Raw genomic sequence first — 121,896 nt, 5'->3', positions numbered from 1 at the left:
CGATTTTTGAATTTTGACTTGGAACTTGGACATTTTTCTATGGGCTGCTCATTTTTTTGAGCTTTTAAATTCTATCAAAGACCAACAACTACAACTAATTATCTGCTACTACAATTAAGTTGGTAGATGGCCATTTTTCCTCAAATTAAAAAAAAACCTTAGTTAGCCCAATTTAAAAATAAAATGACTAATCTAACAAAAAACTAAAGAAACTCTCAATTCTCTTCATCCTTGAAAAATCTTTACCTCCCGGAGCCACACTACAAGTTCTGCTCATCGCCTCATTTTTTATTTTTTTTCCCTCTTCTCTTCTATCTTTTCTTTTACATTATTGATGGTGAAGACAATAATGAAGTTGAACTAGGTAGATAAAGGAGCACACTTGTTTACCCTTTCCTCTTTTATCTTTTGTTTTGATATTCATGATTTTTTCTACTTTTTTTGGATTTAATTTTACAAATCCTATAGATTTTCTTTTGAGTTGGGAAAGTTAAACTCTTCTTTTTTAATTTAAGATATTGGATGGATTTGCTCATATTTTTGTTGATTCTTTATTTTTTTTGAAGTATATTTCTTTTATTTGGTAGATGAATTAGAAGGTACTAGATCAATAAATCTACTCCAGAAGATATTACAAAATTTAGGATTTTTATGTTGATTTTACATATTTCTGATTATTTGTTATTTTTTATTTTTAAAAATAAAAAATAAACAATTTTTAAACAAATAAATCAATGAACCGGGGATGAATTTGTTAAGCCGCTTGGATCATGATCCGGCCACTTTACCAGTTCAATCACCGATCCGAGTTTCAAAACAATGGTTTTGTATCAAAACAATGAATTTGGTAACGGGAGCTTCTCCTCTTTTTGCTTGAATACAATCTTATCCTTCGTGTTCCTCCATATAATTTTAGTTTGAGTATACAATATAAGCATGTACCAAACTCAATAAAAATAGTTGTGAAGTCTGTTGAATTTCAATAAATTTTTGGACAAGTGTTTTTGGAGAGTTTGATGTGAGCAGTTTATCTTCTTGATTTTAATTTAGTTTGATATTGATATTCTGTGCTTTCCAATGAGATTGAAAGTCAATTAAAGTTTATAAAAATAATATAAAAGTTTTTATATGTTTTTATTGAAGGAGAAGATTAGTCGTAATACAACGATTTACATACTTAGCATCTCTTTTATTTTTAATAATCATGAGAACAAAACTTTGTGGCTGAGTATCACAAAAAAGTAATATGTACAGCATGCAATGCTCATTCTCTCATACTAGTTACCCTAAGTACAAGACAAAAGGAGCAAAAAACTTGTAACGCACGTTATCTTGATTATTTTATTTAAGCTTGATAAGGGTTTATTTTACGTATTTTTAAGTACATTTTATTAGTTAATTTTGGTTTTATTATTTAGTTTTATAACTAAAAAAACTAAGGTTTTGGTAAAAATCTACATTTTATGTTAAAGTGGCTAACATTACATTTCTATTGATTTTTATGGTAAAAACTTCATATTTTGTAGGTTTAATGATTCAATCATCAAATGAAGTGCATTAGGAAGATATTTGGATGATTGAAGATGGATTAAAGTGGTGAAAATAAAATATGAAGTCTAAAAGGAGAAATGCAATTTGAGAACAAAAGAATCAAGAAAAAGTCAGCTTTGACAACTCAGACACATTTTCATAGTTTGACTATATCTGGAGCTACACAAATCGAATCAAGGTGATCTTAGTACCATTTTGAAGCCAAGAGATATATCTACATTTGGTATGAAGACATCAAAGTCCAATTCAGCTGTTTTCTTGGTCAAAAAGTCGAAACACAGAAACTTATCTAGATGGTCAAAAGCTGAAGCCCAGAATTGACCAGTCTATGGTATTTTGATCATATCTTAGGCTACAAAGCTCCGATTTGGATGATTCTTGAAGCATTGGAAACATAACTCAAAGGGCTACAACTTTTATGTTTTGCACAAAAGCTAGTTTACTCTTAAAGTTGACAGGTTGTCGAAGCCTGTGCAATAATAAAACTTGCTCAAACTAAAAGTGATTTCTGTAGATAACGGTGAGCAGGGTCGAATCCACAGGAATTGGGAGTAATTGTTTCTTTTCAAATTTACAGTGACAAGGGGGGTGTTTTTGTGCAGAAGGTGATAATCAAAGAAATTCAAATAAAATCTAAGAAACTACTAAAAATTAAATAACAAATTACTAAAATCAAATGAGTGATAATTAAAGATCCAGCCAAGAAATAACTTCAGCAATGGTTCACCTAATTGATCATCGATGCAAAGGCAATTCCAATTATTTATCAATAAATAAGTTATAACTGCCAAACAAGTGATGACAGTCAACCCCTCCTTACTGTATCGGTGATCAAGGTACGCCCGTTAATCACTGCTCTAATTGAGAAATAATCCTAGGTACGCCCATAAGATTTAATCCCTCAATTGCCTTACGTATTAGAGGAGCCCTATTCTAACCAAATAACACACTACCAGGGTTATTTCAGATTAGCCCACGTATTCCCCTGACACAAATCCAATCATGCCAGTTATCACTATTTCAAGGCAATTAAACAATTACGGATTTAATGCCCTAATTGATAATAGATTACCAAATTAACTAATTATCTGAATCCAAAACAATCAATTAATTAAACAATCATAAGCACTGTAACCAGGGAATATGCGAATACCAATAAATAAAAAGAAAAGATAAAATTAAATCGATCTCATAATGTTAGGCGATCCAAAACATCTGTTGTTCCTTGACTAAATAAAGGGGTTTAGCTCATTGTTGACGAGAAAAACCCATACAAAACTGACGTAAAAGCTGCGGCCATCTTGCGGCAACCACAAAGGACGAAAAGCCAACGTCCAAGAGAAAAGCTACAGGGAATCATTCAATTGTGCCTAATTGACGTACGAGAGTTAAAGCTAAGCAAAAGCCAATGAAAGAAAAGTCAACCAAAAGCAATTCCTAGAGTAGTCCTCTCCTGTTTTCTACTTTATTTCCTATCTAAAAACCTACTCTAATGCCTCCTGCTTTGCGGCTACCCCTTTTATTGATATCCTTTGCGGCGGCTCTCCCTTTCCGGGAAGACTTCGGCCAAAATGACTAAAAAGGCCTCGCGTATCTTTTGTTCCAAAAATGTCCCTGAGTGCCTTCTTTTTGAATTCTTTCTCGATCACTGTTAAATTGGCATTAGTTGTTGTATTTTCATTTTACTCCCTGAAATAAATGTAAATTACGAAAAGTGAGTAGAATCTAATAATTAATCCACATCGGGTCATGTAATAGAAAAAATTAATAATAAAATAAATGATAAAATTGCAACCTATCCAAAGTCCATTTTAATGTATTTTTTCGCTTGAGAAGCGCATGAACCATCATGACTTAGTAATGTTAAAAGTGATGCCATTGTGATTTGATTTCTTGTCTCTTATTCGAGTGGATCATACAAAAGAGAAAATATTAAGTAATATTAAATTTACAAGGATTATTATTAACGATAACGATGAATAGTCGTTAAAGAGAAAAGTAATTGTACAAAAAAGAAGAGCAAAAAATTTAGAAACAAATTCTAACTATGCTTAACTTTCCTTTCAAAAAGAATAGAAATTCTTCAACTCTTCTGATGACTGACCTTTTAACTATCTTTCACATCGGATTGTTAGGATAACAAGAGAAAATTTTGAATACTTGCACCCTCAAAGTTATAGAGACTTTCCAAATCATTTGTAGGACAAACGCACTCCAAGATCAATTCCCTTATTTTATATATGTTGCTATTCATGTATCCACCAAACTTTATTAATCTTTTTAATGTCTCAGCAAAGATTCCATATTCTCGAAATTTTTGCAATTTTGCATTATGTAATCGAAACAACCTTCAATATTTTACTCCAAAAATTTAGAAAACTCATCCATCCTAATAATGACATTCCAATAAACACTATTCACTACAAGATTTTTTTTAGGTGGATAAGTGATATTATTCTCTCTCACACGCACACACACACATATAATTAGGGACCAGGGTCAGGAACGGTTTCGTGAAGGTTATGTGCATTTTGCACACGGCGTAACTCTTGTTTGCACATGGTGTAACTTACTTTTAACAACGTGTAATACTAAAACAAAATTTTGTGTATTCCACACATATTATTAAAAACGAGGTACAAGATGAGATCTGGATCAAACAAATTTTTTTGGCCAAATCTTGGCCGTGTGAAATGTCAAGATACAATTTTTTTTTTACCAAATTTTGGCCGTGAATTGTCAGCAACGGTTGCTTCCTGCAACCATTCCTGCCCCTCTTCCATAATTAGACTCCACTGTCAAGCCAAAAGATTTCTGTCTTCTCTATACTTCTTACATTGTTATCATATTGAGCAATAAATTTTCGTTTCTTTGGTCCCCCTTGCTTTATTTTGTGGGAGGAATGAATGGAAGTCAGCATCTGTTCTTCAGTTCGTAAAAGATGCAAATTGTGATTGAATCCACAAACTGGAGAGATTAATTTAAAATGCACCCTCAAAGTTATAGAGACTTTCTATTTTGACCCTGCTTCTGCTTAAACTCGGATGATGACCACATATTTCATGGCCAGCTGATTTTGCCTATATTATGTTGTTCACTTACTTCAAAAGTTCTTAGATGCTTGTTCCAGGTAATTAACAGGCTTCCATTGATTCCTAGGTCATGGGAATTGGTTATATTGATCTGAGTGTAATTCTTTACTCACTAATCTTTCAAGGTTAAGCATTTCCAACCTGAATTCCCTCACTTTTTTTCTGGATCAATTATCTGCTTGAGTGATCGCTTACAAATTAGCAGATATGCAATATCCAGCACAATGGCAAGTAGCAACAGAAATAGACTAAACTCCCCCATTCTTTTGTCCTTGATTGCACTCGTTCCCACACTCATTTTCTTGCAACGTACGTCTACAAATTCCTTCTATATGATTATCACATTTTTCTGTCCTTCCTATGAAATTTAATGGAAGCTCTAATTTAAATGTGTTAGGTTCATGAGTAAAGGATTATATCCGTCGGAAAGATGGAGAAAGAGCAATTAATATGTAAGTAAGGATCCAAGACCTAAAGGTTTAAGTTTTTGGATCAGAATTGGGTTCCTGATTTACATTTTGGACTCTTTGATAAACTCTTTCAAGGTGTTTCTCCCTGTCAAAAATGATGAAAGAACTAAAAAAACAAGATCGAAGATGTCTGCGAGGAAACAATTCGGACCAGCTAAAAGTGCATGGACTAGAATGCTGCCAATCAAGCGACCGTTCAAACTCCATAATTCCTCGTACTATCTTGCTGCATATCGTATATCTCATCATGCTTTTGTTTTTCTTTCACTCTTCAATCATGTAACCTATTGAGCTTTGGAACTGAACATAAAGACTATTGGTATCTCAGCAACTCTAACCTCGAGCCAAAATCAATTACCTTTAATGTGCTACACGAGACGATGTTCACAGCCAAGCTCAAGCAACAATCAAGCTGATATAACCATCGTATGCATGAATTTGCATTCTGTAGAACATTTCAGTTTGCCATGAAGATGCTCCTTTTTTTTTTGGCACAGTTTAGAGAATTGGTTGGTTCGTAGATTACCAATGACAATTTGTCTAGTCCAAAACAAGAGAATCCACATTATTTTTTCTGACAAGCCCAATATTATGACTAACATCAAACGTTCTTCCCCAATCCCCCCTCCCCCCAAACAAAAAAAAAAGACAATTCTCCATCTAAAATTAGTGAAGATAAAACGAGAATGTTTTTAGAGTGCAATGCGCCATGAACTAGTCATCTACTTGTAGAACTCCATGACCCAGGCATCACACACAAAACATTCTACCCTTATACCTCTAAATCCAGCTGCAGTAGCCAAATCAAGAAACTCTGCTTCGGATCTCTCTTTTCCTCCAGGGATTTGAGCCATCATGATTACATCAGACTGGCAAATGGCTTTGATGCTTGCACTAGTATCAGGAACCACAGGAACAATTGCATCTACAACTATTACCTTTCCATCCTTTGGTAGAGCCTTGAAACAGTTCTTTAGCAACTTCAAGCAACGACCATCATCCCAATCATGAAGTATCGACTACAAAAGAACGCATGTAAAAAGCATCATAAGAAAGAAGAGAACGATAAAGAACGTAACAATTATTCTGTGGTCCATATCTTACAGAGGACACTTCAGAATGAGTTTAAAGTTGTAAAACAAGCAACTCGAACTACAATAATTAGTTTGAGAAGATCGGCATAATATATTGTTCAGAGGGACCATTTCTTAAATAAGTATTGTATGCTTAATTGTTGCGACTGGTAACTCATTAGTCCTAATAAGAATTCCTCAAGAGTTCAACTTACCCTCAGAAAAATGGCATCCCCTTGTGGAACACTTTCAAACATGTCTCCTCCAACATGTTCTACCCCTGCAAAATTCACCTTAATAAGAATAGAAGCTAGAAGACCACTTTGAAAGAATGTTATACGAGATGAAAGAAATTATGGTTTTTAAACAATTCTGCATATAGGGACTGCAAATAAGGTAATCAGCTCCATATGACATATGCAAGTTTCTTTACCCAACAAAAGGTTTAAGATAGAGAACTCAGCAATAATGTCTCTATTCCACAATACTATGCCTCTAATTCCTTAGTATATTTTGCATCTCAATGAAATTTATGAAAAAAGTATTGGCACCTGTATCCTTCTTCAGTCTTTGCATGCTATCTACTATTTGTTAATCAAACTATGCATATGATTTCGAGAGAAAGGACAGAATTATACCAGGATAGACCGGTGCATGTTGAATAACATGTGGCAAATCAAAATTAATACCCTTGAGACTTGGGTATTTAGCTGTGATCACGCCGAGGGTAACTCCAAGCCCACCACCAACATCTACCAAAGTTTTGAGGTGCTCAAAACCTTTGTAGCGTTCAACCATTCTGTTAATGGCAATAGTTGCGGGGTTGACCATTGCCTTGTTGAAGACCTCATTGAATCTGGGATCTCTAGCAGTGTATTCAAATGCATGCATACCATGTACCCTATCAAACGGAACTCCTCCTTCACGAACTGCATCTTCTAATTGGTACCTAAATTAGGCGGATTTGATGAAGATTTTTCTACAAACCAAACTACCCTTACCTTATAACTGCTATGAATAAAAGCAATTGATACTTAACTATCCATGCAAAAACAGAAATTTGACGGACTACGGAGGTGGGACTTTAGAAACATAATATACAGCCAAATTAGGCTCTGACTTGAAGGTGGCATTTGCAAATCCAAGGACTTGTACTTTCCTGTAAAGGGCATGAATAAGTGTTGAATTGGAACGTTTGGTTTCGAAAAGAAAGGTTCTGGAACCATTTTTTGGACACTGATTCTGACCAGGTATTCGGTCTTCCACAAAATAGTGCAATGAATTTTTACGTATTACTTAGAAGCGAGCAGAAGTCTTGCCCATTATTGGCCAGCAAGCCGTGCGAGACATAGTAAAAGCTTAATTGAAAGTAATAGATTTAGAAGCAAATAAAAGTGGAAGTGAAAACACTGACCAACTGTCAATGAAGACCTTATCTTGAACCAAGGCCAGCAGGGGGCCTAGTGAAACTCCTCCTCCTCCTGCTGCATATGTTTTATTCTGCACAAAGTATTTGGCCACCGGTGCCAATCCATACACTCTTCTTTGGCTACTGATACTAGCATCCGCCTCGGCAACAGAGCAGGTGAGCACCGAGTAGCTAGCCAGGAGCTGCAGCATCCTATCCAGCATAGCAGCCGCATCAGGGTTTTTAGGACACGCCTGGGCTGCAATGTCCCAAGGCGACAATTGGGCACCTGGACCCGCTTGGGCAATGACCTCCAACACATCGAGCCGGATGGCAGCCAGCAGCACCATGGGTAGCGCTGCAGAGCTGACCAGTTGCATCGCGTACGAGAAGTGTTGCTCTTCTTGCTCATCTAGTCCTGCTTCAACAACAACATTGTTGGTTGCTTTTGACAAAGAATCCATAGTCACTACCGCTACTACCAGTAACTCTATAGATGATGATAGATCCCAGCTAGGCTATGTGTATATATTCAGATTAGAGCTCAAGTGAGTAACAGTGAGGGCCGAGTAGTACTGAAAATAGCTTGTTTCCCATTTCCTGCTAATCTAACGGCGCTATACCAATTGTCCCGCTCCCTGTACCCTTCAATCATTAAATAGGTATTTTTAGCTCTCTAATTAAAAGAAACGTATGCTAATAACTCTTCCGTCAATTTGAATTGTTACGTTCAACAGAAGAGTAGAGTTGGCTCTTGACATTTTTAGCATGAGCCTTATTTGGCAAGCAAGTTTTAGTCAAGTTTATCTGTTATAAATTTTTTAAATAATTTTATCTACAATAATCTTTAAAAAAAATTTAAAAATTTTAAATTAAACACTTTAAAATATTCCAAAATTTATACATTTTTAAAATTTTTTCTACAACTTTTACAGTAAGTTACAATAAAATTTTAGACAAACATCTAAAAAACTCACTTACCAAATGAGGCCACAATTTTTATTACACATAACAAACCAAATTGACGAAAGATTATAAGCATATGCTTTAATTAGTAGGATGGTAAAAACTATCCATTTAATAGATGAAAGGCCAAAGATTAAAATTTATATTAGTTTAAGGGCCATTGGTACGTTTTGTCCAGTTACGTAGATTGTATAGGTGCAGCCAAAAAATTTTTTTCAGCCACTCCACATCTCCACCTCTCTACGATGTCTAGTTTCTTCTTCTTTTTTTTTTTTTTTTGTCAACACAGGGGTGTCCGGGTCAAGACCCGAAGGCGGCCCGACTAATCCCCTGCGCCTGGAGTACAGCACCACCCCAACCGCACCCAGGCGTTAAGTGAGGTTCGACCCCACGACCTGCGAGTGCCGGAAGCAGCCACAGACCGCGTGATCTATCCCAGGGGTTGTCTAGTTTCTTCGTGTCTTGTATTTTCTTCTTTTTATAGGTACTAGCTACCGGCCATTGCCGTCAATCAATCTCATTCAGACGGTCCGACAAGGAACCTATCTCTGAATGTGAAAGTCGCGTATGCAACTAGTGGTTTAGTTTCTACGTAAAGGGAAACCTTAAGGTACTAAGAAGAGGTGTTGCGAGTGAGTTGTGGCCTATGGAGAACGGAGAGTTGTGGCAAAAGGAGAAGGGGCTGCATCTTTTGTATTGGTTGGTGTGGTGTGTGGTTAAAGTTTTGGTTGTTGGATTCAGGTCAAAATCACGGATTTATTAGGCAATGTTTTATATCTGTTTACTAAAAAATGACAAAAATCAAGAAAAATATTTTATTCAAATAGCTTGCCTATATAATCTTAAAATTCTGTAGCTAGATTAGAAAAGTTGATTAGCATTACCATTGTAAGTTTTGACAACTGAATTATTAAGTCACTCAAATAAGAGGGGAGAATTGATTGAGTGATAAGGTAGAAGGGATTGTAAATAAGACATTTTAAATTTAACATCTCTCACTTATAAAAACAAGTCACTCAAACAAAAAAAAATAATTACTCAACTTATTTGAGTATTGTACCTTCAGATTGAATTCCATATTGTACGGTGAAGTAGATCATTTTGACCCTTAAATTGTAACAATTCATATCAGTAAAAATACGAACCACTATCACCATTGAGCGATAGAAATTGAAGGAATGGTTTCCTAAACGAATCATGGAATTTTTTTGTGACGACCCCACCTTCCCCTAGAGTGTACCTAAGAGTTTGACGGATGCCAGCTTTCATCAGGACTCACTACATTCATTTCAATAAATTCTCAAGATATCCGTTCAAACCTCAAAAATAACATTTGAATTCTACAATTCAATCAAAATTCAAATTTAATTACAAAAGATAAGATATACAACCAAATACCAATATACAATCTGTCTGTCAAAAAATACATGTGCAAGAGAATCATTACACTCTAGTTCAAACTTATCTATTCCGTATCTCAATTACTGTAAGAAAAACAAACTAATGGGATGAGTTAGAAGTCCAGTAAGATTTCCAAATAAGCATTCAAGTAGCAAATCACGGACATATTACATTTAACAACAACCATTAAAGGAAAATATTTGGAGCATTCAAGTAATAATAACACACTCAATAAAAGGATACATGCTCATTTGGAGCCATTCATTCATTCAGTCACTCAGTCTCTGTCCATTTCTTCCTTATACCTCAAACATTTGAAAATATTTAAAAATAAAAACTCTTACAGTAATCATTTCATTCTGTCAGTTATTAAGTCATTCATTTCAGCCATTGCATTTCATTCAATGGTCAGTATTCCACCTGATTTCGTAGTCATACTCGAGTATACCAAAACAGTGGCTCAAAATCACCAGCCTCCCGACCAAATCCGCTTCTGACTCGAGTTGACTGGCATCAAAGGGTAAGGGCTCAATTCAGCCAATACGATACAATACACATGGCTTACATTCATGCATAAGCAATATTCAATCATTTGATCATTGAAAATTCATATTCATTTAGGTCGAGTACGATAAAGTACATACTAGCCTTTGAAAATCTATTTAATGATTATTAAAAAACATTTAACATTCAAACAATTATTACTAACATTCAACATAGTCATTTATTGCACAAATATGCAAGGAACACTCACCAATGAATTATAATCATTTCACTTCAAACCCCCTGATTCGTCCTCTTGGATATGCTTAATTCCTGTGATCATATAATATATCAAGAATCTAGCCACTTCATGCCAATATAAGTGCAAAACTATGAGCGTCAAAACTTCATTTAGCAAACAAAGTAATTGCATGTTTAACCCCCATATAGTTTGTCAAAAGTACAATATTTTTCTTGTTCAAATCTAGAAAAAATCTCATACATGATAGATCAAGATTACAAGTATAATGCGGAGCAAGGACATGTCAAATATAGCCAAGACTTGTGAACAAAATGGGACAAGACTTTCAAACTATAAAGTTGGAAATGTCCGACTAGAAAACAATTTGGAAAAAATTCATTTCCTTTCATTTAAACCTCTTGATTTAGCTCAAAACCCATTCACATGTAAAAATCAAAGTCTTGGCAAATAATTTAGACAAAAGTATGCCAAAATCATCATGCAAAATGAAAACTCAAGTTCTCTCACTTGATCGTCCAATCAAGTAACATGTTCAATAACTTGTCCTCAAGTTTCTCTAACTAAAGTTCCAACTTATGTGTAAAGTAACTTCAAGCAAAGTAAGTCCAAATCATTCTCAATTATATTTTAACTTACACTCTTGCTCACTTAACCAACAAGGAGAAAAATCCAGCAATATATCCTCCAATTCTTCAAGTTAACCATTCATTATTCAACCCTAATTCCATAACAAATTCATAGTCAATCAAGATAACACGTCATAGGGCTTATGTGGTACATATTTTAGACATCAAAAACTATCAAACTTTTACATTTAAAATGTTCCAAGTAAACTACATCAAAACTGAAATTTTAAACCCCAAAGTTGGAAATTTCAACCAAAATTGGAAAATCACATATCGAATCTAGAAAATTCGTATCAAAACTGGAACTTTTCATATCAAAACTAGAAAACCTCATATCAAAGCTATCAAATTCATCTCAAGGTTAGAAAATGCATATCAAGGCTGAAAAATTCAATAAACTTAATAAAATCATGAAATCCTCCATAATGAAGTCATATTTCGATTAAATGGCAAAAATAAAAAGAAAAAGGAAAATTGCTTAATCTTATATCTCAAACCCTTAAGATAAGATGTAAGGCAAGAGCTTTCTTCTTTCAAAAACTCCACCAAGAGCTTCCCTCGAATCTTCAGTTAAAATCTATCGGAGTAGTTTAGGATTAATTTTTGAATTTCTCATGAATCAAGCAAGAAATCAAGGCTAGAAAATGGAGTATTTTTTCCCTCTTTTCCTCCCAAATTTCATCCAACAAGAACCCAAGAAGAAGAAATGGTAATAAAGGCTTGGTTTAGGATAAGAATGAAACTTAGTCTTGATCAAGACTTCACGGTTGAGTGACAAGTGTCAAATCAAGATGTAATCCTTATCTAATTGTTTTCCATTCACTAAAATATCTAGTCCACCTCTAATTATCTCTTAACACCTTGTAGCACAATATTCCTTTTGTACAAAACTCTTTCTAATCTTTCAAATTTAGTGTACACATCTCACTAGTCAGTCATACTAGCATAATGTACTATGAAACTTAATATGCACTAAATTATAAAAGATAAAAAATAAAAATCTTTATTCAACAATTACAATCACCACGAAATTAAGACAAGTAAATAAGCAAGCAAAATAAAATAAAATAAAATATAAATTAATTTTTTTCAAAAAAAAGTATAAAATGATTTTCGAGTCCTCACACTTTTTCCATCTTAAGAAAATTTCGTTCTCGAAATTCTAATCTTCACAGGATTTTAAAAATGGTTGTTGATCGATAGCATATACCCTCTCCGGTACCCTGGGCCAATTTTCTCCTTTTTGGATCTGTTTTGGAGTAGTTCTATCCACTTGTTGTACGTTCGACCCTCATTGCTGTTTTTTTGGCCAATTGTTAATTTGATGGTCAGCACTCTCACAAATTAAGCACTCTCACCCCTTCACCCAGCAATCATTCTCAATATGATTTGTCTTTCCACAATATCCACAAGTCAAGTGAACAGTCATTGCTTAGCCTTTTCGAAGGATTCCCTCTTGTTGCCCTTTTTCTACCTGAATTCCTCTTGAAGAAATTTTTTCTAATTGTTTTAGTGTCAATGATGGGTAAGGTGAAAGGTTCACTCTTCTTATTTTGGAAGGTGATACGTTTTCTCTAAATTCCTCAGATTTACTATTAGGCACACTTCTTTTTCGTGTTTGAAAAGTTCTTACATATGCCTTTGCGTTCTTGATCTTTTGGGTTTTCTTAAGAGTTTTCGGTATTAACTTGAGCCGTCGCTAAAGTTTCTTTCCACATTCAATCCATGTACAAACCGTTTCACTTTCCTCTGCTCTGTAACCACCAATTCAAGAGTAAATTTGGACAATTTAGTGAACTGTATTTCATATTCAGACACATATAGAATTTCCTGATGTAGTCTGATAAAATCATCCTGTCTCTTCTCTTGGACCAAAGGTGGAAGATATTTCTCATTAAATTCCCTTACAAAGTTTATCCAAATCCATGCCATCTATTCTCTCTTTCATTTTGCCCTGATAACATTCCATCATGTTCGATCCAGTCCTTCAAATTCAAAGATGGCAAAAGTCACCAATCTTTCCTCTGTATAATTCAAAACTACAAAAATGTTAACCATCGTCTCCAATTAACTCTTAATTATCTCTGGATCAGACCCTCCAAAGAACTTAAGAGGAGCAAATTTTTGAAAATGCTCTAGGGCCCAATTCTCTCCTATCTTAAGGTTTCTAGACTGATTCACTAGGGTTTGACCTTGTTGCTTTACCAATTGCACTAAGATATTGATCATTTGTTGTATAGCCATCGCTACTTGGTCCCCTACTTCGATCATCGGTGCACGATCTTGCTCGGCCACTGCTTTCATTTCATTCCTTGATTCCTGCAATTGCTTAACCCCATGGCCACGTCCATGACTAGCCCCACGTTCACGACTAATCCCATATCCACGATTTCGTCTTCCTTTCATTTTCTCTCTATTTTTTTTTAAAAAAAATAGGCTATATATACATGAGCAAAACTAAATCGGCTATAGCAACAAAATAAAGACATTTTCAAATCATGAAATCAAAGACAAGAAAACACACTTAATATATATATGGCATACCAAATTCATATATCAAATCATAGCAATACTATACATATCACCATATTTATAGTCAAGTACAAAAGACAACAACAAGTACTATATATATCAGCCTTAACACATCACTAACAAAAATACATGTAGTGGCAAAACAAGAATATGACGTATCATTCCAACTACTTAAACTTAAGTCCTACAACCTCAAATCTCTAACTTAGTTCATTACTAAATCAGCTGATTCTATTTTTCCCTCAGGCGCAGGTTGACCTTCTTTAGGTTCAAAATCAAATCGTTAGAACTTGTATCTCCTTGACCTCCTTCTGCTACGTTTACTTGTATTATCTCATCCACAAGCATCCCACACTCGATTAAAATATTCTTCAATCGATCTCTCACTACCCGAACGAGATGACCATTGACCTCCTGCACTTGCTCTCGTAAAACATTGTTCTGTTCTTATTCCTCATGAATAGAGGTCTTAAGTTCTTGAATTCTATCACCTTGCATCATTAACATTGCCTTCAGGCGCTTTATATCAGTATGGGCCCTATTATTGGTATTAGTCAACTTTATCTCTCGTTGTCAATCGCTAGGACCACCCGATCAGGATACGAGTAAATTCGCTAGCAATCACAGTGTCACATCTTACGCCGTAGATCCCAACGACGAATAGGTCCTCCTGCCTGCTCCTGATAATTAAGAATTCGACAAGACCGCTCAAAATTCTCATTTTCACTGCTTTCTTCCATTCCTACGTTACAATCAAGTGTCAAGACAATAAGAAACTTAAACAAATAAAGTAAGATTCACCACCTAACACTTCAAGATTTCACACTTAAATACATGTACTTAAACCATTACAACTACACTCACTCAATCTATCTAAGCCAATTCAAACCTAAACTCTGATACCACTTCTAACGATCCTACCTCCCCCTAGGGCGTACCCAAGGGTTTGGCGGACCGCTTGCCTAACTCTCACCAAAATTCATTATATTCACTCCAATAAATTCTTAAAATATCCATTCAAACCTCCAAAATAATATTTGAATTCTACAATTCAATCAAAATTCAAATTTAATTACAACCAAAAAGTAAAATGTAAGATACATCATCAAATACCAATATATAATCTGTCTGCCAAAAAATACATGTGCAAGAGGATCATTACACGCTAGTTCAACCTTATCTGCTACGGATCTCAACTCTTATAAGGAAAACAAACTAATGGGTAAACTAGAAGTCTAGTGAGATTTCCAAACAAGCATTCAAACAGCAAATCATGGACATATTACATTTAACAACAACAATTCGAGGAAAACATTTAGAGCATTCAAGTAATAATAGCACACTTAGTAAAAGGATACGTGTTCACTTGAAACTATCATTCATTCAGTCATTCAATCTCTGTCCATTTCTTCCTTATACCTTCGACATTTAAAAATATTTGAAAATAAAAATTCCTACAGTGATCATTTCATTTAGCCAGTCATTCAGTCATTCGTTTCAATCATTGTATTTCATTCACTGGCCAGTACTCCACCCGACTTCGTGGTCGTACTTGAGTATACCAAAACAGTAGCTCAGGGTCACCAGCCTCCCGACCGAATCCACTTCTGATTCGAGTCGACTGACAACAAAGGGCAAGGAACTAATTCAGTCAATGCGATACAGTACACATGACTTATATTCATGCACAAGTAATATTCAATCATTTGATCATTGAAAATTCACATTCACTTAAGTCGAGTGCGATAAAGTACACATTTGCCTATTGAAAATTCATTTAACAATCATTGAAAATCAATTAACATTCAAACAATCATTTACTAACATTCAACATAGTCATTTATTGCACAAACATGCAAGGAACACTCACCAATGAATCACAATTGTTTCACTTCAAACTCCTGATTCATCCTCTTGGATATGCTCAATTCCTGTAATCATATAATATATCAAGAATCTAGTCGTTTCATGCCAATATAAGTGCAAAACTATGAATGTCAAAGTTTCACTTAGCAAACAAAGCAATTGCATGTTTAACCCCCATATAACTTGTCAAAAGTGCAACATTTTTCTTATTCAAATCTAGGAAAAACCTCATGCATGATAGATCAAGGTTACAAGTATAATTCGGAGCGAGGACATGTCAAATATAGCCAAAACTTGTGAAGAAAATGGGACAAGACTTTCAAAGTGCAAAGTGGGAAATGTCAGATTAGAAAACAATTTGGAGAAAACTCATTTTCTTTCGCTTAAACCTCTTGGTTTAGCTCAAAACCCATTCACATGTAAAAATCAAAGTCTTGGCAAATAATTTAGACAAAAGTATGCCAAAATCATCATGCAAAATGGAAACTCAAGTTCTCTCACTCGATCGTCCAATCAAGTAATATGTTCTCAAGTTTCTCTAGCTAAACTTCCAACTTATGTGTAAAGCAACTTCAAGAAAGTAAGTCCAAATTATCCTCAATTATATCTTAACTTTCACTCTTACTTACTTAACCAACAAGGAGAAAAATTCAGCAATATGTCCTCAAATTCTTCAAGTTAATCATTCAATATTCAACCTTAATTCCATGGTAAATTCATAGTCAATCAAGATAATACGTTATATGGCCTGTGTAGTACATATTCTAGGCATCAAAAACTATCAAATTTTGACATATAAAAAGTTCCAAGTAAACTACATCAAAACTGAAATTTTAAACCCTAAAACTGAAAATTTCAACCAAAACTGGAAAATCGCATATCGGAACTAGAAAATTCATATCAAAGCTAGAACTTCTCATATCAAAACTAGAAAACCTCATATCAAAGCTATCAAATTCATCTCAAGATTAGAAAATGCAAATCAAGGTTGGAAAGTTCAATAAACTTAATAAAACCATGAAATCTTCCATGAAATCCTTCATAATCAAGTCATATGTCGATTAAATTGCAAAAATAAGAAGAAAAAGGAAAGTTGCTTAGTCTTATAACTCAAACCCCTAAGATAAGATGCAAGACGAGTTTTGTTCTTTCAAAAACTCCACCAAGAGTTTTCCTCCAAGTTTCACTCAAGATCTATCGGAATAGTTTAGGGTTAATCTTCGAATTTCTCATGGATCAAGCAAGAAATCAAAACTAGAAAATGGAGTATTTTCTCTCCCCTTTCCTCCCAAATTTCGTCCAACAAGAAGCCAAGAAGAAATAATGGTAATAAAGGCTTGGTTTAGGATAAGAATAAAATTTAGTTTTGGTCAAGACTTCATGGTTGAGTGACAAGTGTCAAATCAAGATGTATTCCTTATCTAATTGTCTTTCATTCATTAAAATATCTAGTCCACCTCTAATTATTTCTTAACACCTTGTAGCACAATATTTCTTTTACACAAAGCTTCTTCTAATCTTCTAAATTTAGGGTACACACCTCACTAGTCGGTCACACTAGTATAATGCACTATGAAATTTAATATGTACTAAATTATAAAAAGGGAAAAGATAAAAATCTTGACTCAACCATTAAAATCACCACAAAATTAAGGCAAATAAAGTAAAATAAAAGAAAATATAAATAATTTTTTTTCAAAAATAAGAGAAAATATAAAATAATTTTTAGGTCCTCACATTCCTAATTTAAGTTCACCATTTTTTAGCTTAATTAATATAGTTTTGGGGTTATTTAAAAGAATATTAAGTGTCACATGACAAAATGTCTGCTTAACTTCTAGTTTTCAAATGAATGTCCATTTTGTTCATTTTAAATACTGGTTCCTTCTTCTTCCTACTTCATTTTATTAAGAAAAATTACACAAAAAATTACTCACATTTATTGATCTACATATGTTTTTTTAAAACCTTCACATATGAATCAAAGCATTCATGTTTCTCACATTCTAAAAGCATTGTAATTTGAGTAAATCTTGTATACAGACAGTCTATACATTTGCACAATTGGATCTATGATACATGTACAAAAGTTGAATGTTAAGTTCAAATTTTATATATTTGTCTTTCATCATTGTAATTTAGTCTCTAAGTTCATTTTAATCAGTTTTTTCGTTTGAGAAGCGCATGGACCATCATGACTCAGTAATATTAGTGATTTGATTACTCGTCTCTTACTCGATTGAATCATACAAAAGAGGAAATACTAAGTAATTTTAAATTTAATAGGATTATTAACAATGAGTAGTTGTTAAACAAAAAAGTAATTGCACAAAAAGATGAGCAAAATATTTAGAAGGAAAAAGGAAAAAAAAAGAGTCGAAGTTCGCTCTTGCCATGTTCAGAAATATATTTCTAACTATGCTTAAACTTTCCTTTCAAGAAGGAAAAGAAAATTTATTCACTTGTTTTGATGACTGACCTTTTAACAACCTTTTACCGCTGATTGGTAGGACAAAATTGGAATACTCGCACCCTGAAGGGTATAGAGACTTTCTATTTCAATGCCGAGCTAGCATGCCCAAATCATTTGTAGGACAAATGTACTCAAGATCAATTCCCTTAATTTATCTTGCCATTATTGCATATATCCACCAAAATTATCTTATGTATCTTTTTAATGTCCCAGCGAAGATTCCATATTCTCGAAATTTTTGCAATTTTGAATCAAAATAACATTTTTTTTTATATAGTGTAAGCGAGAGGACTTAAATCCAAAACTTCTCATTTCTTCAACCACCTAATCCATTCCATCCCTCCTCCCTTATAATCAAAATAACCTTCAATATTTTGCTCCAAAAATATAGAAAACTCATTCAAACATTCCAATAAAATATATTTACTACAAGACTATTAAGGTATATAAGTTATATTACTCTCTCTTACACGTACATACATATAATTAGACATTACCGTCCAGCTAAAGATTTTTGTCTTCTCTATACTTCTTGCATGGTAATCTTTTCCTCTGTTGTCTTCGTCCCACTTGCTTTATTTTGTGGGAGGAAATGAGGAATGTATGGAAATTAACATCTGTTTTTCGGTTCGTAAAAAAAAGATGCAAATTGTAATTAAATCCACGAACTTGAGAGGTTAATTTAAATTGGACCCTCAAAATATACATGATTCTCATTCCCCCCCCCCCCTATTATCTAATTGGATCAACCTACTCGCATAGATTTTTTTAATAAATTGAATCCCACTACATCATTCTTGGATGCACAGAGACGCATATATACCCTCATTGAAAGCAATAGTAAGAGATAAACTTGTACAAGAATAAAAAGGCAAATATATTTTAGACAAAAATGAATGAAAATTGCAATTTGTGATTCATGAGTACAAATTTTACTTATATCGATGAATTATTAATTTATTTGAAGGCATATTTGTGTTCTTCTTACTACATCTACGCCTCAAAGAACAACTCAAATTCAAACTAGGATTGCTAAATTGTTTAAGATTGTATTTCATCAAGAAAAGTTGAAAATTTTAGTGCAGATTGGTCCAAAATAGACAAATGGAGGTGGCAAATTGTGAAACATATATTCTTTGAGGAAGTATTTTTGTGATACCCAAATCAAATTTTAAACTTTTGTACGTTAAAACTTCAAATCGTGGGAAATAAAAGAAGAAGACAAAACGAAAAATTGTTTAAAATGTTTTTGACATTTTGCAAAATGAATTTTTTTGTTCTTCACTTTTAAAATAGTAACTTTACGTTCCTTACAAAATTGTATCAGTAAAATTTGCTAAGTGTACGACCACTTTTTAGCTTGTAATCAATATGTGACCCACATGTAGCTATTTTTTATATAGAAAAAGGTAAAATTCTACTCTTTTAGTGACAAAAATGAATACGAATTGGGTCTGGTCTAACTTTGTTAGCGAAAATGAACATAGTTTAGATCATATTCTACTTTTTTAGGGGCAAAAATGAATATAATTGAGTCATTTTTTTCTTAATTACAATTGAGATTTAACCTTTATACTACTAAAAAAGTGATCGTGTGTAGGTGATATAATGGATTTACAGTAAAAAGTGTTCGAAACCTATGTTTGAATCAAATTTTACCGATTTGATTTATAAGGGACACAAAATTATTATTTTAAGAGAGAAGGATGAAAAAATTTATTTAACAAAAATGCGACGGATATTTTGAACTATTTTCTTAAGACAAAATTACAAAAACCCAAGCAAATCCACATCATTATAGCCCAATAATAGAACTCCACACTTAGTTGCCTTTTTCCAGACGTTAACGGTCTATATTCATTTAGTTCTCTGCTTCCCGCGAAATTGTGTCCCCAATCAACCACCGCCTCTTCCGCCAATCTGCTAACTTCACAGCTTTCTTGAATTCTTTCAGTACTTAGCTCTAAAACCCAAATCCCCTTTTCCATCTCAAACTCCTTTATACAGCAGTCAAATAAAAGACCCAACTGAGAAGTACAAAAATTTATTGTCTCCTTTCGGGAAGAAACTCCTTTCTTGTCACCACTTTTTTCTAGCCGTTACAACCTTTCCAAATACATATAAAAGCGCCTAAAACTGCAAAAATACTTAGGCAATGATACAAATACCCTTTTCACAATTTTAATTTGAGCATCTTGTGCCTGCTTTTTATCGACCATCGGTGAACCTTTTTACGAGAGATTTTTTTTTTTTAAATATTCGGCTGTATTGGCTAAAGGGTTTAGAAACTAGGTTTTAGTCTCCTTCATGTTGTGTTTATAGACTTGTAATCTTTGATTACTAAAGGCTTCGGTTTTGGTTTTGGCGTCGGCGTCGTTAGATTGTCATGGTTGTGCCATTCTGTATAAGTTCTTTTGCCAATTTTGTGTTTTCTTTGTTTAACTGAGGGGAAACACCGAAGTGCTATGGAGAAAGATCAAGGGTCTGAGGCTGAAGGGGCAAATGGGGAGAAAGATAATGTAGGTTCTTCAGATGTTGCCATGGATGGTAATGGAACAGGTGAAAGTAATGATCCGAAACACCATGCTGCCTGTTGGTATTCTCTTTCCTTTATTTTGTTGTAGTATTATTTATCCTTTGCTTTTTTTTTTCTTTTGAGTGCTATATTTGACGAACATAAATAAAGAAAGAGTTCCAATGTTTAATCCTGTTTCAAGATTTTTTGTTTTTTACGGGCTTTTGGGTTTCCTTTTTCTACTTCTGGTTTCTACTTTGAAGTGGAATGGGAAAAGTATCTTACTTTCAGTAGCATTGTTATCAATTACTTCTCACCTTTTGAGTGTACAATTATCATGCAAAGTTTTTGAATTTAGGTGTTTTTATGGAGGGTAAGACTCGTATTGTTAGACTGATCGGTATGTCAAAGCAACAAAAATATGTTGTGGTTCATGAAAGAGCCTCCGTTTGTTCTTTTTCACGTAACAATGAATAAGAGGCAGGATTGAATGATTTTATTTTGTACTACCTTTCTCAAGACTTTTGTTTAAAACAACTGTTTTCTTGGGAGCAGGAGGGTTAGTGGCCCTGCAAGGAGATCCTCGAGGGGAAGGTGGACAGAGGAAGAGGTATTTATTAAACTTAATGTTTCCGGTTCTGTGTCTTGGTTTGAACTTAAGACTTGAATCAACTTTCTTATAGTTTGGATTGCTTATTATGCTCTTCATTTAGTTGATGTGTTTTCGTATTGTTTTGGAGTTTGAGTGTATTGCTTGCAAGGGCATTAATTAGCTTTTCTCTCCCTTAACAGGATAAAATTTTACAAGATGCAGTTCAAAGATTTAATGGTAAATGCTGGAAAAAAATAGGTAATGTGCCAATGTGGGATCAATTTGTTCTGTCTTTATGATGTCAATTCACAGAATTTCCATTGTTGGCTTGAAAAATGCCATACAAACCTCACTAAGCCAAGAGAAAAAGCTTTACCTTTTGTGGTTGGACATATGTTAATTTTGTCCTGGAGGGGTGCCTGCTATGGTCTTGTCTCATACTCTTCTTTTTGCCTGCTTGCACTTCCAAACGAGCAAACCAACGACAGAAAAATATGTTTGAGTAGACTAATAGTAGTTATTGATATCTTGCAGCCAAGTGTCTTCCTGATCGAACAGATGTCCAGTGCTTGCATCGCTGGCAGAAAGTTCTCAATCCAGAACTTGTTAAAGGGCCTTGGACTAAGGAGGTTTGATCTGATATCCATTGATCGTGCTCATTAGGAAGGCAGATGATTCATTTATTTATTCTTATGAATTTCTTATCAAAATTATACAGGAAGATGATCTTATTGTTGAGTTGGTAGGCAAACAAGGCAACAAAAAGTGGTCTGAAATAGCTAAACAACTTCCAGGACGTATAGGAAAGCAGTGTCGTGAAAGGTAGATCATATTCATTGTGCTTATGCTAATTCTTTGACTCCACAATATAGATATAATCACTTGGCTCTTTGAACCACTCACTCACTCTCATTGAAGTATGAAATCTCCAAATTGAATGCAAAGAGGCAGCCTTTCCATTTTAAACATTAGAAATATAAGCTAATTGCTGCTTATACAGGTGGCACAACCATTTGAATCCAGAAATTAACAAAAATGCATGGACCAGGGAGGAGGAATTGATTCTTATTGAAGCTCATTCAGCATATGGGAATAGATGGGCTGAAATTGCAAAATGTCTAAGTGGAAGGTAGTATTAGGAGACTTCTCCTCACAAGTGCAGCTATCGATCAGGCTATTGTTCTTCATTTGTCCTTTCTGGTTGGAGTTGATGGTAGCTAATGCCTTTCTGTCATTTGTGTCGTTATTGGATATACAGTCAAATGTTTGAAAGCAGTTTTGTAGGTACTTGTTCAAGGTGGATAGATGGCCCATCCACCCCTTTGATACTCCTTGTGTAACGCATGAGTGATTGCATGTCTTTATTTTAACTTTCTAAGCTGGTTTTGTCAAATCAACATAAGTTACTATGTAGGAAGGAAGATTTGGGGGAGAACTTGTTCAATTCTTTTGGAAAGTGATATCATTTTTGGGGTCCTTTTAGGTGCTTGTTCAAGATGGATTAGATGGAGCATCCACCCTTTTGATACTCCTCATGTAATGCATGAATGATTGCATGTCTTTATTTTAACTTTCTGAGCTGGTTTTGTTGGATCAACATAAGTTACTATGTAGGAAGGAAGACTTGGGGGAGAACTTGTTCAATTCTTTTGGAAAGTGATATCATTTTTGGAGTCCTTGCAGAAATGGGGAACTAAAATAGGGAAATCCGTTTATCATTTTTTTTCTTTTTATTTTTCTTTGTAATCTTAAGTTGTAATGTTACTGCTTTGGTACTAGATTGGATGCATTTGTATTCTTATGTTTCTGTCTGGGCACGTTTTAGGTCAGAGAACTCAATAAAGAATCACTGGAACTGTTCGTTGAAGAAGAAACTGGAACAAAATTCATCCTATTCTGTTTTTGATCATCCTGAATTTGCTAATCCCACTCCCTGCAGTTCTAAGACAGAAGTCGGAAATGGAGGGGACTTGATGGTAAAACAGAGCTCAGGTGCAGGATTATTGGCGATCCAGAACATGAACAGTGAAGCGATTTCAGATGTTTGTTCTCTGGACTTAAATCTTGGACTTCCTAATGGAAGAGATAGTTATCTTCAAGATTCTAAAAGAGAAAATTGTAGACACCCAAGCAGGCAGGCAAGTAATTCAATTGAACCTTCATCCCCTGCTTGTACAGAGATTATACAGAACCAAGATAAGGGTGGTCATGCTATTTTAGGTGATCATTATCATATTATTCCTAGACTGTCCAAAATTTCGTCCAATGGTTTTGTCACTGAACATGTTAATGCACAATCCACATGCTACAAGGATGGGCATCTCATGAATTGCCCATCCCAGGGTTCTCCCTGTCTACATTTGCACCAGCATTTGAAGCCAGCCTGGGGTACTGATGGTGATAATAACACTATTGTAATTGGTGGTAACGTTTTTGCTGTAAGTTCTGATATGAAATATGGATGTCCACTTTCTAGGGACTGCAGAGATTTCAGCTATATGGGCCATTCTAAGAGTTCCCATTCAATCGTTCCAAAAGACGTAGTTAGTGAGCATAGTACTATTAGCAGAATGTACAAAAACTTTGTTGGAGGAAGCTACTATGGGTTGTGCTATGAGCCACTCCAGGAGAAGGATCTCAAGGTTTTCCTTTCAACTGGTAGATTTCCTAGTACTGACAGCTATATTAGGCAGCCATCAACTTCTACTACCCTCATGAAACCATATATTCTTGAAAAGAGGTCATATGTTGTTAGTAGTACAAAATCCATATTGAGGAGGGCAGCGATGAGTTTTGAAAATACACCATCTATTATAAGAAAACGAAAGTTTCCAAACTCCTTTCAAGCTAGCAATTCCAAAAACATGGATAAATTTCTCACGACTGTTGAGGGACTTGATTCTTACAATGAGAGGTTGCCAGGATCACACGAGTTTCCACCTGCTGGTGGAGATAACCAACTTCCATTGTTGAGGGAACTGTATGCTTCACAAAGGATGCGGAAGTTAAAAAATTCTTCTGGCATAAGTTCTGTGGGGAAATGCTTGAAAGATGCCTTTGATGATGTATGGGATAAACGAAAGTCCTAATACGAGCATTTTGGCTGATTTTAATTTCTCTTTGTCAATCATGAATGAGATAGCTTACCTGGCTCCTTATTCTTCTGGAATTGTATACATGTAGTCAGAAGATTATTCCAAGATTTCTACTCAGTCAGCACAGGACCTTTGCACATTGGACTTTTTGGTCAGTGTTATATTCTTTTCACTGCTATGATGCGTATCCATGCTTGTTCACTTGTTAAATTGCTTCCTGAATTATGCTTGCCTTTATTGAAGAACTATATGGGTGATATCAAATAGACATCTAATATGATATGTGTAATAGATAAAAATCTACAAGAGTTTGATAGTACATGTTGCAAAATGCTTATTATGGAAATTAATGTTCATGAATGATAAATATCTAGTTCTAGACTAAATTGGTTTAAAAGTTATATTTAATTCTGTGTCTCCAGTTTAATTATCTACCACAGATTTTAGTCTCGCTGGTGATAGCCAGTAGGCAAATATAGGATAATTCAACTAGTGAATGGAAATAACAACGTGAAATGTGTGAACTACCTTATAAAAGTTGTTCTGTACAGGTAGTTCTCAGGTAGCAGATTGGAAACATGCATGAATTTGTAGATTTCAATTTGCATGAAGCTCTTTTTTATTTTTGTTTTCATTTTACTATTATTGTTATTACTGTTATTAATATATTAACAAAGAGGATCAACAGTGGGACTCCACTTATCCCTTTGTTGACTCAAAAACATAACCTCTAGGTCACACATGAAGCTCTGAAACCAATCAAGCTAACCATCACTGGTATGGGAAATTGTGAGGTACTACTTGTCCTAATATTTTCCAGATGAAAAGGGTAAGGTTAATGTCTGCATTACTTGTGACTGGTGACAGGAAAAGTTTAGGCACTTCCTTCTTTTAGGATCAAGGAAAACAGATGCTCGAGTAGACGGTTCAGTAGAATGAGGGACCTTTTCAAGGAAATGTAAATCACCAGGCACTCCTCGTTGCTTAGCTCTCACTGAAGCAGCAAAGCTATAGTTGGAGGCTTGGAGCATAAAACTGCGTTCCATAGTTCTAGGAACCCCAGTAGAAAGAGAACAGAGGATATAGCTATAGCATCAAGTGAATATTCAAACAGTTGCTGGAAATTGATGCATTGCAAAATCTCTTATTACGTTCGGTCTAATCCATCTTCTTATCACAGATGGAGATCCAAGACAAACGTCAACATCATAGAAAGAACAGCATATCTTTGCTTGCTATTGTAACCGTGTCTTATTATATATATCCCCAATCCACATATATGGCTCTTTGATATAGTTTCTGCTCTTCTGAGTGAAGCATCCGCTGGCATATTTTCTGAAATATGCAGTTATACGAGGGCAAAGAATATCTTCTTTCCTTTTCCTTATCACTTGACAGTTTATAGTTGTTAGTGACATTATGTTCTCTATCTGACAAAGTGTCGCTTAATACTATGAGAGAATTGTAAACTTTTGTGGCTATATATGGGATCTTATACCTGTATTGATTGGTTTTAGTATATGAGATATAATAGAAAAATTGTCTGTGAAGTGGAAAGTCTAAGGTCGTGTGCTTACTCGTCCATATTAAGAATTTTAGGAATGAGCAAAGTACTCTTGTTGATGGACTTCAGTGAAACTAAAAGTGGCAGGAGAGTAAGAAAGGTGACATAGCATTTTTTTTCCTCTTTTTGTCAGAAGACAAGTGACATAGTAGGCGTTCATTATTATGATCCTTAACATACATTTTACTTCTAGTTACCTGACTTGGCTTTCTCCATTCTTTTCTTATGCAGGTAGCTTAACATAAATTGAGAATAGAAAACAGCAGGCTATATACAACATACTCGGTGTGATTCAGGGATATAAGCAGCACAGCTTTCTTTGCATGAGTTGGAGAATGCAAGAGGAGTAAAATTACAAAACAAAATTTGCTGATTGAGAGCTAATACAAAAATCTTTTAGCTTTTGATCTTCCTGACCGAGATACTCGTCTTCCTCATTTAGACACACAGGGTGGATACTCCTCTTCTTTTTTTCTTTTTTTTTTTTTAACAAAAAAAAAAAACCATTTTCTGTTAAAGTGTGAGCCAGGTATTACTGCATAACTGATGAAGGCAACTGAAAGAGGGGGTGAACTTATGAATGATTCAGGTTTTCTCATTCATCTTTTGAACAGTTTATCACCTATGCCTGATCCCGAGTGCTATCCAGTTTTCAGCAGATTTGAGTGGGACAGGCAAGCTTAAAACACAAATTGATACATTTCCCTCTGAAAATATTACATATGTTTACTTGAAAGTCTTCAAGGCACTCGGTGGCATTTTGTGAAGGATAGTCATCAATTTGTCCTTTTAAATCAACACTTGATTTATGCTTTTGTTTAGGACAGAAAGTGATAAGACTTGGAAGAGTTAAAACTGAGGACAAATGTGCATGTTACAATGAAAGTTTATGTCAGAAAAGAAGAACTTCCATGGTTCCGAAATGCTGTAGTTTGTTTTGTACAGGACTTTATAGTCTTGTGACAAATGCTACCCTATTTCGGAAACCATTTTGCCTTTCTCTTTTCATTGTCTTTATACCTGATTAATGAAATGTCGAAGCTAAATATGGATATCTAGAAACAGGTTCACTTTGGATGGATGGATGGATGACTCAATGAGGAAGTCTATCTATGATCGTCCCTTTTTTATGTAAATTGGAAATGAGAATAATTGAAATTCCTGAGTGTATAAATATATGCACATAAAAGTGCTAATATTAGGGTAATTCATAATTTTGTCCACAAAATCAAATTTTTTACCATTCATGAACATTAAACCATACCCCATTTACAAATCTCGAAAACAATTACACCTTATTTATGAATTTTAATTCTTCCTAATTCCCTTTTTTTTCCCATATTTTCCCAAACAAGGGAAAAAATAACATGCTAATATGTGTATGAAATTACCAAATTTTCCCAACTTTAATAGTATAACGTTAAAAAGAAAAAGTTTACCCAAATTTTTATTAGGCAAGGGTTACGAAAAAAGAAAAAAACACTGAAGAGCATCATGTATGAGCTGCCACTATTCCAATAATATTAACAGTAGCGTTAAGCGAATCTTCCCTAGAGTCTGGGCGACGGAGGTGCACGGAATGGACAAAAACAGACAACAGCCCAGCTCCGCTTCCGCCTCCAGCGTCGCAGATGACCATCCATCAATTTCCAAAGACATCAATGCAGAAGCTCTTGCAATGCTTGACAAGTTCTTCAAATTCTCTACCCCCATCCCACCTAATCTTAGCCATCCTGATGCTTATTCTGACCTCTTCCGCAGCTGCCTCAAGGTCCAATCCATTGAACGGGGCAAAATCTCCTGCCTTCTCACTGTCAAACTCCCAATTTTGGTAATACAGAGAAGGATTACTATTACTAGCTAAAACCCGTTTGACCCTTTTGATTGTTCTCTCTATTTTCTTCGCTAAATTTCAGTATCTTTGATTTTTGAAAGCTGTAGTATTGTTTAATTGCTGTCAAAATGCAACAAGTTTAACTGGAAAATCTTAGTTGACTTGGGCCGATCAGTTCTTGGCTGCGAAAACTGTTTGATGATTATGTTAAATTTGTGATCTTGGTGGCTTTCAAAAGTCAAGAATATAAATGGATGGATGATGGAATTGAGAATTTACCCAAAAGCTCCAAGCTTTTTGGAGTTCTATTGTGTTTGGCACATTTCTTCGCTTTATTCAGAGGAAAGAAAAAGGAGGCCTAGAATAGTTGCCTTTGCAATGCGAGTGACATGAGTGTATGGGACTTTACAAATGATTCTAGATAATTGATGTTTCTGGATGATAAAAATTTCCTAGACCATTGATGTTTCTAGATAAATGTAATTTTCCACGACCAACATTTCAGATTACAGATTGCTTCGGTTTACTCCATTTGTAGAATATTTATGGTGGAATGCACGGCGGAGCAGTTGCATGTGTGGCAGAATTGGTGTCGCATGCTTGTGCTAGAACTGTAGTAGGAAAGGATAAGGAGATCTTTCTTGGAGAATTGAGCACATCTTATCTCTCCGCTGCTCCTAATAAGGTAAATTTTCTGCTTTAAACTTCTTTACAGTCTTAAATAGGTTCTGAGTTAGCAGGGATGATGATGTCCTTGTTTCTTTTTATTCTTTGAAGTATCATCTACATATCTAGATTAAGATATTGGTTTTTCTGTTACATGCTTGTACTATATTCGAATTTGAAGTATCTGAAAACTTATTTCTAGGTGCATAGGTATGATTATTAGCACCCAGCACTTCCCTGATTCTGTAGCAATTGGAACCTCATCCAGTTGGTTTGCCTTCACATTCTCAATGTGACTGATTTTGACATTAGACTCTGCATAAACTATCTACCTTATCTTCAGATCCTTAAAGCATCTAAATGAGAGACCATTTAGGATACTTCAAGAATCATTTGCATCCTGTTTAGATGTTGTTTTTGATTAATTTGATGATTGCTGATATACGTAGAGAGTTGCATGATTTGCAAAGGCTACAAGACTCTGTGATAGGCTGCTTTTCTTTAGATGTAAATGTGACCATCATTAAGGGAATATTATCCTTTGTAGTTCAGATTGATAACGCAACTCTTTTTATAGAGATGTAGTACATTATAAGCACTCACAAAATTTGATTGCATCATAAACATTTCTCTTTTCTTTTTCCTTTCACAGAGAGGGGACAGATTTTTTTTCTTTCGTTTTTCATGCTTGTGTGCTTGGGCAGTTTGGGGGACCAATTGCTGACATTTTCCTTTTGCTGCTTTGAAAAGATGTACCTCTATTCAACAATCAAACCCATTTTTGTGAACACATTAGCAAGATCTAAAAGTTTTTTAAAGCATGTCCGCTTCATTCATTGGGTAATTGCCCAAGAAATTTAGGTAGAGAAGAATTGTCAGATCATATAAATCACCTAAACCAGCTGATGATGCCTCATCTTTTTGTTGGTAGTCTTTTCAAGCCTTGAAATGTGATACATATGCAAGCATGATCAAGGGTTTGCCATCTTTGATATGGTTGTTGGCTAATGATGTCACTCATGCATTACTCTTCTTGGATTAGGTTTATCTTCATAAAATTTGTATCCACGTAAAAGTTGAAGTGTTTTCTTTCTCTACAGGCTAATGTGATTGTTGATGGATCTGTGGTAAGGAGCGGAAGAAACCTGACAGTGGTTGCAGTTGAGTTCAAAATTGAGGAGTCAGGCAAATTGGTTTACACTTCTCGTGCAACCATATACCACCTGCCTACTGCAAGATTGTGAATCATATTTGTTCAGCAAATTACAAATAAGCATCTTACATGAATTTTTCTTGTAGTTGTTGCCTGGCATACTGTTCAAAATTCTACCATCCGTAACTATTGAAGATAGATTTAATTTGTTGGAAGCATGTGGATAAAAAGCAAGTCTTTGTATTCTAGCTTTTATTTTGCTCTTTTGACTTTAGAACATTGCAGAAACTAATACTTGCAATTGTATTATGGGATTCTCCTGCTTATGTGCCAGACTAAAAGATTTTCTCATCATACTATGCTATTAGAAATGACTGAGGAAGAAGGTTTCAGAACTTGTTAAGCTCAAAACCCAAATTTCTTTATCTTTAAATAAATACTTGAACCAAGTTCAGACTATGCTATTAACAAATTCAGACTATGCTATTAGAGATGGAGTACACTTGCATGGGATATGCAAGTGTACATGCAATATATAGGTGTTGTTAGAAAGGCAAAAGCTATTCTTTGAAAGAGAGAAGGAAATCTTACAAGATGCGTGAATATACTAGAGATTGCATTTCCTAACATTTGGATGTAGAGAAAGCGACTTTGGAGAACAGCAGAATTAACTAAGCCGGTAGACAATCAGTACAACACTATTCGGCTAAATATCTCATCTCCATGTACGATAATTCAGATGAAAGATTTGGATCATCAGCATCCTAACAATTTTTCAGACTCAAATAAATTGACAAGATATCAGAAGTAAAGACTCGAATGTATCTGTGTGGGAAAGAGCATCTGATCCTTGAAGACAAAAAAGCAGTTACACATATTTAGGGGCTGCTTGGTTAGAGGGTTTGGGAATCACAAAAAGGAATGAATCCCTTATTTATTGCTTGGGTTAAGTGTATTGGAATGCAAATTTTGGAATCATTCCTACAAAATTGGACTTTTCCCATTCCTGACCAAGTTGGGAGGTTTTGTGAAATCCCACGTATGATTCCAAATCTAATTTTTTTTATTTCATCTCACTCATTGCTTCACCATCTCTCTTCTATTTTCATCACATTCTCCTATTTGCTTCCTTCTCCATATCAGACTGGCCTTTCCCTTTCCTCTCCAATCTTCTAATTTCTCTCCTACCGGTGTAGCAGGCCTCTTTTTTTCCAATCTTCCACAGCTGACGACGGCTCTGTGCTGCAAATGTGTGAGTAATTTTTGTTAGCCAAAGAATCTCATCTTGATTGGTTGCTGACGGCTCTGTGCTCTGTGCTGCAAATCTGCAGTCTTTTTTGGGAGTTGTATGGCTGCAATGAAGGAGGAGTTAAAGTGGTGGAGTATGGCTGCAAATCTTTTTGGTGGAGTTTGGCTGCAATCTGACGACGGCTCTCATCTTTTTTGGGGTTGTATGGCTGCAAATCTGAGTGTTTCTTTCTTTCTTTCTTTCTTTTTTTAAGTTGTTTAGAAACTAGATCTAATGATCTTCAAGTTACAAGTGGGGTTTACGTAAACAGATTTTGTGATCTTGAAGTCCAAGAAAAATACCGGTTGATCCATTAATGGTCACTATGAAGTTCTGCAATTCAGTTAAGAAGGATGTTCTGCAATTGGATTAAGAACAAAAAGGAGAGAACAAAAAGAAATTTAAAAATGATAAAATATTCAAATTTTAATGTAATATCCATTCCTGACAAATATCTACCAAGCGCTTGTTATTGTATTGATACCTTGACCACAACCCAATCAATACCCATACTAATTTTTTGTAAATGATTCCAATTACAATTCCGATTCCTAAACATGAACCAAGCGGCCCCTTAGTATCAAGTCCTTACCCTACAAGGCTCTCAAGGAAATATTGCATTGACAAATGCCTCAGCATCAAAAGGTTGGAGGTCTTCAACCGTTTCACCAACACCAACAAATTTCACAGGAATTCCAAGTTCATCAACTACACTCACCTTCAGCAAGGATGTAACATCATTAGTCCACCGCATATAGAGAAGAGCTGTGATAGAGATGACTGAATTGGGAAAAATTCAGCTAATGAAAGTAAGTGTACCACACAGCCACCTCTGGCAGAACCATCAAGCTTTGTTAATATTAAACCAGTTACTCCAACAACCTGGCACCAAAATTTAGTCCAATTGCAAAAGTAAGATTCGGTGAACAGACAGGATGTATAGACACGCAAGAGAAAAATAAACTGGACTCTCTAATCCCCCTTAAGAATGCTTGGACTCAGTTTGATTAGAGAATCAAAGATTCAGCTTTTAAGAGCAACCCTTCTCACCCATCCCTTATCTATAAAAAAGAGAAAAGAAAACTGCAAAGGTTGAGAGGAAAGCGTTTAAGAGAAGCTGTATAACCCAAGCCTGCATATATAGTCTCATTTTAAACCCAGCAACATCATTCTGCTTGAAGAATGTCTAAAACAAGTTGACTAACCCATCTTCATGATTGAATTATTCTTCAAAACTGCAGTTTTTCAGTTCATTTAGAAAATATTGTATTCTAGAAAAGATTCCAAAGTAATCACATCAGTCCAATCAGTGTAACCAGGTCAACAGTTATTAGTTGTACTACATATCGAATAATATAGGTTTAGCCTATCTAGAAAATCCATGTCCAATCACTTTAAAGCCTCATAACCTGAAATCTACACCCAGGAAATTGAGGTCAAAATAAATGGTCATCTCACTCAAGCAGTCATGCTGATGAAGGGTTAACCTCCTTCTGGCTCAACATATAAAAAAAAGAAAAAGAAAAAGAACTAATTTAAGATCATCAAAATCTGAGATGATATAATTTATTCAGAGAACTTGGACAATTATGATATTGCAGTACTCAAAAATTACTATAGAATCATCTTGACTAAATTTCTACTTTGAGGAACAAAACATGCTCCTTAGACTAAGATTTGCAACAAATTAATGATGCAATAGGTGCTTTAATCCTATTGGTAGTAGGAAACCAGATGGAACGCATGAAGTTTTCATTTGTATGCATTCCCTCCATGTCCTCATATTTACTGGAATATCTTGAAAAATCTTTCAGGCTACCACTACAACCCGAAACCAGCTGATAAAATGAGCAAATATCGCAACCCTAAGTTGCACACATGATTATACAAAAGGAAGAATTCTACAAAGCAAGCATACTTTTGCATATGCTGCGAAACAGGCAGTCCGAGGTCAACAAGAGTTTATCACATTCCATTAAAATAATCTGGGGTAAGTGCGCATGAGGTTCCATGGTGTGAAAGATGAAGGACAAATTTACCTCGTTAAATTCTCTTGCTTGTTGAAGCATATTTAGACCAGTTGTCCCATCCAGTACAAGAAGGATTTCCTTCAAATTTATGAAGTAATTATAAATCAAGTTAAGAGTCTGGAAATTGCTAAACAACAGAGAAAATAATTCAAATTTGCTTGTATCAAAAGGGCAAAAAAAGTTATAATTCACTACGAAACCAATATATGATCCCAAAGGAAAAAAGCAATCTTAGAGATTCTCAGAGAGAGAGAGAGAGAGAAACATTCATCAGAATGCAGAACATTTCATCCTAAGATTGATCTTTAAAAACAGAACAGGGGAATCTTACGTTGGGTGCACCAGGTATTATTTTGCTTAAAGCTTTCTTGCAAGCCACTAATTCTTCCATCAAGCTATAATTTGTATGCAGCCCTAGAAAGAACAAAAACAAGATTGAATGATAAGTCTACTTTATCTTGCATTTTCTGACAATTAACTGAATGATTTTTGAAAGATAAATGATCAATTTTATGTACTTACGCCCAGATGTGTCACACAAAACAACATCATAACCCTGTTCCTTCCCTCTTTTCACAGCCTGTGAAAGAACTACTCAGGAAATACTTCAAACTCAGGAGTTAGGGTTAATCACAAGATAAGTTCTGCATGATATCGGACAGGGCATAAATGACAAAGTAGATCTGTTACACTAGGTAATGTATTGTTTACCTGTAGCTGCCTTGGCATGCTCTTTTTCAGCAACAACTATCTCACAACCTGTCCTTTCAGCCCAAATCTCCAGTTGATCACTTGCAGCTGCTCTAAATGTATCACCTGCTGCCATTAATATCTGACAGAGATTTAAAGCAGAGAAAACAAAATAAGAACCTTTGCTAAAAAAGCCTATTCTTTACGGTTCAGAATATTCTGCTTGAATATCTGGACCCGTGTCTTTTAACTCCAATAAAGTAAAAGATAGGTAATTGGAAAACAACAAATATTCCCATAAAAAACCATTTGTTCGGTGTAAAATCTTCCAGAAAACAAAATGGAATGTTGGAAACCAAAATAGAACTTAGAAGAGTAAGGGTGGGTAAGAGAAAGAGAAAGTTATAACAAATATATGCACATCAGTACACTTTTGTTCAGTTACAACGACAAAGCAGCAAGCTAAAATGAGAGAGAGAGAAAGCAGAGAACTCACCTTGGTACCTTCTTTCTTCAATCTATTTGCGAGCTTTCCTGCATTCAAATTTCATGATAATCAGTGCACCAGCGAAGATAGCTCTTATATGTTAATTCCCTCTTTCAACCTAGTGATCAATTATACATCCCTCATTACTCACTTTTGCTCTTATTGCCTTAAGTCTGTCTTACCAAGAGATGTTGTCTTCCCACCCCCATTGACGCCAACTACCATTATCACAGCTGGTTTCCTAAGAGTTCAAGCCACGAACAAATATCAACTGAAATTGAGATTACATTTGAACAAAAAGATAAAAGAAAAATAGCTCAAAGAACCAAATGCAAACAATATCAAACCTATATCCAAGTTGAAGCTCGGTTTTGGGTGCTTTACTAGTTAAGAAATTCAAGATGCTCCTCTTCAAAGCATCCTACAACAAACAGCATTCCACCATGACAAAGCTTAAAGTACTTAATGTTGTACTTTATCTCAGACAGAACTCCATTAGTAAGAATTCATGCTCAATCCCATCTCTCAGTCTCCCAATTATTGAAGACAACATGAAACCAAATTGAATTGCTGACGTCTCAAAACCCTTTTTGGCATACAAAAGTCGAAATAATATACCCTCCATTTGCAATTCGGTTCTCCAACATTGGCAAGTGAACAAGGCATATGAGTTGAGATACCATTAATCTTTTAAACAGTGCAATATAAAGCAAAGTATTCTACAACAACCATAACATTAGCAGTAAAATTACTTTTATGTCGCTTCCTGATTTGAGCTTCCCTCCGTATATATCATCTCGCAGACTTTCCACGATCTTTATAGTAATCCTTGGCCCAAAATCGGACACCAACAATGCCTAATAAAACACAAAAGCCAATCCATTCAATACACAATTAATCGCAACCAAACAACTTAAACTTCAGGTTTCAAAGTTTTCAGAATAACAACTCAATAATATGACTTTAGACAAACTCAATCCTAAAAACAGCCATTTTTTAAGCCAAACCATAGACTAAGCTAATTATTATCCAATCTTGTTGAATTTTCTTCAACAATTGTTCCCAGTAAATATATCATTAACTGGGAAGCTATCCAGAATGCATAATAAAGCCCATTTCATCAAGAATACCAGAAGCAAAAGATCACATTTTTAATATCTTCAAGAAATATCAAAATAACGAGTATTTAAGACCTCTTCAAGCTCATCAAGAACCCGGTCAGTATCAGAGAGGTTCCAATAGAGTAAAAGCTCATCAATTACAGCCAAATTGTCTCGGGTTTTCGAGAATCCAGAGAAGATTTTCTCCACATCACTCTTAGCTTTTTCTTTAATTAAACGACCTAGTTTGGTGAAGAATCCTGTTTGACCAGCTGAGCATTTGAACCGGGATTCTTTGGTTCGAGATAAAGGGTACCGGGAGGAGGGATGGAGGGCGGAAGATGGTTGTGAAAGCAGAGGTTTAGAGGTCTGTAATGGACAGAGCTGAGGAAGCGAAGCAGCCATTTTTTTTTTCCCTCCGCGCTATCAGCAGAACACTACTGCTACGGATAAAATCACATAATGTTCCGGAACGACGTCGTGCTTTCTCACCTTCTATTCATTTTTCTGCTTCTTTTTGTTTTTTCCCCTTCCTTTTTCTTGCTTACTCTTGTTTGGACAGGAGTTTATTTGGATAATTTATTTGAGATAATTACTTTAACACTTTTTATGATGTGATGTATGTGAGATAAAAAGGTGATTGGGAAAATAAAAAAATGTTAAAAATTTGTGAAGTAAATTATTTTATTTCAAATTATCTCAATCGAAACACACTTATGTATTAGTATTTTGTATGGATGGAGAACCAATCATTTTATTACCTTTATGCTAACGAAAAGGAAATTAAAAGAGGAAAATGAAGAACATTTTTTTTAATCTCCACTTGACGGAGCATTTAACTTGTATTTCTGTAATCAAAATCCTATCGAGAAAACAAATATTTTTTTAGTTTCAACATATAAATGAATAAGCTTGTCTAGTCTGTAGGACAAAAGTTATTAATTAAAAAATAAATCCAATTTTTTTTTTTTTTTTTGTGTCTAATGGTAATAATTTATATTACTCCTATCCTGTGGAGAGATGGAGGAGACCAAAACTTTCAAATAATTTGTAAATTTATTTAAAAAATTCAAACTTTCAAACGAAATTTGAGAATATGACCTTTCAGTTTAAACTTACAATGAATTTAAAGTGTCCAAAATATTTCTCTCTCATTCTTTTATTTTTTTTTTTTGCTGACGGAGTGGGTGTGCGGGTCAATCCTTACGGGGCCCGACTAATCCCACTCCGGCCTGGGAGTAGAGACCCCTTCCCCCCGAACACGGTAACCGTTGGGACTCTATCTCTGGTGGGGGAGTTGAACAACAACTTCCAAGGGGCTGTCGTGACCAAACGAGCTGCCCAGGAAAGGCATTTCTCTTTCATTCAAGTAGAGTAAAGTGAACGTTTCACTCAAGTAGATCGAACATTCTAAAGTGAGCAAGTCATCGATATGTCTCAAGAACAAATCCTATAATTCTTCTGCTTTGATCAATTTAATCTTGGGCATCGTTCTACTCCTCGTTAGAGCTTTAATTTGTCTGAGCTTTCTCTGACTTTTAGGTCCCTTTATATATTTGGTTGAGCTCAGCATTTAAGAGAGTTTTTGCAAAACATCTCCTTGCATAAAAATAGAGCAGAATTATGAAACTTTTGCAATTGCTTGATTAATATAAGGTTAGAGATTGTTGCAATGTTGATATGACTTTTCTTGACGTATCTAAACCTCACAATTAATTTCCCTCTCATAAGCAAGACTGAAAACTCGAAATATGAACGAAAGACACACAAATGAAACATCTTTGTTTGGATTGCATTTTTTGAATTTTTTGTAAAAAAAATTACTTTAGCAATTTGATATATATAATATAAAAAGTTGATTGAAAAATGTATTCACAGAAAACATAATTTTTTTTAAAAAAAAATTGCAATCCAAACGCACTGGTCCAAAACACTAGTGATGGAATTGTGACATTATTCCAAAAGCACAACACAGCGGACTGGACTGACTACCCTCACTAATGATGTTATGATGATGAGAAAACACAAAGTATATACAAAAAGGGTGGGAAATTACAGGGTATGACTGAAGGGCGGCTACTTTTTGCTGGTACATTTGCAGTGTCTTTGTGGAAGCTTACTCCAATTTTAGATAGAAATTTATCCCTTCTCTATCACTTGGATAACAACGACGATGATTTAGTAATAAAAATGCTAGGAGCTTTTACAATTGACCTTTCGCTCAAAACTCATGGCATATAAATATATATATATATATATATGAATTAATCTTCTATACACTTACAGTGTATGCACTTTTACTATTGAATGTATGACATATAATCTGAATTTAAAATTCAAATTCAAATTTTACATACGTGTCATGTATCCAATCGGGATAATGTATATACTCTCAATGTATATAAGATTTACTATATATATATATAGTATGATAAGAAATTCCTCAACAACCTGTGGAAAACATTGAAGTCAGTCAATCGGATACAGTACATTAAAAGCTTTGGCTTAATTACAAATTGCCCTCCCGCAAATCATGAATTAGTAGCGAATTACCTCTTGTATTTACAAAACTTACAAATTACGTCCTAATGACTAAAGGTCAAATTTACATGGTCAAAAAGACAATAACACCCTCGATGTGGGAAAATTGGATCGTAACACTTTTTTTTCATTTTATCTTTCTTTTTTTCCTCCTTTTCTTTATTATGTTTAGTTTATTTTTCTTCCCCTCTATTCCTATTATTGCATAAAAATTTCAATGATAATCTGTTAAAGAATTTCCTTTTATAGTACTAAAACGATTTAATCGTCATGAGTTATAATAAGAAATTAAAATACACTAAAAAAGAAATTAAAAATCGTGTATTTATATAAGAAATTTAAGTATTTCACATTTCTATTAACAATTTCTTATGAAGTATTAATGTCATGATGCATTACTTTTCAAAAATGTAAAAATTACACAATGGATTTTTATGAAATATATACTTTTTAATTTTATAGTAATTTATGATAATTAAACTTTTTACATAACAAAAATGTTTAGTTAAGCCTAAAATGAAATTACTACCAACCTCTTTTTTTAAAAAAAAAATTTAGTACGCAGCTAATAAAACAACTACGTAGTAAGAAATTATTAGTATAAATTTGACATATTTAAAATTTTAAAATAAAGTGGATGCTTTTTAATTTCTTATTTGACAATTAAATATTTTGAGCTACAAAATACAGATATGTAAACAACCTTGAAAGAAATTTCCTTAGCACATTAATGCCAAAATTTGTATTTTGCAATAGGAGTAGAGGAGAAGGAAAAAAAATCTAAACATAATAAAGAAAAGGAAAAGAAGAAGAAAGAGAAAATGAAAAAGGACAATTTTCCTACAGTGAGGGCATTATTATTTCTTTCTACTCCATAAATTTGATTTTTAATCATGAGGAGATAATTTTTAGATTCCATAAATACAGAAGTTGTGGAAAACAACTTCTACTATAGTTTGTAAAAACTTTATCCTCTATTGTCAACTCTAATCAGTCAATCAGATATACATGGATATTTCTTTTATGGTACTTTTTTTTTTTTTGGTAAGAAAATGGACTATATATTGAAAAACTTAAGTTATAGGTACAAAACGAGGGAAGCAAATTCGCTTAAGATCTGCATCTACTAAATTTCTCAAAGCACGAGGGATATTGTCATAGCATACAAAACTCATATCTTGTTGAGCACCCAGTTTCGCCAATCTGTCAGCACACTGGTTTGTTTCTCGGTAAGCATGTCTAAGTGTGACTTTGGATAGAGTAGAGATCAAGAACCTGCAATCAGAGATAATTGAAACATACTCATGAGTTGAGGTATTTGCAGATTTAAGCAAGTCTAGAACAGTTTTAGCATCAACTTCTTATTCAACATTTTGCAAGTTAAGAGAGGAAGCTAAGGATAGCCCATCCCTTATCCCCCACAACTCAGCAAGTATATTGGTAGCGTGTCCTAGTTTTATGCTAAACCCAGCTACCCAGTGTCCTAGGTGATTTCTGATCAAGCCACCTGATCCAGCTAGACCCGAATTCCCTATGGAAGACCCATCAATATTGATTTTGAAACATGAAGGTTAAGGGGGAATCCAGTTAATGAGTACTTCTATTCTAGGATGTACTATGTTCTGAATAGGTCCTAAAAAGGAGTATACAGCCACCATTGCTAGAGTGTTGTGCAGAATGGAGAAGAGGTTAAATGCTTCAAAAACAGCCTTGTTTTTGGCAATCCAAAGATTCCAGCAGGCAAAAGAGATAACAGCACCCCAGGGGATTCCATAAAATGGAGAAATATGCTTGGACAGACAACCAGTTTTAAGCCAAACTGTAAAATCCAGATCAAAGGAGGTGGGAATGTTGAGGCTTTGCCAAAAGGAGGAAGCATGGGGGCAATATCTAAGAACATGAGCTGAGTCTTCACAGGAATGGTTGCAGCGAGGGCAAGAAGAGTCAAAGATGATATTTCTCTCTAGGAGAAAGTGCCTTAGAAGGCAGTCTGTTTTGACAAGCTTTCATGGGACTTTGATAACAGTTGAAATGATATAAAGTTTCCCAGGTTTCCAATTGGCTTTATTTTTAAATCCAAAATTTTGTTAGATCCCATTTTCAAAAATGCAATCGTCCAAATTGTATCACACTATTTAATGAGATGGTGTGATATAATTTGAAAAATTGGATCTTTGAAAATATGATCTAGCCAAGCATAAACAAATCTTTAATTGGTAGACCGATAAATGTATAGCATTATTGTATGACATACATCAAGTTTGGGACAAAATGGGATAAGCTGCTTTTCTCAATCTAAAAAATAATGAAACTTCCAAACACATATTGATTTTGTCTCCGCTGCTGGCGGCCCACTTCACTATTCGAATGCACTTGGACCTTTCCAAATCGTATAGCACTATATCGGTCAGTCAATCTCATGACTTTTTCAACGTACAACAATATCTGCGTATAGTACACCATCTTATAGCATCCTGATACCCCCTTATTTCCTCATACTTTCCACGAAACCCATACCCCTTGTCTACAGAAACAACCTCCTCCTTTCTTTCTCTTTTCTTCCAATCTTCCTCTACCCCTCCTATATATATATCCCACTACATTTGTTCTCTCAAACTTCCATCCAAACCTTCCCTTGATCTCTTGATAAAAGAATCCAAAGGGGAGGGAAAAAAGAAGAAGAAGAAGTTAACAATCATGGGGAGCTCAAATGATTTGCGGATTTTGGAGATTACGGTGATTTCTGGGGAGGATCTACGTATAAATCGAAAACAACCAGTCAAGAAAAACGCCTTTGTGACCATCAAAACCGACTCGTTTAAGGAGCAAACGACGAAGATGGATAAAGATGGAGGCGGCTATCCTGCATGGGATGAGAAGTTCGTGATGGACATGCCCATGCATGCACGTTATTTCACGGCGGAAGTTCGATGCAAGACTGCTGCCGGAAGCAGAATTGTTGGGACGACTGTGATTCCAGCTTCTGATTTCTTGGGAGACTATGTTCCCGAGAATTATCTGCACTTTTTGAGTTACAGGTTGTGGGATTCTCACGGTGAAAGGAATGGGATTCTTAATCTTTCCGTTAGGGTTAAGAGTTCGTCGAGTGTCAAGAATGCGTATGGCGGCGGTGGCAGCAGCCACTCCGCTGGTTGCTCGCGTCCCTGGTCTAGGATTGCCGTGGGTGGTCAGCAGGTTTCCAACGGCGAAGGAGTCGTAACTGGTATTCCAGTTTGGTCATAGAGTCAAATAAGGGTGATTTTCCTTTTTTTTCCAATTTTTTTTCCCCCTGGCATGGGTTGGACTGACAAAGTGTACATAATTGGTTAAGTGTGACTTAACATTTTAATCTCTTCCAGAGTTTGATACTTCTCTTTTGAAAATTCAAAATAGTTACCTGCAATGTTTGTGGAGTGGAGTTTGCCACTTCCAGAATGAAGACAAGGTTTCAATGATGCTCAGTCCATCCAAATTGAGTATGTTTTGTTAGGTTTGAGCATGAGTTGGGAGATTAACTATGAATACATATTCAATTAATAATAAAGCGATAAAGATGTGTTTTTTTCATCCCAAATTTCTACTTGGTTGTGCCTTCAGATCACTACTTCATTTGCGGGGTCTTTTTGGCTGAAGCTTAAATGCATAGGTATGTTAGTGGGATGGTGCTAGTTACCTGGCTTTATGCGGATAGCCATCGTATCATATTAAATGGAAGCTGGTTTATATGGATAGCTATAGTAATTGACGGTTGAGGGTTTGACCTATTCAAATCCCTAGTGATTCTCAAAAGTTGAGGATTTGCTCATTTTAAATTTTGGATTGCTTTTATAGAGTACATGATCAAGGGAGGATTTCAAGCGAATAAATTAGTCATAGTTTTAGAGGCAGTGAATTAAAGTTTGAAACATTTAATTTGGGATAGGTGGATTATGTGTTAATCGAATCCTTATTTTGAATAGAAAAAATAATTAACTTTGCAACTATTATGCATGAAAAAAATTCTAAAATTCGAGCGAGAACAATGACTTGTCTTCTTGTTTATATACAAAATAATAACAACATATAACATGATTCTCTAGATTTATATATATAAGTAATAAACTGAGAAAATTTTAATAAATTTAACAGCTCATAAAGTTAAAACTGGTATAAAAAAAATTCTATATAATATGCATGATACATATAATATATCGTATTATACCAATCCCATATTTTACTAGGGATAATTTGAGAAACCTCCCCTGAAGTTTCTGACTATTTCCTTGGCCTCCGTCCAAGTTTCAAAAATTACATGAACCTCTCCTGAGGTTAATTATCTTGTAACATTTAGACCCAATCCATAATTAAAAATTAATATTATGAGTGAAAAGATAATATGATTCCATTATTATCCGTCATCTACTACATTATTTAATTTATTTAATACCAACCCACACATTAAAGAAAAACACTAAAATTTGTTGTTTATTATTAGGGATCAAATCACATATAGTATCAAAAAATAGTGTATCATGTTATATTTTTCACTTAATACAAGATCCAAGTTATTATTTTCATTTACATACCTATGGTCAAACATTATCAATAACAAATAATCAAAAAATTTGCAACCAAAATATTATAGAAAACAAACTTCAACATCATGAATATTTTTATGAATATATTAAGGTTAGTTGTTGAGAATTTTATGGTATTAAAATTCACTATTTGTAATAATTTCATTATTTTGGTTACAAATTTTTTGATTATTTGTTGTTGATCATGTTTGACGATAAGTTTATAACTAAAAAGAGCAATTTAGATCTTATATTAAATAAAATTATAGATGTACTATTTTTGATGCCATATGTGATTTAATCTTTTGATGATAAACAATAAATTCTAGTATTTTCTTTAATATTTTGGGCAGGTATTAGATTAATTAAACAATTTAGTAGATGAGGGTGGAAATCATATTATTTTCTTTCTTCTAATATCACTTTTGAATTATTGATTGGACTTAAATGTTACAAAATAATAAAAATCAAGAGAGATTAGTGTAATTTTTAAAACCTAAAGGGAGACTAGTGAAATTGTTAGAAATCTCATGAGAGATTTATGAAATTATCCCATTTTACTAACTATGCTATTATGTGACGGTAAGATCAGATAGTTTGAAGGTTGCAAATGAATCTTCCACTCATGGGCCTCAAACACTACGAAAAGTGCATTCTCAAATTGGATCGTCACACTTTTTTTCATTTTATCTTTCTTCTTTCCCTCCTTTTCTTTATTATGTTTAGATACATTTTCTCCCCCTCTATTCCTATTATTGCATACAAATTTCAATAATAATATGCTAAAGAATTTCCTTTTATAGTACTAAAACAATTTAATCAGCATGAGTTATAATAAGAAATTAAAATGCACTAAAAAAGAAATTAAAAAGCATGTTTTTTATATAAGAAGTTTAGGTATCTCACATTTCTATTAACAATTTCTTCTGAAGTATTCATTGTTAGCTAAATGTCATGATTCATTATTTTTCAAAAGTGTAAAAATTACACAAATGGATTTTTATGAAATATATACTTTTAATTTTTACAGTAATTTATGATAATTAAATTTTTTACATAACAAAAATGTTTAGTTAAGCCTAAAATGAAATTGCTACCAACCTAATGTTTTTAAAAATTAGTACGCCGCTAATAAAACAACTACGTAGTAAGAAATTATTAGTATAAATTTGACATATTTAAAATTTTAAATAAAGTGGATGCTTTTTAATTTCTTATATGGCGATTAAATTTCGAGCTACAATATACCGATATGTATTCAACCTTGAAGGAAATTTCCTTAGCACATTAACGCCAAAATTTGTATTTTGCAATAGGAGTAGAGGAGGAGGAAAAAAATCTAAACGTAATAAAGAAAAGAGAAGAAGAAAGAGAAAATGAAAAAGAACAATTTTCGTACAGTGAGGGCATTATTATTTTTTTCTACTCCATAAATTTGATTTTTAATCATGAGGAGATAATTTTTAGGTTTTGTAAATACAGAAGTTGTGGAAAACAACTTCTATTGTAGTTTGTAAGAACTTTATTACATGGAAATTGCTTTTTATGGGACTTTAATAACAGTTGAAATGATGTAAAGTTTCCAGGGTTTGACTCTGTTTGGATCCACTAATTTTTCAAAAATTAGTTTTTCAAATACTATAAAAATTTTTTAAAAGTACTCTAAAAAGTAGTCTAATTTTTTTTAATATTAAAAAAATATCTCAAAATATATTTTAAAAACTCTAATACTCTTAAATATTCCAAAATATTTTCCAAAAATATTCCAAAAATATGCTTTAAAAACTCTGCTATAGTAAAATTTTTCAAAAACACTCTAAAAAACAGATAATCCAAAATTTGGGTAAATCTGATTTTCAAATATTCAATATCCCAAAAATTATGTCACACTATTTAGTGAGATGGTGTGGTATAATTTGAAAAATTGGATATTTGAAAACATGATCTACCCAAGCATAAACGATTCTTTAATTGGTAGACCGATTAATGTATAGCATTATTGTATGACATCCATCAAGTTTGGGACAAAATGGGATAAGCTGCTTTTCTCAATCTAAAAAATAAGTCTTTACCAGATGATAAAAACTTTAGAACTTTTTAGTTTTCTGAAGAGACAAACAAAAATTGAAGAGTTGTTAAACTAAAACTTTGTGTTGTTCCTTCTGATGTATGGATATTATAAGGGTGTTGACTTGTAGGAATGATGGTTTGGTCATATGACTCCGTGACAACTTTTATTGCAACTTTTGCAACTTTCTTTGACCTGGAATAACAAGTGTTCATCCAAATTGGAGCAAAGAGTTGCTGTCGTTAGCCACTATAATATCCATGATGCGACAAGAAGACCCAACAAATACAGTGTGGGAATTCAGCTGGTGGTAAAGTCATTATTATGTCCACACAGCCGAGCATATGATGAACAAAGGTGTGCTTTGGAAACCTATTATTTATATTAAAAATTTTGTTTTATTTATATCATAAACATATTTTCAATCATTTTTTTAATTTTCTTAATCATCTTTTCATCTCACAAAAAAAACTACAATATTTTTTTGAATAATTATTCCAAGTAATTGTCTATCCAGACACATCCAGAGTTTGTTAATTGTCCTAGTTATACAAGAAATTTGAGGAAAGCAGGCGAAAATGTTATAATTGCAATCTTTTTTTGGCTAACAAAAGTTAAAAATATTTTTGTTGTTCAGCAAAATCACGGATTGACCAAAACTGCTGCAAATCACGTTGTTGGTTGTTGCTGCATGAGTTTGAAAAAAGTGACTGGATTGGTTCGCCTTTGTATAAGCAGTATTTAGCAATATATATTGTAGTCAGTGCCCCCAAAACTATGTGGCTTTACAAATAAGGGACAACGGTTTAGGAAGCAATTGATTTAGCCCAAAATAAATGTAAGACTCAAATCACATGATGTATATCATTTTGTAAGATTTATAAATATTTGTCTTATGTTTACATTACATAATATTTAATTTAAGATTTTTACATTATCTAAATGTATAAAATTATTGTTTCGAAACGGTTGAACTGACAATCATCCCTGCTCCGTATTCGTGACTTTACACCATGCGATGCACGATTTTTTTTTTTACACCATGCGATGCACGATTGCCCGGTGGCTTTTTGAAAAACCCATGTGAAAAAAATGCTAGCCACACCCTAGAAGAAGGAAAAAGATGCACAGGCAAGAAAGCAACAATTATCACCAAGAATCTAGAAATACTTCTTGTAATGTCTCCTTCATTCACTATTAATATTATGTGTATTCTCAAAGATTATTAGGGACAATTAGGCGTGTGATGTATAATATGGTATATGTAAACGTGTACCATATAATGTAGAAACTTAAGTAATCAATCAGATAATTGCATGAAATCTCTAATCATGTGCTATCCTTGATTCCACTTTGGACTAGTAAATGTACGCACGAGCCACGAAAAAATTTCTTGAACCCCCCCTTTTTTTCCATTTGATTGGCAATAAGAAAATTCATTAAATTATAACTAACTCTAATTAATATTTTTTTTAAGGTACAACCCATCCGTTTTACGGTCCGCGACTAATTCTGTTCGAGTTGGTTCGGATCCTTTGCAGGGAAAAACTCTTCCAATATTATTTTTTTCATTCTCATGAATTTTGAACCCGAGATCTCATGGTTAAGGGATGCAAGTCCTTCCACTTGCACCAACAGCCGTTGGTCTAACTCTAATTAATATGTTCCTGAGTGAACGCTACTGAGCTAAAAAGTGTTGACAAATCAAAACGCTAGCTCAAAGGTAGAATTACGACGTTATTGTCCAGCATAGCAGCAACTGCTACAGTCGTGGAAAATCAGTCCGCTGACTCCCTGATTAATAAAGAGTCAAACATATACATTATATACACGGTTCAGAAATCAAACCATTGGAAATTCCACCGTAGGAAAGTAAGCAGCTACCGCTGATGTCTAATATGGCTACTGTTTTATGATACAAGCCATATTGAATAGTACTACTGTCGAGCTTCCTCCTTTTCCACCAAAACGCCAGTAGTAAAAGTACTTGTCCTTCAAAGACAAATGATTTATACCCTCGTCACATTGCACAAGAATTTACGTCAGAGGTTTGTTTAAATTTCTAGCCTTGGAACCGTTGAAGTTTTGTACTGAAGAAATTTCTAAGTATAATTACTTAAAGAGTTAGCTAACCAGACGAATAAGTTGAATATTATTACTCATGCAGTAGAATATGCATAAAAGAAGAAGAGTGTAAAGTTTCTGGAGTTTACTTTTAAATGCGCTGTGCCTTGTTGAAATATATAAAAGTGTCATGATATATATTTCTTTCCAGAGTAGGCAAAGTTTCCATACGTAACACACCTTGGGGCAGAAAGGATAGCAGCCGTCTGAGATTCTATATAAGACTAAAGTTGTAAAGCTACCATGATTTTCTTAAACATGTCTTTTTAACCAAAATTATTATTCCAGGGACAAGTTCATCATATCCAGGGACAGGTTCATTCTAAGGCTAATGGTCGAAATCATTTCTATTAACATGACGAGGAAACTTAATGGACAGGGCCAATGAATTACAGGGACAAGTTCATCATCACCATATCATATCCAGAAGAGTCAAGACAGAGAAAATATGTTTGAAAATTAATTGTCCTAGTCATGGAAATCTGAGGAAGGTGGATGCTGGATAGGAAGAAAGAGTGCTAGATGTTTCATTTCATTTAATTGAAGAATCAGACCCTGCAAATCACGTCGTCGTCGCGGCTGAATAAGTTAAGAAGAAAAATCTGACTGATGATTATTAGTCTCGCGCTTGCATGCATATTTTGCATAAGCACGCTTGCACCAGCCCCTGTGACGTTTTTAGATGACATAAACTGCTTCGTCTGCTTTGCTAGCTGTATATATATAATAGAATTGGAGCAATCTACTCGAAATTGTACGACATGGAGAAGACAGTTTCTTGGCAATTGCTTCTTAATTCTTCATTGGTTTAGGTAATTAAAGCAGTTATGTTTAAGCATCGATCACAAACTTCCTTCATTGGGTTTTTCTCTTTCTCTTTTCTTGTTTCTCAATCTGGGGGATTACGTTTGGTAAGAGACATAAAATCCTGCAACAGCGGAACACGAAAAAAAAAAATATAGTTCTTCCATCAAATTTAGTAATTAGATCATAATTGGAACATTTATTTACTTGATAAAACAAAATAAGCTTAAACAATAATTTTCGCGAATTTGAAGGGGTCAATTGCCGTCCCTCGATAATGCATGCGGCAGTGGCACCACCCTGGTCGGTGCCTGCGAACTCCGTCCATCACCCACAAAATCTCTCCGTTCGATCTGTGCTGGGTTAAAACGTGATGTTCAACGGCGGAATTATTAGCAAAGATGCAAGAAGAAAAAAACAAAGCAGGTGGAAAATATGCGAGTAGTACTATTTAGAGAACTATTGAAAAGCATTTCACGATGCACGGGGACTTGTGGCGCACACGCTTGGAAATTTTACCAACGCGAAGGACGCTCAAAATGACAAAGAAGGCTGCCATTAAGAAGTTTGACCTTGACCCACAACAGAGAAAGAAAAGAGGAAAGAGATTATGAAATGTTTTATTGGAACTCTTTCTTTACTCCAAAAAGACAAAAAAAAAAAAAAAGGAATGAAAGAGATCATGGAGGCAGCCAACCACAATACTCCCTCTCTCTCTCTTTCTTTTTTTTTCCCCCTTTTCTGTGCATTAATAGAAAAGGCATTAGAAGATCAATGGTGATTGGATCCAGCATGACGAATAGAGTTTGAAGGTGATTAGAGACATCACGTTTAACCCTTTTGATTTTACCAAAAAAAAAAAGGTATTTGAAGGACTTTAAAACATCAAAACTTTATTAGCTTATTGTTGGCAAGTATTTTGCCAATTCTTTTTACTTCATCTCTGTAGATAATGGAGGAAAAATCGGAGGAAGAAAAAGGTTAATTACATCGAATCCCCCTGCATTTAGTAGGATAATAAAAATTTGCCTATGCTTTTAAACGTTGCATCCTCAGAATCTTAAAAGTACCAAAATGTTGCGTTTTATTTAATAACGGTGCTTTTGCTTAAAAAAATACTTTTAAAAATAAAAGCACCGTCACCTCAAGTCTTAGATTCAAATCTTTTTATTCCTTACTTGAAGGAAAAAAATTAGAAAAAAAAAAAAAGCACCGTAAAGCCAAACGTTCGTGGGGCTACGGGGACTACGACGAGAGCAATACACTATTGTGTGGTGACAATATACTTGCAAAGAGAAGCCTGTGCAATTTCGAGTTACGACAAATTGATTGAATTTATCGTAAAATAAAAGAGGAACCACAGCCAAATTTGAATATTTGGGTCACGTGACAATGAAACTTCCAAACACATTTGATTTTGTCTCCGCTGCTGCCGGCCCACTTCACTATTGGAATGTATTTGGACCTTTCCAAATCGGATAGTGCTACATCGGTCAGTCCAACTCATGACTTTTTCACCGTACAACAATATCTGCGTATAGTACACCATCTTATAGCATCCTGATACCCACTTATTTCCTCAGACTTTCCACGAAACCCATACTTCTTATCTACAGAAACAACCTCCTCCTTTCTCTCTCTTTTCTTCCAATCTTCCTCTACCCCTCCTATATATATATATCCCACTACATTTGTTCTCTCAAACTTCCATCCAAACCTTCCCTTGATCTCTTCATAAAAGAATCCAAAGGGGAGGGAAAAAAGAAGAAGAAGAAGTTAACAATCATGGGGAGCTCAAATGATTTGCGGGTTTTGGAGATTACGGTGATTTCTGGGGAGGATCTAAGTATAAATCGAAAACAACCAGTCAAGAAAAACGCCTTCGTGACCATCAAAACCGACTCGTTTAAGGAGCAAACGACAAAGATGGATAAAGATGGAGGCGGCTATCCTGCATGGGATGAGAAGTTCGTGATGGACATGCCCATGCATGCACGTTATTTCACGGCGGAAGTTCGATGCAAGACTGCTGCCGGAAGCAGAATTGTTGGGACGGCAGTGATTCCGGCTTCTGATTTCTTGGGAGACTATGTTCCCGAGAATTATCTGCACTTTTTGAGTTACAGGTTGTGGGATTCTCACGGTGAAAGGAATGGGATTCTTAATCTTTCCGTTAGGGTTAAGAGTTCGTCGAGTGTCAAGAATGCGTATGGCGGCGGTTGCAGCAGCCACTCCGCTGGTTGCTCGCGTCCCTGGTCCAGGATTGCCGTGGGTGGTCAGCAGGTTTCCAACGGCGAAGGAGTCGTAACTGGTATTCCAGTTTGGTCATAGAGTCAAATAGTGGTGATTTTCCTTTCTTTTCCAATTTTTCCCACCTGGCATGGGTTGGACTGACAAATTGTACATAATTGGTTAAGTATGACTTAACATTTTAATCTCTTCCATAGTTTGATACTGCTCTTTTGAAAATTCAAAATAGTTATCTGCAATGTTTGTGGAGTGGAGTTTGCCACTTCCAGAGCGAAGACAAGGTTTCAATTAGGGGTGGCAATCGGGTTCGTTTCAGGTTGGCAGGTCGGGTTGAGACCCGGGTATAACAGAAAATTCGCTGACCCGAACCTGACCCGTCAACGCGAAACGGGTCAGAATACCTGACACGAACCCGAAAATTTTGGGTTAACGGGTTGGCGGGTCAATCTGAAATGACCCGAAACTTAATTTTAATTTATTAATTTACCATTGTAATTTCTAATAAAATCAATTTCGTACAAAACTAGTTACATAATCAAGTAATAAAAATTTAAATAAATAATCCCAAACCAAATCTAAAATAAATTAAAACACCGTAAAAGTGTTTTATCCCAAACCAAATATAAAATAAATTAAAACAGTATAAAAGTAAAACATAATATAATACATTATTTGTCCAAATATAATAATTTTAATTTGACACAAGTTAAATAAATTCATTTAGGATTAAGTAATTAATGCCTTTGGAAAAAAAAGAATAACTTAGTTTAGTTAGATAAAATAATTTTTATTTTTATTAAATTATTTTTAATTCGTAAACGGGTTATCGGGTCATATCAAGTCGCTCACGGGTTGACCCGAATTCGACCCATTTTTTCCCCCCGGGTCCATCGGGTTCAACCCGATTCTGACCCGAACTCACGAAACCTCAATCCAAATCCATTAATTTCGTGTTAGGTTCATGTCGTATTTTCAGATCGTGTCGGAAATTACGACCCTAGGTTTCAATGATGCTCAGTCCATCCAAATTGAGTATGTTTTGTTAGGTTTGAGCATGAGTTGGGAGATTAAGTATGAATATACTCAATTAATAATAAAGCGATAAAGATGTGTTTTCTTCATCCCAAATTTCTACTTGGTTGTGCCTTCAGATCACTACTTCATTTGCGGGGTCTTTTTGGCTGAAGCTTAAATGCATAGGTATGTTAGTGGGATAGTGCTAGTTACCTGGCTTTATGCGGATAGCCATCGTATCATATTAAATGGAAGCTGGTTTATATGGATAGCTATAGTAATTGACAGTAAGGGTTTGACCTATTCAAATCCCTAGTGATTCTCAAAAGTTGAGGATTTGCTTATTTTAAATTTTAGATTGCTTTTATAGATTACATGATCAAGGGAGGATTAAGGGATGATTTCAAGCGAATAAATCAGTTATAGTTTTAGAGGCAGTGAATTAAAGTTTGAAACATTTAATTGGGATAGGTGGATTATGTGTTAATCTAATCCTTATTTTGAATAGAAAAAATAATTAACTTTGCAACTATTATGCATGAAAAAAATTCTAAAATTTGAGTGAGAACAATGACTTGTCTTCTTGTTTATATACAAAATAATAACTACATATAACATGATTCTCTAGATTTATATATATATATATAAGTTATAAACTGATGAAATTTTAATAAATTTAACAGCTCATACAAAAGAATAGAAGTTAAAATTGGTATAAAAAAATTCTATATAATATGCATGATACATATAATATATTGTATTATGCCAATCCCATATTTTACTAGGGATAATTTGAGAAACCTCCCCTAAAGTTTCTGACTATTTCCTTGGCCTCCCTCCAATTTTCAAAAATTACACTAACCTCTCTTGAGATTAATTATCTTGTAACATTTAGGCCCAATCGATAATTAAAAATTAATATTAGGAGAGAAAAGATAACATGATTCCATTATTATCCGTCATCTACTACATTATTTAATTTATTTAATACCAACCCAGACATTAAAGAAAAACACTAGAATTTGTTGTTTATCATTAGGAATCAAATCACATATAGTATCAAAAAATAGTGTATCATGTTATATTTTTCACTTAATACAAGATCCAAATTATTATTTTCATTTACATACCTATGGTCAAACATTATCAACAATAAATAATCAAAAAATTTGCAACCAAAATATTACAGAAAACAAGCTTTAACATCATAAATATTCTTATGAACATATTAAGGTTAGTTGTTAAGAATTTTATGGTACTAAAATTCGCTTTTTGTAATAGTTCATTATTTTGGTTACAAATTTTTTGATTTTTTGTTGTTTATCATGTTTGATGATAAGTTTATAACTAAAAAGAACAATTTAGATCTTATATTAAATAAAATTATAGATGTAGTATTTTTTATGCCATATGTGATTTAATCTCTTGATGATAAACAACAAATTCTAGTATTTTCTTTAATATTTTGGGCGGGTATTAGATTAATTAAATAATTTAATAGATGAAAGGCAATGGTGGAAATCATATTATTTTCTCTTTTCTAATATCACTTTTGAATTGTTGGTTGGACTTAAATGTTACAAAATAATAAAAATCAGGGGAGGTTAGTATAATTTTTAAAATCTAAAGGGAGACCAGCGAAATAGTCAGAAATCTTGTGAGAGATTTCTGAAATTATCCAATTTTACTAACTATGCTATTATGTGACGGTAAGATCAGATAGTTTGAAGGTTGCAAATGAATCTTCCGCTCATGGGCCTCAAAACACTACGAAAAGTGCATTCTCAAAATTTATCAAGGTCCAGACCACGGAATGGGAAAAAACAAAGAAGGTTATCGTAATTGACTCTCTGCTCCCAATGTCTGGTCGTAAGAAAAGGGAAAGGAAGGACCGCCTCCTCAAAAGCACCAGTGGTCTAGTGGTAGAATAGTACCCTGCCACGGTACAGACCCGGGTTCGATTCCCGGCTGGTGCATACGGGGTTGGTAGCCGTGATGAATGCTGCGCCCAATGCGATAGTAGGGTCTGTCGCTTCTTCCGATATTTCGGATGAAAAGGTGGCGCTGCTGAGCTTTCCAATCCCCTGCATTTTTTGGTGTGTGCGTGTTTTTTTTTTGGTTAATTTTGTCCTTTGTTTATTGGAAAATTCAATGTTCCCTTTTAGATCCTATGGACGGCTACATGGCCCTACTAGCTACTAATACTAAGATACAAAGAGCCGGGGAGCTGCAGCAACCCCACTATGAGCTATGACTACGAGAGAGATGATGTGGAAGAGAAGGCAGTAGAAACACTTGCTTCCATGTTCGATACTATTAGAAAGGCTTTCCTTGGCAAAGCCAGTCCGCGCAGACATTCCCTTCACGCCAGAGTCTGAATGATCTTTGCACTTTGCACTTTGCACTTTGCACTTCCAATCAATTAATTCCATTTGTCACTCTTCGCACCCTACTGATCTAATTGCTGAATGATCAGGGTTTGTTGATGTACCTCTCTTCCCCAAGGAAATACAAGTTCAGGAATCTAATTCAAGGACTTCTTGGTTCCCACATCCCAAGCACTTCAAAGTTCAGGCCTTTGGGTAACTTAATACTACTCATAGCTACGGCCATCAGCCCATGCCTAACTTTCATACAACTTCCTCCCAACCAGATACCACCAATTCTCATCCCTCAGAAGCCCGAAAATTCTATTTAGACAATGGAACGAAAAATGCACTTCGAAAAGGCGTTAATGTTTTCCTTTCCTTTTAACTGGCCTAGTCACCCTCCTTTTCGTAACAGAGAAATGGGAGTTTACAAGTTATCCTGCTAAATTTCAAGAGAGATAGAAGACCAATAGTTTTTATATATTTATTTATTTATTTATTGTCTTTTGGGAAGTTAAAAAATCAAATAAATCACTTTGCATTCTATAGTTAATAAATCAGTAAACCTAACCACCTCTCCCGTCAAGTATAGAAGATAACTATTTTACCACCTATCCAACAACTAAAAGCCCATTGCAGTCGGCTCAATATCTGTCTCGCTGTTTGCACTATTGGCGCTCACACATCAAGCTGGTGCAAGGTTTTACTCACAATAAAAAAAAAAAAAAAAGGAATATTCCATAAAGAAGTTAAAAAGGCAACTAGACAATTAGGAATTTTGCCATTAACAAGGGGAAGAGGACGATGAAGAGAAAAGAACATAGGATAGCGCTCTCATCTCTGTACCAGCACTACAACTGAGTTCGTCAACAAGTAATGGATCCCCTGTACATTAAGCACATCAAAACTAGGACTGTCAATGGGGCTGGGCCAACCCGAGCTCAGCCCGACAGAAAGCCCGATGAGCCCGATCATTTAGTGAGCCGGTCTGAGCCTGAATCTAAAAATTAAATCCGAATTAAATGTGAGCCGAGTTTGGGCCTTATTAGGCTCAAACCCGATATAGGTCCGGCCCTTTAATTACCTATATATATAATATTTATATTTTGATATTATGTATAATTATATATCCAAATATATTATTACTAAATACTAAATATATACATAAATTACAAAGCACAAAAATACATCTAAAAACTCTTTCATGAGCTTTCTTGAAAGCCAATATTGGTAATGCATAACTAAATCTCTAATTTTTCTTATTGGTTGAGTAAATTTTTGTATTGGCATAATATTGGTTAATTTTTTTTTGGTCTACAAACACAAAAATCATCAAGCATATTTGGATTTAAATCACAAGATTATAAAAAAAGTTTCAACTTTTAAAGATGTATTGGCTGATGATCGCATGTTTTATTACAATTTTTCATGCATTTTGAATGGATTAAATATAAATATTGTTGAAAAATTTTTGGTTTATATACGTTTTAAGAACTATTATTTGTTCATGTTTAGTTTTAATATTATAGTCTTGTAAATATTAAATTAGTTTTACAACTTAATAGTTATAGTAATTATATTAAGAAAATTAAGGAGTAATAAGTGAGCTTGGACTAAACCCGATTAAGGCTCACAACCCGAATATTATGTGAGTTGAGTATGAACTTTACATTTACGAACCCGAAACTCATAGCCCGAAACTCGAAAATGATTCAAATTAAATGAGTTGAACTTGAGCTCATCAACCCGACTCATTAGGCCCGATTGACAGGCCTAATCAAAACAAGCATACATACCAAAACAAGCACAAATACAACATGCAGTTACAATGCAATACATAAGGAAGAAGCATTAGCTCCAAAAGATGTCAACACTCATTTACACGTGCAAAATGAGAAGCAACCGCTGATGTATCTAGATCATGCTTCTTCACTACCGCTCAGGTTGCTCCAAACCCATTCCAACAAGCCAGAGCATTTAAATTATGAACACCAAATACAATCCTAATTAAACATTTAACATAGCAGTAATTTGAATCTCATATGAACTGGATTTTGCTTTATTACAAATGTCAACCAAATTTGGAATGAAGATAAAGCAAATTAGATTATGCAAAAAAAAAAAAAAAGAGAACCCATCTCAAATTGAACCACCAAGAATAACTGCATCGGAGAATCATTCTCAAATTGAGATGACAATGGCAATATAGATAACCATTAAGGGGAGCGCAAAAAGAAAACGATAGAATTTGAAACATATGACATTCAGAGGGGTGAATGTGAGAGATGCTTAGACATAAATTTGTTTCATACCCACGTTCTTCTCACTTTAAATAAGGTAAAAAAAATGCCAATAATCATTCAGTAGCTTAGTGATGTTGCTGGTGCTTTATTGTCTTCTCACTTTAATTGTACGGTAAGGTTTGGTTTAGGTTTGTGTGTTTTATGTTAACCAACGGTAATAACTGACACTTAACTATTGCCACTAATGAATGTGTCCTTACTAATACCACTAATGAATGTCTCCCAAAGGACATAATTTCACCGACATATAAGCTAGTGGAAGCTGTACCCATTACACAAAAAAGGACCAAATAATCTTATATTCCCAATAAAAAACCCAAATTTCTAGCTAGCGCAGCGCACCACTTCATATGAAAAAAATACACTGCTACTTTCGTAAATACATCAAAATCCATGCTACATTAAGTTTTACCCAATGATAAAACTTCACTCCAAATAATCCTACATTTTCAAAATACCCCCATCCACACAATTGAAATTCAAAATCAACTTTGACTAAAAATACATATATAAAAATACATAAATATATATATGTGTGTGTATGTATACATGCTCGTCCCCAAGAGAAAAATGGTTCCCAAATGCAAATCTGACCTAGGCTAAATAAGTCTTTTTAACAGATGGCATACGGATAATAACAGGCCGGAAACCAATGGAAGGAAAACCTACCTTCTCACACATGCTTAGGGTGACAAATACAAATACTACTTAGAAATGAAAAGAGCGTGGCGCAAGTAATCAATTAGTATTTTAGCATCCAACCGATGAGATCTATGTCTAGGGTGAAATCCTCCTACATGCGATACTTGGTCGGAAGATGGCCAGCATGGTGTTTGGGAGCTAGTTCCCTTCTTCATCGACGTTCCAACTATAACAGTTTCTACCGCTGTTTGGGAAGCAGCAGCGGTGGTACTGTGTGTACAAGTAACAAATCACCAGCTATCATCTTCTTCGATAGTGGTGATGGTGGTCTTGTGGATCAATTGTTACAAAAAACAAAAGTTTCTTCTTGGTTCCTAATCCCTCATCTTGATGCTGCTGCCTCCACTGGAAATATCGTCGACAACAAGTAGAGAAGTTATTTCTATGACTATTACTATAGCCTGGCGAAGAATAGAGTGAAAAGCATCAAGGTTGCTGAAAGCAGTTGTAATGGCATGCGAAATTCAGAAAATGATGCTCTATGCATTGGGTCATCTCACGGGTGGCTAGCTTTCATGAATCGGCTCAATGATTCTATTTTCCTTTTCACTCCTATAACACAACGTGGGATCAAGCTTCCCTCCCTCCGCATACTACCAGTTCATGATCCAATTAATTGTAGAACTATTGCGGCTATTGCTGCCTCATCATCCCCGAAAGCGGCTACGGAGGACTGCAGATTCATGATCTCTTACTTCTCCATGGAAACCAGAGGAGAGAAACTGGCCTTTTGTTGTCCCACTTGTGGTGAAAAAATGGTAGACTATAACTGCATGGTTCATTCTAGTAGGCACCGAATGTTTGTCACCATCAATACAGATTTCAAGATAGAGTGTTGGCATCTTGCTGATCCTCTATACCGGAAAAGGGCTCGTATTAAGAACCTGAAAGTGGATGTGGAGGTATATCCTTGCCTTTTCGTGTATCATTCCTTAACAACTCAAGCTGAGAAAAAGGAATTCCTCAAAAAACTTGTGTCCCACGATAGGCTTTTCTTGGTCCCATATGCTAATTATCATTCCTCCTTCTCCTCGTCATTTGGCCAGGTTTTTTGGGTAACGACGTATACTACGCACAGCGTCAACCAAGAGAACGGTTCTTTGTTGATCAACTAGATGACCCTCATTGGACCCTTTCTTACAAGACTTGGACTTTTGACATTCATAAATTTGATCTCACTGATAAAGTGTTGAGGTACATGGACAACTCTTTGGAGGATCACGTCATTTTTATTGGCTTGAATGATAGTTTCTTGCTCTCTGCAACGGATTTCCCTGAAGTGAGGTCCAATTCCATTTACTTCACTAATGATTACTATCTCTCATCTGAAAATAAGCCTTTTGGAGGTCACAATGTTGGGATCGAAAAGACCTTCGAGGAATGCTATTACCCGTGTGATTAGAAAAACATTAGGAGGATCGAACCTATCCAATTTGGTTTATTCCTAATCCACTCTAGGCTACCCCTTCCTCTCCCGCCAATGGCTTCATTGGGTTTCTTTTGCTATATGGTACTTGCATGTCTTGCTTGTTAAGTTTTATGCTAAAAAATTTCTTATGTGTGCTTGGTGTAATTGTGTAATTGTTGCCTCCGTTAATAGTGGTTTTCCTTTTTCAGTTAACAAAACTTCTTATAGAGTCACATACCTTCATACATACATGCATATATATATACACACACATTCATACATATATATACATACATATACATACATACAATTTGGTTTACTCCTAATCCACTCTAGGCTGGCCCCCTTGCACTCCCACCAACGCCAACGTTTTCATTGGGTTTCTTTTGATATTTTAGTACTTGCCTGTCTTTTCTGTAAGCTCAGAAATTTCTTATGTGTGCTAGGTATAACCGTGCAATTGTTGCATGCGTTAATGGTAGTTTTCTTTTTTCGGTTAACAAAACTTCTTATGGAGTAAGATACCTTCTGATTTTTTACATGGCAGTCAGTAATATATTTCGTTAAGCATATGCCATGAACTTTGCTTAATGCTATACATATATACTATGTATGAATGTATGTATTTTTTATGTATATATAAGCTTGATAAGCCTTCAAGTTTGGTATTTTTTCGATTTGAGCTTAGCTAGATAGCCTTTAAAGCATGCTTTATGAATACTGATCCCAATCTAGATTTTAAATGGACCACTCAAAATTGATTAGATTGCATTCCTAGCTTAATTTGCTGCAGAATTAAGTGTTTGGGGAGTATTATTCATATTCCATCCTGTAATTGGTTTTTCAGTTGAAGTTTAAGATCTAGCATTCTGGGCTTTCTAGCTATGTGGAAGTATAATAGGCAAAAACCAAGAGAAGTTTTTTGACATGGTTAGTAGAATGAAGCATTTCCATGAGCACAAAAAATTTGGGAGATATGATAGCAGCAGCACAACTAATGGAAAGATAGTTCACGTTAATAAACAAATACGAAAATGTTTGGAGAGAGATAACAACGGCTGTAAATGAAAGAAGAAGAAAATCAAAGGTGAATTTGATTTATTGCACGGTAGCTGATTAGGAGTCTACATTGCAGAAACCTGATTAACAAAAAGTAGCTTCAAACTAGCCATAGTTAAAGGTACTAGGCAGCATAGTGTTATTATTCAAATTTCACAAATAGAAGTTTTATAATTTTGAGCAGTTAAAGGTACTACATCGATGCGGCTGATCAGAACCATAGATTCTTTGTTGCCGTTCACATTGGCGGCGGACACCACTCGTCATCGAACGAAAAAGCGCTTTGTTCTTCCATTAAGTGCGCCTGCCTTGGCGCTTTCTTCTCCTCAAGGTCTCTTTTATCTCTCTTTATTTTTTTTATTTCACTTCAGACTATGTAAGTGTTGGTTGAGAATAATTTAAGAAAGGTTGGAATCTCTAATTTATTTTCAGTATAAGTGTCAATGTGCTCAATTAATTCCACGTAGTAGTGCATGTAAATATGTTTGCTTATAAATATTATGCTCGACATGTGATTTCTTTAGGGCACTGGCCGATGTATTTGATGCTGTTGTTGCTACAACTCAAGTTTTGGAGGTTCACATTTTTCTTTTTGTTTTCTGTATTTTCTTACCTTTTTTGAGGTTTAATTTAATTTTTAAGTTTGATAATATCTGATGTTCTGGAAAAGTTTAGTTTGTTAACTGTAATTTTCATAAATAGGGATTTTTTTGAAATTCAGTTTGTAAAATGCATCGTCTGGTAGGCCACAGACTCTTGGGATGAGTTCATCCAATTTCATACTTCATTCTTCATATCTGGTTTGTTTGGTGCAAATTTCGTAAGTTGGAATTTCTTTTCAAGTTTGTAATAAATTGAATGGCTCCGTTGGCCATTTAGTCGCGTCATCAGTCAGTATAGCTTAATTCTTGGTTTGCTTTAATAAAGTCGTTTGATAACTGTAAGATGATATTTCACTTTTAATGGACCACTAACTGTAGGGTATTACAAACTAGTAAACTACCAAAGTGACTTGTGTTTTTGATTCCTGGTCTAGTTGGACCAAAAGCTTATTGCAGTGGAGTCAGGTTGTTTACAGAAATACTTAACTCAATACTTGATTTCTGATGGTCTATAGGATCGCACAATATTTGATTGGTGAGATGTTCTTTTGCTATGGAATTTTTTTTTTACTGTTCGTTCATGATCATGAGCAGGTAGAATGCTGCGAAATAAGTGAATCAATCTAGTTGAAGGATTCATGGTTGGAAAGCATTGGATTGACATTGTTGCACACAGGATGATCCTATCACCTATGCCAGGAGAGGCTAACATTTGACCGAGGATAGACATGTAGAATTTGATGCCAGTATCATGGTTGGTGATTCTGAAGCATTTGGTGCTATTGAAGCAGTGCCAGGTATTCCATAATTTCCACTTGAACATATGGTCAAGTGCCAGGTATTCCATTTGTAAGATAATTAACTCCACTGCATGATGAGTTCAAGTGTTTCCTCTTTTGAATATTCACTTTTTTGACTCGTGTGCATGTTATGGTTTCTAAAGTGCTAAATAGATATTGTTCTGATGATTGTTGGTTGTCAGGTGTTAGTAATGCTATTCAAATTGCTTTACTGTTGGCAAAGAAGCAGACCTCAGGTTCATCATTGCTTGGTCGAATAAACCCCGTGTATGTCTATATCATACCTTTGAACGTATTTAGATATGAAATCTCTTTGGTTTTTGGTTGGTAGAGCATGAACATGGTCAAAGTCAAAGGGCATTGTCTTGCCAATAGTAACAGAGGCTGAAGAGGTGATTTCTTGTTTTGTGACTGTATAATGGTTTTAGTTCTTGTAGTATGAGTTTTTGTATACCATGCTTGGATAAGGGTGTTATAGTTTTTTTTATATTATGCATATAGTGGCTGATAATAGAAAAAGCAAATTTGCAATGGGAAGAGTTTAGAAGGAGGCTTGATGAGGCCAGCATTGTTGATGATGTTTCCTGAAAACTCATTGGTATCTCTGAAGAGACTGCTGTCAGATCAGTTACACTTGTGTAGTTGTCGATGAATATACCTGGGCATGGCTACAAGTTTCATAGGATTACTTGGTGAAGGATGGATTGTGGTTAACTTTTAGGGAGCTTCATCTCATCCTTCATTATCTGAGGAATGTGATGTATAACTTATCTTTATCCTTCTTTATCTTTTGTCTTTTAAAAGTTTCCATTAAATAGACAATCTGAGTTACATGCTATAAAGAATCCCTATGTCTTTTGTCTTTGTTTAATGGCAAGAAGCTTCTTTCTTACCAACATTTGAAATTTTGCCATGGTTTTTACTAGTTCTCTCTCCTGAAAAAAAAATGTGTCCAATCTTTGTGCAAAACGAATATTTTATGTATTTTTTTTAGCATTGGCAGGATGATGCAATTTGTGCCTTCGTATTTAGCCAACTCTTAGGTGACGAGTCAAGAACCGATTCTCCCTATCCTTTGGGTTTATGATCGGTATTGGCTAATTGCTCCCCTCCTACCTCTGCAGCCCGTGGAGAAAGATAGAATCTTAAAGCTAAAAATATTTGTTGTCAAATGTTGTGGCTATCTAAGCTGCTTGTTTGGTGATTGAATTTGAATTCTTGTTCCATTAGTAGAGCCTTAATCAATCCATTGATCATTTGAACGGAAAGCAAGTTGGAGCTCAATTTTCTAAACATGGTGCACTAGAAGAGGGTAGTGTTATGGACACTGTTGGAGTTATATATGTTGATTCTGGAGGATACATAGCATCTGGATCCTCTTAAGTGGTAGCGGTTACACTTAGACACATGCAACTTTCATTATAACCACAATCTTTTTATTATGGGGATAAAAAATCAAAGTCCAGTTTCAATCATCTATGCCTCCGGGAGCTTTAAGCTCATATTATTCTGAAGATTAGTCAAAGTCCAGTTAAGTTTATTAGATTGTTGTCCTGTGTGGAAGAATTCCCAGGATAAATGTGTTCCGGTTAGCGTGAGCAGGAAATTAGGAGGCAGTTCTTTGATTAACTCTCATAGTATGCTTAGTCTTTTGAGGATTTCACACTTTTTATTAATAGCTCTTTTTCTACGAGCAGGTTTCAGGTTTAAATAAAGGCCTTGTTGGGATTGTGTGTTTTCGCATCGTTGCAATATATTTTTCTAAAAAAACTCAAAAAAAATTACAATTCAAACGAGTTCAAAATGAAAAGAACGTAACAATTAATAAATATGAGCTTCATGTCACCAATAATTTGATGTAATTGCTTATCTCTGTAGACACCAAAATTTTAATTTAATTTGATTTAATTTTTAATTTGATTTAATTTTATTTTTATCAAAGTTCGCAAAATGATAGTCAGCTATCTTTTTGAATTAGGTTCATCTTCTTTTAAAAAATAATCAACAAAACAAACATTTTTTTCATTAAATTTCCGAAAAAAGAAAATTCTCACAAAAATTTGTTTTATCTTTTCAAATTCAATTTCTTCAAAATAAAATGAAAATTTGCAAGGCAATCCCAAATAGGAATTTAACATTTTTTGTTTACCTTAAATTTGTTTTGAAAAATAAAATAAAATAAAATAAAAATATGTGGAATGCATGCAAGATAGCTAAGTGGTTGAAGGGAACATTAGCCATGTGTTTTTGTCTTTTTGCACACCACAACACTTGCTAGATTAGGTGGCAAGGACAAGTGTTGGATTGGGAAAAATCTAGAACCAAGAGGAAAATCTGGGAGAAGGAAGCTTCGGGCAAGAAGGGAAAAAAAAGGAAAAAGAAAGAAAGAACTAAGAGAAGGGAGGAGAGATTAGAGAGAGGGTGACGGCTGAAAAAAAAGAGGAGAAAACAAGAAAAAGAGAGCAAGAAAGGGAGTGGGAGATTGCGGGGAGATAGAGAGGAAAAACCAGAGAAACTGAAAAAGAAAAGAAAGAGGAAGAGGGTTTTGGGAAGAAGCAAGAGAGGAGAGAAAAAAAGGAAAAAAGAAAAGAAAGAAAGGGAGAAATCTGGGGAAGAATCTGGGAGAGAACAGAGAGTTTGGGACAAGAAAAAAGAAAGAAAAAGAGAGGGAAGATTGAGTAAAAGAAAAAGAAGAAAAGCTGCTGCAAAATTTGTCATCACCAGGCTGACGAATCAGCCCTCTTTCTTGCTCATTTCTGGTCTTGATAGTGCTTATTTTGAGGAGGTTTTTTTTTTCTACACCTTCTCTGGATATCCAGGAACAACTTTCATTCAGAAATCATCGAGTGAAAACGTCTCCAACCCTCTCAAATCACGACCCAAAGTGCTGACCTAGCCATTGCTGAAATTTCTGCAACAAGGGTTTTGACTTCTAGATTCTAGCTTCGAATCTCATTTTCCTGGGATTTCGTGCCTGTATTTTGCATCTTCAAACATCAAAAGTAACTCTTAATCCTTCCTTTGATTGCTGCAATCCACATGCAAAAGAGTTAAACCCATTAAACAGGGACCTTGTCAGATTATTTCTTCATGAGTTTTTTCTTTGCACTTGCCTTATGTGTGTTATTGGGTCTGATGCATCTTATTAAGAGACGAAAACACTGGAAAGTTGATGTAAATGCCATCCATATTGTTTTTATCTATCTCTACACGTTTTACAGTTCATGATTTAAGTCACGTTTTCAGGGTTTTGCAAAGAAATATATAAATAAAAGCTGTCTGTTTCTTTTTCTGCTTGCAAACCTAAGAAGGAAAAGAAGATGGGGGTCTTGAGTCATTAATTTCGTGATTGTTATGTTGTTGGGTTGAAGCTCCTATGTTAGTTGATGAATCCATGGATGTTGTTTAAACTTGCGGCTGATTTTCTTGTGATTGAATAAGAGTAGCCGGAAACCTGGAATTTGCAAACTTTTCTCATTCTAGATTTTCCTTTCTCTTGTATGTATAATAAGGTATTTAGATGATAAACTTATGGGACTTAATGAGACCTTGAGATTGGATTCTGGTTTGAGATTGTTGTCAAAAATTTGCCGCATGAGGTTGCTGAAGTCTCAAAGCATCAGGAGTTGCGAAAACTCTTCTTCAATACTTGCATGGGAAAATTATAAAATATTGCATTCTGACCCCTAGATTTTTGCTCAATTCTACTATGGCCCAAAAGATATGGACAATCGATCAATTTTACCCTTTTGAAACTCAATCATCTTCTCATGTTTTAACCATGTTTTAAGTAAGTTATTTTCTAGTTTTAGAAGACAATTAGGGCTTAATTAGTTTTTGAGAGCTTTATTAGTTTTTGAGAGCTTTATTTTGCTTTGATTTCGCCCCCTAATATTTGTAATAATAATAATTTGATCCCTAAAACTTTTATAATTGGTTCAATTAGGGTTCTGCTTGTTTTTAATTCTTGAATATAGGTTGTTTACTTTTATTTAAATGTTTTAATTGTTCAATTTCATGATTATTTTCATTTCTTTACATATTATTGATTTTATTTGTTAATTAATTGGTACATTGACTACTTTGTTGATTTTTGGAGCTTTAAATAGGGTGAATCCAAACCCAATTAGCTACTACTTCAAGGGGAGATATTTTCTTTTATTATTTAAAATATTCTATGTGCTCCTACGTGTTTTATGTGTAATTGCATAGTTTGAGCATTTTATTTATTTATTTATCTATTTACTTATATTATTTTAAGTTTTATAAATCTAATTTGGATGATTATTTGAGAGGTAATTAAATGTCAAATTGTAATAGTTAGATTATTATTTTATTTTTTACCCCCTTTAGATTGTAGTTAGGACCTCAAATGTAATAGTTAGGTCTCTATTTGCTTTTATTTGCTTGTGTGTTGTATGCTTGTGTGTTTACATGTTTACTCGCTTTCTTAGGGTCGTTGCATCTAGATATCATGTTTATGTGCTATGTGCTCTATGTGATTCATGTGTTTACTTACTTTTATTATGTTTTATATGATTTATTTGATTATGATAAATGCATGACATCATCACGCTAGTCCAACGCTAATTGTGGTCTTTCTCCCCAACTTCTCACTAGTCCAACGCCAGTGAGAACTTATAGATATGGGCTAGTCCAATGTTAGACTATTAGGGACTGTTCACGCGCTAGATCATGTTTGTGTGGCAATCACTACATTTCATGCATATTTTCTACTTTTTTTAGGATCTTTACCATTTGCATGATATTTCCTCTATTTGTATATCTCTTATCCCTATGTGTGAAATATGTCATTAGACTTGCATTTCATTTAAGGAAAGTTAGAAACATATTAGTACATTTGCTTGATTAGATTAGGAAGTACCTTTTAAATATGGGATATGGACGAGTATGGCTTCTTAGCCTTAGCACGCTCATATCTCCTCTATAAAAAGAAAAATTTTAGTCACGAATCTTAGTTCCCCGCATCCATTATGATGCATTCATTCATTTAGGTCATGTATATTTGTACATTATTATTTTCTTTTTTTCGAGTCTCATATTTTGCATATTCATGACTTCTTCAAAGAGTCACTCTTTGGCATCACAATTAATGTGATTCGCACCAATCAAACTTTGAAGAGATATTTCGACCCTCCTGATATACATTAGGTCTAGGTTATGGATCCATGTAGTAACATCCAAATGTGATAAGTTTTACAGGTTAAACTAAAAAAAAATTTCGACTAAATCACGCAACTAGTCTTGGCTAGGTTGAAAGGGTATTTTGAATTTTATTCTTGCCTTCCCTTTCTTCAACCGTGACTCCCGAGCCCTTTTCTCTTGATTTTCAAAGACTTGGAGTCGTTTAAAAAGGATTTTCTCTACTTTTTTATTTGAGATTCGTTTTTAGTGACTTTGTACACCTAAATTCAATACCAAATGGCGACTTCTATTTTTTCTTAAAAAATCGTTTTTAAACTTTTATCTTGGGCCAAAAAATCGTCGCACTTTTTTAAAGTCCCATTTTAGCCCCATTTATTTATTTATTCTCTAAAAAATTAAAAATTCATTTTTACTCAAAATTAATCAAACATTCATTTTTACAACCCGTAATTTTATTTTTTCAAAAAATAAGGTGCGACAATCTCGTTGTTCCTCCTAGTGGCTTTAGATTTGCTATAACTTTTAGATAACAAAGTTTTTATTTTAGGTGTCACACCAGATTTTATCATCTAGAATGTTAGCCCAAAAAATGTATGACAAGTTAGTGGACGAATTGGATTGGCAACGATGTATGGTTCTGGTTATTAGGCATTCTCAAAAGGACCTTTTGGAGCACCTTTTATAGTTGGTTGTTGTGTTAGTGGTGCTGGAGAGTATCTAATGAAAGGATTTACTGCCAGAGAATGCTGCATATCTTCATCTTGTTACAACTTACTTTATTGATCATTATAACTCAAACCTTGAGGAAGATAGGATAAAATGTTTTATTTTTATTTCTGAATTTTTATATGAGGTATCAATATATTAGGTAATTATTGGTAAATGTTGAGCTATCAAGTTTCATTTATTAGATCAACTTTTAGTTTAACTCGGTCCTTCCTTTAGCTTTTTAGTTACCAATATGGCTCAACTTTTGGTTTCACTTCTCCCCTTAGGATTTCAGTTAATACTTGTGATGTTGCATTCATTCCCTATCTTTAAATCTAAAGTTAGGACATGAACTTTTAAATCATTCTTGAAATCAAATCAAATTGTGGCGTTTCTTAAGAACTTTTTCTTCCAAACCATTTCCAAAAGACCAACCCATCATTTGAAACGTAAGAGAGTCCGATTTTTACTTAAACTCTGCAAGTGCAGAGAAGACAAATGCAGAAGATATTTCAAAACTCCTAACCAATTGGATAAACATTATAAGGATGTGCACGAGATTAGAGAGAAGGATTTGGTTTGGTGCATATGCGGGAGCCATTTTCGCTCAGCCGAATTAATGTGCGAACATAAGAAGAGCGACTGCCAAGGGCTTCAGAAACTAGAAGGACTATGCGGACTTTGTTACAAACAATAGACCAAACAAATATAACCGTCTCACAGAAAGGGCTGAAGGGAAAGATGAAGAGGAAAAAGAAGAGGAAGAGGAGAAGGGAGAGCCTGGAGAGGGAGAGGAAAAGCTTTTTTTGGACGTTAAAGAAGAAGAAGAGAAAGAAGAAGAAAAACATGTGAAGGAGAGAGTTTTCTTCGAATTTGAAGGTAAAATATTTTGTTATTCCTGGATAATGTTCTTATAAAATACGTTAATAATGTATGATAATGGATAAAATAGATTAATTAAGGAAATGATTCCAAGTATCAAATCAGTTTTTCCTTTTCCTTGTAGTGCTCAGCTCGGAAGTTTAGACCACCAGTTGATATCTCTTCTGTTCTGTTGATGTAATCTATTTTTTGGGATTAAATTGTGAAATGTGAATCATCCCATTTTCCTGTTCGGACCAAATAGCAGAATGTAAAACTAAAATGGAATTTTTAAGCTGTCTAATTTCCCCATTTTCATCTTCTGACTGTTTGACTGACCATTCACATAAATACAAGTAAAGTACCTTACCACTACTACTTTTTATTTTTATTTACGAGCGGGAGAAAGTTTGGACCGGAAACTCCTTTTTTATAATTTCTTCTGTTTTATCACCTTATCCAATCCCCTTTCAAATATGTTACTACTAACCATATGGAGTACTCTATGAGAAAATAGAAAAATTAACGAAGAATTTGTAATTTTGAACATTACACATTATCATTAATATTAATTTTCTTAAATTTATCATGATTTTATCTCTTGATTTTATAAATTTTAGGAATTTTCACAACTACGTACATAGGATCTCACCCCTTGATTGAAGACACGTTACACTAATTGAATCAATCATTAAGTTCTACACGAATTTTTCAAAACGAATTTTTCAAATCTCACTCGATCAAAATGTGGATAGAAAAACTATTTATATTTATAAGTTATATTGTCTATGATATTACTTAAGTCTCATTTGGGTTGTGGTGCGTTTACCAAAAGAAAAAGAAAAAATTTTAAGCACTAAAAGTATTTTTAAAGTATTTGGTAATTAATTTCCTGTAATTTAAGTAGCCTAACTTTGGTAATTTGAAAACACTTTGATTAAAATAACTTGTATCAGAAATGCTTCTTTATAAGTCACTGCAATTCTAAATGAGGTCTTAGAATACTAATCAGTCTAGTCTATAAGATAATGCTTAGAACACCATCCTATATAAGATACCTAATTAGCCAAATACAATTGAACAATATCATGTTAAAGCATGATTTCATTTTACTTTTTCCTTAGCATGTTGAATAATATAGGAGTCTCGATTTATTATTGAGGGATGATTGACATTTAACATGATTGATGTGACAACTAACCATCCTATGATTCAAGTTTACTTCTGACACGGCTACTATACTTTACTCTATGAAGTCACACCATACCAATAGACCTTATCATTTCGTCCCCAGTTTCACTAGTATAAATACTAGTCATTTGTCAACCTATGAGGTATGCAACCTTGCATTCCCGATCTCATTTTAATCAAAATAGTGATTTAGGCATTGGAGCAATCTCAGGGGACAAAGTCCCGTTCTCCTTTTTTTTCGTATTAGAGGTAAGTATTGATCGCATTTGACCTCGACTCGTCCAGCAAGATCTGTTTGCATGCGATGCAAACATGTTCTCATCAAATTACGAACATTTTTTTTTATTTTTTCAATAGATGAGTCATGGGATTTATTTGTTAAGTTTATGAAATTAACAAAAGCTAGTTGACAAAAATAATGTGGAACTAGCTATAACCAAGTTAAACTTAGTATTGAATTACTTAGTTCATATTTAATCACCATACGGAAACCTGCTTTGTTATGCCATCAAAAAAAGAATCAGTAGTCATAGGTGGCCAAGGGCTTCAAAAACTGGAAGGACTATACGGACTTTATTACAAACAATAGACCGAATAAATATGACCGTCTCACAGAAAAGGCTGAAGGGAAAGATGAAGAGGAAGAAGAAGAAGAGGAAGAGAAGGGAGAACCTGGAGAGGGAGAGAAGAGGCTTTTTTTGGAAGTTAAAGAAGAAGAAGAAGAAGAATAGGCGAAGGGGAGAGTTTTCTTCGAATTTGAAGGTAAAATATTTTGTTATTGCAGGATAATGATTTTATAAAATACGTTAATAATGTATGATAATGGATAAAATAGATAAAAAGGTATAATAATTAAGAAAGGGATTCTAGCTATCAAATCAGTTTTTCCTTTTCCTTGCATTTTTTGTTTCTTAAATTAGAGAAGGGACCTTTGCATTAGGAATTAGTAGTATTTAGCAAAGAAATGCTATTGTATATTTCATTTGGGATCTGTGCATAATCCTTTCCAATCTCCTTCTCACCGCCCCCCACCCCCTCCCCCAAGCTATGGATAAGCTGGTTATCAACCATCTCGACAAGCTTTTTGTTACAAATGATGCTGCCACCATTGGCAACAAGCTCGAAGTTCAGCACCTTGCTGCTATTTTCTTGGTTCTTGCTGGCAAGGCCCAACAAGAGGAATTTGGTGTCGATGCTAACTTGTGCGTCTCTTTTGCTAGGGAGCTCCTCCAAAATGTTGAGAACCTCATCCGAATGGTTCTGGAGCCCATTACTATAGGTGGCAAACAAACCCATTTAACTAAAATTATCCATACCGGCGCTCGAATAGATGGATATGGGTATCTTAAATATTTGTGTATGGATATAATGGGTTACCCAATAATACCCATTTATTAAATGAGTATTATTAGGTAACCCATCAAATTCAATTAATTCATTTAGAATTGTTTTCCCCCAAACCTTCTCTCTTCCCCACCCATTTTTTTTTCAGATTCTTTATTTTGTCATGATGTTAATTACTTTTATTTCATTATTATTATTATTTGTTGATTTTATCTTATCATTTTATTTTATCTTAATTTGTTAACTTGCTTATTTTTCAGCATCACCAATTTATGACAAGTTTTAGCCTCTTTTCCTATCTTTTCAAAATGAAATTTTAAATTTACTCATGAAAAAATGCTATGGTTCAAAATTTTTAGATTAACTTTTTTTGTTAACTTTTATAGTACTTAGTTCAAATTTTTATATTCTTATTGTTTAATTATTAAATAGTATCTAATTTTGCGACATAGAGTGTGGATGGGAAAAAAATTGGTAATTAGTCTTATTGAGCATTATAAGTAAATATTTAAAACTAATGATGGGTGCAAAGAGTGGTAGAAAGTGATAACTTAGTTTGCAAAAATGAATTTAAATGAGTTTACAAAAAGTTAAAATAAATGGGTTATTGGGTTATCCAATTTATTTTTTGACTTATCCATTTATACTCATCTAATTAAATGGGTATAAATGAGTTGACTCACTCATACTCATTATCTATTTTAACCAACCCAAACCCAACCAAATCACCCATTTTGACACCTCTACGGCCATCACTATTTACGCCATTAACAAGGTTTCCTTCCCCTGCCGCCATTTTTGTTTTTGACTCTTTACTGCCTTCAGCACTTTTTTTTTCTTTTTTTCTTTTAATTCGCTGAGTGAAACCAATTACCATTCTGTTTCAGACAACCCAAGTACTAGAGGAATTGGTTGAAGCAGGTTTGGATATTGCTCAAGTTATTTCTCGCATGAAAGCTGCTGTTGCTAGCAAACATTTTGGTCAAGAGGATATTTTATGCCGTATTGTTGCTCAGGTAAATATTGCTAACTCTGCTGTTGTTAGTGCCTCGGTTGCGATTCTTCCCTTGTCATGAATTGTGTGATGTATTTGCAACACAGGCATTCATCCAAGTTTGCCCAAAGAACCCGGCGAACTTTAATGTGCACAATGTCAGAGTTGCAAAGCTCTTCGGTGGTCGTCTGCGTGATAGTATAATAATCCGAGGTATGGTATTGAAAAATGATGCTGTGAGAAGTATAAAGAGGATGGAGAAGGCAAAGGTAAGCACTCCTGAGCATGCATCTGGTAGTTTGTATGCTAATTTAGAAAATCGAAAATTTTCCTTGGACGATGGAACGAAAAATGCACTTTGAAAGGCGTTAATGTTTTCCTTCCCTTTTAACTGGCCTAGTCTCCCTCCTTTTCGCAACGGAGAAGTGGGAGTTTAGGAGTTATCCTGCTAAATTCCAAGAGAGACAGAAGACCAATGGTTTTTATTTATTTATTTATTTATTTATTTTTGTCTTTTGGGATGTTAAAAAATCAAATAAATCACTTTGCATTCTATAGTTAATAAATCAGTAAACCTAACTACCTCTCCCGTCAAGTATAGAAGATAACTATTTTACCACCTACCCAACAACTAAAAGCCCATTGCAGTCGGCTCAATATCTGTCTCGCTGTTTGCACCATTGGCGCTCACACATCAAGCTGGTGCAAGGTTTTAGTCACAATAATAAAAAGAAAAAAAGGAATATTCCATAAAGAAGTTAAAAAGGCAACTAGACAATTAGGAATTTTGCCATTAACAAGGGGAAGAGGACGATGAAGAGAAAAGAACATAGGATAGCGCTCTCATCTCTGTACCAGCACTACAACTGAGTTCGTCCACAAGTAATGGATCCCCTATACATTAAGCACATCAAAATAAGCATACATACCAAAACAAGCACAAATACAACATGCAGTTACAATGCAATACATAAGAAGCATTAGCTCCAAAAGATGTCAGCACTCATTTACACGTGCAAAATGAGAAGCAACCGCTGATGTATCTAGATCATGCTTCTTCACTACCGCTCAGGTTGCCATTCTTCAGAATATTGAGCTTGCATAGAGGACAGGTGGCGTTAATGTACAACCATTTCTCTATGCAGGCACTGTGAAAATGATGACGGCAAGGAAGTTCACGCAGTTCAGTTCCATCATCGTATGTACAAAGGCAAATGCAACATTCCTGCAATTTACCACAGCATTAGCTGAGAAAAGAAAATTTGCTTGTAATATGGAAAAACACTTTAACCCATTTCAAATTGCTCAGCACATGAATCACTTTCAAGAAACGGACCCAGCTAAAGGCTACAGCTAAATTAATAAACAATCTCATAGTCAAAATGAAATCCAATTCCATCTCTTCCTCCCCAACGAAACCATTCACCCACCCAATCCCGGCCAGCTTCAAACTGCAAAAGAATATACTATCTCTCTGTTGTGTAATCCCAGATAAACTAAACTCCAACTCTCCTCTGTTTTACATGCAACTAATGGGAGCAGCAATATGATACAGTTCCAAGTCATCAAAATTTTCATCTTAAATAGAAAAATAGGACAAAGAACAGAACAACATACAGCATCTTCCAGCGGAAGAACATGCTCAACTGGTGTAGAAGTATCACATTCAGTCATTATTCCTCCAAATGATTCTTGAATCTCGCCATTTTGTTTCTCAGAATCACCAAATCTCCGGAATTTGTATTTTGGGAGTCGTTCAATGTCTTCTTTGGTTGCTCCTTCCTGCATTATGCACACTCAACTGCTGATTTATGGAAGATACATATATATATATATATATAACTTCGTTACAGAAAGATGACTAACTTATGAACACAATAAGTCAATCTTTTTGAAACCTAGTCAGAGAGCCATTCTGATAACCACACAGAGTACTAAGCTTGAAGTGCAAATGAAGTCATTAAAAGGTATTCACTTTTGAATACACAGCCAAAATTCTCAAGTAACAAACTGTTTGATCCTGTTATATCACATGCAAAGGTTCACCCATACTCATATATAAGAGAGGTAGGAAGAAGTTCAGTCCTCCATCCAAAAGGAGAACACTGTGGCAGAGAGGGATGCAGATTCATATCTGCTTAAACAAAAAGAAGAACAAAAATTTTGTAACTTGAAACTTTAGCTATCACATTGAACTTATTTAAGGTTCTTTACCATCAACTCTAGGTTTGATCTATGGATCAGAGTGAAAGAACATGCTGTTGGAAAATAAGGGGAAAAAATATAAAGAAATCCTCCATGTCATGCTCAACAAGTAATCAGACTAGCATAAACATTCTGAAACATGAACTACCTGATCTGCCACAGCATACAAGATTGCAATAATACAGGGCAGACAGCAACAAACTGCAATTCCAATGACACATGCCACAGCAACGCAGATAACAACAAAGAATACATCGAATGCCAAAAAGGTAATGCAAAGCCTGTGGAGAAAAAGAAAAAAATTGATCGATGATACATTAGGAAAGAATATATTAAATAAGTAATGGCTGCATCAGAAGAGTATGTGCTTGGCCAGACCAGTAAAGTTGAGGTGCATCATGAGTCAAATTAGGGCCACCAGCAGATACCCAGTAGAATCCTATGATCCACCAAATAAATGAGAACATTGTATTTGCAGACTCCAAATGCTTAGCAACACTGCAACAAATAAAAGTCACAGATTGTTATGCTAAAAGGTAGAAATAAGTGGCTTCCCTCTTTAAGTCTTAAGTTTTAAGCATACTAGTGTTATTTTAAAAAAAAAAAACATTGCTCATTGTATTGGAGGTGTGAAATGTTTTTTCCTATGTGTGACCAGCTCATTCAGGGATCTTTTTTTTTTTTTTGGTAGACACAGGGGTATCCTGAAATCACCCAAACTAATCTCCTGCGGCTGAGCAGAGCCCCGCCCCTTAGGATGCCCAGCACGTTAATTCGGGGAGATTCGAACCGTGGTCGATGCTGTAAAGACAGACGACACAACCAGGTGAGCTGCACCCCGAGGGGCAGCTCATTCAGGGATCTGATGGATTAGAAAATCACAGAAATGCATCTCTTCATGAAAAATGATATATAGCAATTGAAGATGAAAACAACTTTCAAAGGTTAAATATTAGCTGCAAGAAACATCATTACAACAAATTTCCATACTTCTTCATTCTCAAGGTAACCTTGAATGACAAGAGTGTTGAACCTTTATGCTTTTGTCTCTCAATCTGTCGTCAATCCCTAAATATGTGAGCCACCAAATGCCAAATGAACTAGTCTCCATTTCATCCCTACGTGTTGATTATGTTGCAACATTCGCTTAAAAACTGAGCTTGAAAATAAAAATTGACTCTAAAAGGTTCAAATATATAAAAATTTCAATTTTAATCATTGCAAAAATCTTCTGATTTTAGTTCCTAGATAAAGAACATGCCCTAATACAAGAATCACTTGGACAAGATCATTCAGGTTCATATACAACATCCTTCAATGAAACTTTTCACACAGACAAAAATTGTAGAGCATCATTAAACAGTGAACCTAGATTACACTAATTTTCTCTATGCACACTTAGCTTCTGATGCCCAGGCAAATGGTAAAATTGAACTCTAATGAAAATATTGAGCATCAATATGATACTTAAAAGCATTTCTTAAGGATTACCAGTTGAATCTAATATCTGGCAACTACAAAGGCCCAGAATACTCCAGTCCCATCAATTCCACATTTTCTTAATTAACTTTCCTTTAGTAACCAATGGTCTTTGTTCACAGAAGTTAAAAAAAATGTTCAAAAACTTGACCTTTCAATATGATGGACACTCTCCTACATACTCCTCCACAAAGACATACACTCGAAGCTGAAATTTCAGCACAAGTTACTAGGTTTTAGCACTTTAATACCAATACGATACACTATCCTCTCCAAAACTCCTAGTTCAACACCCAAGATTAGTAAAGCTGACATTATCACACATCCTACCACATTTCCGGAAGTGCATCCCTTCCTCTGTCAACACATCTAACAAAAGTTCTCAAATTTCACATATTTTTGAAACTGAAAAACTTCATGAAGATCTACGAAATGGGGGAAACCCTACATTAATTCCAAAATCTACTGTGCATTCTGTTAACGGGGGGATTTTTTTTTCCCTTAATTGAAACCTTACCTGGTTTCCTCATCGCTATGCCTCCTATCAGAACTATAATCCCCGTCATCACTCCCGGAACTCGAATTCCCGCTATTCCACATTCCATCACCACGATTACTACTCCCACCGCTTCTCCAGCTCGACTCACCCATAAAATACCGCTGCTGACTCCGCTTCTTATACTCGACGCACACACAAACCATATGAAGCAAACACTGCAAAGCATATCCCACCACCCAGAGCCTCAACGGCATCGACGGCTTCTCATAGCGGCTGAGAATCAGCACCGAAATCGACACAATCACGAAGGCGACGTTCCATACCAAGTCCAGAATCACTATCGGCTTGGAGTAGGCCCAATCGCTCTGCCTCTCCTCAATTTGCTCCGCCGCAGCTTCACGAACCCTCATGGACGGCTCCCGCAGCATCCGCCGGCTGCTCGCCCGACGCAAGAAGCGAGCTGCCCCTCGCAGACTGGGCGGCCTCCGAAGGAACGGGCGGCTACGGAAGATCTGGTCGCGCAGCAACGGCGTCGTATCCACTCCGCTTCCGCTCTCATTTGAATTATTATTATTATTATTTTCGCCGGCGGCTCTGGCCGTTGACATCCTCCTCTCTGGCGTTTTCCGATCACTGAGCGTAGGTTTGAGAAATGAAAATGAAATTAGAAAGCCCTAGAATAGAAGAGAAGAGAAGAGAAAGAGGGGGTTGATCGGACGGTGATGATGATTTGAGAATTGGAGTTAGGTGTGCTCAGCTTGGAAGTTCATACCACCGGCTGATATCTCCTGTTCTTTGGAATTAAATTTTAAGGAAGGATAGTGAAATGTGAATCAGCTGATTTTCCCCATTTCCATCAGAATGTAAATAATGGAGGCTCCGTGATTAGCTGTTTTTGGGGTTGTTTTTCAAAAACACCACTGTAGCATTTCGAATCTGAAAAACAAGTCCGTTTGGATTAGTTGTTTTTGGGGTTGTTTTTCAAAAACTATATGAAAAACTTTTACTGTAGATTTTTTTGGATTATTTTTAGAGGTATTTTTGAAACATATTTTTGAATATTTTTAGAATATTATAATTTTTATATTTTTATATAAATATACATTTATGCATTTATAATAAATTTATATTTACAAATGTATAAATGTATATTATTATAAATGTATAAATTATAAATTATAATTTTCATATAAATATACATTTATGCATTTATAATACATATATGTATATTTATAAATAAATATATTTACATATTCATATAAAAATATATAAATGTACTATATTCTATATAATACATAATATAAATATATTTATAAATGTATAAGTGTATATTATTATAAATGTATAAATTATAAATGAATATTATAAATATATTATAAATTATAAGTGTATATTATTATAAATGTATAAATTAATATATTATAAATATATATTAATACTATGTAGAAATGTATTTATATAATTAATATAAATGTATATATGTATTAATATTATTTATAAATGTAAAATTAATATTATGTATATTAATATAAATGTATAAATGTATTATATTATATGTAATACATTATAAATGTATATTTAAATGTATTAGTGTATATTATTAAAAATGTATAAATTATAAATGAATATTATATAAATGTATAAATTAATATATTATAAATATGTTTTAATATTATGTTGAAATGTAATAATATAATTAATATAAATGTATACATGTATTAATATGATGTATAAATGTAAAATTAATATTATGTATATTAATATAAATGTATAAATGTATTATAAATGTATTATATAATATATAATACATAATATAAATGTATATTATAAATATACATAAATATTTATATATTATGTATAAATGTACATTTATATAAATGTATAATATATTATATATTATATTATATATAATTTATATAACATATAATATTTATGTAAATATATTATAAATATATAAAAATATATTTTAAATAAAATAAAATATTTATGATATGTATGTATAAATATATAATATTAGAAATGTATAATATATATAATATACATTAATATTAATATAATTTATATATAATATACATAATTGAAATATGCATATTAATATATATTATAAAACAAAATTGCATAAATATATTTATAAATTTATATATAAATAAATGTATTTATATAAATATATAATATTTATTTCAATTGACATAATATATATAATATTATACATAATTGAAATAAATATATTTATATTAATATAATATATATATATATAATATACATAATTGAATATACATATTAAAATACATAATTGAAATATACATATTAAAATATATAATTAAAATATATTAAAATATAATTGAAATATACATGTTAAAATACATAATTGAAATATACAAATTGAAATATACTTATTAAAATATACAAATTAAATATGCATAATTGAAATATATTTGGAGTTGTTTTTGATATATTGTTTGGATATGGTGTTTTTGAAGTTGTTTTTGAAATACACATTTACTGTAGCATTTGGAATGTGAAAAACAGTTTTTCAAAAACAGGCTCAAAAACACCAATCCAAACGGACCCGGAATTTTTAAGCACAATTTCCCCATTTCCATCTTCTGACTGTTTGACTGACCATTCACATAAATACAAGTAAAGTACCTTACCATTACGACTTTCTATTTTTATTTATGAGCGGGAGAAAGTTTGGATCCGGAAACTCCATTTTTATAAATTCTTCCATTTTATCACTTAATCCAATCCCCTTTCAAATACGTTACTACTAACCATATGGAGTACTCTATGAGAAAATAGAAAATTTAACGCATTTGTAATTTTGAAAATTACACATTTATCATTACTATTAATTTTCTTAAATTTATCATTATTTTATCTCTCAATTTCTAAATTTTAGGAATTTTCACACCTACATACATAAGATCTCGCCCCTTGATTGAAGACACGTTGCACTAACTGAATCAATCGTTAACTTCTACACGAATTTTTCAAATCTCACTCGATCAAATTGTGGATAGAAAAACTTTTTATATTTATAAGTGATATTGTCTATGATATTACTTAAGTCCCATTTGAGTTGTGGTGCGTTTACAAAAAAAAAAAAAAAAAAAAAAAAAGAATTTAATCACTAAAAGTATTTTTAAAGTGTTTGGTAATTAATTTCCTGTAATTTAAGTATGCTAACTTTGGTAATTTGAAAGCACATTTATTAAAATAACTTGTATCAGAAATATTTTTTTATAAGTCATCGCAACTCTAAACGAGGTCTTAAAATACTAGTCAATCTAGTCTATAAGATAATGCTTAGAACACCAACCTATATAAGATACCTAATTAGCCAAATACAATTGAACAATATCATGTTAAAGCATGATTTCATTTTACTTTTTCCTTAGCATATTGAATAATACAAGAGTCTCGTTTTATTATTGAGGGATGATTGATATTTAAGATGATTGATGTGACAACCAATCATCCTATTGTTTATGTCTACTTCTGTCATGACTACTATACTTTACTCTACTCTATGAAGTCAGAGTATAGATCTTATCATTTCGTCCCCAATTTCACTACTATAAATACTTTTGTCAACCTATGAGGTATGCAATCTTGCATTCCCGACCTCACTTTAATCAAAATAGTGTTTTAGGCATTGGAGTGACCTCAAGGGACAAAGTCCCTTCTTTTTTTTTTTTTTCTTGTGTTATAGGTGAGTATTGGTCGCGTTTGACCTCAACTCATCTAACAGGATCTCATTTGCACGCGATGCAAACGTGTTCTCATCAAATTACGAACATTTTTCTTTTTTTTTTTTCAATAGAGGAGGAGTGGGATTTAATTGTTAAGTTTATGAAATTAACAAACTCTAGTTGACAAAAATAATGTGGAACTAGCTATAACCAAGTTAAACTTGACTGAGTATTGAATTACTCAGTTCATATTTAATCACCATACGGAAACCTGCTTCGTTATACCATCCAAAAAAGAATCAGTAGTCATAGGTGGCCGTGGCCTCTTACTTGAGCATATCAGATTATCTTTCACATTCTCGATGAACTTGTATCAGATTGATGCTAGTCCAAAAATCTTGCTGGTTTTCTCTCGGATGGGACCAAGAAGACTAGAACACTCAATTTCTTGATGTGTTCATGATGGAGGTGGGAAATGTTTTGATACTTTCTAAGAAGATGCGGTGGCAGGCAATTTACGTAGAAGTACTTCCATTCTTTTCTTCATGGGTAAAATAGTTGATTTAACACCTCAAATTAAGGGAAAGGTTACAAGTATACTTTTTAACAATTTAAGGGTTAAAAAGATACTACTAATAGTTATAGAGTTAATAGTATGAAATCATTAAAGTTTAAGGACCAAATGGAATTTTTGCCCTTTAACATATTGAGTCATCAGCTATCTTGTATTTGGAGGGGCTAACCACCGGCATTAAGACCGTATGTAATTTGGATAGGTCAAGAAGCAAAATGTAGTTGAGTGGAAAAAAATTATTAGGAGGATCAAATAAAGTCAACCCTCACATTAAACATTAAAAATGCCAGAAAATTCACAAGTATGATGTTTCATTACGTGTTGAGAATGAAAAGCATCATTAGTGTAGGGTTTAATTAAGGAAACAGTATAGGCTACTGACTGATAGTAGTAATTTATTAGATTCTATAGACAATTAATGTTTCAAAAATATGTGAAGTGTATTGTCTTGAAAAAGTTGTAGACTAAAAAGATGTAGGGTTTGACTAAAGAGCTCCCAGAGAACAATAGTTAAAAGTTTTTTTTTTTTTTTTTGTGGGCAAGAATTTAGTTAATTTGGAAAAGCATCTTGAAGCATCAAATGGTGGTCTAGAGATTGCAAATTTGCAATCCTGCAATCACCAACTGCCACTCTTGCAAAATACTCGTACTAAAGAGTCGAATAGGGGTACAAAAGAATCTAATCAAGTTGAATACCTTAATTTTCAACATTGTTTGATTATTTTAATGAATTTGAAATTTTGTTCAAATTTGACTTGGTTATTTGCCGAACCAAATTGAATGAGTTTTTTTATTGAATTTGAATGTTATCGAACATATAATACTGCTTAAATTTGATTTAAATAATTAGTAAATCGAGTTTGAACAAGCTCTTAACAAGCCAAAGCCAAAGCCAAACTCAATTTGAGAATCCAATAGGTTTAGGGTTCATTTTTCAGCCCCGAGTCAACATCTACTTCCTCGAATGAGCAAACTCATCATCTCCTCTGCAATTATACTTCGGTAATACAATCCTCATTTCAAACTTGATTACCTCTTCCCTTCACGTCTTTGTTTTGTTTAGGGTTAAATGCAAAAAACCCCCACAAACTATATGTTGAGTTGCAGTTTACCTCCTAAACTATAATAATAGGCATTTTGCCCCCTTGAATGATATGTTTGGACAAATCTACCCCTTTTATTTTAAGCATTGTTATTTTTCTTTTTTCCCTATCATTTTCTTTTTAAATTCTTCCTTTTTTTTCTTTAAACATTGTTTAAATAAGTAGACTAGATTAGTCAAAATTTGTTTATTTCTTAATTTCGTATGTCAATATTTTATAAAAAAAAAAATCTATGGAATACAAGATTTTTTTTCCAAATGTTGAAGTCAATGTCATTTAAGAAATTGAACTTTTCAAATATATAATAACAAAATAGAGAAATTGATTAATCAATTATTAGTAGTATCAATAGCAAAAAAGATGAACTACTATTGTTGTTTATTCTTATTTTTTATTTCACTACAAATAACAATTGCTAACTTTTCTTTTTTATGTGATATATAATGTTACTTTTATTATAAGTAGTTGAGTAACTGTGAACTCTTAATTAGTTTATAGGTACTTAAATTGTTGAATTACTAGATTAATACACTTTACAATATAAGCTACATGTAATAACAAAGAGTTTATGACAAATTATTAAGAATGAATTTAACAAATAAACAAATTAAAAAGCAGTTTAAATAATATTAAAATTTTTTATGTAAGTCTTTTCACATCGGAGAGAGATGCTGGCTAGTTCCAAGAGGGAAGGAGAACAAAAAGAAAATAAAAGGAAAAAAATGAAAAAGCTAATAGAGGGAAAAAAAAGGATTTAAGGTAGTAGGGGTAGTATTGTCCAAACATATCATTCAAGGGGGCAAAATGCCTATAATTATAGTTTAGGGGGTAAACTGCAACTGGGTATATAGTTTGTGGGGGTTTTTGCATTTAACCCTTTTTTTTTATTTGGGTCATGTTTTATCCTTCACAGCTCTGAATATATCAGTTTCACAGGTTCTCTTACGAAGTGATTATGATACTTTCTCCAAATCTTTCCCTTCCAATTCTTTCCACTCCACCAAAACCAAAAAGCCCAAAACCAAAACAGTAACAAAGAACAAGAGACTGATAGGTAGACGAAACAAATTACATTCAGCATATATCCTACATTAACAAGGTAATTCCAGTTCGTGTGCAACCACTCTTACCCATGAACGCAGACGAACTAGACATTGCTACAACATGATAACAAACAGGGAAAACTCTCCTCATCTAATCACAGCTGAGGCATCAAACCATGTGTGCTGTTTAAACTATAGATGATCTAGTAATTCCCATAGCCGAGTCCATGAAGAACTTGGTCAGCACCTCCGTCGAAAACCAAACATATGGTCAATTAGACTTTAATACACTCCTTCCACATAAATACTCCACAAGCCGCCGAAGTTGGGACAGTTTTACTAAGCCGGGGACTAACCCCTGCATGAGCAAGTAAGCATCCAAAAACCCATTTACAAAGCCTACGGACAGCCGCAGTCCAAAAACACTCATTGCCTAGCATGTGACGGAATAAGACGATCTCGTAATTCAGTAGATGCACCAGAGAGCTCTGCAAAGAGTACCAGCATAATCCTATTACAGCACTGAGCTAATAAAGAGCTAGAAAACCAAACCAAGAACTGTACTCACCTTGAGGTGTGAAGTCAAACAATGGAGGTAGGGCTCTCCCATTTGGTAAGCAGGCATTTGGGTCTCTCAAACTATCAAAGAAAGGGTGTGCACACGCCTCCAACTGAACACAACAAAAATAATCAAAACTAGATAAATATCTCAGAAAACTCTATGAATTTCATGGTGCACTGTTCTCCAAACAGCACTACGCAAATCAAGAGCTAATATTACGAGCTTGAGACGTCTAAAAATTGGTAGCAATTCCAGGGATTCATCAAAAGCAGGGATATCTTGATGGGACCAAGAATGACACAATTTAGCGTACTCATAAAACTTCTAAAGGAAGCCAGAGCATCACTGCACTAAGTACTTCCCTAAGTAAAGGAAAGGGTAGATAGGTGAATATACATAGTTGAAGCTTAAGCAACCATTGATCCCATGACATAAACATACTTGGCCTCAGTATCATATAATAGCATGAAGCCCAATCAAGATGAGTAAATGTCAAGACTTCAAACACATCCCAATCAACATCGTACATGCCCAAAATAAAAAAGACTGAAAAAGTGTGTTGCCATGACATGGTACTCAAGTACTTACAGCAGTGCAGCGAAGAGACGGTGAATACTGAAGCAGCCTTGAAACTAAATCCACTGCTTCTGCAGGCATTCTTTTGTGAAACACCTAGAGAACAGAACTAAATTTCAGATTTTCCTTTCCGTTTGTCTCTAGAGAGCTGGATGGCTTTCAAATGTAACACAAATAATTCACATTGCATAGATCTAAGATAAGCCCAACTGAAGCAATTGGGAATTGAAGAAATAAAAATATGGACAGTGAGGAGTCATCATCCATATAGATCTCAAACTAACCTTGTACCACGGATGGGCTTTGATCTGAGGAAACTTAAATTCACTATAGTTTGGATTCATGCACTTAATTTCCTCCCTTGTTGGGGTTCCCAGTATCTGAAATCACAGAATGAAAGCAATTACAACACAAGAAAGAGTGATTCTATTCAAAACAATAAGACCGAAAATAGTCTTATGTACCTTTATGATTTCCACAAGCTGATCAACACCACTTTCTCCGGGAAAGAGAGGCTGCACATAAGCAGTTCTGGTACATCAGGCTTAACTTTCCTAAATTGTCCACTTGAAAAATGATAGCATAATACATTGAATTTGACAAAAAAAAATATCTGAAAAAACCCCAAAACAGGTTCTCCAAAAATTCTAAGCCAAGTCATATACAATTCAAGCATAGGAGGCACGCATTTAAAGGTAGGGAACAACAAAAGGAGAAAAGATAGTTACATACCAATAGTAGACATTTCATAAATCCATATGCCTTCGATACCTACTTCTATAATTTTAATAATGTATGGCATGCTATAAAAAGCAACCACATGTAATTAAAAGCACGTGTTTATAATGAAGCATGTATCTTGAACGCATAAAGCCTAGTAATGAAAGTAGTAACTTAGACACAAGAAGTTACTTAGCTACCTATCCAGTATCATGGAAGCAGAAAATACACACTCAATTCAACATCGAAGGGACACCATGAAAAAGCTGCTACATGTTGGCGTTAAAAAAAAAATCACAAGAAGATAAATTAAAGACTAGGTTCACAAAAAAGTTTTAGGAAAAATATCAATATATTCACAAACCTGTCCCAGAAGCAGTTCAGCCATTACACAACCAACAGACCACATGTCAATTGCAGTAGTATACTCAGTTGCCCCAAATATCAACTCTGGAGCTCTATAGTAACGAGAGCATATATAAGATATATTTGGTTCACCAGGCACCTGCAAAATGAAATGCAGTCTTAGCGAACAGTATATGATAAAGGGCCAATTCTTGATTACTTAACATCAACTAATTCCAGCTAATTGTAAACTTAAACGATGCTTTGAGATGTTCTTTTAGCTTTTGGGTTCCCAATAGTTTCTTTTATGCTGGAAGAGGTCAATTCTGAGAAACAGCCCCGAGGTACCTCTGGAAAACAGCTTTTGATTTCAAGACAAACTACCTCTTCAAAAATTTGAACTGCTTCTTTTGAACAGCTTAAAAGAGGCTAAATGAGAACAAGAAATAGGTGCCAAAATATCAGGAGAAGCACAACATACCAACATCTTTGCACTTCCAAAATCACATATCTTCAGCTGATGAGTATGGGGATTGACCTGCAGTATGGTTTTCATTATCAAACTTCAAAGTTCCGAGTTTAAAATAGCAATATGAAAGAAACAAATTAGAGAGTTTAAACCCATGTCTATCACCTAGGCCGTGCAAAGATATAAACTCCTGAATACATGAGGTACTAAATCCTCAAAACTGCTAATCATGTTCTATACTTGGTTGGATAAGAATTTAGAACACAAACCAGTCAGAGTACTCTGCACAAAACATGAGGGGAAAACAAGTGCTATTGCACAGTTCTAAGCAAGATGTTACTACAATTTCACCAACAAATGAAGACTATTGAATTAAATGACCCCCATCTAGATTAATACTAGCTTTAAAGAGGAGATAAAAATAAAAGCCCCCCATCTAGATTAATACTAGCTTTAAAGAGGAGATAAAAATAAAAGCTCACCAATAGATTTTGAGGTTTAATATCCCGGTGGCATACACCAATTACACTGTGTAAGTAATTGAGCGCACGACAAATCTGAAAAAAGCAAGAAATTGTCACCAAATGTGTCTTCAGAAGGGAATAACTAGCCAACATCCCTTCTCACTACACCACCAAGACTTCCATCCAACAAGAAAAGAACCTAGAGCAGTCAAACTGACCTGGTATGTATACAGCTGAACATATATAGTCGGCATGTGATGATTCATTCTGCTATAGTGTCTTGAAACTCGGTAGACGGTCTCAGAAACATACTCCAGCACAAGGTTAAGGTACACTTCATTCTTTTCAGTTGTAGAGTAGAAGCAGTGCTTCATTTGCACTACATTAGGATTGTCAAGCAAGCGCATTATTTGCAGTTCTCTATTCTTATATCTCCTATCTTGCAGCACTTTCTTTATGGCAACAGAATGACCTGTTTCCAGGCACTTGGCCTAGATCGCAAAACAATAAAGGGGCCAAGAAAAGAAAGCCAACTGATAAGGACAATGCGACAGAAGATTTATCAAGGCAGAAACCAAACATCAGTATACATTCTACATGAACAATTCATTCTAGTACCTGGAAGACAACTCCAAATGAACCAGTGCCAACCACCCTCTCAGCCATGTATGACAATGTCTGGTACAAAAAACAAAAATATTTCTTGACATGTAAACATGGCCAAAACTAGAAATAAAAGCACTTATGCGTGCTGCTCCATGCCAATCAGTCCTTGGCATTGAAAAGTAAAGGTAAAATCAAAAGTGCAAAGCACATGATTGGGTAATTTTCAACCAGGAAAATAAATTCACCTGTTTTTCTTCTCCATTTCGACCACCTGCTGTAGTCACAATTATTTGGCCTGTTTCTGTTCCGTTGCCACTAACAATAGCAGGCTCCATATCCTGCATGGATGCAAATCAGTAGTTAGAGACCCTAAAAATGCATTTTGAATTATTCAGAAACTGCAATGTGCTGAACATAATTCCTTTGAACCATTAAAAAGACAAAGACAAAAAATTAGTATTAACCTTCATAGTGTCCTCATGGGTATCAGATTTATCATCTCTAATTTTCATGTCATGCATTTCTCTTGGAAGTTCTTCATAGCCCGATTTTACAGGCCTAGCCACAACTTTAGATGTGCTAGCAGCAGGTTCTGCAGATGTTGATGCCATATTTTGTTCTGAAGCAGTTGTACATTTCTCAACTGACTCTGATTCAAGACCAACCCTCCAATCTGCCTCTTGTTCAATTTTTACTCTCTTTATTCCAGAATCTCCAGACTTCAAAAAACAAATGCAACTTTGTCTCAGAAACACAGGGAAGATAGAAGAAGAGAATGTACCACATCCATACCCAATAATGGGTGAAGATATAGTTGTTGAGTTGTCTGCAGCTTGTCATGTTTAAACACTAAAAGCAATGGTTTAACCCCCGAACGTGACCACCACTTCGGCAATCACAACCAGTTATTGATTGCAAATCTAAGACAACAATTTCACCACTTTCTGTACGAACATGAAACCAGAAATCTAAGAGACAACGATTAAACAGGACATCACTGGGGAGGATAAAAAGATTACATTCTAGCCATTACCATATTCCAGAACAAAAGTTACATAACCCAAGAAAAAAAGACAAAAAAGAAAATGTCAACCAGCACCAACACCAACATATCCAAAAAATTTTCTTTTTGTTTAAAAAACTTCTTACAAGCATAAACAGGACTACCTCCTCCGTATCACAGAAGTTATTTGATGCTATATATCACAACCCAAGTATATTGTATACAAAAGCCAGAAACAAGAACAGTATATTGATACTCCTATCCAGACAACTGCTAAACCCAATGTCACACAACAACTTAAAAATCTCCCCTCCCCCCACCCCTTTTCCTCTCTCTCTCTCTCTGCTCATGACAGAACAATGTTTGCAAGAACACATGCCAAAAGGAAAAAAGAGAGCATCTTTAGCTATAAAGAATTAACATAAACCAACAAAGAACCTAAAAGACTGAGTATTTTCAAAACATCGATAACAAAAACCTCTAAAAGACATAGTAAAACACTCCTAAAATATTGTCTTAAAAAAAAAAACACACACACACACGCAAAATGGAACAAAAAAAGGAAATGCATAAACGACGGCAAAGCTCCAGAATTGCATAGCTCAGAAGAATTCTTCCTATGATCAAAATCCCAGCAAAATCCCAATGAAATTAACAAAAACAATCCAAACTTTCATATTTTAGCACAGCCAAGAAAACCCACATCAGAAGTAAGGAAAAAGAAAAAAAAAACTATGACAACTTCCTCAAAACTTTCCCAAACCAACAAGCAAATAAAGAAGAGAGAAAAAAAAATGAGAAAATTACAGGATCTGAAACAGAGGAGCGGCCAGAAGCAATGCTCTTAAGCCGACGCATCACATTCATTTCCGATTTCTTATTCTTCCTCTTCTCCGCCTCAGAATCAATTGAACCCCAAAATCCAAAGAGCGGAAAGGTTAGCCTTCTGTTTCCTCTTTCCCTCTCAATTAGCCTTGTATTTTCTCTCTTTCTCCACCTCTCCAATGCAAATGAAAGTCTTTCTTCAACAAACAATGATGAAAAGTAAAAAGGGAGGGAGGGAGAGAGAGAGAGAGGGAAACCGAAGAAAATGAGAAAAGGAAAAAGAAAGGGAAAGGAAAGGAAAAGGTTTCCTGCCTCCCTCTCTCTCTCTCTTTCCTGCTTTCAGTTGAATTCAACGGAGAAACAGAACGAGAGAGAAAGAGAGAGACAATTTTAAAGAAAAAAAAAACAATAATAGTAGTAGTAGAATTGTATTAACAGATATTTTAGTATTCTTTTAATTATAACAAATTTCCTAAAATATGTTTGGTTCGTTGTTAGGATTGTTTGACTCGATGTACCGGACCGTTTGAATTCGATCATATACTTTGAAATAAAACTTGTTGCTGTTAAAAAAATAATCATTTAATTTTTATTAAAATTCAAATCTAATAAAATATTTATTAGTGAATCTAAATTATAAACTTATGGTGTGCAGGAATTTAAAATTAATCATTTATGCAACTGTACTAACATGCGTAAATCAGCGTCACACTTGCAAATAAAAAAAGGTAAATTTTGAATTTAAATAGAGATTGTATAACATGTATCTAATCTCGTCAATGTAACAAATTAAATTAAAATAATTTTCCAATTTATTAAAAGTATTGCATCCATGTTTTTGTTTTTAAGAGTTTAATTTTCAACAAATGTTCTCAACTGCAGGAAAATAAAATAGGGTAAATACTCGTCATACTTAGGATAGGTTCGATAAAATTAAAATTTGAAATCTCAGCCCGTAAAACTATTGAATTATTAAGTACTAAATATGATGCATTTTAATGTATATCACACTAAATGATAAGTAAATAACTACTTTTTGAAACAAGTTTAATTTAGAAAATTCGATACTGACTAATTAATTCATATGTTCTACTTTTTGTTATCAAACATATCTGAACATGTTAAAATTTAAACCCAACTAAAATAAATATTGAAATTAATTATCAAATATATAAATATATTTATGATGCAAGTAAAATAAAATATTTTTAAAATAAATTTTATGTCCAAACTCCAAACACAACTCCGTGAAAAGTGAAATGGGCATCCATTTAAATTATTCATTAATGTGTACCCAAAATTGAAATAGAGAAAGCTATATTCAAATCAAGATCAGCATGGGGCGTCGCCTTTTCCAATGGTCAAAGTCATAGAACAGAGGCCAATCATTCCAACCATCCCTCGTTTTCGTACTTGCGGTCAAACTTGGACCTTTGAACCGTCCATCAAAGATCGGGGAGGAATCCAAGGGCGAGGGGGTTAGTTATTGGGATTTATGAAATGACAGAAATGGGTATGGCGCGCGAAGGGAATTACGAGAAAGTGGGGATTTCAGACAATTATTTATGCCAGCGGAATATTCGGGGGCGTTTGTCTACCATTTTGACTGGACTGACTCGCGGTTAGTTTAAGACTTTGAATCAATCTTTCCTTGATGTCATCTGTGCGACTTTTTTGGCATGGGGAAAAGAAAGAACATGGAAAATTAATTAATAAGAGGGTAGTTAGATCTCTTTTAAGCCCCTTTATTCAAAAATAAGCATCCTTTGTTCCTAATTTCTGCAATTGTGGTTCAAATATCACTCACCTTCTGGTCTGTTTGGATTGTAAGTTATTTGGGATATTTTTACTGTAGCACTTTTTGTGATGTGAAGGTTTGTTTGGATTGCTTCATATTTCCCCAATTTTATTTGCTTACATCATCTTTACAATTTTCAATACACCTTTTTATCTTCCCAATATCTTTTTATCTCACATATATCATATGTGAGAAGATATATGTGCGATAAAAAGATATTGGGAAGATAAAAAGGTGTATTGAAAATTGTAAAGATGATGTAAGCAAATAAAATTGGGGAAATATGAAGCAATCCAAACAAACCTTCACATCACAAAAAAGTGCTACAGTAAAAATATCCCAAATAATCCCAAATAACTTACAATCCAAACAGACCAGAAGGTGAGTGATATTTGAACCACAATTGCAGAAATTAGGAACAAAGGATGCTTATTTTTGAATAAAGGGGTTTAAAAGATCATGGTCACGCGACTGATGTTCCCTAAGTAGAGTCTTGGAAACATGTCAAGTACACTTTTATACAGATAAATGTTAGTAGTAATATGTGTTAAACTATTTATAGGCACTAATTATTAAGGCACCTAATGTGATGAAATTGAAGTGAGTTAAACGGTGTGATAAATTCGCTCTAGTGGGATTAGTTTCTTGTACTCATTTGGATCGCTATTTTTAGGAGTTTTTGTAAAAAAAATTACTATATTGATTTAATATATGTGAGATAAAAAGTTGATTAAGAAGTTTTTCAAAAGTTGATTAAGAAATATATTTATGAAAAACGTAAAATTTTTTTTGCAAAAAAATCACAATTCAAATGAGACTGATGTGATTGATTGTTCTCGCATTAAGTTGCAAGAGCTCTTGCCTTACGAAATATTTTTGCCATGATAAAATATTGTTTGGATGATTTATTTGAGATAATTACTGTAACACTTTTTGTGATGTGATGTATGTGAGATAAAAAGGTGATTGGAATTTGTGAAACAAATTATTTTATCTCAAATGATCTCTTCCCAAACACACTATGGAGAAAAACAATTTGGTAGAAATACAAATACACAAAAATAATGCACGAGGGGTGAAATTCAGCTGTTATCTGAACTTTTTCAGAATTCTTGTTATTGTCTTGTAAATCATATGTTTGCCCCACTAGTATCTAATATTATATGAACCTTAGAATTATTTTCCCCCGTTTTGAGCTTATTCTTGTTAGTCTCATAAATGTTTTGGTCGATGATTATCCACTAATAATAATAAGTTTGTGGAAATGCTGCAAATTATACCACAGTATGAGCATTCACAATTTCGATATGGTTTTTGCACAAAAGCTAACCTAGAGCTAATCTGACCCGCAATACGCAGTTAATCATAGACCATAATCTATATGCTACAATGAAAATACATTTAAAAAAGAGAAAATTGTTTAAAACATTCCCCACATTTCATCAAATCAAATTTTTTCATCATTCACTTTTAAAATTTCAACTTTGCATCCCCTACAGATTCAAGTTAGCAATTTTTGGTTCCAGTTTAAGTTTTTAACCAATTTTAACCTGAAATTACCATGTCACCCACATGTAATCATTTTTTATGTGCAAAAAAGTTAAAATCTCACTTTTTTAGTGATAAAAATGAATAGAGATTGGGTTGTATCTTTTTTTTAGAAGAAAAAATGAATATAATTCAAGTCATATCCTATTTTTTAAGGGGAAAAAAATAAACATAAATCGGGTTATTTTTTAACTATAAATAGACATTAATTTTTTTACTCTTAAAAAAATGACCATATATGAGTTATGTGATAGATTTAGGGTAAAGGGTGGTAAGAAAAATTTAATTGTCATAAAATTTTATCAACTTGATTTGTAATGGACGTAAAGTTACCATTTTAAAAGTAAGAGACAAAAAAATTTATTTGATGAAATGTGAGAAATTTTTAATTAACTTTCCCTTAAAAGGTAAATTGGGGTTCAGATTCTCTACAATTACATCGTCAATGATGACAGATAGATGATGTCGTTTACAATTAGACCAAGGAGGTTAAATATAGGTTTTATTGTGTTTTTTGTATACTGTTGAACCTTATCCCAATGCTATTGACCAGCTGAGGATGTCATAAATCTAGAAAAAATTTTGGATTAATCAAAATATTCCTATATGTAAAGCGTGACAGGTATCTAATGCAAACACACTTACTATTTTCACGTCATTTTCTTCATTCTCATTGTTACTCATATTAATAATGTCAAATCTACAGGTGAATTTTTCGTTAACCCATCATTTCTAAGTATCATGAAACTTCTACACCCTTTTTCTAGCTGGTCAAACGTTCGAAGTTGCAAGTACAGAGCGGATATCTTTCCCACTAGGTTATATGTTTAGATAAAGGACCAAAATCGATGATCATTTCCCATCTGTGAGACATTCAGCTATCTGTTTTGATATTTGTAACGAGCAATTGCTCCACTTTGGAGAGTGGAGATTATTGTGGTAACCTCACTATGTTGAGTTTAAGCATTTGGAACCGTTATTAATTCAAATTGTTCTTTTATATATTGTCAATGTATAATTTTCTTTACATTTACACTAACAGGTTTAGATCATGCTATATAATATGAACTTAAATTTGAAATTTAAATCATGCATATGTGTCGTACATTCATAGCTACTAGTGTAAAAAAAAAATCACTATACTGACAGTATATAAAATATTAATCCTATTAATTTATACATAAATAACTAATTGTACAGTTGGGATCGGGAATTGGGCTAGCAATATAATATTTTTAAATTTTTTATTTATTAGTATGAAATGTCTATTTTATTCATTGTCTAAAATTATAGAGGAGTAAAATATAAAAGATTAATCTTTCCTACACTGATATAAAAGATTAATCTTTCCTACACTGACAGTGTTACACTATCAGCGTTGGATGAATGATAATTGTGCAAAATTTGAATTTGAAATTCAACTTTTACACACACGTCATGAATCAAACAGTGATAGTATATACACTGTAAGTGTATGTAAGATTTACGATGAGCATGAGTCCAAATTCGAACTCGAGTACGACAAAACAAAATCAAGTTGGAGCTAATGCGAAACAAAAACGAACTCAAAATCGAGTTCAACTTTCAAGAGTTTGAGTTTAAGTATTTTAATTTGACTCGATTGTTCTCTCAGTAGTATAACCATTGCTACATTATCGGTGTTTCTGTATTCCACGCAACCCTTTTTCTCTCTTTGCTAGACACATAATCGATCATTAAAACACGAACAAGTTATTGGACAAGGATTGGCCGTGCGTTCTTGGTCTTTGTACTGCCAGGTGAATAGTGCCAGATTGCTACTCACCGCTGCTTGGCCGTGCGTTCTTGGTCTTTGTACTGCCAGGTGAATAGTGCGAGATTCTATTCACCGCTGCTCCACTGTGCCATTCTAACAAGGGATTTAACTTTAGACCCAACTGGATAACACTAACCTTTCTTGAGCAATGATGCCACTAACACTTGGCCAGGAAATAAAAAGGTGCTCCTCGTATGCGTAAAACAATCGAAAGTTTACCCGAAAAGAGAAAAAGAATCAAGCATGTATATAAGAAGAGAAAAAGAGTACTTAACGAAATTCTTTTGATTGGATTGTTTTAACATAGTAATTACTATTCAAACTAGCCAGCAAATTGAGCATGATGCTGCTGATTTATCGAGGGAGCTGAAAGAAAGATTAACAGGAAATCAATCATATTCTGGCATCTGGGGTGTAGTTCTTGAGTTACTTTTTCTTTCCGACAAATCAAATCAAATCAAACAGTAGAAAGGAAAAACAAGCATGGAATAGGGGATTTTTTTTTTTTTTTTTTTTTGGGACTGGAGGGATGCCTAAATGTCTAAGGCTCCGTTTGATAAAATGAATCTGAATTCTGAATTCTGAATTCTTCTGAATACTGAAACAATTAATTTGCTGAATATTAAGCACTGAAAAGAGATATATGAATATCTGAATCTTAATGCTGAACATATTTATACTGTTTGATAAACATTTATAACTTAATGCTTAAAAAGCTAAATTGTACAATTTTGTCCTTCTATCTTTTAATCCAAAAAGGAAATAGAACATATGATTTAATTAGTTTAAAATTGTTAAATATGAAAATGACAATATTTATTTTTAAATTAAAGTAATATAAAAGAAGAAATATATTATGGAAAAGTCCAAATATCGGTGCAAATATATTTTTAAATCAGAACTTGATAAGAAAAGTCCAAATATAAGCAAAAGGAAGCTGCAATAAACAAGTTTTAAATTCATACCAAATTATATAGAAATTTAATTACTTCAATGGAAAAATGTTGAAGCAAAACAACAAATAATCAATGTCACTTGCCTTGGAAATAATGAATTTGAGATCGGTGAGTACGGTAGCAATAAAAAAAATTGGGAGGAAAAAAATGACAAAATTATGAAATAGTAGAAAGATGAAAAAAAGATAAGGAGTAGACAGATGTGAGGAGTATGGAGAAATTGTAAAAAAATCATTAAGTAGGAAGAAAATAGAAGTAGAAAGCCATTAGACAGAGAATGTCAGGTTATTTAATTAGATAAGGATTTTGGATAGACAATATTAGGTTGTTTAATTAAATAAGGATTTTGAATGTAATTAACAAATAATGATAGATTTGGTAGATAAGATAAAGTAGTTGAAGTAAATCTCTTGATTCTTATCAAATTAAGCATTCAGTTACGATTCTTGTGCTGAAAAAAATACATACAAATTCAGCACCACTTAATAAGTTCAGCAGAAAAATTTTTATTTATCAAACACCCAAAACATCTGAATGTCTGAATGAATTCAGTTTCAGCACTTTTTTATGTTATCAAACAGACACTAATTACAAGATGTTATTAAACGACTGTGGGAGGCACCCATCAAAATCTGTAGTAAATAGATTTGATCGAGTCTGAAGGATTTCAAAATAAAGTGATATCTAGTTGCAAAATTTATACTCATCTGTGCCAAATGCATGAATTTCTTTTTTGACTACGGGAGGCACCTTCTGAATCTGCACTAAAATAAACATTTGCTCGTGTTCGGAGGACTTGGAAATAAAGTGATACATTATCGCTGAATTTATGTTCATATTTATCAAAATATCAGCATATGAATTTCCTTCTCACCTAGGGATATAAACGAGTCGAACCAAGTCGAGATTTGGCTTAATTAAGTCAAATCTTAATTTAGTTTTATGAAACTCGAACTCGAATTCGAGTTCGACGAGTTCAAAATGTAAAGTTTGAGCTTAAAAAAAATTAATTATTTTATATTTAAAAAATAAATGAAATAATAATTTTTCTTAACAGATAATAAAATACTATGAATATATATAATTTTACTATTAAAATAAATAAATAAATAAATAAATATATATATATATATAATCGAGCCGACTCGCAAGTTAAATATCTTTGAATTCGAGTTCGACTTAATCAGTTCGAACTCGAGTTGAACTTAATGTTGACCGAGCCCAAAAGACTCAAACTGCTCGCAAGCAGTTCGATCTGTTTGCAGCTCTATTCTCACTAGAGATAAAATACATTCTCACGAGCGATTAAGCAACTGGCATCTTCTGTATATCTAATTTGTCATTCTTCATTCTTGACTCAACACCTCTTGTACACTCCCTCAGTCTGCACCAGAATTCTGTAACTACCAAGACTAATCTCTTCGTGGACGATAACATTATTATTATTCATATCTGCTATATATATCCCACTTCATCTCCTAAATATTTCTTTTTCCTCATCAATGTTCTTTTTCAGAACTTCTACAATTTATTTAGCCCCCTTAGAAAATTGTCACATAAATATATAAATGGATAAAGAAAACAACTTGTATAATTCAAGGAGCAAATTAAAGACAGCAAAACCATTCATTCCTATTTATGATGTGTTTTTGAGGCACACTCGTAAGTTCATTATTTAATGGGCAAATTCCACTTTACCCCCCTGTGGTTTAGCATTTTTTTACATAACCCCCATATAGTTTCAAAAGCTATACGTAACCCTCTCATGGTTTGGATTAAAGTGTCAAAGTGATGGGAATGATCATTCTTAACGGAGTCACCTAAAATGTCAAAAATACCCTTATGTAAAGTTGAAAATTATTTATTAACCAAGGGGGGTTATGTGTATATTTTAAAAACCATAAGGGGGTTATATGGTAAAATATTAAACTATAAGGGGGTTATATGGTAAAATATAAAATCATACGGGGTTAATGTGTCATGTATTTATAAGGGTAATTTCGATATTTTTAGAAGTTCCGTTACGAATAACTATTTCCGTTACTTTGACACTTTAATCCAAACCATGAGGGGGTTATGTATAGCTTTTGAAACCATAGGGGGGTTATATAAAAAAACGCTAAACCACAGGGGGTAAAATGTAATTTACCCTTATTTAATTTTAGACTCACTGCTAAAGTGAAATGTTTGGCATGAAATTTGTTGGATGCCAATTTATTATGGTTTTTTTTTGGTCCCTTGCATTTATTATGTTAAGAAAAAGAATATTCAAGTACCAAGTTTTTAGCATTAGCGTTGGAAAAGATTTAATCACACAGTGTCCGTCATCTTCCTGCTACTCTTGGAAGTTAATTTCATGTGCTTATCAGAGACATTGGTATGAGCTACGTTGATTGCACCTCCTCAACTTTTTCCACTTGAATATTTATAATCTTCAATCTATTCCTATAATTACCCCTCGATACAGAGAAAGCCCAAATCCATACCAACCCAAACTTTGTAGCCTATATCAATTGGTGAACCAAATTTGAAGTTGCAAAGAGCAAAGCCCGGGCTGAAATTTCTTGTGCAGCAAACATGCCCAAATCCCTAATGGCATAGATTGAGCTCTCCCATTCAACTGCACAATTTGGCACAAATCATCCTGGGCCAGATGCAAACTTTCTGCGTAGATTTGCTGACGGTAATCTATCATGATTGAGTAGCCTGAGAATAAGGCTTATGCAGTAGGAGCCCCAATAAAGAAGGAGCATAGTTCAAGAATTGGATTGTGATTTTCCATAAAAATTTGTTTATATTTTCTATGAATACATTTTTTAATCATCTTTTTTATCTCGCACATATCAAATCATTACAGTATATTTTTCTACAAAAACTCCTAAAAATAGCAATTCAAACAGGACCGTAGTTCTTGAAGTATAATGAACTTGATATTGGGCATATTCACTGGAAGCCCAACACTGTAGTCCAGGTTATAATGGCTGCTCGCTGATATATAAGCTGGGTTAACAAGTAATTGTCAGATAAAGGATAGGTGGCATTATATGGCCCAATGTTTGGGCAAATTAATGGACCTAGTGTTCAGTGAACCGACCATCTAACTACGTGGGCTGGGCTAGAACTAAGCATTAGAAAGTGATTGTTGTTTTGTTATTGGAGACAAATAAATGATCCATTGGCAAGAATGGAAGTAAAAGTAACTCATAAGAGTTTTTTATGCTTACCATGGATATATATATATATATATATATTGTTATATATATATATATATATATATCATTAAGATTGTTATAGTTCTCAGAATAATAGCATAGCACAGATTTAATAGACAAAAAAAAAAAGGTATAATAGCATAGCTATGTATAAGCAGCTAATCGACCGTTTAAATATTCAAAATTGCATTGGAAAGCTGATAGGAATATCTAAGATATACAGTCATCTATATTGTATTGAATGGGGATACAGAAATGATAAAATCATATTGGATTGGAACAAATGGGGGTCTCCTATAGAAGATAGATAAGAAATAATAAAAAAAAAAGAAAACACTTTTTCAAGATAGGAATCGGTATCTGGTGCATTCAACGATTTCAGTATAAAATAAAGGAAAGAAAAAAGGCAAACCAAAAGGAAGGGGATGTGGCAAAATCGGTAGACGCTACGGATTTAATTGAATTGAGTCTTGGTTCAGATCAGGGTTTAAAACCTGACTGACATGTTTGGGGGAGGGAGGGAATAGGGGAGTTGAGGTAGATAAATTTTTTTTTTTTTTTTAAAAAAAAAGCAGCTAACATGGTAAATGCTTAATGTGATTCGTAGTTGAGACTCAAATTGCAGCATCTTTCATAAATCTACCATCCATCTATTTATGCACTTTATGATAAAAAAAAATATTCTAGCTTGCAAGAATGGTTCTGCAGTTAGTAGCATGAAGATGCAACATATGCTGCAAGTTTTCTCCACAAGCTGAGTTCCGTAAACATACAAGGACCAAGAAACAAGCGGCGAACCAATTGATATATTTTTTTTTTGGCAAACCACTCAATTCTTAAAGGGTAAAAAGTTTATGGATGTAACATACAAAATACCTAATTTTCGTATTTAAATCATAACAAATTTATGGGACCATACCCATGCATATGAGGCTGTACATCGTGATTGTCATTACACAAGAAACCTTCTCCAACCCCACCCCACAGCTGAAATTTTTGTAATTTTTTTTAAAGAAAAAAAAAGTGTAACAAAATCAGAAAACTGGGGAGTTGTCTGAGGAATCTTGATATGTGAATGTCCTAGGCAAACAGGGCTGTCTCCTGATATCAGAAAAAGCCTTTTTGTTAAGCTTTTATTAGTTGGTTAGTCTATCCATCATTCCTCAGTCCTGACTTCTCCTAAGTTTGGCTCAGATCCCTGTCAGAAGAAACTAACACTTGGGAAATGACTCCTAATCTCACCTCCACTTAAAATATTCTCTTTAGTAGTAGTTAACGGACACAGTTACTCAGTTTCATCAGTGCTTGATTGGATTATGAAGTAAAGAAAATGGGGCTGCATTTATTTAGAAGCCTTCAAACAATCTAAAACTTTCCCAGAAAGTTGGCGGATGAAGATGGTGATAGCAGTAGCTTCTTTCAGGCCCCTACCAATTAATTGCACCGAAAAAAAATCCTCTTTTCCACCTTCTGTCCTCATTAAATGCAAGCCCCCCACCTCTCCAGCTCCTCAACCATTAATTCTCCTTAAATACACACACATGTTTCTACTTACATATGCATATCTTGGATACAAAAAAAAAAGATTGTCTTTAGCAAGTAGATAATTTTGAATTGAACTTAGGAGGTGTTTGGTTACCAAGTTAAATTTGATTTGATGATAGGTGGACAACTATGAGAATCATTGAACGCGAATGAAAGCGTTAGATTTTACCCCTATTATTCCTGGCTTGGGACCTGTTTGGTTCAAATTCCACAATCACTGTTGCTATGATAAATTAGGGAAAAGTAATTAGTTTGATAAAAACAATGGATAAGTGAAAACCTACACGTTAATGGTTAATCATGAAATCCATTAATTGATTCCAATTGACCTTAAACAAATACTCTATTATGCATGGGTCTGGTTGACATTGAACTTTGAAATGCATTTATCAAACACATTCTTACTTATTTTATATTAATTAGTCATGGACACTTCAGTTACTGTGTTAATACATGCATTCGCATCTATTGCACTTCCTGAATTGTGACACTTTCTTGAATTAATTACACTTTTTCTTTTAAAAAAAAACTAACGCCTAAGCCGTTGCTTCAAATTAAAAGTGTTCAATGAGCACCTGTTAAATCAATTACGCCACCTTCAAACCAAACAAATTAGGGTGAATGACCAAATTCCATAACTATAGTGGGGTCTATGATTCCGAATCTGATTTTAGAATTTAAACCAAACAACTCCTTAATAAAATAATTCTAGTGGCACGCCAAAATTAAAATTTTTGATGGCCAATGTTACATAAAAACAGAAATATTATTGAATCTTTGCTTAGTGGCCATATTCATTTTCCAGTTGTGATCATATATATATTACTCCTATTTTCCACAATTAATGAGTTGTTGCCAAGATGACACCCAAATATCGTTTTTCCACACGTAGACGTTTTATAGAGGCTATTAAATTTATTTCTCTTTCAATTTCTTGAGAAAGGTACCCCCACGATACCAACACCTCTTCCATTAATGTCATTAAATGTTGCATGCTTACATTTCAAAACAAGTGGGAGTACCATATATCACTTATATATTCAGCAGTCTTTGATTATTTCAACCTTTTGTGCCTTTTTGTTGTCACTGTATTTGGTAACAAACCTGCGGCAGATTTGCAGTATGGACAAATTTTCACTTTCTGATCATAAGATCTCCTTTTGATTATTCCATGTACGCAATTTAAAATTTTTTTTTTTTGATAAGTGGGAGATTGTGAACCCACCGAAATCTTTTAATTACAATTCTTGCTAACTTAATTACTACCCAACCTAATTCTGTGTATCTTACAAGTTTATTTGGATTAGTTATTTTTGGGGGTGTTTTTGAAATATTTTACTGTAGCAATGTAGTTGAAAAACTTTTACTGTAAATGAGGTTATTTTTAGGTTATTTTTTTTTATGTTTTTTAAGGTTAGTTTTTTATTTTTTGGTGTTTTTGAAGTTGTTTTTTTTTATATATATATTTTTGAGATTGCTTTTTTTGTGTTTTTAGTATTTTTGAAGTTATTTTTGGTGTTTTCGAAGTTGTTTTTGTTTATGTATTACTGTAACACTATAGTTGAAAAACTTGTTTTTCGAAAAATGGCCAATCCAAACAGAGCTATGCCGAGAAAAAGTTGCTTATAATTTCTTAAGTTCAAGGAATTGTTGGTCTTTTTTTTTTTGTTAATAACAAAAATATATAAAAGAATTGTTAAAAAACTTCAAGATATGACTGCTCAATTAATAGCAATTCTTCCCATATATATATATTTTTTCTACATAGGATATGAGGATGACAAATGGCTGATACACCTAATAAGTCGGTCATAGTTGACACATAAAAAGTCATGGAAGTTAGTAGACTTCTTATTACGTTTGATTTGAGCACTTTGTAGTTTGTATGCATAATTACACTAATAATTAACTCATGTAGTTTGTGTCTAACGTTCTTGGTCTTTTTCAATCTGTCAAGTATTAATCATCTATGCGCAGTTTTAAGTCAGTCAAATTAAAGAGGACAGTATTAATGAAAAAGTATGGAGAAAAATAAAAAGAACAAAAAAGAATAATAAATGAAAGAAAACAAAGAAAGAAACTTTCTGGTACAAAAGGGAAATATGGCAACATTAGAAAAGAATAATAAATGAGTAGGAGGAAGGATTGAAGAAGAATATAAACCTCTTATGGCAAAAGAAGATGTTACGTAGAATCTCTAATTTTGAGCTTAATACTTACTGTCTCCATGATAATCTTTTATGTCAGGTGCAAAATTAAAGTTGCTATCCAAGGTAATGTCGCATAAATGAAGCCATAAATCATTCTTGAGTCTTCTATAATACTTATTTATTGGGAAAGCAAAATGAGATGAATTTCTTGTGTCTTTGCTTTGCCAATCATTGATAATGAAACTGGTCAGATTCAAAAACTTATTAATACTAAAGTAGTAGTAGTATGATACAAGTTCGTCTCAAATCCACTATTTCCCATGAAAAAATTAATTATTCAAGACTTGATTGAGCAGTCTAATTAATAATTCATGGTGGACAAGATGGATACTTGTCGCAATATCTAAAACAGATGGTGCCAATCTCACCGTTTCAAGTCATAATCTTTGACGTAGGCAACAGTTTAACACAGCAGCAAGGATGACTAAAAGCTATAAACATTATCTCAACTACTATATATTGATCGATGTTGATTCGCAAATTGCGTTTGTATTAAGTGGAAAATGAGAAGTTTTAATTCTATTGATTACTCGGCAATCGGTTGAGTTTGGATTGCTATTTTCTGAAATTTTTTTTGTAGAAAAATATACAGTAGCAATTTGATGTATATGAAATAAAAAAGCAATTGAGAAATACGATTACGGAAAACGTAAAAATTTTTCTTTGAAGAACTCCATTAATTCCAGACAAACCTTCAACTGTACTAATGTTACTCCAGACGGGATGTTGAAAAGGATTTTCAGCTTAATGGGGATAATTCTATAATTATAGTGCCCTTCAGTCCCCTGCAGTACGTTTTGGCAATATGCCAGTCTATTTCAAATTCTTTGCTGCACATTGTTATTAATTGTACAAAAGCCCTGGCTAATAAGTTTTCGGTTGAACTGATCAAACGGGCTAATCCCATCAAAGTACTTGAGAGCAAATAGCAATAAGCACTGTAGAAAGTTCATGGCCGATCTTTCTGAAGACCAATTCTCTGAGGAAGACACTTTCAATTCAAAAGAATAAAAAGAAACTAGAAAAAGAAAAGAAATTTCCCCTAGCATACTGCATTAGTGGTGAAGGTGGCCTCGCCAGTCGCCATAATCCATTCATCTATTGAGGCCCACGAGCGGGAAAATGCAGATTGATTTGACAAATGGTGGTTTAATTGGATTTCACAATTTGAATTGGTTAATGGAAGCAACCCCACCTGCATGTGAAAGGGAGACTGGGGCTGGGATGGTTCCCTGCTAATTTAAAGGTAGTTGAGGTACGTTCTTCTATCTCTCTGTGTTCAGGTTCTGTCAACTCGAGCGTGCATGGAGGGTCTTGACTTGCAAATTAATGGAGGGGACTGGGGGCTGTGGGGGATTACTACAAGATTTGCACTGTGGGTACCAAGAAAGGGGTCCCCCGAAGCACAGATGCTTCTTCCTCTGGAGGCCCAACTGCCAATTTCACATAGGATAACATATCTTTCTTCCACCTACCTTTTTTCATTTCTTGGAGGAATTTTCACCTAACATTCTTTTGAAGTTCAGTTTACCAGCTCTGTCATTGAATTTAAAGGAGATTAAGAGATGCCGTTTACCTCCTCCAAGTTTAATTAAGACACCCCTAGCCCATAAGTTCTTGAGAGGGGAGGGGGAGGGGGGGGGGTCAAAACTTACATAATAAAGAATCTAATATAAGGTGGATTTCCACCTAATTCATGAACAATTCCACGACATAATACGTGCAAAATTAGTCTGTGGTTATTAAAGAAAGTGTCTCAATTATACTTGACATGATATTTTTTAATGGTTGACAGGAAAAAATATATAGCTAATGTCCGTGGACAGACCTATATTGTGATCATCAATTAATTGCATCAATGGTTTCTTGACTTCGTCTAACCGCAAATTCAATCAATCTGACAATCTCTTGAAGTTTCGATTAACCATTTGGCCAATATATGGTGCAGCAAAGATGAAGTTAGAGTCAAGCAACTTAACAAATGTTCCCTTTACGAGTTTAATGGTGAAAGTGATGAGTAGACTTAAGAATGAGTTTATTCTTAGATCTCAAGTCCACTATCCACACAACCTTGGGTCCAATTTTCACCTTTTCTTGAATTTTTCATCGAAAATCTGTAGTAGGAATTGGTCCACCATTGACTTTAACATTTAGATAATTCCAGAGAAAGCCGGATACCATTATTGAGTCATTGAAGTTGAAGGATCAACAAAATTCAACTTCATCTAGTCTAGATTTTTCAGCCTCCGATAAGGGATAACTAACTAATTCTTCAACATGCATGCATGGACATATTTGGAGCCACTGAATTGAACCCTCCATCGATGAAGTTGTCAAGACAAGGACCATCAACCTTTTTGACCGCAAAATCAAACACCAACACTGCTGGGGCTATCCTTTGACTGTTTCATGGGAGTGTCCAAAAATCAACTTGACATTTACAGCCCGTAGAAGAAGTCATTATATATAATAAGAAGTTTAGATGGATTTGGCGTCAATAATCATTAGAGATTAGGGCATGCCCTTGTATCACAAGTTATTTATATGAGAGTTCTTGCACATGATATTTGTTATTAAAAGTGATTGAATCTTACCAACTGAGTCCAGTTCTGCTGGCTTTTTGGTTCAACCCTATATATAGTGCTATATATAATTAATTATTGAAAAGTTAAATTCTTTAGATCTTTCCCCTGCCTACTTGGATGAGCTTTGCGAGTAGTCAATCAATTGCTGGATGCAAGACCATTCCCATGCTAATCTCATTGTCAACCGTGAGGGAGACTAGTCAACAGATGACTCAACCGGATCCCAACAATTTCCTAACAACTTAACATGGATGAAACACAATTTCCAAGCCTTGAATGTACAGCAGAGATTTTGCACCATCAAAAACATATCTTGCAATTGAACACGAAAGGGTATCGTGTAATGTGCATGAATATGGAATCTCCTAGCGTTTCTGCAGAGTAAGCGAAGAAAAATGAAAATGGCACCCCAGATTGTGCCAAATTCAGTGGTCCCTTTGCTGTTTCTGTGAATAATTTAAGTTCGTATGACGAAGATTGGTAGGATGGGGAAGTTGTGGAAAAAGAAGGCTTAAGCAGTGTGTAAGCAAGTTGAGGGATGCAAACTACAAACATGTAACATGCCAAGTCCGACAATTCTTGTCCTTTTACTTCATTTCTAACCATATGAAGAATATTCAAAATTAGTTACTGAATTCCTAACAATCATCGCCTCCAATAATTCATGGGATACTCTCAAAGAAATTTCGTTTCAGTTAAACTCAAACGCTGTGTTCTATCCTTTTCATCTTGAATTTCGTACATAAAACAAAATAACTTTCAGGGATCTCTCCCATTTTCGTCGCATTCTGGAGCAATTGGTCGCTAACGCGGATAGAGTTGACGGTATATATTGAATATAATTTGGAAGCCAAATAATGACCAATTCGCATGGTACTAATTCATTTTGGGTGTTTGGTCTAAAGAGTGCATCGGGGACGCTCTAATTTTTTAAGAACGTGAAATTAGATAGGAAAAGTGACTAAATTTAGAGGGCTGACAAATATATATAATTGTGGGCTTATAAACATATACTAGTAAGTTATAATCTACATAAACAACAAAAAATCTTTGTTTTTCGGTCATAAAAGTTCTTTGATTCTTCTTTTTTAACCAGTTCAGTTTCCATTGATATTTCATTTTTGAATCCGGGAGGAAGCAGCTGGAGAGGATCGAATTGCAACGTAAACACATAAAATGGCAGCTCTTGCCAACCTTGCTATTCAGTATTCACCAACTGCTTTCCTCAGTCCCCACCAACGTGTGAAAACAAAAACAATGATGGTTTAAATGTTGTCTTTTGCAACGTAGAAGTGGCCAATGTCATGAATATTTTGGCCAGAGAGGTATGCTAACAAAACAAAACAAGAGAAAGAGAACCTTAGCTAGAAGATACATAGTCTTCCTGCCATGAAACGTGTGAAAAACAGGAGGAAGCATTGGTTCACACAGAAGTGGACAATGCATAGGAATGATAGTGACGAATCACAATTTGAAGAAATATGATTTTCAACCTTTTCATAAGCGACAATGAAATGAACCCGTTGCACGACTCCGTAATTTATTTCCTCTATTGTTTTTGAGTTATTAGATTGTACTTTTTTGGATCAATGGATGGATGCAGGGGTTGATGGATAAATCAATGAATAAATAATTTCAGATTGTACTTTCCTTTACGTGTTGCAAAGTTTGTCACAAAAAGGTATAAAGTTTGTTTTGCTATATTACGTTTCGCGAAATGAAGGTTGGTAGACAACAAGTAAGAATCACTACTATAAGCTGGCCTGTGCGTAAATAGTATGCCCTTTCCTTGGAATGCCATGTAATCTAATCAACTAGGGTTGTAATCGAACCAAACTGTTCGTTGTAATTGAACCGTGAGTAGTTCGGTCGAAAACTTGATTCGAACTTAGGTTGACTAAGTTCAAGTCGAGTTCGATAGAACCTAACGAGTCGAGTTCGACTATTCAGCAGTAAAACTCGAAGGCTCGTCAAGCCTTATCGAGTTTTTTAATTTTAATTTATTAATATATTATTATTATGAAATTATCCTTGTGCCTACAAAAGTGGTTGAATTTACGAAATGTTTTAGATTGCATAAAATTTTTTTAAGGGTGATGATATCTTTTTGCTCAAAAATTGTAAAAAAAAAATGAAAATTTGAAATTTTCTTGACTCAAGCTCAATAAGGCTCACTTTGACTCGAACCCATTCGAGTCGAGTTCAAGTTCTATGAGCAATGTATCGAACTTGATCTCGAACTCGAACATCCTTCTTGCAAATCGAGTCGAGTTCGAATATGCCAATATTCGAGTTTGACTCGACTCGATTATATCCCTATAATGAACTGAGCGCCTATTAATCTTTATCTAAAATTCAAATGTTGTCCGAACTTGTTCTGCCCCTGAAGTGTCATTTACGCTCAAAAGAAAAATGTTTTGAAAATTTTATTTGATATTGTAAGAATATATGTGTGTGTGCGTATGCACAACAGAATTTCTAACCTCAAAGATTGACTTAATACCAAGACTTGCTTTATGAGTGTATTCAAGATCTTGAAACTTTAAGACATATGTTCAATTTTGATTTTATGTAAAGAAAGGCCTACGTTCAATACAAACTAACAAGAAAGACGTGTGGTCTCTAATGTTCTCTTCCACATATATGGTAATAGGGCTAATTGTAATTTATCCCCTTTAAGACATATGTTCAATTTTGATTTTATGTAAAGAAAGGCCTACGTTCAATACAAACTAACAAGAAAGACTTGTGGTCTCTCATGTTCTCTTCCACATATATGGTAATAGGGCTAATTGTAATTTATCCGCTTAAGTTATACCTTAATTTTTACTTTATCCCTTAATAGTTATTTTGTGTCACTTAATCCTTTGAGAGACAAAAATACCCCTCTACTATGTAATTTGTTGCCTTCTTTTTTTTTTTTATTGTCTCTCTTCTCTTTTTTATTCCAAATTCGTTTTCTTTCATCAAATTTTTATTTCTAAGAAAATAATAAATTTATCTAACAAAAGTTTAGGATGTCCATCCTCTAATTTACAAAATTGAAAAAACTATATATATTTTTTACAAATCAATTTCATCTATTTTCAATTTAAGAAATAAAGAAACAATTTTTTATTCTATTTCTTTATAATTACACTATTCACAGTCAATTACCTATTTTTACAACCACACATTCATATGCCAACACTGGACATCTTTTTGTTGTTTTTCCTATAATAAGTTTTTCTTTGTTAGGATCTTATTTTTTTGCCATTTTTTTAAGAATACTTAGTTGTTATTATATTCCCTAATACATGTACTCATTTCATGCGAAAGTTTACCGCCATCAATTAGAGTGGTCAAACTCAAATAGCAAATGAAAGTTTAATGATCAAAGGAAGTAGAAAATTCGAAAACAAAAACTTGGCATAATAAAGAGGTATTTTTGTCTCTTAGGGGGTCAAGTGACGAAAAAAAAGATCAGGGGGTAAAGTGAGAATCGGGATATACTTCAAGGGAATAAATTGTCATTAATCCATGGTAATATAAAGTCAAAGAATAGTAAAGATATAAGGCTACTAAATAAATGACAAAAATTTATCATTTTATGAGCACTAATCTAATAGAGTCTCAGATAATAGTCTTTAACTAAAAGATCGTTTAAAGAGTCAGGGCTACAAATGATTTGGGCATATTTCTAACTCAAACATATCGTTATTATCAGCATGGTCATGAATCTCGATCAATACCGGGGATTAAAAGCCCAAGGCACCGGACAAGTGATAATCAATTTTAATGATACGTTTTTTTTTTTTCTTAAATTATTAATATCGTGAGAATTAATGTTGATGATCTTTACAATCTCAAAGTGTATGCATTGGTTTCCTCATTAAGCCAATTCGTTGTATTATTCAACACTACTATCATTTGTCCAAGATCCTTAATTTTGAAGGTCTCGTCTGATTCTAGGACTATTCGACCTTTCTGAAAATAGCATAGTAGGTAAATCAGTGAAGACACTTTACATGAGCAAATTCTTGAGCATCACAGAAACTGTTGTTTTTTTTTATTCATAAACACAAAGCATGGTCTACGTTGTTACTCTCTAATCTTTACTGCCTGAATTTAATTAACAATGACCTATAACTTTCCAGATCAAGTTTATGTAGTTTTGCACTTTTTCATCTCCTTAAACGTCAGTATCTATAATACAAATTTGAACCGTCGACCTAACCTAGTGTACGGGAGAAAGTCCATCCTGTCCAGCTCGGCTATGCCGCGTTGGTTCGTCTCTGAATATATACCTAATTCAACTGCGGTCCAACGGGGTTGTCACAGAGAAAATACGCAGCTTCATCTTTGCCTTTATCTATTCACACACACACATATACATTACAGGCTACAGGCTACAGTAGCATTAAGTTAAACCCTAGAAAGCCAGACCAAGCAGACAATCCCAGCAGCTAGCTCATGGGCAAATGCCGTTTTGTGTCAGCTGAAATTGAACCCATATATATCCGTGTCCATTTTATTCCAGCTCTGGGGCTGAGTGGAGTAGATGCTGATACCTCTGGATACGCGTCCAATATTCATTGGGTTATTACTGATTAGTCGTAAGAAAAAAAAAAAAGTGATATGAAGCCAAAATGCAATGGCTCTGCATTAAATGCATGCAACCCTTCCTTCCCAACAAATCCTGTCATTTCATTTAATGCGCATCAGGCCCCCCCATCACCCCTCCCCCTCTCCTCAGTTTCGCGCACAATAGAGTTTTCTTCTTCTTTGGATGGATGAAATGGACATATGTAATAGCCGTGTGATGTTTGGGGTTGGTTATATTGTTGGTGTTATTTTTATTTTTTTTACCATAGAAAATGTACAGATCTTATGTTACCTTATCAAGTTGTATAAAGAGAGAAATCAAAATTCGAAAAGAAAGTGGTGTCGTGCATTTAAACTAGTTACTTTCAATCAGAGTGGAGAAGACGCAACCTAGTACGGATTGAAGATAAGCAGCGGGTCATTTCATTAGTATGAAGGTGGAATTTCAATACTGAAAGGGACGACTTGGACAAGTACGTAGCTATTAGCTTAATGTAGGTATGTGCATTAAGACAGCCAACCATACCTTTTGAATCGGTGTTTTACCATAAAGACTCGAAGATGTTAGAAGGATTTATACGGCGATGTAAGAAATAAGAATCCCTTTTCTTATCTAGTCTCCTTTTTCAATAAATAAGAAGACGAGTGAGATTTAAAAAATGAAGAGGGAGTAGGAGAATTTGAACTCAAAATTTTTAATTCCTATAAGTCAGTAATTGACCATCTCCAAAAAAGAAGTAGCCGCAGCAGCAGCTTCACACACATCATAAGTCAGTAACTTTGAAAGTTGCACATATATATAAACTTTTTAATGTAGTTACTTTGTGCTTGGGTTTTTAAAGACTCATGACTATGTTTGTAAGTACTCTGTTTGGATTAACTGTTTTTGGGGGTGTTTTTGAAATATTTTATTGTAAAAATATAGTTGAAAAACTGTTACTGTAGATGAGGTTTTTTAGGTTATTTTTTGTATTTTTGGTGTTTTTAAGGTTATTTTTTTATATTTTTGAAGTTATTTTTTATATTTTTTAGGTTGCTTTTTTTGTGTTTTTTGTATTTTTGAAGTTGTTTTTGGTGTTTTTGAGGTTGTTTTTGTTTATGTATTACTATAGCATTGTAGTTGAAAAACTTGTTTTTCAAAAAATGACCAATCCAAACAGAGTAGACTTGGAAATACTAGTGCCTAAGATTAGTTTGTAAAAGAAAACAAAATATTAGAAGAAACTCTTGCACCTAATAAGCAGAGGCAAAGCCACATTTGCACCCCCTCAATATTTTAGAAACTCTAAAATAGTCTTTAAAAATTTTAGTATTGTCCTATTCTTATCCTCCTAAATTTTGATAGTATTCCCTTCAAACCCACAACTACCCTCCAATTGTGTTGAAACTTTTTTACAATTGTTCTCACTATTTCCACAATATTGAACCTTGAACTAAAATATATTACTTGATGGATGCTATTTTTTTCCCCTTCTTGTAAATGTAGTTTACCTTTTCTTTGTTAGCAAATGTTATTTATTTAATATTTAATATGTCCATTTCATATGAATTACAAGCCATCTAAACATTCATTTGACAATTCATTTGCGTACAAGTTATTTGCTTGCTGAATATGTTAATTGGAGTACTATACATCTTGCATTCTTATGCATAATTTTATACCATTGGATGACCTAAAAAAATAATAAATCTCAAACTGTAGCCTTGGTCTACAATAACAAGTACTTAGTTGTTCTAAAAATCTACAAACCAACACCTTATCAGTCTAAGTTAATGTTATATATTGTACCATCTGAATAAAGATCCTGATTCTGCCACCTGCTAATAAGTGTTGCTAATGCAAGTATTGCTTAATTTCCAGAAATCTACTCAAGGACATATCAAAAGAATTTTATCATGTACACATGCACGTAATCAATAAGGTAGGCATATGAAAGGTTGAATTCCAGAGTCCAGAGGAGAGTGAAAAAGTTATGCCAGCCCCCATCATTTTCACAGGCTTTGCATAAAGTAGCATATTCCTTGCAGGAAATAGCTCCATTCCTCATCATATGCTGATATAGCAATTGGTACACCGTACCCATGGATTGGGTTGGCATAGTCGGCCATGGAGCTTACGATTGCCAGCACTAACATCACTTTCTTGCAGCTGTTTAAGCATCTACTGTCTAAAACAGCCTCAGGTATATGTCACTCGATCCTCAACGTAAATCAGCAGATAGAATAAAGCGTTTCGGGAAAGCTAGTTTTTTCTCCATTGAAGAAATAAAATCACCAACTGGGTCTCGTCCGTCAGTCTGATTCTTTCACCACAGTGGAATCTACGCGAGAGAATTTAAGCACTTTCAGGTTCTTGAATTAAAGCCAAGGATGTTGTGCAAAAAATGATAAAACAACTGAATTATGTACTTTTGAAGGAAGAGATGAGTTGGATGGTACTGGAGAAAAAGAAGCGTAAGTAAGACGTTTAAGTTCACGACTTTGGGTGCGTTTGATAAAATTAAAGTCTGAAAACTGAAATGTAAATATGAATTCTAAAATCTAAATCCATTAAATTATTAAATTGTTAAGTATTAAATCGGATACATTTAAGTGTATATCAGATTCAGTAATAAATGAATAGCTTATCACTTATTTTTGAAATCCAGTTTTGTCTAGAAAATTCAGTGCCACTTAATTAATTCAGATGTTCAATTTTTTGTTATCAAATGCGTCTAAACATATTAAGATCTGAATCCATTAAGTTTAAATACTGAATTGAGTTATCAAACAACCCCTTTCTACTTGCACTTAAAAATAAAAAGAATTTATACTTTTGAAGGAAGAGGTTTTTTTTCTAAGGAGAAAGTGAAAAAAAAAGTGTTCCAAATCACGTCTTATTAACTCAATAAATCTTTACCCTTAAAGAAGTTCATCTTTAATTGGTATCGACTAATACTAACCACTAATATCACATATCCATATGTTTTCTTGTATTTAAATGAGATACTACATTTCCTCTGCCCCACAACAAAAGATTTACTCTTTTTTTTTTTGTGTTTATCTCAAATTATAGGTCTTTTTTTTTAAAAAAAAAATTGTTATCTCGTCAGTTTACTAATATGCTTATATTTAATTTGTATTAGTATCACCAAATATACTACTTCATTAGTTATTTATTCTAGTGGGAGGAATAAAAACTAAAAATTATATCTATATCTACTATACAATGAGCCAAATATTGCAACATTTTGACGAGGTTGATCTTGAATTGAAAAACTAAAAAGTGGCAAGTTGCAACATAATATTTTAGCAATATAAAGCATTTCATTTGAATGATTCATCATAAAGTATTAATGAGTAAATGAGGAAATTTTTAAGTCAAAACGATTGGTTTAACTATAATAATTAACACTTTTTAATTTTTTTAAAAATATGCCTATTTTTATGGGACGGAAGGAGTATAATGATTAAATTACTCAGTCGATCTACAAAAGATTTTGTGATGGACGTTAGGAATGCCAACATATATATATATATATATATATATATATATATATAGGTTCAAATAACTCAAAAGTAAAAGGTAAATCAACGCATATATTTCTACATCACTTACAAGCTAATAAAATACACAAAGTTGGATCACTACAAAGCATACACAGCAAAGTACTAATAGTAACACAACAGTAATGTTGTACAAAATACCATTGCCGACAACACAATTGTCAAGAAAATGTCAAGTACACTTTTTAAGTTAATGACCAAATATATAAACTTTCAACGACAATTCTCATACCATATGAATCCAAGATTAAAGCTACTGGAGAGTCAAACTCAAGGGTCATCCTGAGTCAATACCCGAACCACCACCCTTGCATTGTGCAAAGAAGACTGAAACTGATCACCTCCTAAAACCCCTTAAAACCATCCATCTCCATCTCTTTTCACCCTGCAAGGACTATTGCTGCGCGGTTCGTTCTTGACTCACCCCAACACCCCACCCAACCACCCCCCCCCCCCCCCCCAACAAAACCCCCCCAATACTACTTTAGAAGACCAGACCCCCAAGCAAAACACACCAACTACCATTCCGAAGTAAATTTTGTCTATTGCATTAACCATGCATGAAGTACTTGTATTAGATGCATCTACGTTGTACGCTATGGAAGAGTACAAGCCATTAATGCACAATAATACAAGATTCTAAATGCATAATTTACAATAAACAAGATCTACTTAAGAATTTTCCACTCCCGATAAACAAACAAACCAAAAAAAAAAATTTTTTTTAATATAAAAAAGCCTATATGACAAGACCATACAACATGCCCACGTCAGATTTTCTTTTTTATTATTATAAAAAAGACTAATTGGCTCAAAATAGTACTGTCCTTCCTTCCTTCCTGAGTCAGCTTTCGCAGTGAAGAGCAGCCTTGATTTTCTGTACGGTGCAAGAAATGAGATTGTTGACGGTCTCCACGGATTCTACAGTGAGCTTGGCTGTAGGGAGACTATTCACCAAAATCTGGAAGGCCACGGTCAAGAGGGACCCACTAACTCTGTGGCTGGTGGGGCCGTTTGTCAGACCATTGGGAAGGGGCCCACGAGAACCTGGGCCGTCAGGTACGATAGCAAATCCCGAGGGGAGCAGGGCAACGTATGCGGAATCCCCACCGTTCATCACCACGTGCATTGCTGGAATGTCAACGGGCGCGTACACCACAAGCGACCCCGCCGCGTCTATGCATGTCTCCTGCAGTATCAGCATGCTACTCTGGTTCGCGTTCATAGCCTGCAAAACGCAAAGCAATATCCCCCCTCAGTCTTGGTAATATTAACACAATATGCCATTCTTTTTTCTTTTTTCAAAAAATAAAGATCACACGTCAGCGTCCGCCCCGAGGCAAGTTAGTCAACTTCTGGCGGGACTTTTCACTTTTCACGAACCGGTACCCTTTTAGGTCATGGGCTGACCCATGAAGCTGACAGGTGTCAAGTGCTTTGACTTTTATATGTTTACAAAAAGAAAAGTTAAATCTGAGCCAGAACCATTGGATCTCAATCCGGTTGTCCTGAAAGAAACTTCCAAGTGACGCATTTGTCCTTTTATGAGTTTTATCCAGGACCACTATTACCCAAAAATCATATGGACTTGTGGGTCTTTCAACCTTTTCAACTTCTTATTATTACCCATGCCAATAATAAATAATTCAGGAAGAAAAATATACTACTTAGCATAGATGTCTAAACCCCAAAAAAAAAAAAAAAAAAAATTGGTGCCTAACGCTTAATATTGGGCAAAAATTAATATTATTACTATTTTTTTTTTCATTTCTTGCTAGAAACAATCTAGGAATTCTAAAAATCTTGGAGGTTTGGCTGCTCGATCCCATGCACTACATTACCTTTGGAGTTATTTAAGCCGTTTGGATTGATATTTTTTAGAGTTTTATAAATAAATATATATATATATATATATACTGTAACAATTTAATGTATACGAGATGATTGAAAAAAAATGTTCACGAAAAAGTAAAATTTTTTTTTTTAGAAAAAATGAAAATATAAACAAGGCAACACACGTGTTGGTACATCTAAGTCTGCAAGATTAGTGCAACTGTGGATGGATGTGGACTATATATCAGGGATAAATTGGAGCCCCTTTTTTCACAGGGATATCAGGATATTTAAAAGAAAATAAAATTGATTAGATTTGAGGTAGGGAAGGTAGAGATAGAGAGAGAAATATTTACACTAGCACGGAGGAGGGAAACGCAGTTGCCGTGATCTTGACCTTTGGCAATATGGGCCATTTCTTGCATGGGACCACCGTTGGATAAGATGTCCCATTCACTCCGGAGGCGTTCATCGCGGAGAAAATCAAAGAGTCTCTGCGGGGAAACGGGGAGCCAAACGGACGTGGCTGCGCTCAAAACAATGCCCGGTGGCTCGCCGGGATCGTCCACGCTCTTTCGGGTCATCACTCGGACATCCTCGTCCACATTGCCGGCACACAGTTTGTTCCATTTGTGCACCGTCGAAGCACAGACGCCGGCACAAAAGTTATCAGTCATCCGCTGCGCCAGCTTCAACATGCTTCTCCTCCCACTTGCAGTTATTGCTGCATGTCGTTTTCCGATTTAGCAAACACTTGCAGCGATACAATTTTGCCGTCCGTTTGTTTTTTGGATAGAAGATTATTTGAAAATCGTATTACTGGTCATCGTGATTTGGTGTATGCGACGTATAAAGATAGTTCAAATGATTTAAAAAATTAATTGAAAAAAACGTATTTATAATAATGTAATAGAGAAACTTTTCCTTTTTCTTTTTTTTTGATTTCGTTTTCATCCCACATTGTAGTAAAAAAAAAAAACTCGTACTTAATAATTAACAACATAGTAGTAGTAGTATTAGTATTTGATTGAGAGAGATTTGTGTACCGGTGTGATCCCGGGGTGCGACGCTGGAGGACATGAGGATGGCGAGGCACTCGCACTGGCGTTGGAGGGTGGCGATCCATCTCTGAGAGCCGAACCCCATTCCGGCACCGATCAACGGGCGGTAGAGTTGGTGGATCATAGATTCGTCGTATTCAGCATGTTCTACCCAAGTAACCTGGACAGCAACACATTATTGATTGATTGTGAATTAAGTTCCGAGCAACGTGCATGCACCAGGATCACACAAACACAAACACAAACACAAGCGCAGATTTTATATATTTCCAACCAACTGATGTATTAAAAAGTCGTAAACGTCTAGCTTTGGCAATTTACTTTTTTTGGTTTCTTAGTTGGCGTCTATCTTTAAACCAACTTCATCTTTAATTATGTCGTCTCAAGCCCAAATGGAAAGTCGAGCCAACCATCTTCTTATCGTCAACAACAGTAGTGTTTAACTAGTCTTCTATGTGAGATGAGATGAAGTCAAGCTAGTGAAGAATGGAAAGATGAAGATCAATAACATTTTGTCCTCCATGCTTTGACCAGATAATTGTCGACGGCATGACAATTAGGCAATTCTGAAAGTGCCAAAAAAAACAAAATGGAAGAGCTATATAATGAATGGAATCCCGATTGACATCATGGTACCGGACAAATATTGGGAATTGCTGGGGTCTAGGTTCAAAGACGGACAAGATAGAACCCCGGCAGGGAAGGGAAGAGGACATAAAATATATAGGCAGACAAAAAAATTTTGCAAGATTTGAAGGCACGAGGCAAGAGGGAGACATGCATGTATGTACCAAAGACACTACTGACTGGTCTTTTTTTTTTTTTTTTTCACTAGTAGCAAGCACTACAATTACAACAACTAGCTTCACTACTTACCACCAAATTAACTAAATCACTGCGCCCAAAGCCTTTTAGGTCCTCACGTGACAACAAAAAAAAAAAAAACAGCCAGTCTCAGGGTTTGACTAAAAAGGTCTTATATATATATATAGAGTAGAGAAACAAACACATCATGAAGCTGGAACCAGATAGTGCACAGTTGCAAGACTTTAATATTGCCTGGAGGGATGATCGAGACAGCATCAGAAGTTGGAATAGAAACATCAAATCATTTTTTTTTTAATTTTTTATAATAATCTCGCCAAAGTTTGGGGGATTACGAAGCCTTTTTCCTCCAAATCATATGAAATTAATGTGTCCCTAGGTGCTAAATTTTAAGTAATGGAGGCTTCCATCCGGTTATTAAATCATTGTTGTTGTTATGGAGGAAGGTGGCCTCGATTCCCGCTTCTACTGTCCTCATAAAATTATATAAGTAGTAGTATATAATAATAATACTACTGACTGCTACTTCACCATACGTACTAGTACTAATTAACTTCCTCATCTTAAGCAAATCCAGACGTCCAATAATAAATCATCCTGGATTCAATATACTATAAAGAAATCCATGCAGCTTGAACATCTTACTAGACTTGAATCTTGAATCCTGAATCCTGAATCCTGAATCCTGAATCCTGAATCCTACCTACTCAAAGTAAGAATAATAATGCTTTTATATTTCAACTTTGACAGAAAATGTATCTATACAAAATTTTTCATGAAATTGTGAGGTAAGCATGAAGCTGTAAGGTAGAAAGAATGCTCTTTTTCCCACCGACTGATTTACTCCGAAGAAGGAAAAAGACAAACTCTCTATCACTGAGAATAATGGAGAGGAGAGATGGGGGGGAGGGGAGTGAAAAGTGAAATGGCTCAAGACTTTGACCGGGTAGAAAAACCCACCAATTTCTCTAGCTAGCTAGTTTCCTCAACTACGCCTCCAGATTGCAATTCCTACAACCAACTCATTAAACATTTGGAAAAAAAAAAAAATCATTAAACATAAAACCCTACCCTCAGGGTATCATGAGTACTTGAAATATGTACCTTCAAAAGGATATATCCATCCAATGGAAATAAAAAGGAAAAAAGATTTTACGGCCTTCATATATTAGGGCCGGTGAGGGAAAAAAAAAAAGAAAAGAAAAGAGAAAAACTCACTTTGGAGTAGCCATTGGGCATATCTTCCACTAAACAACCAGAAGGAAGCCTTCTACTACGGGGAAATGTCGGTGACGCACCACCACCGGAAGTTTCCCGGATGGAATCAACGGACACGTCCACCACAGCCCACACCCCCTCTGCATGCTGCTTGCAAAACCGGAGGAAATTCACCTCACGAACTGGAACCAATGGCGAAAGAACTTGCAGTTCCCCGTGCATCTGCCAGAAAATAAAGAAAGAAATGATGGCACGTTATTAGAAAAAAATGAATTCAAGAAATATATGTTGTTGATTCATTAAAACGAAAGCTGCCACAGAAATAAATAATGGCACGTTACCAGCTGAAGTGCACCATTTCTGGTTCCTCCCATTCCACCTGATATCACATCTGTGGTCGAGGTTCTTGCAATCATACAAGGAAACATCTCCGCCCATTTGTTCTATCAGAGTCAAAAAGTACCAGAATTAATTGCCCGCGAAAAAGCGAGGAGCTATGGCAGTCATAATACTAATCACTAGCACAAAATTCCAGGCAAGGCAAGGAATTTTGGACAACATAATCATGAATCATGCCACCTAAAGTTAAATCAAATCTAAGACAGACCCCATCATAATTCAATTAACTCACCGCATCCATTAATGTCTCCACGAGAGCCAAGCTGTTGATAATCACCATGCCGGTTTCTCTGGAGGCCTCGGTAACAAAGCCAGTGGGTTTCACGCCAATGCAAGGAGTAAATGTTCTCATGTACTCCTCATGATTCAGTATTTCTCTACCGCCTTCCAGGCTCCTCAGCCAAAGGGGCTCATCTGTTTGTGCCAATTTCACCAGTTCATTCATTGCCGCCAAAGCCAGCTCCAAGTACATGGATTTCTCCAATGATCTTTCAATGCCCGTCCCGGCAGTTGTTGCCGCTGCTTTAGTCGGACCCGCCATCAAGGATAAAGGGTTTCCGATTCCGACCCCGAAATCTGGAGGGCCTAACGGCAGTGTTGCTGGGACAGTGCTTAAGCTAGCAAATCCGTTTCCTCCGACCCCGAGCTCCAAACTGGAATTGGGCAATGGAGGAGCCATGGATGCGGCCGAGGACGATATGGGACGGCCTAAAAACTTTCCAGCAAGTGCACAAACTCGGTCCAATTCGTCCTTCAATCGTGCATTTTCAATCCTCAGATGTTGCTCCTCTAGGGAGACTTCGCCAATTATTGCAGGACCACCACAGTTGGTGCAAATTGGATTCCTCATGGCCTCTCTTATTGACATATTTTCCGCGCGAAGCTTATCATTTTCTTGCCTGAGGATTGAATTCTCATGCCTCTCGAGTTGTGTCTGGTGCAATCAATCAACAAACTTTTTCGGTCATGGCCAAAGAACTCGAAAAAAATAAAAAAAAAATTCAAACCTTGAGATTGCTTTTATTATGGGGAATTTTTACCTTCATTTGTGTTCTTCTATTCTGAAACCAAAACTTAACTTGTCTAGTCTCCAAGCAAAGCCTTTTGCTGAGCTCCAACCTTTGTTTCTCATCGGGATGAGGACACTCTTTGAAGAGACTGCAAAAAATAGGTCAACAAAAAAAAATAAAAAGCAATCCTTCTGAATTAGCACAAACACCAAAAAATTTGGAAAAAACAAAAGGCTTTTTTTTTTTTTGGGGAAAAAGAATAGTTATATGTCTAGAGAGAGAGTATACGCTTCAAGTTCTTGGATTTGTTGGGGGGTGTGGCGATGGTATCTCTTCTTCCTTGGTGGCTTGTCGGCAGCATCTTGATCATCTCCTGATCCACCCTCCATGTTATCACTCCCAGATCTGCTCTCGTGCTCTTCATCTCTGCTTCTCCTTCCAATATTCATATTGGACTCGTAGTTTTCGGACATTCTCCTCACCTCTTGCCCCTCCAAACTCGTTTGCTGTCCAAACCAAAAAATTTTTAAAAAAAATAAAATAAAAAGTTAATCTACCTAATCATATACAAGTTTGAAAAGGAAAATGATGAGAAGGGATCCCATAGAAGTTGTACAAGGGCGAGGGAGAGGCCAGGAGAGGAGAACATGGACTTGGAAAGAGATTGAGTAGCGAGGCGCGGCTGAGCAATTGCAGCACTTGCGGGCATGTTTGTATTGCTGCTGTTAACGTTGTTGTTGTTGTGGTTGCTGCTGTCGCTGTAAGGTATGTCGGCAACGATTTTTGCACCGCCGCCACCAACTGAATTGTTATCAAGAAATCCCCCAAAATTCATCAAATAATCCTTCCTTTTTTCCCTCCTTCTCACCTTTATAGAGATATGTGTATGGTAAATATCGCTCTAGCTCAAGAATGGACTTGGGTTATTTCGTTTGTAGTAGGTGTACATGGGAAACGCATTCATGAATTTCACGCCACTCTCTTGTTTTCAAAGTGAGAATTAAGAAAGACAAGTGAAGTTTTAAGACAGCAAAAATTACATCAAACCGGAAAAATTGGGTGTCAACGTATGTGATTAAATAGATAGATATGCAACAAATAAAAAAAGTTTAAAAGCCCAAAAAGAGATATGGGAAAAGAATAGAAATGAAAATAGTAAGAGAGAGGTAGAGGAGACACGAGGACTAAATCCAAATGTCTCCAACTTCCTCTCTAGAGAAAGCTTTTTGTGTGTTTTCTCAGAGAGAAAGAAAGAGAAAGAAGGCAAAGCACAAAAACCTTTTCTTGCTGCTTAGCACTTCCTTCTCAATCCCTCTCTCTCCCCCCTTTAAATCAAACAAAGCCAACAAACAAAAAAAGAAAAAAACCCTCTTTTTCTCTTGCTCTACAAGGGCAGAAGAAGAGAAATGCCTTATGGGAACCCTAGTTTAGAAGGGTTTTTAGCTGTTCATCGGCTGGTGTCTGAATCTCTGATGAGTGCTTGACTTGTGAAAAGCTTTTGTTCATGACTTAGAAAAGCAGGAAAAGAGGAAGAGAATAGATAGAGAGAGACAGAGAAAAGGGCAAAAAAGGAGGCTTAAAAAGGTCTGTCTTTGCAGAGTGTGAAGAAGAGGACTAGAGAGTAGTGAGAGAGAGAGAAAGAGAGGAGGCAAGAAAAGGTGAAGATAATACGCAATATGTGGACTACTCGAAGCCTCATATACATACTGCCAAAACAGAACGGAGAAGGGTCGGTTGACTCTCCTACTGTACCTTTTAACTTTCCCCACTCTCTTTGCTTTTCTCTTCTCTCGGTGTGGACTTTGGGAAATCGTCACAGTGCACTTCAACCGTTCTACAAAAGTCACTATGGAGACAAAAGCTCATAAAACGTTCTCCTCATACGTTGTTATTATTATTATTAAGTGAGCAGCATGTAGGGAAATGGTGTAGTATCTTTTCGATATTACGCTCTTGAGTTAAAATTCATCTAGGTTTTTGAGGTTTCTTCTGAGATCTAAATTTATAAAAGTCCAATTTTTTACTTCTGTTAGAAAAGGTTAAGAGAGTTAAAATTCATCGCTGGCTGGATGGTGAAATAAAGAATTTTTTATTCTGGGCATTCAGTGATTGGATATGACCGTTGAATTTTTGGATAAGGCAAGATGAAATTGGGATTGACATATTTGGATAGAAATTTGTTTATAGGGTAAAATACTAAAAAACTCCCTGTAATTTAACAAATATTCAGTTTAATTCCCTTTGGTTTGGAAACTTACTCTGCAACTCTCTGTAGTTTCGACTAAATTAAAAATTGGATAGAAAGCATTCAATCCAACGATTATACGTGAAATATCAAATATTGCTCATACTATACGTGAGATGCTTTCAATTCAATTTTTAAGTTTTTCAAATCAGAGGAAGTTAAATTGAACATTTGACAAATCATAGGGAGTTCATATATATTAGGACAATATTAAATTGTCATTTCACGTATAACTGTTAGATTGGATGTTTTCCATCCAATTTTCAATTTAATTAAAACCACGGGGGGTTGTACTGTAGATTTCCAAATCAGAGAGAGTTAAATTGAACATTCAGTAAATTACAAAGAATTTTTTGGTATTTTACCCTTGTTTATGCAAGTGCTTGATTTAGCAAACCACAAAGAGTTTTTTGGTATTTTACCCTTGTTTATACGCGTGATTGATAACAATTTGGAAGAAGAAGATGGTAGTAGCAAATTTTGAAATGATGTATGACGTCACCACGTTTAAGGGTTGAAATACCTTGACATTCTTGAATCTTTGAATTATACGCACATTTATTAGATAGTTGTTTTAATGGGATAAATACTAGATATTTGATTTGCATGCTTAAGTAATATTTGACATTTGTAGCACATGTAACAGTAAGTAGTAATTCTCGAAAATTATGAATCCATGTATGATTAGAGCTCTAAAAGTCTACTACGTTTAAGAGCCAAAATATTTTGACATTTATTCCTTGACATATGCGGGCACGATGGATATAATGAGACAAATGAAAGAAATTTAATTGATTAAATGAATTGTTAATTTAGACATATGTGATGCATGTAATTATACCGTATATCGCTCATAACTTATATTGCGCGTTTAGATCCTGTTTGGATTGTTATTTTCTGCCAGAAAATTACGTCGTTTTTCGTGATTACATTTCCCTATTACTTTTTTTCCTCACATACATCAAATCGCCACAGTAATTTTTTCATGAAAAATGACGGAAAATGCAATCTAAACGGAGACTGAAAGTTGCACCTTTTGTTGGTTAGCACGAGTACGCGTAAATATACAATGCACTTTTCAACTCGTGTATTTAATTTTTGGCAAACTAATAGAGTATTATTGTGGGTTCAAAATCATTCATGAACTAAAATTATTTTAGACCAAAATTTAGATGCTAATTACCAACTGTCCCAAAATTTAAGGGACCATCACCACATTTCAAAAAAGGTAAAACTGTAAGAAACATGTTTACAGGGAGAAGGAAAGACACATTATGTACATAATCTGTTGATTTTTTTGTTCGCTTGCCTTCTCGCCTTCACTCTGTCAAAGTACGCACATTCACACGTCCCGTGAAGAGACACACGCGGTAGTTTCTTATAAATGGACAAAGACTTTGGGATTCGTTATTAATTCCGGTGTTATGAGTGCAAATTACAGTAAGAATATAATAAGTATTCAATTATTAATTGCCAAAACACCCAAAGAAATTATGTGGAAAGGGACCAAAATAAATGGGTTTTTCTCGTGTACGCATTTATTTACCTTTTCCATCTGCCTATTTTCTTAGTATGATTTTGCTAATATAAGTTAAGAATCTCTAATTATAGTAATCGTTTGGATCAAATCATTTCAGCTTCTATACAAAATTTTACAACTCATAAATCGTTAGATAAATTGTCTAGATGCAAAAGTCTAGAAAAATTTTAGATCAGCAAAAATGAATTTTGTTTTCCTATTGAAAGAGAATTTGGTTCTAATCTATAACTATATTTCTCCTACTGTTTGAAAACTCAGGTCCTGTTTAGCAAATGAGTTTTTTGGGTGTTTGTCTAAAATTTTACTGCAGTAGTTTCATGTAAAAGTTGTAAGAAATTTTTTTTGAAGTGTGTAAATTTTTGGATATTTTGAAGTGTATAGTTTCAAATTTTTGAGAAGTTTTTTGGGATTACTATAGTTAAAGTTGTTAAAAAACTTATAACTGACAAATTTGGCCAAAAACTTGTTTGCCAAACAGGCCCTCAATTTGGAAGTAAAATACACATATGTTAGACTTCTACACAGTAAAACTTAAAAGCCAAGTATCAGGACTCCGTTGTAAATTCATCAAGGGGATTTTGAATGTGCTCCTTTACTAAAAATTCTAAGACAATGGAACATTTTAAAGTTTTCAAGAGTTGGAAATTTGAAAAACCATTGAATTGATGTACATATAGGAATAGTTTCAGTTTGGTTCACAAAATTATGATTAAGATGATTAATAAATATGACTAATAACTTAAATTTCTCTACGTATTGTTGCATTATTTTGATTCTTTGAGTTTTTAGTTAGAAGGTAAGGATTAATATAATTCTTTTCATGCTTATTTCCCTACCTGTAGGCTGTAGTGTTTTCATATAACTTGGTTAATATTTATGCTTGCTAATTTTCCTCTTATATATTTTGCCTTGTATATGGACCTTTATATCTACATTCAAATGTTGCTAATGGGATTTAGTGGTTCGAGTTCTAGGTTATTTCAATCAATATGTTTAGTGATCTCATTATTTTATGAAGTTTTCTTAAAAAGCCTTGTCTGGTTGATTGAAACTCATCAAGTCTGATTTAGCATTAACGCTAAACCAGATGTAATCTGTTGAATTTATACATCCTTCTATTAACATGAGAGTCGATAGTTTAGGATCAAAATTTGGTGTCAAAATAATCTCGTGGGTAGTTTTACACTAGATATGTTAATAATCTACTCATTGTAACGTGTGAACTAATATTAATTATTATTCCAAGATTTAGATGCTTCCATTTGGTATATTAATCCGTGAATAACTAAGCAATGACATTACCCAGTATTCAATGTATTCCATTTACATCAACTGAAAAATATTTGTATCGTCGTGCATTAAGTACCTGCGAGATCTCTTAGAGTCTTTTTCGCTGTCCGATTCAAGGCTCAAATCAAGTACCCGACAGACAGTCGAGGGTAGAAAGGGTGTGAGAAGGGATGGGAAGGTTAAAAAACAAAAAGTATATCTGTGATTTCTAAAATATACAGCTTAAAGAAAATTTTGTTTTCCTTTTCAAGTATTACAATGAATACAGAAGAAACTTTTGATGGTGGGATTTGATTTCATGAGAATCAACAAATCTTGGGTATACTTAAAGAGCTTTTGGTTCATCAACTTTACTCATGAATTGATGCAATACCTGCAGGAGGCTTGCCAACAACTATTATATGTAGATATGCTTGACAACATTTATTGTTATGTAGGTGCATATTT

General features: G+C 34.3%; 9 protein-coding genes and 2 non-coding genes across 12 annotated transcripts; 6 read left to right on the top strand and 5 right to left on the bottom strand.

The window, feature by feature from the left end:
- Positions 1-5,512: 5,512 nt before the first annotated feature.
- LOC113763292 (caffeic acid 3-O-methyltransferase-like) lies at positions 5,513-8,219 on the bottom strand. The gene is made up of 4 exons (XM_027307058.1): positions 7,601-8,219; positions 6,825-7,135; positions 6,402-6,466; positions 5,513-6,132 (listed from the first exon to the last, which is right to left on the bottom strand). Exons 1-4 carry the CDS (start codon positions 8,056-8,058, stop codon positions 5,836-5,838), a joined length of 1,131 nt encoding a protein of 376 aa, XP_027162859.1. The 5' UTR covers positions 8,059-8,219; the 3' UTR covers positions 5,513-5,835.
- Positions 8,220-27,456: 19,237 nt separating this feature from the next.
- On the top strand, positions 27,457-29,979 carry LOC113761502. The gene is made up of 3 exons (XM_027304514.1): positions 27,457-27,800; positions 28,342-28,488; positions 29,570-29,979. Exons 1-3 carry the CDS (start codon positions 27,468-27,470, stop codon positions 29,711-29,713), a joined length of 624 nt encoding a protein of 207 aa, XP_027160315.1. The 5' UTR covers positions 27,457-27,467; the 3' UTR covers positions 29,714-29,979.
- A 293-nt stretch (positions 29,980-30,272) lies between these two features.
- Positions 30,273-35,662, bottom strand: LOC113763151 (cell division protein FtsY homolog, chloroplastic). 2 transcript variants are annotated; one of them, XM_027306880.1, is made up of 12 exons: positions 35,311-35,662; positions 34,870-34,974; positions 34,465-34,538; positions 34,300-34,358; positions 34,127-34,164; positions 33,652-33,772; positions 33,463-33,531; positions 33,272-33,354; positions 32,950-33,018; positions 31,730-31,792; positions 31,489-31,628; positions 30,273-30,504 (listed from the first exon to the last, which is right to left on the bottom strand). In XM_027306880.1, the coding sequence occupies exons 1-11, from the start codon at positions 35,620-35,622 to the stop codon at positions 31,515-31,517; spliced, it is 1,107 nt and encodes a 368-aa protein (XP_027162681.1). In that variant the 5' UTR covers positions 35,623-35,662; the 3' UTR covers positions 30,273-30,504; positions 31,489-31,514. The 2 variants fall into 2 exon arrangements, with proteins under 2 accessions (XP_027162681.1, XP_027162683.1); XM_027306882.1 differs by having other exon boundaries at positions 30,273-30,386; positions 31,503-31,628.
- Positions 35,663-40,398: 4,736 nt separating this feature from the next.
- LOC113762886 (BON1-associated protein 2-like) lies at positions 40,399-50,654 on the top strand. Its single transcript, XM_027306513.1, has 2 exons — positions 40,399-41,203; positions 50,562-50,654. The coding sequence occupies exon 1, from the start codon at positions 40,456-40,458 to the stop codon at positions 40,999-41,001; it is 546 nt and encodes a 181-aa protein (XP_027162314.1). The 5' UTR covers positions 40,399-40,455; the 3' UTR covers positions 41,002-41,203; positions 50,562-50,654.
- On the top strand, positions 49,028-49,748 carry LOC113762885 (BON1-associated protein 2-like). The gene has a single exon (XM_027306511.1). The coding sequence runs from the start codon at positions 49,096-49,098 to the stop codon at positions 49,639-49,641; it is 546 nt and encodes a 181-aa protein (XP_027162312.1). The 5' UTR covers positions 49,028-49,095; the 3' UTR covers positions 49,642-49,748.
- Positions 50,655-52,479: 1,825 nt separating the features above from the next.
- Positions 52,480-52,550, top strand: TRNAG-GCC. Its single transcript has one exon. It is a non-coding gene; the product is annotated as a tRNA-Gly (tRNA).
- Positions 52,551-52,561: 11 nt separating this feature from the next.
- On the top strand, positions 52,562-52,649 carry LOC113764292. Its single transcript, XR_003467570.1, has one exon. It is a non-coding gene; the product is annotated as a small nucleolar RNA snoR114 (small nucleolar RNA).
- Positions 52,650-68,790: 16,141 nt separating this feature from the next.
- On the top strand, positions 68,791-70,443 carry LOC113760329 (T-complex protein 1 subunit theta-like). Its single transcript, XM_027302883.1, has 3 exons — positions 68,791-69,000; positions 69,975-70,103; positions 70,189-70,443. Exons 1-3 carry the CDS (start codon positions 68,791-68,793, stop codon positions 70,441-70,443), a joined length of 594 nt encoding a protein of 197 aa, XP_027158684.1.
- A 402-nt stretch (positions 70,444-70,845) lies between these two features.
- Positions 70,846-75,094, bottom strand: LOC113760697 (E3 ubiquitin-protein ligase At1g63170-like). Its single transcript, XM_027303374.1, has 5 exons — positions 74,283-75,094; positions 72,665-72,784; positions 72,435-72,567; positions 71,699-71,863; positions 70,846-71,306 (listed from the first exon to the last, which is right to left on the bottom strand). Exons 1-5 carry the CDS (start codon positions 74,870-74,872, stop codon positions 71,130-71,132), a joined length of 1,185 nt encoding a protein of 394 aa, XP_027159175.1. The 5' UTR covers positions 74,873-75,094; the 3' UTR covers positions 70,846-71,129.
- A 5,572-nt stretch (positions 75,095-80,666) lies between these two features.
- On the bottom strand, positions 80,667-86,537 carry LOC113761644 (shaggy-related protein kinase epsilon-like). The gene is made up of 13 exons (XM_027304717.1): positions 86,232-86,537; positions 84,886-85,140; positions 84,667-84,759; positions 84,434-84,493; positions 84,034-84,306; positions 83,834-83,908; positions 83,364-83,420; positions 82,902-83,042; positions 82,282-82,332; positions 82,102-82,197; positions 81,830-81,913; positions 81,248-81,350; positions 80,667-81,167 (listed from the first exon to the last, which is right to left on the bottom strand). Exons 1-13 carry the CDS (start codon positions 86,289-86,291, stop codon positions 81,106-81,108), a joined length of 1,410 nt encoding a protein of 469 aa, XP_027160518.1. The 5' UTR covers positions 86,292-86,537; the 3' UTR covers positions 80,667-81,105.
- Positions 86,538-110,573: 24,036 nt separating this feature from the next.
- On the bottom strand, positions 110,574-117,987 carry LOC113761295 (homeobox-leucine zipper protein ANTHOCYANINLESS 2). The gene is made up of 9 exons (XM_027304225.1): positions 116,991-117,987; positions 116,663-116,880; positions 116,405-116,522; positions 115,597-116,298; positions 115,307-115,408; positions 114,966-115,187; positions 112,908-113,082; positions 112,218-112,585; positions 110,574-111,256 (listed from the first exon to the last, which is right to left on the bottom strand). Exons 1-9 carry the CDS (start codon positions 117,207-117,209, stop codon positions 110,873-110,875), a joined length of 2,508 nt encoding a protein of 835 aa, XP_027160026.1. The 5' UTR covers positions 117,210-117,987; the 3' UTR covers positions 110,574-110,872.
- Positions 117,988-121,896: the final 3,909 nt, after the last annotated feature.

The sequence above is a fragment of the Coffea eugenioides genome, chromosome 2 (assembly GCF_003713205.1).
Source record: "Coffea eugenioides isolate CCC68of chromosome 2, Ceug_1.0, whole genome shotgun sequence".
Lineage (NCBI taxonomy): Eukaryota > Viridiplantae > Streptophyta > Magnoliopsida > Gentianales > Rubiaceae > Coffea > Coffea eugenioides.
This window is presented reverse-complemented; position numbering and strand designations above follow the sequence as displayed.

Coding starts and splice junctions, on each gene's coding strand:
- LOC113762885 (XM_027306511.1), top strand. CDS start 49,096: ATGGGGAGCTCAAATGATTTGCGGGTTTTGGAGATTACGGTGATTTCT.
- LOC113761644 (XM_027304717.1), bottom strand. CDS start 86,291: ATGAATGTGATGCGTCGGCTTAAGAGCATTGCTTCTGGCCGCTCCTCT. Junction 83,909..84,033: donor TTCAGCTGTATACATACCAG/GTCAGTTTGACT, acceptor TGCTTTTTTCAG/ATTTGTCGTGCGCTCAATTA. Junction 81,168..81,247: donor GTTTGACTTCACACCTCAAG/GTGAGTACAGTT, acceptor TACTCTTTGCAG/AGCTCTCTGGTGCATCTACT.
- LOC113762886 (XM_027306513.1), top strand. CDS start 40,456: ATGGGGAGCTCAAATGATTTGCGGATTTTGGAGATTACGGTGATTTCT.
- LOC113760329 (XM_027302883.1), top strand. CDS start 68,791: ATGGATAAGCTGGTTATCAACCATCTCGACAAGCTTTTTGTTACAAAT. Junction 69,001..69,974: donor TTGAGAACCTCATCCGAATG/GTTCTGGAGCCC, acceptor ATTCTGTTTCAG/ACAACCCAAGTACTAGAGGA. Junction 70,104..70,188: donor TATGCCGTATTGTTGCTCAG/GTAAATATTGCT, acceptor TTTGCAACACAG/GCATTCATCCAAGTTTGCCC.
- LOC113760697 (XM_027303374.1), bottom strand. CDS start 74,872: ATGTCAACGGCCAGAGCCGCCGGCGAAAATAATAATAATAATAATTCA. Junction 72,568..72,664: donor GATGCACCTCAACTTTACTG/GTCTGGCCAAGC, acceptor TTTTCTCCACAG/GCTTTGCATTACCTTTTTGG. Junction 71,307..71,698: donor TTCTTCCGCTGGAAGATGCT/GTATGTTGTTCT, acceptor GGTAAATTGCAG/GAATGTTGCATTTGCCTTTG.
- LOC113761295 (XM_027304225.1), bottom strand. CDS start 117,209: ATGAATTTTGGGGGATTTCTTGATAACAATTCAGTTGGTGGCGGCGGT. Junction 116,299..116,404: donor ATAGAAGAACACAAATGAAG/GTAAAAATTCCC, acceptor TGATTGCACCAG/ACACAACTCGAGAGGCATGA. Junction 115,188..115,306: donor GAAATGGTGCACTTCAGCTG/GTAACGTGCCAT, acceptor ATTTTCTGGCAG/ATGCACGGGGAACTGCAAGT.
- LOC113763151 (XM_027306880.1), bottom strand. CDS start 35,622: ATGGCTGCTTCGCTTCCTCAGCTCTGTCCATTACAGACCTCTAAACCT. Junction 34,539..34,869: donor AATCAGGAAGCGACATAAAA/GTAATTTTACTG, acceptor TGTTTGTTGTAG/GATGCTTTGAAGAGGAGCAT. Junction 33,532..33,651: donor GCATGCCAAGGCAGCTACAG/GTAAACAATACA, acceptor TTTCCTGAGTAG/TTCTTTCACAGGCTGTGAAA.
- LOC113761502 (XM_027304514.1), top strand. CDS start 27,468: ATGAGCTGCCACTATTCCAATAATATTAACAGTAGCGTTAAGCGAATC. Junction 27,801..28,341: donor CTGTCAAACTCCCAATTTTG/GTAATACAGAGA, acceptor CTCCATTTGTAG/AATATTTATGGTGGAATGCA. Junction 28,489..29,569: donor TCTCCGCTGCTCCTAATAAG/GTAAATTTTCTG, acceptor CTTTCTCTACAG/GCTAATGTGATTGTTGATGG.
- LOC113763292 (XM_027307058.1), bottom strand. CDS start 8,058: ATGGATTCTTTGTCAAAAGCAACCAACAATGTTGTTGTTGAAGCAGGA. Junction 7,136..7,600: donor AAGGTCTTCATTGACAGTTG/GTCAGTGTTTTC, acceptor CGCCTAATTTAG/GTACCAATTAGAAGATGCAG. Junction 6,467..6,824: donor ACATGCACCGGTCTATCCTG/GTATAATTCTGT, acceptor TGAATTTTGCAG/GGGTAGAACATGTTGGAGGA.